The sequence below is a fragment of the Carica papaya genome, chromosome 9, assembly GCF_054855325.1.
Source record: "Carica papaya isolate Zhongbai chromosome 9, ASM5485532v1, whole genome shotgun sequence".
Lineage (NCBI taxonomy): Eukaryota > Viridiplantae > Streptophyta > Magnoliopsida > Brassicales > Caricaceae > Carica > Carica papaya.
Genome location: NC_142317.1, coordinates 18,198,721 through 18,342,899, shown reverse-complemented (window position 1 = coordinate 18,342,899; position 144,179 = coordinate 18,198,721). Strand labels below are relative to the sequence as shown.

Below are 144,179 nucleotides of genomic sequence, written 5' to 3'. Positions count from 1 at the left end.
TTTCAAGACTAATGTAGAAAGAAATCTCTAATTTTTGACTCCTAGTAAGTATTAAAATCTTTATATTTAGAAAATTTTAAGTATAATCTTGTAATAATTCTTTTGCAGATTATATACTTTAGAATGAAAAATAATGTTAAAACTCTAAAATATTTGATTACATAAGTTTAAAAGTAGATTATGACACTTCCATTTTTTTTTCTTTCTTGATTCTTTTGGCTTTTCTTTCATTCTTTCTTAAATGCTATGATTTATATTTATGATGCAATATTTACATATAAAACAATAAGATAGTTTTTTTTAAATATAAAATTAGCTATATTAATTTCTTCACCACAATATATCTTCATAATCTTATCCTCACATTTGTTATTGTATTACGATGTGATCAATTTTAGGTGATCTAGAAATATAAGAAGAGTTAGAAAATAATTAGGAGAAAGAGGAGGAAAAGCATAAGGAAATGAAATAAGAAAACAAGAGTTAGACAGGAGGCATTATAGAGGTAAGTTCTCTTTTTTTTCCCTAATGCATAACGCACAACAAGGTAGTAATTATAAAATAGATTCATTATAAGAAATCATATTCTTCCAATGATTCCTCAGTTTCAGACCACGAATTAACTCAAATCACATGTTTGACTTTCTATGAAATTACCTCTTTAACCTATAAAACAAAAGAACATAAAACTGCAATCTAAATTAAATATGTCTAAAAGTATATAAGTGTACTTACATTAAGCAGTATTAAATCTATGTTGTTCACTTGATTCTATTTTTAATTTTTGTGTAATTACTAGTAATCCTTTACATGTTAAATTAGTTATATATTCATTAATTTTATTTTTGAACCACTTATATTTTTAGCTTGAATTCATTGAATGAAATTTTATTTTATAATCCTTCATATATAGAAAGATCAATTAGAATTCAGTTCTCAAAGGACATAAATAAGAGAGTTTAAATATTAAAATTGTGATATATTGTTAATTTATAAAATATGGGAGAAATGTAGCAATTAAATTTCTTAAGAAAATGATGAAGCTTGTTTAAAAATTAAAGCAAATGGGACAATGAGATACATATACAAATATTTTAACTTCTAATACTATACTATACTATATCTATTTTTACAATATAGTTTTTCAATAAGTAGTGTAATTTGACCCACAACTTAAAATTTCTATGTAATTTCTTCATTTACAAATTAAAAATATATACATATATGAGGTTAATTTCTATTGTTGTTGGAAATATATATATATATATTTGATATTTTTTGTGGTATAGTTTGATAGAAGGATTGTGGCTAATGCTAGAACCAGATGAAGCAAAAGCTGTTGAATGCTATAATTTAGTTTCCTTTATGAGCTGATGCTAAGAACTAAAAACTTACAAGTCTGTAGTAATGCAAAAATATTTAATGAATAAAAATATGAGTTTGCAAGAAATATCTTATCATCACTCTCTCATACAATGCTTTACATACCAGTTGAATTTTTTTAACTGATCTGGAATCAACCAAGGAAATGTGTTAAAAAGTTCTATTGCCAAGCATTAATTTAGATGGCATAGTGATGATTCATGAGATAAAAAAATACCATAACAAATCCAAAGTGATTTATAAGATACAAAAAATATCATAATCGAACAATAGAGTTAAAATAATATAAGGGTATTCTCGATTTATAGTGAACTTTTTAAAAGAATGCTTTTCACTCCTACAGTACTATGTATATGATATAAAGTCTGTAAATAGGAAATAATTTGTTTAATCTCCAATCCAAGAAGATATTTCGAGCTAATGCTAATCATAAATCAACATATCATCTTTATATTAAGATCCTATGATACCTAAATCAACGCTCAAAAGCTTTAACCCCTAAATAAAATAAAAAATAAACCATTGTTATCATCACCATTATACATTTAAGTTGTTTAGATAGGTAAGTTGAGCCAAAAATTGAAGTTAACTATCCTTGTGTGGAAGCAACTTCAAAATCTTATATTATTTTATAAAACTTCAACAAGGTGCCATATCCTATTAGATTCATGCATGACAAAGGGTTCTTTGGAGCAATGAACCAAACATTAGCAGCAGAGAGAATATTTAAGCATAACAAACTAACCTACCATAGCAGAGTTGGCGAAGAACCACCATTATGGTAAGACTAAGGCCTGTATTAAAAGGAAATGTAGTGAGAAATGTTGAAGATAATAGGCATGTTTAGATTTAACTCAATTTAATCACGACATCACCACCAACATAAAAAAAAGTTAGAGTTTAAATTTGTTTTCCATGAAAAAGAAATACTTATTGCAACTTGCAAAGAATTTATAATTTATTGGTATTGATTTTTAGAAGCTTTCATCCACCCCATCTACCCAACAAAAGAAAACATAATTACTTTATAATATTGTTATTGAAAGAGATGAAAATAGATAAAATACTAAGAGTGAAAAATTAAATATTGAAGTTAACTTTTATAAATTAAATAAAAGATAATAATTACTTTAGTTAAGTTACAGTAATTAAAGAAAAATGTAAATCTTATTTTATTTTTAATTAATTTAAAATTAAACTGAATTAGTTAAAAAGAAACTGTATTTGTTATAATAGCAAAATACTCGAGAGTAATATTCTTCATTTACTAGAACTATTCAAATTAAAAGATTAAGGAATTAAAAAAAATAAATAAGAATCAAATTAATTAAGTTACAAGAAGGAAGAGTACCTTAATTTAAAGGAGTGTGTTTGTACTTGCGAGGGGTGGTGCTAGCTTTCAACTACATCACCATACATACGCCATTCAATGAATAATAATAATGATTATTATTATTATTATAATAAATATTTTAAAATCAAAATCTACAATATTTAGTATTTAAAAAAAAGTTTTACTTTTTATTAAAATATAAACTTTACATCTTCAGTTAAACTTAAACTCGTAAATATTAAATAAAATACAAAAATTTTAACTACTACCATATTGTTATAATTTATTATAATTGTTAATAGCTATAATTATGAGCTGGCAAAATAGATTTTCAATATATATGAAAATAAAATTTTGCAAAATATGTAAAATAAAATATTACCTCAAGCAGGATGTTTATTTTTTCCTTCATAAGTAGGAAGTCATTTTTGATTGCATCCACTGCCTTTATGCACCTTTGTTGAAAAAAAAAATTTCAAAAAAAAAAAAATCAGTAAAGAAATAAATTAAAAATATCTAAAATAAGAAATAAGTACAAAATTTATTTACTAAATGAATATATAAAGACTGCTAATTGATTTATTACGTCAATTATGTATGAAAGCTTACCCTTCCTCACTCTTTTCATTAGATACCTTGATGAATTCCTCACATTTCATTGTCATTCAACAAGCACCAAGGCTGCAATTAATATCAGCTAATTTTTTTAAAGTAAAAATAGTGTAAATCTATTGATTAAGTGTTATAAATCAATCATAATGCAATACAAATAATCTCCAAGTAAGAATACACACAAAAGTGCAGTTTGACTCGAGATTAATTAGGTGATATATATTAATTGCAGTACAATACAAGTAACTTTCAAATGATGACATCCGAAACTACAATTTGACTCGAACTTATGATCTCTTGTAAAAAAAGACATGCATCAACTATTCAACTAATTAAATAATTAATTAAATATACACATATACCAAACACATATATATATATATATCCTACTAATAGATATTTGATTAATTAAATTATTAATTACTTATCTATTGGATGCATATCTATGTACTTTTATCCTTATCTATAAGAGTATGAATTCAAATCAGATTATACATCTCATGACATATAATTTATTGGTTAAAATGTATAAATTTTTACTAACAAAACTTGTACTTGAGAATTATTATTATTAAATATATATTATAAGATCAATAATAACACATATAAATACCCCAAATTAAAGAGTTTTGTTCTATGATGATTAGTATTAATTATATACCTTGAGGAGGCTCCTTTAATCTTGAAGCAAAGCTCACAAATTTTAGAAAAATCTGTATCAGATACTTTGTCTCTGTAAATTAAGAGAAGAAAACCAAATAATCAAAACCCATTAACTAGTCAAACGTGGTTAATAACTACTCAAATCTATATCGAGATATATATTATCTACACATACAAAGCTTTAGTCAAGTTTGATAAGGTGATTTAAAATTCAACTACAGAGGTGGAGTGCATATCAGAGAAATAATTAGAATCTCAACCAAGTACTCCTTTCATTTCATATGCTATTCCAAAAAAGTGATCTATCATACCATTTAAAAAATATCAAATGCAAATCAATCAATAATACATGATCGGTAAACAGATATGAAAAAAATAGATAAGATGTTAAGCACTAAACCTCTTGTTGCATTTGGTGGATCTTGTTGAGGAACTGCGTGCTTCGATTCACCCTATTCGAAACGATTGGAGAAGAGAAAAATGGTTTTGTCGAGAGATGGGAGATTTTTTTTTTTTTGAATCTACAATGCTCATCGAAGTGGCGGAGAGTTATAAGGAGTTTAGTATTTATAATAAATTGCTAATAATCTAGGTCATTTCTTGTAATGGCCTCAGAAATTCAAAAGGAAATATATATAATAATCTGAGTGCGGAAGCGAAATAAAAGATTAAGGTTAATATCCCTTATACAATAACTTCAAAGAACTAAATAATATCATAAAAAAATTCTCTAAAAGGAATACGAGAATTAAGAAAAATAAAGGAAACTATAAGGTATCTAGCATCTACTCGCCGTCTTCTTATGGATCGGGCTTGGGAACCAGATCCTCCTGATCTAAAATGGTTAAATAAGGAATGAGTTACATTAGCCCAGTAAGGACATCACACTAATCACCGTCACAGAAGTAAAGGTTGGTAGAAAATTAAAACAACCAATGGAGTAGTTGATTTAAACAAATTCATTTATCAATAATCAAACTATTTACCGTTCGCTTACTGCAGTGAGATTTATAAAAACAACCTATGGAAACAATAACATTGTAAATATCATGAATTCGTAATATAATCTGTAGCATAGCACATATTATACTTTTATATTCAAATCATCAAACAATAATTGCCCCTTTTTATCATCCAACTAGTATCCATGGGAATCCATAGGGGTCCCCGTTACACATGAACCATTTCCCTTAACAAACTTAATTCCAGGGCCGTCCCCATACCCCATCTGGTATGAGCGCCAAAACAATAAACCCCAATACTCCGTCCGGTATGAGGGTGAAGCGGGCCGGCTCCATACCCCGTCTGGTATGAGCGCCAAAATAATAAAGTCTCCATACCCCGTTCGTTATGAGACAATGTTCACGGTAGGGTTCCTTATGAACCCAGTCCGTCCACCATCTCCCAGGATATCTAGTGAGGTTGTCATCTTATCCATTTATTAAATCACACCCCTTTCCTATTTTTTCTTAATCTCCGTTACCAATTCAAACATGAATACTTAAACAAGTAACGTACATCCAACAAGGCAAACATATCTTAGATTCTCAAAATCAAAGAGTAGTGAAGTAAGTAGTGATTCATGCATTCAAAACCATAGAATAAATAAATAAACCAGATACTATAATGCATTTAAACTGTAAAATAAATCAAACAGGAATTGACAGAGAAATATGTCTGGTTCGGGCTCCATTAGCGACCGTAATTAATTTCCCATATCTATTTAATTTATACAAAATACATTATTATCATTTATTCAAACTTCAATTCCATGATAGGAGATAGGGTGAGGGGTCCTTACCTGATCTGACACCGAAAACTAGATTTTTACTGCGCCTACGGGCGGTCTTTGGGTTCCCTGAATTTTTTTTATGGGAACTAAAACGTGCTTACGGTACCTACACATGTCTCAAATAACCCACAAATCAAACCCATGGCCTACTCGGCCAATTTTGTAATTCCAGCACAACGGCTCTACCGTGCTCCGACGACGGCACCGCTACTTGCGGCGGCGATCCGCCTCAAGTTAGCTATTTTTTGCCGTTTTTGGCTGAATTTAGCCAAACTTGCATCGGTTCCTATGAGAAAACACACTTAGGGCCTTCGATGGGTCGAAAAAACACAAAAAACTAAAACTTACCGGCGGTGGGGCTCTCTGGTGTGGTGGCTCCTCCGGCTCACGTCGCGGTTGGGTGTTTTGCTCCAGTCAACCTGTAGAGGAGAAAACAGTGATCACAAAGGTGGAAAAATCACGTCGAACAGGAATCGGGAAGGGCCTCATTAGAGGTAAAAATTGAGACACCCCACAGTGGCGCCGCTTGGATTCGGCAGCGTTTTCTAACCAAATGACTGGTGCTTTCGCTCTGATTTGGCCATAGGTGGGTTTAAAATCGAATTCTGAGGAAAGAGTAGAATCTTTACCTTGTTTGGCAGCCAGAAATTGCTCCGATACGGTGGCGGTTGGTGGCGGTCGGCCCCCCGGCGGCTGGGTTGTCTTCTCCAGCGAGGGGCTCTAGCGGCTGGGGTTTGGGTTTGGGTGTAGATGAAATTATTTATAACCATCCGCTTTTGATATGAGCCATCCATCGCATTTAATCTGAACCGTCCGATCGCGATTAAATAGGAAATGAATTTGGACAGTTCATCACGATTCAATCTGAGCCATTCGTGCGCGATGCAATCTGGGCCGTCTGTGCGTGCGGGAACTGATCTCAGTCGTTCGATCAGGCGCACGCGGATCACCCACGTGGCTCCCTTCTACGTGGCTTTCTGCGTCAGCGTCTGTGCCATGCGGCGCGTCCTAGTTGGCTGGGGCTACTGACCAGGCAGCTGACGTGGTGTAATTTTTTTAAATTGCATTTTGACCCCTGATTTCATATTTTTCTTTTAAAAATACCCCCAGAACCCAAATTTTCACTCATTTTTCCCAAAATTATTTTTAATTAAATCCCTAAATAATTTCTACCCCTTTTTATTATTATTATTATTATTATTTCCATTAAATTAAATTAAATTCTATTAATACTTATTTATATTCATATAGAATAAAATAAAATAAAATAAAATAAGATAAAATAATAATTATAAAAAATAAAGAGGAATTTCTTGGGTGTTACAACTCTCTCCCCTTAAAAGAAATTTGGTCCCTCAAATTTGCCTCTTACTCTCGATCAAACAACTGGGGGTACTAGGCTCTAAAGTTTGATTCTAGCACCCATGTAGCCTCCTTTGGTGTGTGGTTCTGCCATACGACCTTTACAAAGGATATTTCTCGGTTGTGGAGTAATATACTCTTTCGATCCGTAATGCCGACTGGTACTTCCTCGTAGGATAAGTCCTCCTGGAGTGGGATGGGTTCGTGGGCAAAGACTCCGGGTTGTACTTGCGTAGCATGGACACATGAAACACATTGTGGACCTTGGAAAGCTCTTGAGGTAGTGCTAGCCTGTAGGCGGTGGTACCAATCCTATCTAAGACTTCAAATGGTCCAATAAATCGGGGGTTCTGTTTTCCCCTCATGCCGAACCTACTAATTCTCTTGAAAGGAGTGACCTTAAGGAACACCCGGTCGCCTTTCTCAAATGCTAAATCTCTCTTCCTGGTGTCTACATAACTCTTCTGCCTGCTCTGAGCCTTCTTAATATTCCTCCTGATCTTAACTATCTTAGATATAGTTTCCTCTACCAGCTCTGGGCCGAAAAATTTTCTATCGCCCACTTCTTCCAAACAAATCGGCGATCTGCATGGGCACCCATATAATGCCTCATACGGAGCCATGCCAATCCTCGTTTGGTAGCTGTTGTTGTAGGCAAACTCTATCAGGGGCAAATGGTCAATGGCCCCAAGAGTTAAGGACACAAGCTCGGAGCATATCCTCAAGTATACAGATCGTCTTTTCTGATTGTCCATCAGTCTGAGGGTGGAAGGCAGTACTGAGGGACAGCTTCGTTCCCATGGCTTGCTGAAAGCTACTCCAAAATCGAGAAGTGTACTTGGGGTCCCTGTCGGACACCACTGTCACGGGACTCCATGTAATCTTACTATTTCTCAGATATACATTCTTGCCAACTTGTCCAAGAGATCGGTCATCCTGATGGCTAAGAAGTGGGAAGACTTGGTAAGCCGGTCAATAATTACCCAGATGGTGTCATGTCCTGAGCGTGCCTTAGGTAACCCTGTCACGAAGTCCATGGTGATATGTTTCCACTTCCAATCTGGGATTGGTAAAGGCTGAAGTAACCCGCCTGGGCGTTGATGCTCTGCCTTAACCTGCTGACATGCCAAGCATTTAGACACAAAGTCAGTTATGTCCTTTTTCAACCCATTCCACCAAAATCGAGGTCGCATACTTTGTTACATTTTGGTGCTTTCGGTATGCATGGCAAACTTTGAGCTATGGACCTCTGTCATGATGTCTCTCCTTAACTCACTATCACTTGGAACACACACCCTGTCCTAAAATCGGAGTAACCCATCGGTAGAGACTCAGAATTCTGAGCTAACTCCCTGTTCTGCATTGTTCTTGAGGGCTACTAGGGAGGGATCAGCTGAATGAGTTTCCCTTATTCTCTAGATTAACTCAGGCTGGACAGTCAAATGGCCCAAACATGTGACTCTCCTCAAGTCCTGAAGTCGAACCTGTTGCGTAGCCCCAATTTGCTTGCATTCTAAGACCATCAAATGGGCTAAGATACCTGCACTTTCTCTGCTGAGTGCATCAACTACCACGTTGCCCTTATGCGGATGGTACAAGATATCACAATCATAGTCCTTAAGAAGTTCTATCCACCTTCTCTGACGCATGTTGAGATCCTTCTGAGTGAATATGTGTTTCAAACTTTTGTGATCAGTATAGATCTGAAAGGTCTGTCCATATAAATAATGGCACCAAGTCTTCAAGGCGTGTATGATTGTGACAAGCTCTAAGTCATGGGTGGGATAATTTTTTCATGACTCTTTAACTATTTGGACCCATAGGCTGTGACCTTTCCATGTTGCATTAGAACACAACCCAGGCCTAGATAAAAGGCACACTATAAACTCTATATCCCCCCGATCCACTCGGTAAGGCCAACATTGGTGCAGTAGTCAGCCACTTCTTTAGTTCAGAAAAACTTCTTTCACAGTCCCTATTCAACTCAAACTTTGCATTCTTCTTTGTGACTCAAGTTAGGGGAGCCGCTAAACTAGAAAATCCTTTAACGAACCTGCGGTAATAGCCCGTCATTCCTAGGAAGCTACGAATTTCTTTAACTGATGTCAATTTCTCCCAGCCAAGCACCGCTTCAACCTTTTCAGGATTCACTGATACTCCATCCTTTGATATGATGTGCTCCAGGAAGGCGGTCTGCTCAAGCAAGAATCCACACTTACTCAACTTTGCATACAGCTTCTTTCTTCTGAGAACCTGTAAAACTTGGGCTAGATGGTGAGCATGTTTCTCTCTACTTGTTGAGTAAACTAGGATGTCATCGATAAAGACGATAACAAATTGATCTAAGAATTGTTTGAAGACCCTATTCATCAGATCCATGAAGATGGTTGGGGCGTTGGTTAACACAAATGGCATGACCAAGAACTCATAGTGCCCGTACTTGGTTCGAAAGGCCGTCTTGGGGATGTCTTCTGTCCTTATTTTCACCTGATAGTAGCCTGATCGCAGGTCTATTTTAGAGAAGACCTGCACACCCTGCAACTGATTGAAAAGGTAATCAATCCTGGGAAGGGGATACTTGTTGTTCCTTATGATCCTGTTCAATCCTCTAGAATCAATACATAGTCTCAATGTTCCATCTCCCTTCCTGGGAAAAGTGACTCCAGCACCCCAAGAGGACACACTATGTCTGATAAAATCACTGTCTTGCAATTCGGTGATCTGTTTCCTCAGCTCCTCCATCTCAACGCGGATCATGTGGTAAGGAGCAACTGAAATAGGCTGGGTGCCTGGCTGTAGATCTATGGTGAACTCGACTTCCCTGTCCACTGGTAGTCCGGGCAGTTCATCTGAAAACACATCTAGGAAGTCTCGGACTATCGGAATCTCTTGAATACAATTCTCTTTCTTGGGTTTGCCTAATTAGAGAAAATAGCAAGGTTAAGGTACTCGACAAATAAGAAAACTTGCCATCAAGGAATAAATACTAAATGATTTTATTAATTTGTAAATGGTTCCTCATTAAGAGGATTAAATACAACCTTCTTGCTAAAGCAAGCTACGGTGGCGTGATACACCGCTAGCCAATCTATCCCTAAAATTACATCAAAATCTCCTATGCCTAATTCTATCAGTCTACACTCAGTTTCCTATTTGCTATCTCTATGGCACAAGCCTTATAGACCACTTCTCCCAATAGTCTTACACTCGCAGCAGTAGACACAAATAATATTGAATCAAGTTTATTAGGTAATACATTAAATTTGGATGCAAAAATAGGTGAAACAAATGAATGTGATGCACCAGTGTCAAAAAAAAATGAGCAAGATGGTTACAAATAATGTACATACCCTGTACCATGTTCAGGTCGGCATCGGCATCCTGCTAGGTGAGGTTGTAAGCCCTGCCCTACATAGGAGGTCTTTCTTGATTCTGGTTCCTTGGGCACTCTCTCGCATAGTGTTGAACACTACCACATATGCAACAGGTGTTGTTGAGGTGGTAGCATGGTCGGTCCCCGTGATCCCTGCCGCAATGCTGACAGATCTTATCATGTCCTGCCACTGGACCTTGAGGGGGAGCCTGGATCACCAGTCTGGGCCTCTTGTTCTGTTGGACAGGCGCAGTAGATGCTGGTCTACGAGGTGAAGCTGAGTGTCTGTGGTTCCCTGCTGACTGAGGGAGGGTGTGGAGGCTCCTCTCCACTAATTGTGCCTTGGCCAGAATGGCCGAGTATGTCCTGAGCTCCAATACAAACAAATGCTGCTTGATCTCTGGGCGGAGGCCCCACTGGAACCTCCTAGCCTTCCTGTCCTCATCCATTAACGTCTCAGGGGAGTATCGGCCCAACTTGAGGAACTTACGAGCATATTCAGACACTTTCATGTTCCCCTGGACTAATTGGACAAACTCCATCTCCTTCAGATGTCGGATGTGCTCTGGGAGGTACTCTGCATGAAAGGCTGCTAAGAACTGTTCCTAAGTAACTGTAACAGGTAGGATGGTCTGCTTGAGTTCCCACCAGCAGTCTGCTTCTCCTACCAGCATGTAGGTAGCAAGGGTGACCCTCTGCTCGGGAGTCACTCCTAAGATCTTAAAGGCCTTCTCTGTCTCCGCCAACCAGTACTGGGCATCTTTAAAAGAGGATTCCCCTGTAAAAGTAGATGGGTTCAGTCTCCTGTACCTCTCTACGTAGCCTAGGTCAATGATGGAAGGAGCTGGGTCCCGCGGAAGAGGTACTGGGCTAGGCTGAGGATAGACTGTGGGGCCCTGTGGTGGTACTGGCTGATATGGTGGGGGCACTGGATTATAATGTGGTGGTGCTGGGCAGTACTGTGGCTGGGGCATCGGATTATACTACGGTGGTGGCACCGGGTGGTACTATGAAAGAGCAGGCTCGTACCGGGGTGGCTCAACCTGTGGCAGCAGGGGAGGATTGGGTAGCTCCCTTTTCTCCTCTCGACCCTGCTGGGCAGCAATGAGTCTCTCCAGCATCTCAAATATCCTGTCAACGTCTTCACGAAGTGAACCATCCCAGGCTGCTCGGTTTAGTGGGGGTCTTCCTCTTCTCATCTCTCTGTACCTACATTTCATAAGAAAGGGTTGAGTAATGATTCATTGGTTGGTGTTTCTCTAAGTATCATTGTCTAAGGGACGAGTACGAGGAACGCGGCTCTGATACCAACTGTAACGACCCCATAAATTCAAAAAGAAATATATATAATAATCTGAGTGCAGAAGCGAAATAAAAGATTAAGGTTAATATCCTTTACACGATAACTTAAAATACTAAACAATATCACAAAAAAGTTCTCTAAAAGGAATACGAGGATTAAGAAAAATAAAGGAAACTATAAGGTATCTAGCATCTACTCGCCGTCTTCTTATGGATCGGGCTCAGGAACCAGGTCCTCCTGATCTAAAATGGTTAAATAAGGAATAAGCTACACTAGTCCAGCAAGGACATCACACTAATCACCGTCACAGAAGTAAAGGTTGGTAGAAAATTAAAACAACCAATAGAGCAGTAGATTTAAACAAATTCATTTATCAATAATCAAATTATTTACCGTCCACTTATCGCAGTGAGATTTATAAAAACAACCTATGGAAACAATAACATTGTAAATATCATGAACTCATAATATAATCTGTAACATAGAACATATCATACTTTATATTCAAATCATCAAACAACAATTGCCCCTTTTTATCAGCCTACTAGTATCCATGGGGATCCATAGGGGTCCTCGCTACACGTTAACCATTCCCCTTAACAAACTTAATTCCAGGGCCGTCTCCATACCCCGTCCGGTATGAGAACCAAACCAAAAAACCTTAATACCCCGTCTAATATGAGTGCCAAAACAATAAAGTCTCCATACCCCGTCCAGTATGAGACAACGTTCACGATAGGGTTCCCTATGAACCTGGTCCGTCAACCATCTCCTAGGATATCTAGTGAGGCTGTCATCTTATCCATTTATCAAATCATACCCCTTTCCTATTTTTCCTTAATCTCCGTTACCAATTCAAACATGAATACTTAAACAAGTTACGTACATCCAACAAGGCAAGCATATCTTAGATTCCCAAAATCAAACAATAGTGAAGTAAGCAGTGATTCATGCGTTCAAAACCATAGAATAAATAAATAAACCAGATACCATAATATGTTTAAACTGTAAAATAAATCAAACAGGAATTGACAGAGAAATATATCCGGTTCGGGCTCCATTAGCAACCGTAATTAATTTCGTATATCTATTTAATTTGTACAAAATACATTATTATAATTTATTCAAACTTTGATTCCATGATAAGAGATAGGGTGAGGGGTCTCTACCTAACCTGATGCCAAAAACTAGACTTTCACTGCTCCTACGGGTGGTCCGTAAGTTCCCTGAATTTTTTTTTTGGGAACTGTAAGGCACTTACGGTACCTACATATGTCCTAAATAACCCAAAAATCAAACCCAGGGCCTACTCGGCCAATTTTAGAATTCCAGCACGGCGGCTCCACCGTGAACGGCGGCAATCTGCCTCGGATTGGCTATTTTCGGCCGAATTTAGCCAAACTTGCATAAGTTCCTGTAAAAAAACACACTTAGGGCCCTCGGTGGGTTGAAAAAATACAGAAAATCGAAACTTACCGGCGGTGGGGCTCTCCAGTGCGTCGGCTCCTCCGGCTCACGTCACGATTGGGTGTTTTGCTCTAGTCAACCTGTAGAGGAGGAAATGGTGATCATAAAGGTGGAAAAATAACGTCGAATGGGAATCTGGAAGGGCCTCATCGAAGGCAAAAATTGAGACACCTTGCGGCGGCGCCGCTGGGCTTCGGCGGCTTTTTCTGGCCAATTGGCCGGTGCTTTTGGTCTGATTTGGCCATAGGTGGGTTTAAAATCGAATTCTAAGGTGGCGGTCAGAAATTGCTCTGGTATGGCGGCAGGTGGCGGCGATCAGCTCCCCGGCGGTTGAGCTGTCTTCTCCGGTGAGGGGCTCTGGCGGCTAGGGTTAGGGTTTGGGTGCATATGAGATTATTTATAACCATTTACTTTTGATATGAGCCGTCCATCGAATTTAATCTGGACCATCTGATCACGATTAAATAGAAAATAGATTTGGATCGTTCATCGCGATTCAATCTGGGCCGTCCGTGCGCGATTCAATCTTGGCCGTCCGTGTGCGATGCAATCTGGGCCGTCCATGCACGCGGGAACGGATCTCAGCCGTTCGATCGTGCTTACGCAGATCACCCACGTGGCTCCCTTTCGCATGGCCTCCTGCGTCAGCGTCTCTGCCATGCGGCGCGTCCTGGTTGGCTGGGGTTGCTGATCGGGCAGCTGACGTGGCGTAATTTTTTTAAATTATATTTTGACCCCCGGTTTCTGATTTTTCTTTCAAAAATACCCCCAGAACCCAAATTTTCACCCATTTTTCCCAAAATTATTTTCAATTAAATCCCTAAATAATTTCTACCCCTTTTTATTATTATTATTATTATTATTTCCATTAAATTAAATTAAATTAAGTTAAATTCTATTAATACTTATTTATATTTATATAGAATAAAATAAAATAAAATAAAATAAGATAAAATAATAATTATAAAAAAATAAAGAGGGATTTCTTGGTTGTTCAATTTCTAGTGATTGATATTTAGGTTATCAATATTCTATGCAATAATAAACTTACATATTTTTGTATTTTGTGTTTCGAGTTTGGATTAATCATGCCAACAGTTTTATGAGAAAAAATATTTTCTTTCAAAAATATGGACCCCATGGATACCAGTAGCCAGATAAAAGAGAAAGTTATTATTCCGAATGTTTGAATATGAGATTATGATATTGGTTGTGTTATTGCATCTATCGGTCAATTTTGAAAATTTCGCTACGGTAAGTATACAATAAATGATTTTATTTATGATAAATGAGTTTACTTAAATTAAGAGCTCTATTAGTTATTTTTATGATTTTTACCAACCTTCATTTCTGTATCAGTAAGTAGTGTGACATTCTTACTGGGTTAGTGTAGTTCACTCTTTCATTAACCATTTCAGATCAAGAGGACCAAGATCCAGATTCCTATCCACACGAGGGTTGCGAATAGGATGTTCAATTGTTTACTTTCCATTCATTTCTTTGATTTTTCGTTGTTTTTTTAAAAATGTCATTCCCATAGGCCTATTGGGTACTCTAAATTATTATGTAAGGAATATAAACCCTAACGCTATTATTTTGCTTCTGTATTCAAATTTATTATTTATTTTCTTTTTAAGTTCTAGGTCGTTACAGCTAAGTTATGCGAATAGCTTGTTGAAAATTTTAATACTTTATTCTATTTAATATATTTAAGAATATGTTTAATATATTATTAAAATATAATTATCTCTTGTAATATTACCCAGATTATTGAAAATATATAATATATTTAATTTATTAATATATAGACAGGTTTGTGAACTTGTAAACCAAATTCCTTCATATTTTAATTTGTCTTTTATACTTTAACATTTTGGGAACAAATTAAAATATGAAAAGAAGATTTTATTAATTAACAAAGATGAAAATGATGATGGTATCTATATATACATATATATATATTTATGGAGAAATATGATAGAATCAAGAAGGTGCAAAGGGGAAAGGTTAGAAACTTCAAAGAAGATACTTATAATTGGGAATTATTTAAATATATAATGTTTGTGTGTCTACATATATATATAACCTTCTCAATTTATCAATGTTTGTATGTGTGTGTGCGTGTGTATATAGATAATGTATGTACATATATTGCGATACTAATTGTGCTGAATATTATAATAATAACTTAACGATTCGTATAATCATATAATATATTTTTATAGATACAGATAATTAATGTTGTTGTACATACATACCAGGCAGCAGCTTCATTGAAGTGGTTATCCAGCTGCCTTTGACGGAGGACGTGAAGATTGACGCCGGGACAGAACTCAGTGAGTAAACACAACCATCGATCACAAATGAATTTCATGCCTATTGATGCCACATATGATTGCTCATACACCATCATATGTATGAATTATATGTTTATATATATATATATATACACTTGTCAAGGAATCTGATGAAAAGAGTAAGGAAGGGTAAACTTTTATACATAATTGATGACATCATAAATTAGATCAATTAGTGAATATAGTAAATGAATTTCATACTTATTTTTTATTGTACGTATTATTTATATATTTTTTACTGAGTTTTTTTTTTAAATTTTAAATTTGTTTTTGTAAAGGTGCATAGGAGGTGAATGCAACCAAACATGAATTCTCAGTAATGAAGGAAAAAATAAAAATTCTTCTTGGGGTAATATTATATTTTATAAAATTTATTTTCATATATACCTTTTTGTCTTATAGATTTCGTAAAAATTTTAATTGAATTTAAATTTACAGACTTATATAGTATAAAATATTATATATTTTTAATAGAAGTTAAACTCATAAATTTTAAATAGAACATAAGAGTTTTAACTACTATCATTTTGTTATAATTCATTATATTTATTAATAGCTATAATTATGCAGCGGGCAAAAAAAATTTTCAATGAACTAAAACTCATGCTGTATAAGTATACAAATTTAAATTCAGTTAAAATTTTCAATAGTCCAAAAGAAAACAAATGTATATGAAAATAAAACTTTACAGAATATATAAAATAAAATATTACCTTAAGAAGGATTCTTATTTTTTCCTTAACTAATGAGAATTCATGTTTGATTGCATCTAATGCTTCCATGCACTTTTTTTTTTCAAAAAAGGAAATTTAAAAAAAAAAAGCTCAATAACGAGATATATTAGTAATATCTGCAACAAAAAATAAGTATAATGTTCATTTATTACATGAATATATAAAGATTGTTAATTGATTTATGATGTCAATTGCATATAAAAGCTTACCCTTCCTTACTCTTTTTATGAAATGCCTTCGCGAATTCCTCACATTTCAATGCCATCTGACAAGTGCAAAGGCTATAATTAATATCAGCTAATTATTTAAAAAAAAAAAAACTGGGTACATCTATTAATTAAGTGTTATGGATCAATCATAATACAATACAAATAATCTCTAAGTAAGAATATACATAAAAATACAGTTTGACTCGAGATTAGTCAAGTGATATACAGTAATTACAAAACAATACAAATAACTTTCAAATGATGACACACATAAAAATACAATATGACTCGACCTTATAATCTCTTGTAAAAGAATAAACACATCAACTATTAAACTAATGATTTAATTAATTAAGTATACACATATATAGTTAATTAAATTAATAATTATTTATCTTTTGGTTAGTTATCTAAGTACTTTTATCTATATCTATAAGAGTATGAGTTCAAATCAGACTATACATATCATGATATATCATTTAACTATTAAAATGTACGAATTTTTACTAGCAAAAATTGTATTTGAGAATTTTATTATCAAATATATATTATAAGATCAATAATAACACACATAAATATTTCCAATTAAAGAGTTTTGACTTCTGATGATTAATATTACTTATATACCTTGAGGAGGCTCTTTTAATCTTGATTCAAAGTGCATAAATCATAGGAAAATCCGCATAAGATACTTTTTCCTTGCAAATTAAGATAAGAAGACCGAATAACTAAAATCCATCAATTAATCAAATATAGTTAATAACTACTCAAATCTATATCGAGATATATATTATGTACAAATACAAAGCTTTATCCATGTATGATAAGGTGATTTCAGATTCAGCCAAGAAGGTAGACAGCAGATCATAGAAATAATTAGGATCGCAACCAAAATCCCCTTTCATTTCATACGCTACTGCAAGAAAGTGATCTACCATATCCCTTTAACAAAAACTGAATGCAAATCAATCAACGATATCGATATTTATACATGATCGGTAAACTAATAAAAGAAAAATATATTAGATATTAAGCATTAAACCTCTTGTTCCATCGAGTGGATCATGTAGAGGAGCTGAGTGCTTCGATCCTCCTATTCGAAATGATTGGGTAAGAGCTGTAACAACTCATACTTGCATAGGGAGTCGGGGTACCGTAAGAACTTATATTCCTAACACAAAAAATACAATAAACTTCTATCGCCAAATAAAAAAAAGTACGTCCAAGTGCAATGTTTACATTCCTTGCCAGTGAGGGTTAACCGTTACATCTATCTAAAATCAAGAAAACATCCTTCTTTATCCATGTCTGATAAGGTGATTTCAGATAGCTGTGAATTTTCTTCCTCTCCCTCTTCTCCTGCAGCCCAACATCCTCTTTTAAAGCGAAGGAGGAACTATCAGAACTGTTGAAGATGGCAACAAAATCCCTAAATTAAATAGAGATTACAAAATAGTTATTGATAATTGAGGCGTAATCAATATTTTTACTTCTAATAATTAAGGTAGAAAAATAATAACATCTTCTTAAATATAATTATATAATTATATATTTACTTTTTGAAAAGAAGATTTTTATCTCTTTAAGTACTTAAGTAGTAATCAAATTTTTAAATTTTAAAGACTAATGAAGAAATGAAATCTCTAAACTTTGACTTCTAATAAGCATTCAATTCTCTAAATTTAGATATTCTTTAAGTCTACTCTTATAATAGTTTTTTTATAGATAACATAACGAAAATAATATTAAAACTCTACAATATTTGATTAAATAAGTTCAAAATAATGAAAATAAGATCTCTATCTCTTTAATTTTTAAATTTTAAAGACTAACTAGAAAGAAATCTCTAAATTTTGACTCCTAGTAACCGTTGAATTCTCTATATTTAGATGTTATTTAAGTATAATCTTCTAATAATTTTTTTGAAGATTACATACTTTAGAATGAAAAATAATGTTAAAACTCTAAAACACTTGATTATGTAAGTTTAAAAATAGATTATGACACTTCTATTTTTTTTTTTTCTTTCTTGATGTTTTTGGTTTTTCTTTCAATCTTTCTTTAATGCTATGATTTATATTTATGATGAAATATTTAGATAGAAAACAATAAGATAGTTTTTTATATATATAAAATTAGCTTTATTAATTTCTTCAACACAATATAATTTCTTCATAATCTTATCCTCACATTTGTTATTGTGTTACAATGTGATCAATTTTAGGGATCTAGAAATATAAGAAGAGTTAGAAAATAATTGGGAGAAAGAGGAGGAAAGACATAAGGAAATGAAATAGGAAAACAAGAGTTAGACTAGAGGCATCATAGAGTTAAGTTCTCTTTTTTTTACCTAATGGATAACGCTCAATTAAGTAGTAATTATAAAATATATTCATTATAAGGAGTCATATTCTTCCAACAATTCCTAAGTTTTAAACTGCGAACTAACTCAAATCACATATTTGACATTCAATGAAATTACCCCTTTACTCGAAATAACAAAAAAATATAAAAGTACATTCTAAATTAAATGTCCAAAAGTATATACGTGTATTTACATTAAGTGGTATTAAATCTATCTTATTCATTTGATTCAATTTTTACCATTTGTGTAATTACTAGTAATCCTTTACATATTGAATATGATATTTTCTGGGCATTTCTAATAATATCAAGTGCTATTCCTATTTTGGCATTTCTAATTTTCAGAGTTTTAGCTCCAATTAACAAAGGCCCAGAGAAACTGTCTAGTTATGAATCGGGTATAGAACTGATGGGTGATGCTTGGTTACAATTTCAAATTCGTTATTACATGTTTGCTTTAGTTTTTGTTGTTTTTGATGTTGAAACAGTTTTTCTTTATCCATGGGCAATGAGTTTCGATGTATTGGGGGTATCTGTTTTTATAGAAGCTTTAATTTTTGTGCTTATCCTAATTGTTGGTTAGGTATATATTCATTAATTTCATTTTTGGACCACTTATATTTTTTGCTTGAATTCATTGAATGAAATTTTATTTCATAATCCTTCATGTATTGGAAGATCAATTAGACTTCAATTCTCAAAAAACATAAAGAAAAGAGCTTAAATATTAAAATTGTGATATATTTTTAAATTATAAAATATGGGAGAAATGTAGCAATTAAATTTCTTAAGAAAATGATGAAGCTTGTTTAGAAATTAAAGCAAATGGGATAATTAGATACATATACAAATATTTTAACTTCTGATACTATACTATACTATGTCTATTTTTACAATAAAGTTTTTCAATGAGTAGTGTAATTTGACCCACAACTTAAAAATTTCTATGTAATTTCTTCATTTACAAATTAAAAATATATACATATATATGAGGTTAATTTCTATTATTGGAAATATATTTATTTTTTGTGGTACAGTTTGAGAGAAGGATTGTGGCTAATGCTAGAACTAGATGAAGCAAAAGTTGTTGAATGCTATATGTTTAGTTTCCTTTATGAGCTCATGATAAGAATTAAAAACTTACAAGTCTGTAGTAATGCAAAAATATGTAATGAATAAAAATATGAGTTTTTCAACTGATCTGGAATCAAAAGAGGAAATGTATTAAAAAGTTCTATTGTCAAGCATTAATTTAGATGACATAGTGATGATTTATGAGACAAAAAAATACCATAACAAATCCAAAATGATTTACAAGATATAAAAAATGTCATAATCAAAAAATGGAGTTAAAATAATGTAAGGGTATTCTTGATTTACACTAAACTCTTTAAAAGAATGCTACTATGTATATGATCTAAAGTTTGTAAATAGGAAACAATTTGTTTAATCTCCAATGTAGGAAAATGTTTCAAGCTAATGCTAAATCAACATATCATCTTTACATTAAGATCCTATCATACCCAAATCATTACTCAAAAGCTTTAACCCCCAAATAAAATGAAACATAAACCACTATTATCATCACCTTTATACATTTAAGTTGTTCAGATAGGTAAGTTGAGGCACAAATTGAAGTTACCTATCCTTGTGTGAAAGCAACTTTAGAATCTTATATTATGTAAGTCTTTTAAGAGTTCTTCTAACCATGCTTTCTCTTGGGGTTAGCACTTATCATACAAGAGAAGGCATTGACGTTCTCAAAATCCTCTTCAAGTATCATAATCTTGGTTGTACTTGGGTCTGCAAGTAGAAGCTTAGCCACCAGGTATCCAGCAATTGACCATGTTTGAAATAATCGTGCTTGCTTCCCAATGAACCTTCCTCTTTTCGTGTCATAGTATTAAGGCCACTTATATCTTAATATGTGTCTTTTAGCAACTTCAACAGCTCTTGCAGTAATTTCTAGCCTTTTCATCTTTATAGCTATAATAGTAAGCCATAAAAAGTCTAATTTTAAATTCTTAAGCGCACTGCCAACATTCCTTCATTATTATTTTATTTTATAAAACATTAACAAGGTGCCATATCCTATTGGATCCAAGCATGACAAATCAAGAAACTTATTCCTAAATATAACTTCTACAAAGGGTCTAGAGCAATGACCAAAACATTAGTAGCAGAGAGAATATTTAAGCATAATAAACTAACCTGCCATAGTAGAGTTGGCCAAGAATCATCGTTGTGGTAAGACCAAGGCCTATATTAGAAGGAAATATAGTGAGAAATGTTGAAGATAATGATGAAATAGATCATAAATAAATAATACAAGAGTAGATATCTTACGTGATTTTAGGATAACTACCAGTGATTATTTGCCACTCCTGATCTTTAGGAGCAGGATAACATATCTTCAATGGCATATTTGCTACCAAATCTACCCATTTCGCTTCAATTAGATCAAGTATGGCATGTGACTGATTAGCTGTTGCCAGACTACTTACAACAGACCACATGTTTCCTAGAGAAAAAATTGGAAATCCATATGTACTGCATGTAAGTTTCCAAATAAATAACCTCCTTTATTAGGCATCCATTCCACCAACCAAGGAAAAATTTAATCTTGGTAAATGTTGAACTTATTAACTGCATCATATGAGTACTCCTCAGTCTTGTAATGATAAATCTCATTTAGTTTTCGCAAATAAGTCCAATAATACTCCCTGATGTGGAATGAAAGAGAGTAGGCGATTATTCAGTGCCCAGATAAGATCTGCTGATCCATATTCTGGAGCAAGCATTTCACATGCACAAAGTAAGGCAAAATAAAATAGTGCATGTAAGAAAAAAAAAAGGATTAACTGGAGATACCACAAGAAAAGAAGATAAAAAAATAAGATCTCTTAGTTACCAACTTATAAATTTAAATAATAACTGATTCATATAGGCTAGTCTGTCATATCATAATCTACTGTTTCCACCAACATGTTACAAACATACTTAATGCACAAACTAGATCTCTATGGTGTCAAACATGTAAGCTATGAACTATCTCAAAAAATATAAGCTATAAACTATACAATCTTTATCATTCTGGGGAGTTGCACCATTTGGAAGAGACAAAAAATACAATGAGTAACAATTCCAATTGTTGAACATTTTCTGAATCGACTAGACTGGAATCATATACTTATTACACTTACTAGAAACTCACTTGAGAGGCACCAAGATATGATATCAATTTAACTAAATCTTGTCAAGTACTTAATCCTAGCTTTATTTTTAAACTTCCACTATTGTTTCCCAAATTGATTTAGTTTTATAATTTCGTTTCCAACATAGTTGCTGCAAAAAGCCCCTATTACACCATGTGCAGAATTATTTTGTATAACCACTCTTTTGCTACAAAAGTTGCAAGCACTAAAAAATCAAAAATTGAATACCAAATGTCCATTACCATTTTAAATGAACAATAAAGATAATTTTTTCCTTACTTGAAATAAACAATTGATGAGCAAATGTGGCAATTCAAACAACTGTTAGAACAAAAAATGAATCTACCCTGATGATTCCTTCATTCCACATAATAGAGTTAATTACTCCCCATTTTTACTGAGAGGGTTAGGTTTTGAAACTTATAAATGTAAATCGAATGTCAATAGGAATTGACTTGGTCTAGCGCTAAGTCATTGTTGGATGACCCTATTCTCCATTTGCTTTGTTTAGTTGTAAGAGTTATTGTTTCCAACAGTGAGACCTTTTTTCACCATAGACAAGTTATTGTTGTTTCTCTCAATAGTCTATCAATTGGCACGTAAAGGGTGACCGATGGATATGGTGGATGGCGTGGCGTCGTAGTCGATCGTAGCGGAGGAGGATGGGAGTTGGGACTTAACTGAACTTGTCCCTGAACAACAAGAGTCGTATGATCTATGTTTTGTAGGAAGAATCTTAACGGAAGTGGTTGTGAAGTTTGAACCGATGAGGAATACACTAGTAGACCTATGGAGGCCGATAGGTTGAGTAAATATTGTAGATCTCAGTTTCGACCGTTACTTGTACAGATTTTTATACGAAGTGGATATCCAAAGAGTGCTCAACAGAGGGTCATGGACTTTTTACAACGACTTGTTGGTTGTGCACCACCTTAGGGAGGGAGAACATCCAATTAAAGTAGCCATTGACATGAGCCTCTTTTGGGTATAGATTTACTCACTCCCACAAGGTTGGGTATCAGAGACAATGGCTACGCAGTTTGGGAACTAGTTGGGGGGTTTTGTGGACTATGACACACGTTCATCTTCTATGGCTTGGATGGGGGGTTGTCTGTGTGTTTGGGCGACCGTTGATGTCTAAAAGCCTCTGTTAAGAAGAAAGAGGCTCAACTTGAGAAATGGAGAATCAACATTTGCAATCTTCAAGTATGAACACTAGCCTTTATTTTGCTTCCTGTGCAGTCGGTTGGGGCATTCGAAATCTTTATGCAAACTCCACATCCATTCTAGTGCAGCGTTGCTGCAGCATGCGTGGGATGAATCCTTCAGCACAAATCCATGAGGGAATCCTACTCTGATGAGCAAATGGTTACAGGATGAACAAGGGGAAAAACTGACAGAATCATGGGCGAATATCCTAGCAAATATCTCAGGGATAGGGGGAAGGAAGGAAGAGATGAGTATCTCGGCCGAAGTGGGAAAGAAGGGAGATTCTTCAAATTTGTATTAAAAAATATAAATTTATACATTTTATTAATTATATATCACTTATCCACTAATAATAACACAACTTATTAATAATAATATATAGAATGTATAGTTTATAGTCCGAACTATAAATACAACTTTTATAGATAATGGTGAAAGTACGAATGATTTATCTAAAAAATATTAAACATTGGTAAATTTATATTTAATTAAATTTTAAATTTTAAAAATAATTTTTTATAAACAAAAATTAATTTTATGTAAAATTAAAATTAAAATTTTAAATTTTATCAATTTTTATTATTTTCTAATTCGTTTCATCTCGTAATTGAATGAAATAAGAATTTGTTCACCTTAATCAATAAACTGGAATTCACTTATATTTTTTTATGATTTGATAACTGATACATACCCAATAAAAGTAACTATAGTTATTTAATTTTTCTTATCTTCAGATCTTTTTTAGAACTACACACACAAACACATAGATATATATATGTGTGTGCATGCATTTAATAAATTTAAAGGGCTATTGTAACTTGATGTAATGCTAAATCACTATAAAGTTTTCAGTAGAATTTATAATAGGAAGTGGTTATGATGATGATGATTGTCATATCATACATGAGAATCAGTAAATATATATATATGAGAAAAAAATACATTTTTTGGTTCCGGTAACTAAAGTTGAAAAATAAAGGAAATAAAATTATAATATTTTGTTTGGTTTAAATTTATAAATGAAAAATAATTACTATAAGAAAATAATTAATAATATCAGTTATTGATATAATGATGAGTTAGCTATCGAGAATCAAAATAGAATTTTAAAAGAAAATTAGTCCGTTGCTCTTTCCTCTTTTGTGAAGAGTTCTTGTGTGAAAAAAGATTTATCATTCATGACCGATAGCATAATTAATAAAAAATATTTTAGTATAAAATACAACTCTATTTCTTCTTCTTTAATATTTATGTTAACAAATAATATAAGAAAAATGCTAATTTAGATTTTTTTGCTTATTATAATTATTCTAATTAAAAGAATCTAGTCGTTACAGAATATTATTTTCGTTTGGATATGTCATGACTCTTTAGGACAAAATGCAATTTCATTACTATATCTCTACCAACGCAGTCATAAGCTAAATATTTTGATTCTATTGAATCAAATATTATAAACAAATCATCATCATTAATCCATATAATTACATCTAAAAATTGATAAATTTTACATTTTAATAAGATTCAGACTTCTTGTCTTCAAGAAAAATGTAAGAATCTTAACTGTTCAAACACTATGTTTATGATAATTTATGAAAATTCTTAAAAACTTCATTGTAGTGGGTGCTTAATTGTGATAAATGAACAATTGTCCCAAACTTTAATGGGGGCATTTTTTGTGCTTGAAATGCATGTTCCCATGTTAATGGATGTTAGGGGCTATTTTCTCTTTTTCAATGATATCATCCTATGTTTACTTTATAAATTGTTAGCTCCTCTACTCTATCCTATCTTATTGCTACATTTCTCTAATGTTCTTGAAAGATTTCTAACTTTTACTTTTCTAGTTGTGCAAATTAATAAAATCTATGATCTACAGCTAAGCTTATTATATCATGCAATTAACATGTCAAAAAGCTCTTTTCTATACTCACCTTATCTGATTGACCTAGTGCACACCTCAATCCTTATAATGTATCCTCAAACATCAATTCCTATTTGTATAGAAAGTAAATGTTTGAGGTAAATTCTTCTATCTTTTCTCACCAAGATATTTTTACATGAAACTATTAAATATCAATGATTCATCCCAACTAATAGCAACAAAATTTACAATTTTTTGAAATAACACCCTTTAGTTTGTAACTATCTCTACAAAATAAGTTTGAGTTTCAAATCAAAAAATTAAAAATTAGGTCGAGATTTTGACCTACTATAGTTCCCTCAATTAAGGGAACCTCATAATCATAAAATGTTTCTTTCGCCTAAAAACAGAATAGGCACATTTAGATTTAACTCAATTTAATCACGACATCACCACCAATATAAAAAAAAAGTTAAGAGTTTAAATTTGTTTTTCATGAAAAAGAAATACTTATTAAAACCTATAGAGAATTTATTGGCATTGATTTTTGGAAGCTTTCATCCACCCCATCTGCCCAACAAAAGAAAACATAATTATTTTATAAGATTGTTATTGAAAGCGATGAAAAGAGATAAAATACTAATAGTGAAAAATTAAATATTGATATCAGCTAATTATTTTTTAAAATAAAAATGGTATAAATCTATTGATTAAGTGTTATGCATCAATCATAATGTAATAGAAATAATCTCCAAGTATGTATACACACAAAAGTGTAGTTTGACTCGAGATTAATTAGGTGATATTGTAACACCCAGGCCCAGGTAAGCAACCCAGCTCATCTACTTTAAAATAATAATAATAATAATAACTACTACAACAACAACAATAATAACTAGAAGCAAAAAACAATGATGCCATATTAATAAACCTTAAAACGACAGTATTTTGATGAAAAAACATTGACTTAACGGTAAGGATTTCTTTTCCCAATTCGATGACCCTAATTTAATCTAGATTGCTATAAATAGGAAAGACATATAAAAAAAAAGAAGAAATCCAAAGAGAGAGGGAGTGTAACACCTAAGTGTTTATTTTTCTTATTTTATCTTATTATTTTTATTTTTTATTTATTTGAATTTTTTAGATTGTTAATTAATTTAATTTAATTTCATTTAATGAAAATAAAAATAATAATAATGATAAAATTGGGTAAAAATATTATTTGGATTTAATTAAAATTGATTTTGGAAAAAAGGGGTGAAAATTTGGATTCTGGGGGTGTTTTCGAAAAGAAAATCAGAAATCGGGGGTCAAAATACAATTTAGAAAAGTTGTGCCACGTCAGCACCCACGTCAGCGGCCCGGTCAGCAGCCCCGGCCAACTAGGACATGCCATGTGGCAAGAAAGCACTGACACGGGACGGGCCACGTGGGCGATCCGCATGCGCACGATCAGACGGCTCAGATCTATTCTCGTGCGCACGGACGGCCCAGATTGCATCGCGATGGACGGTGCAGATTTAATCCCAATTAAATCGCGATCGAACGGTCCAGATTTAATCTTGATGGACAGTTGAGATTAAAAGGCAAAGGGTATAAATAACCCCACTCACACCTGACCACAAAACCCTAGCCGCTAGTGCCTCGCCGGAGAAGAAGAACCAAACGCCGGAGGAGCCGGCCACCGCCACCCGCCGCCACACCAGGGAAGTTTTCGACCGCCGATCGAGGTAAAGTTTCTCCCCCTGGCTCATTTTTTGATGCTGAGTCTGCCTATGGCCAAACCGGAGCCAAACCACCGGCCAAACGGTCGGAAAACCCAGCCGAAGCCCAGCGGTGCCGCTGCGCCCCCCCTCTATTTTTGCCTCCAATGAGGCCCTCGCGGCCTCCGTTCGATGCATATTTTATACCACTGTGATCACCGTTCTTTTCTCTACAGGTTGATCGGAGCCAAACATCCAAACGCGACTCACGCCGGAGGAGCTGCCGCACCCGAAAGCACCGCCGTCGGTAAGTTTTGGTCTTTCATGATTTTTTGGCCCACCGAGGGCCCTAGGGTTGTTTTATTGCAGGGACGGATGCAAGTGTGGCCAAATTCGGTCGAAAACAGCCAACCTGAGGCGAATCGCCGCTGCAGGCGGCGGCGCCATCGCCGGAGCATGGCGGAGCCACCGTGCTGGAATTCTGATATTGGCCTAAAGGGGCCCTAGGTCTAATTTGGAATTTTTTGGGACACGTGCAGGTACAAGTAGTGCATTTTAGTTTTTTCGAGAAAAATTCAGGGAAATTAGGGACAGCCTGTAAGCACACTGTAAAGTCGAATTCAGACCCCGAAACAAGTAAGGACCCTTCACCCTATTTCCTATCACGCTATTAAAGCTAAATAAATAATTAAACTGTACTTTGTGACTTTATAGATGTATAATTGATTAAGGTTGCCAATGGAGCCTGAGTCTGATACAGTGTTGGTCTGTTATTATTTGATCTAATTTTCAGTATTAAATACAGTATGATGTTTGATGTAATTATGTTATGGTCTCGTATTCATGAATCATGATTTCTTTTATTATGGTTTGTATTATGGTGAACCTGATACTGTGTTGTCTTGTTTGGTGTCAATTACTGGTTTATATGTTGTGTATGATTGGATGATTGAGATCAAGGAAAAAGGCAAAAAGGTTATGTGAATTGATGAGTGGATAATGTGGACAGCCTGACTAGATATCCTAGGAGATGGTAGACGAACCGGGTCCGTAGGGAACCCTACCAGGAACGTGGTCTCTCATACCAGACGGGGTATGGGGACGGCCCTGGGATCAGGTTGTAAATGTTAATGATTCACAAGCAGGGACCCCCTATGGATCCCCAGGGATACTAGTAGGTTGGTAAAAGAGAAAATATGTTTATGATGATTGAAATGTAAAGGTATGATATGTGTTATGTTATAAAGTGTGTATGATTTCATGATATTATAAGGTTATTGTTTTCATATGTTATTTTCGTGGATCTCACCGAGGTAAGTGGACAGTAAAGGTTTTTATACTAATAAACGAGTTCGTTATAAATTATGCTCCATTGGTCATTTTTGTTTTCTACCCATCTTTACTTCCGTGGCGGTGAGATAGTGTGATGTCTTTACTGGGCTGGTGTAGCTCATTCCTTATTTAATCATTTCAGATCAGGAAGACGTTGTTCCCAAGCCCGTTCCGCAGGAAGACGACAAAGGGGACACCTAAAGACTTCATAGTTATATTTATAGTTCTTATTTCAAGTATCTCTTTTAATTAGTTTATTCCTTCATGTTTTGAGTACGTTTTGGTTATTGTGTAAGGGATGTTAATCAAAATTTTTATTACGCTTCCGCATTTGAGATTTTTAATACATATATTCCATTTAAATTTCCGGGGCCGTTACAAGGAGGCTACTGACAGTAGGAGGGAGTGACAGAGAGGAAGAAAAGGAGAGAGGTTAAGAGAGCAGTAAGGTTGATAGAAAAAGAAATAGGAGGGTGATTTCCGTGAAGGCTAAGCTAAAAGATGGTCAAATCATCCAATGGAAGGTAAGATCAATTCACTCTTGAAACCTGAATTAGAAATGAATATTATAAATTTGCTATATCATGGATATAGATTTTTAGTGAGTTTTGTATGTGGATTTTGTATGATTTTGATGTGATGGTGAAGAATATTCCTGTACGGTAACTTAGTAGGGAAGTCTAAGGTAAATGGTGGATGAGAATGGGAATCACAAATTGGGTAAAGGAGAAAATAAGCCTTGCGATAAGGATAATTTTGATAGTAATTAATTCATGTATAGTGGGTATTAGTTTCAATCTGAGTTAAGTTTGGGGGTTTGGGGATAGATCAAACTTGTGCTATACAAATAGGTAAAAATCAACTAGTAGACCTCATAAGGGAACATGATGAGATCGGATACACATATATCAATAAGTAGTTGATGCAATTAAGGGCCTATAAAGGGGTGGAAATAGGAAAATATGGAGAATAATAGGGTTGAAAGATAAATAATATACCGTGGTGCTAGGGAAACAAAAGGGAAGGGGAAGGGAGGACCCAATAGATGAAGTTTGAACCAAAGTAGAAGGAGAATGTATAAAGGGAAATGATAAAATGGCATAACTGAAATCAATGTACTGTCAAAATAAATAAATTACAACCTATTCACTGGTGGTGTGTATGTGGTTGCGTGTGGCCATTTATGAGGTCGTGAAACTGATTCTGGTATGAGTTCAAAAGTGATTTTGCATACTTATTGCTCATAGATGTACTAAAGAATTTTTAGGTGACCCATATCATTAAGTGACCAAATCAGTAAATGAAAGTGATAATAGAATAGTAATAATGATGAATGGGTATGAAAGGAGTTGAATATGGAGTTGTGAATGGACTAGGTAGTAGTGTGGTATACTGAGAACAATAAATGACCAAAAACTAGAGAGTAAATATTAAATAAGATTAAACTGAGACTAATCCACATCTTTCTGTATGATGTTTCCTTTCGTGTGGTGTGAGTGTGGCCTGTATTGGTCAGGGTGATGTGTATCAGCTGACTAGTGATTAGTCAACAGAGTAGACTAGATAATAGAGGGTCCGAAGGGGAGTAAATGTCCTAGATGTGTGCTGTATATGAGACAAAAAGTGTGGCCGAGAAATGAAGGCCCAAAAGGACCGTGTCGGGTATGCTAAGTGCAAGCTGCGTGGCCCTCATGGTCGATGTGCGCGTGTTATAATCTGGTGAAAATGCAAGTATGCTAAATGTGGATCATTTTATTTAATTTGCATAATCTGTTATGGAGATTGAAATGATTGTAATTGGTTGAAAAAATAGAAAAAGACAAGGAATCTGTAAGAGAGAAAAAAAATCAAAATCGAGAAGTTGCAGGTTGGAGTGGAAGCACGGAGTTGTTGTTATAAATCTTCATGATACAAGGGTACTAAGTTAGAGAAATGGATAAGTGCTGGGCTGAGTATGAGATAGACTTGAGAATGATTTGGGTGAGGGAAGTCCTTGAGGAAAAATGGGGAATTTATCTACATCTATTTTAATTCTATTGGTTTAAGTTTAAATTGATTTTACTAGACTGTGTAGCTTATTCCTTTATTATATTATAGAAATGGTTAAGTAGGAAGAAACTCAAGAACCTCTAGAGCGTAGCCATGAGCTAGAATGTATGCAGAACTAACATTAAACTTTGGTGGATTAATAATTAATATTATCATTTTTGTTAGTTTGTTGTATTTACTGCTTGTCAGGTGAGATTAGACACAGCTATTGGAGCCCCTTTTTTTTGTATGATAGTTGAGTTGAGAATATAGCCTAATATGTTTGCAAAATAGAGGGGACAGAAGGATGTACACTGATGAGATGATAGATGTTTGAAAGAATAGACATGTGATATTCTATATACTTGTAATGACTGTTGTTACAAGTGAACTCTCAGTTATGTTAAGGTGTAAATCATCAATATAAAATGAATGAATAAATACTTTAGTGACATTGAGTCTTATAGAAAATGTGGGATGTTATCTATACACTAATTGTAGTACAATACAAGTAACTTTCAAATAATGACACACGAAAGTACAATCTGACTCGAAATTATGATTTCTTGTAAAAGAAGAAATGCATCAACTATTCAACTAATTAAATAATTAATTAAGTATACGCATATACCAAACAAATATATATATTCTGCTAATAGATATTTGGTTAATTAAATTATTAATTATTTATCTATTGGGTGGATATCTATATACATCTCATGACATATTATTTACTTATTAAACTGCATGAATTTTTACTAACAAAACTTGTACTTGAGAATTTTTATTATTAAATATATATTATAAGATCAATAATAACACACATAAATACTCTAAATTAAAGAGTTTTGAATTGTGATGATTAGTCTTAATTATATACCTTGAGAAGGCTCCTTTAATCTTGAAGTAAAGTTCACAAATTCTAGGAAAATCTGCATCAGATACTTTGTCTCTGCAAATTAAGAGAAGAAGACCAAATAATTAAAACCCATTAACTAGTCAAATGTGGTTAATAACTACTCAGATCTATATCGAGATATATGTTATATGCACATACAAAGCTTTAGTCATGTATGATAAGGTGATTTTAGATTCAACTACGAAGGTGGAGAGTAAATCAGAGAAATAATTAGGATCGCAACCAAGTACTCCTTACATTTCATATGCTATTCCAAAAAAGTGATCTACCAACTTTAAAAAAATCAAATGCAAATCAATCAATGATATCGATATATATACATGATTGGTAAACAGATAAGAAAAAAATAGATAAAATGTTAAACACTAAACCTCTTGTTCCATCGAGTGGATCATGTCGAGGAGCTGCGTGTTTCGATCCTTCCTATTTGAAATGATTAGAGAAGAGAAAAATGATTTTGTCGAGAGATGGGAGATTGTTTTTTTTTTTTCGAATCTGCAGTGCTCACCGAAGTGGGGAGAGTTATAATAAGTTTAGTACTTATAATAAATTGCTAATAATCTAGGTCTTTTTTAGTGATTGATATTTAGGTTATCAATATTCTATGCATTAATGAACTTGCATATTTTTTTATTTTGTGTTCCGAGGTTGGATTAATCTTTCCAACAATTTTATGAGAAAAAATATTTTCTTTAAAAAAAAGCAGGAGTTTAATTTAATCCATTTATAATATTGCATAAATGACGAAGATGGTTTTTCCCTAAATAAATTACTTCAACTGATGAAAGGCATTATATTGACACCTTTGAGAATGGTTAATTGCTGCTAAAAATTAGACAATATAAAGTTTACTAGTGAATTTATATTGTTACTAAAAGTCAAAATGCCACGAAGTAAATTTGTGGCAAATAGAAGAAACCACGTATCCATTTCATGCACAACCTCTCCATTTCTTTATGTGAAAAAAAAATTATTTAACTTTTATATTGATAAAAAGAAGTATAAAAGAAACCAAAAATAAAATAGTTTATCTTTATGTTCTAAAACCTAAAGAAAATTCAATTTCCTTATCAGTCGTTAAATACTGTATTTTAAATAGTAAATTTACGTTCCTTAATTCACTTATTTGTATGAGATTAAATTATTTATTCAAGTTAAATCATACCTTATTATTTAACGAAACTACAAATTAAGCCGTATTTCTTTCTAGTTTTGTAGAAGTCAGTAAACAATGTAAGTTAGTACAATAACATCCAATACAACATATAATTTTTCCTTCAAAAAAAATAATGGATAAAAACCAGTTTACTTAAGCAAGTGAACAAAAACTTGAGACTCATGAACAACTATATATCTCTCAAAAGTCTTTGCTACATCTCTAGCTATGTTATATACTATCTTATTACACTTTTACATCCAATTAACAAGAAGAGAAACAAAATGTGGAATAGAAGTTACTTTTAAATCCAACTAAAAATTAGATAATAAACAACACAATTTTAGCGGGTGATAGAGGTTGTCACTAAAAGTCAAAATATTGCTAAGTAAATAAATATACATTAAATAAAGGAAGCCACTAGTCCATTTCATGCACAATCTATCCATTTCTTTGGAAAAAAAGTATTTAACTTCTATATCGGCAAAACAAATACATAAGAAGCTGGAAATAAAATAGTTCATCTTTATGTACTCAAACCTAAAGAAAATTTGATCTCTTCTAGTATAAGACATTAAAGCTTCTATCTTTGTATTAGTTGCATCTCATTGCTGTCACCATCGATCATCTCTCATTATTTATTAAAGCATCAGTTCTTCTGATCAATTGTCAAAACACTATATTTTTAACACTAAATGTACGTCATTTGATTCATTTATTTGTATGAGATTAAATAATTCATTCAAGTTAAGTTCTACTTTATTATTTAATTGACCCAAAAAATTAGTCATATTTTTTTCTAGTACGGTGTTAATTTATACAATGTAAGTCAATACAATAACAACGATTATATTTACTTTTTTTTAAGAAAATGTCATCATCCATAAACAGTAAAAACCATTTTGCTCAAGCAAGTCAACAAAAAAACTTAGGCTCATGAAGAAATATATATCTTTCAATAGTCTTTACTATATTTCTATCTAAGTTATGTTTTATTCAATTTAACTTTTAAATCTAACTAAGAAGAAAAGAAACAAAATACGGAATGAAAGCTTAAACATCCTCAAGTAACAACCCAAACTTTAGAAAAATATTCATCAAGTATAAAATTTGTATTTAGTACTTTTAATAAGGGTCCTATTACATGTAGAAATTAGATAATAGACGATCTAATTTTAGTGGTTGATTCAGATTGTCACAAAAGTTGAAATGTTGCTAGGTAATATGCAAGAAATAGAGGAACTCATGTGTCCATTTCATGCCCACCCTATCTATTTCTTTACTTGAAAAAAATAGTTGTTTAACTATTGTATCAACAAAAAAGAGTACAAAAAAATAAAATAAAATAGTTCATCTTTGTCTTAAAACCTAAAGAAAATGTGATCTTGTTTGTTGTAAGATACCAAAGTTTTTATTTTTGTGTTTGTTGCATTTCATTGTAGTCACCATCAATCGCCTCTCATTATTCCCTGAAGTGTCAGTTCTCATAATTAGTCATCAAATACTATAGTTTAAATAATAAATATACACCATTCGATACAATTAATTATTATAATACTAAATAATTCATTCAAATTAGGTTCTATTATATTATTTGATTGAGCTATAAATTTAGTCGTATCTATTTTTAATACTAAATCAACTTATATAATGGAAGTCAATATAATAGCATCCAGTATAACATTATTTCTTTTAAGACAAAATCATTATTCATTAACAATAAAAACCATCATGCTCAAGTAAATGACCAAAACAATCATGCTCAAGTAAGTGAAGCAAAAACTAAAGAGGTTCATAAACAATTATCTATCTTTCAAAAGTCCGTACTCATCTCTAGCTAAGTTATATATTATTCTTATTATACTTTTGAATCCAACTAAGAAAGGAAACAAAATGCAAAATGAAAGTTTAAACATCCTCAAGTATAAAATTTATACTTGGTACAAAATTTTCTATATAACTAAATAAAACAAAATCTATACTAGATTAAATTTTAGGACAAAAAATTTGTATCTTGGTGCAACATAACATTAAGAAAAAAAGAAATGACTAAAACCTTAAGATTTAGGTGAAACACCATAGTTTTAGATCTTTATTAAGACCTAATTCATGCTTGAAACCATATTAAGATAGTTCTAGAATGCGAGAACAATTTTAAAACCCTACACAACCTTTTAGCAAAGCTATCTTATAACCTTATAGGTATCTCAAAAAAGCTTTAGAAGCCAAAAGTTTCCTTATCCTCAACTACCCTTGAACCTTAACATTGTATATCCTAAAATAGGTAAGCAGTAATTGACCACTACACAAGAACCCATGTAACACCCTGCCCATCACTGTGGTAAAATGATTTGAAAACTCTATTTATTTGAGCCTTTGGCCGCTTTAAACTTAATTAGTTTATGTTATTTAATATTTCTTGTGATTCCTGATTTTTATTTATTTTTATTTTTATTTTATTTTAAATTATTTTACGTATTTTAAATTATTTTATTTTACTATAAATTAAAAAATTTAGAAAAAAATTGAAAAATGGCAAAACAGGAAAAATTGTTGTGGCAAAAATCCCGTGAGAGGGCAGTTTACCAACGCGGGTGATAGGCACTGTGCGTGCGCGCATGCGCACAAAGTGGCCGCGGGGTGCGCACACAGCGCGCACGTCCCATCCATACACCAGCATGCATGCGCACGTCCCCTCCGCACGTACGTGAGCACGGGACGTGCGCACTGTGCGCACCCCAGCGCGCAGACCCCCTCTGCATGCAGGCAAGCAAGCACGGGACGTGCGCACAATGTGAACATCTCATCCACACGCATGGCACAAGGTCACCTCGCACACGGACAGGCATTGTGCCTAGGGCCTGTGCACGTGGCAGTAGGCCTGTTGCCTGGGGCCTGTGCCCACGGCAGTAGGCCAATGTGCCTGAAGGCTAGCCTGCAGCACGCTGGCCTAACCATTGCCACCTCGAGTAGTGTATCACCGCTGCCTCCGGCGGCACACCGTCGCCGCCGGCAGAGGAGATCCTCCTCCCTCATTTTTTATGTCGAGCATCTCTTTCTCCTCTTTCTTCACCGAATTTTACCACTTGTCATGAATCAAACGGTTTAAAATTTTATAAATTTCCCCCTTCCCTTCCATTTCTTCTATTTTTTGAAGGTTTAGAGAGAGAGAGAGAGTAAATTAGTGAGAGAAGAAGAGACAAAAAGGAAAATAGTGAAGAAGAAAGTATCGAGGTTTCATTAAGGAATCTAGTATTTCTTTTAATATCTTGAGGAGTATTTTTAGATAAACGAATTTAATACGATTATTATTTTTCTTGTGTTGCATGCCTCTATGTTCAAATGAGTCGAACTGTTCTGGTTTTTAAGCATGTTATGTGAATTGAAGACACTTGATGAATTTGGATATAATGAATGTAATATGTAATTGGTAACAATAAAAGTAAAAAGAAAAAAAAAAGAGAAAAGTGGAATGAAGCCTAGATGGTCTGAAGTGTATCTGTATTGATATGCATATTGCATCAAGTGTCTCCTTAAGCTTTTTATCTCTGAGGGGTATCTGTTCCCTTTACCTTTCGGGGTATCTATTCCCTGTGTCCTTCAAGGTATCTATTTTTTCCTTCCCTATCTGGTCTGGAAAGATGTAAGAGGACTGCTCCTAGTGGATGATGGTGTGCTCTCTAACGAGAGTGGCATCGTACTATCTGTAGGGGTCACCCGTGGCTAAGTAATATCGTGACTATAGGTATCTGTTAGGACCACTATGGTTAGTACGACCGTGGTCATAGATTGTACCATGGTTTGGCCAGCTTAAAGTGGGCTTAAGCAAATTGTCGTATCAGTATCTGATATGGTCATTTACTTGGGTAGTTGAAAATCTATATCTGCCCTCATAGATGGAAGTTTGTAACAGTGTCACAAAGGATGACACGAAAAATCTTTACATTTCATGATTTATTTGATTTTCTCTCTTATCTATCATAATGTTTAGTTGATTTTCCGTGCTAACATATCATTTTCTTAAACATATAAATTGTTTTCATAATGGTGAGATAGGTAAACGAGGAAGTTAAACGATAAGATAAAATAATAAATTTTTGAAATTTTACGATATTAATTTAATACTATTTTCCTTACTGAGCATATGGAACTCACTATTTCCATGCCCCCTAGATAAGGAAGAAAATGAGGAACCGCAGGAAGACCTACCCTTGGAAGTCTATGAGGATCCCATGGATCCACAAGTCTGAGTGCATGATTGTTCCCGTACTATGATGAATCCAATGGCATAGTGAAAGAAGTGGCCATTATGTTTTGTAATTTGTAACTGCTTCTGACCTCAATTTATGTATGTATTTAGAACATTATATATATTTGTAAGGAATTTGTTATGGTCTGATTCCGCTGCATAAATTTAATCATACACTAATTATTCTGAATCTATATCTGATACCCATTTGCCTTAATTAGCACTTGGGATGTCACAACCCATGAGTTTTCTTGTTTGATATTATCAGGACTTTGATGCAATAAGTTTCAGTTTTATCCAAGTAATACCTTAAAAAGAGGATTACTAACTCTTATAACACATATTAGAGAAATTAATAATTGAATACCAAATGTCCATTACCATTTCAAATGAACCATAAAGGCAATTTTTTCCTTGCTTAAAATAAATAGTTGACGAGCACATATGGCTACTCAAACAACTGTTAGAACAAAAAACGAATTTGCCCTGATGATTCCTTCATTCCACATAATAGAGTTAATTACCTCCCCTTTTTCACTGAGAGAGTCAGGTTTTGAAACTTACAAATCCAAATACAATGTAAATAGGAATTGAATTGGTCTAATACCAAGTTAGTGTTGGATGACCCTCTTCTCCATTTGCTTTTTTTGGTTGCAAGAGGTATTGTTTCCAGCAATGAAACCTTTTGCACCATAGACAAGTTATTGTTGTTTCTCTCAATAGTCTGTCGATTGTCGATTGTAGAGGAGGAGGATGGCAGCTAGGACTTAACTGAACTTGTCCCCAAACAACAAGAGTTCTATGACCTCTGTTTGGTTGGAAGATTCTTAACAGAAGCTGTTGTGAAGTTTGAACTGATGAAGAATACACTGGTAATTCTGTGGAGATGATAGGGGCATTAAATATTGTAGATCTCAGTTTTGGCCATTACTTGTACAGATTTTTCTACGAAGTGGATATCCAAAGAGTGCTCAACAGAGGGCCATGGACTTTTAATAACCACTTGTTGGTTGTGCACCACCTTAGGGAGGGAGAATATCCAATGAAAGTAGCCATTGACGTGAGCCTCTTCTGGGTGCAGTTTCACTCACTCCTGTCGGGTTGTGTATCAAAGACAATGGCTAAGCAGTTTGGAAACCTGTTGAGGGGCTTTATGGACTATGATACACGTTTGTCTTCTATGGCGGGGATGGGGGGTTGTCTATGGGTTCGGGTGGCCATTGATGTCTGAAAGCCTCTATTAAGAAGAAAGAGGCTCAACCTGAGAAATGGGGACTCAACATTTGCAATCTTAAAGTACAAACGCTAGCCTTTATCCTGCTTCCTATGCGATTAGTTAGAGCATTCAGAATCTTTCTACAAATTCCACATCCATTCCAGTGCGGCAGAAATGGGTTGAGTCCTTCTGTGCAAATCCCCACGGAATCCTGCTTTGACGAGCAGATGGTTACGGGATGAATAAGGGAAAAAACTGACAGAATCATTGGCAAATATCCCGGTAAATATCTCGGGGATAGGGGGAAGGAAGGAAGAGACGAGTATCTCGGCCGAAGCGGGAAAGAAGGGAGATTCTTCAAATTTATTAAAAAATATAAATTTGTACATTTTATTAATTATATATTACTTATCCAGTAATAATAACATAACTTATGAAAAATAATATATAGATTGTATAGTTTATAGTCCGAACAATAAATACAACTTTTATAGATAATGGTGAAAGTGCAAATGATTTATCTAAAAAATATTAAACATTGATAAATTTATATTTAATTAAATTGAAAATGTTAAAATAATTTTTCAGAAATGAAAATTAATTTGATGTAAAATTAAAATAAAAAAATTTTAAATTCTATCAATTTTTGTTATTTTCTAATTCGTTTCATCTCGTAATTGAATGAAATATGAATTTACTGATCACCTTTGTGACTAAAGTGGAGTTCACTTATATTTGTTATGATTTGATGATTGATACATACCCAATAAAAGTAACGACAATTATTTAACTTTTTATATCATCAAATCTTTTTGAGAAATGCATACACAAACACACAATTATATATGTATGTGTGTGTGTATTTTATAAATTTAAAGAGTTCTTGTAACTTGATGTAATGCAAAATCACTATAAATTTTTTAGTGGAATTTATAATAGGAAGTGGATATGATGATGAGGATTGTCATATCATACATGAGAATCACTAAATATATATATATATGAGAAAAAAATACGTTTTTTGGTTCTGATAACTAAAAGTTGAAAAATAAAGGAAATGAAAATTATAATATTTTGTTTGGTTTAAATTTATAAATGAAAAAAGAAAATAATTAATAATATCAGTTATTACTATAATGATGAGTTAGCTACCGAGAATCAAAATAGAATTTGAAAAGAAAATTAATCCTTTCCTCTTTCCTCTTTTGTTAAGAGTTCTTATGTGAAAAAAGATCTATCATTCAAGAACGATAGCATAATTACTATTTAAATAATAAATAATAAATATTTTAGTATAAAATCCAAGTCTATTTCTTCTTCTTTAGTATTTATGTTAATAAATAATGTAAGAAAAATACTAATTTGGATTTTTTGTTTAATTGTTCTAATTAAAAGAATCTAGTCTTACAAAATATTATTTTCGTTTGGATATGTCATGACTCTTTATGACAAAATACAATTTGATTACTATATCTCTATCAATGCAGTCATAAGTTAAATCTTTTGATTCTATTAATTCAAATATTATAAATAAATCATCATTAATCCATATAACTACGTCTAAAAAGTGATTAATTTTACATTTTAATAAGATTCAAACTTGTTGTCTTCAAGAAAAATGTAAGAATTGTAACTATTCAAACACCATGTTTATGATAATTTATGAAAATTCTTAAAAACTTTATTGTAGTGTGTGCTTAATTGTGATAAATGAACAATTGTCACAAACTTTAATGGGGGCATTTTTTGTGCTTGAAATGCATGTTCCCATGTTATTGCTATATTTCTCTATTGCTCTCCCTTTTATCTCTTTTCTTTCACTTTCACTTTTCCTCAAATTTTCATGAAAGATTTCTAACTTTTACTTTTCTACATGTGCAAATTAATAAAATCTATGATCTATAGCTAAGCTTATTGTATCATGCAATTAACATGTCAAAAAGCTCTTTTCTATACTCGCCTTATCTGATTGACCTTGTGCACACCTCAATCCTTATAATGTATCCTCAAACTTCAATTCCTATTTCTATAGAAAGTAAATGTTCAAGGTAAATTCTTATATCTTTTCTCACCAAGATGTTTTTACATGAAACTATTAAATATCAATGATTCATCTCAACGAACAGCAACAAAATTTACAATTTTTTGAAATAACACCCTTTAGTTTGTAACTATCTCTACAAAATAAGTTTGAGTTTCAAATCAAAAAATAAAAAATTAGGTCGAGATTTTGAGCTACTGTAGTTCCCTCAACTAAGGGAACCCAATAATCATGAAATGTTTCTTTTGCCTAAAAACATAATCAGCACGTTGAGATTTAACTCAATTTAATCACGACATTACCACCAACATAGAAAAAGTTAGAGTTTAAATTTGTTTTCCATGAAAAAGGAATACTTATTGCAACTTGCAAAGAATTTATTGGTATTGATTTTTAGAAGCTTTCATGCCCCCCATCTGCCCAACAAAAGAAAACATAATTACTTTATAATATTTTTATTGAAAGAGATGAAAATAGATAAAATATTAATAGTGAAAAATCAAATATTGAAGTTAACTTTTATAAATTAAATAAAAGATAATAATTATTTTAGTGAAGTTATAGTAATTAAAGAAAAATATAAATCTTATTTTATTCTTAATTAATTTAAAATCGAATTGAATTAGTTAAAAAGAAATTGTATTTGTTACAATAGCAAAATATTCGAGAGTAATATACTCCATTTACTAGAACCATTCAAATTAAAAGATTATGAAAATAAAAAAAATAAATAAGAATCGAATTAAATAAGTTGTAAGAAGCAAGAGTAGCTTAATTTAAAGGAGTGCGTTTGTGCTTGTAAGGGGTGGTGCTAGCTTCCAACTACATAACCATACACACCCCATTCAGTGAATAATAATAATAATAATAATAATATAGATTTTAAAATAAAAATCTATAATGTTTAATATTTAAAAAAATAGTTTTACTTTTTATTAAAATATAAACTTTACATCTTTAGTGAAACTTAAACTTGTAAATAATAAATAAAACACAAAAATTTTAACTACTACCATATTGTTATAATTCATTATAATTGCTAATAGCTATAATTATGAGCAGACAAAACAGATTTTCAATATATATGCAAATAAAGGAAGCCACTTGTCCATTTCCTGCACAATCTATCCATTGCTTTGGAAAAGAATTATTTAACTTTTATATCGGCAAAATAAATGCATAAGAAGCTAGAAATAAAATAGTTCATCTTTATGTACTCAAACTTAAAGAAAATTTGATCTCTTCTATTATAAGACATCAAAGCTTCTATCTTTGTATTAGTTGTATCTCATTGCAGTTGCCATCGATCACCTCTCATTATTTATTAATGCATCAGTTCTCCTGATCAATTGTCAAAACACTGTATTTTTAATCGTAAATATACATCAATTGATTCATTCATTTGTATGAGATTAAATAATTCATTCAAGTTAAGTTTTACTTTGTTATTTAATTGACTTAAAAAATTAGTCGTATATCTATCTAGTACAGTGTTAATTTATACAATGTAAGTCAATATAATAACAACGATTACATTTACTTTTTTTAAAGAAAATGTCATCATCCATAAACAGTAAAAACCATTTTGCTCAAGCAAGTCAACAAAAAACTTAGGCTCATGAATATTTCTTTCAATAGTCTTTACTACATTTCTAGCTAAGTTATGTTCTATTTGATTAAACTTTTAAATCTAACAAAGAAGAAAAAAAATGAAAATACAGAATGAAAGCTTAAACATCCTCAAGTAACAACCCAAAGTTTAGAAAAATATTCATCAAGTGTAAAATTTGTATCCGGTACCTTTGATAAGGATCCTTGTCATGCCCCAATACTCAATATGAGGTGCAATTCCTGCTCAAGCCATTTTATGCAGTGGGCCTATAAAATATATATATGCGTGGATAAAAAAATATAATACAACCTAGCATCCCATGTGATATGTACAGTAACTATATATACAAAACATGAGGTTAGAATTTAGAGTCTAACAAAGTAAAATAAAACTTTTCGAATATATGCACAAAATATACAAAAACAAGAACCTTTTTACAAGTTCTAATCGTCTGGCAGTGATGCTGACTCTTCATTCTCTCTGAAAAATATCAGGGCAAAATTTAATGAGCTTCACTAACTCAATAAGTATTTCGTTCTTTCAACCCAGATAAAATTTCATGCAAACACACGGTAAGAAACAAAAGTAATAAAAATGTTTCAGTACAAATTCTTGTTCTTATTTTTACTATTTCACATGTTCCTGATCGATTTGATGAATTCTCTCGAGTATCATATACAAACCTCAAATGTCTATTCTCATACTCTCGAAAGTCATAAATGCACTCGAATATCAATCATCATTTTAAAATATAATCGAACACACAAAAGATTATAGATACACTCGAATATCGTTCATAATCTCAAAACATAATCACACACAAACAAAAGATCACAAATACACTCAAATGGTCGTTTTTTGGTTTCATCGCACGATGTCATTTATGTCAAAATCAAGGAAATGCAAAATGGATCCCCCCATCACATGGATAGCACACACACAAATCACACAATGGCCACAGCAGGTACATTTGCTAGGTGGCATACACTCACACGAATTCCTATCCACGTTTGGGTTAGGTTTCAGACTCTATCCATGTGCAGGTTTACCATGCTTGGTGAACTTCAGCCACACACACACACACTCCCTTCTTCGATTTAGATTAAACGAGAAGGTATTTAGGGTTTCTACCCTATTCACTCAGACACTCTCATTCAAAAATTCTCAATTTGTTTAAATGATTATTTTTTAACCTCAATTATTCATTTTCTTTTCTATTTTTACAATTTCATTTTATTTCTTTTTCTTTTTCAATTTCATATTTCATCAGTCAAAATAACTCCGTCAGATAACTCTTAGTCCATTGGGTTTGTTTTCTGGTTTCGTCTCCCCATAGGGTTCTAATTACTTAGGTTATTGATCATAATTTGGGTTCTATTTTTCCATCGAAATTGGGCCAATGTCCCTTCAAATTTCAAAATTCATAATTTTTTATAAAATGAATGCACTTTTTGAAACTTAACCCGGTTGAGATTTAGAAATACTTACTCTCCTATGCGTCTCCCAGATCTGTCTAAATGTCCAAATTTTTCTGTACATAGGACATAATTAATTAAAATATTTTAAAATACTAAAAATTAATTTAATCAGATTACGGGTTCTAATGGCCACCAAACGAAATATCTGAATCTATCAGGATCCATACTTTAAAAACCTTTTGGCTCCCCGTTCGGTGAATTGGATTCCAATTTTTTGAGAAAGAATTTTTAGCTTCCTAGGCAAACTAAATTCTCATTTCCTGAGGAAGACTTTTTCAGGTTCCTAGAAGGATAATCGGAACCCAAAATAGTGGATCGAGTTTCCGTGCTCAGGGAAGACCCTTCGGCTTCCCGAATGGATTGGCTTTCCCCATTCTCGAAGAAGCCTCCTCGATTCCTGTGTGGAGGATGGCCTGGCCAAGCCCGCGTGGTTAGCCCGACACCAGCCCCGCCCAACTGTCACTCAACCACCACCAAAACATGAAAATATAACAGTTTTACCTTTTGGTGTGGGCAATTTGGCCTCGTCTTTGCTCCCGATCGCTTCCTCTCAGTCATCCACGGCTTCCTTGTGTGCTTGCAATTGAAATGGTGATTTTTATGCCTAAAAAATTTATTACTGCAAAATAAAAATAGATTGAAAGGAAAATAGGGGAAGAAAAGATGAAAAGGACGAACTTTACCTCGCTTGCCTCGGTCCTCCCATCACATGGCGTCTTGATCATTTCCTCTTCCTCTTTCTTCCTTTTGGTTCAACTTCTACACTCCCCTGCCTCTGTCCCTCTCTTCTTTTCTTCCTCCCTCGTGGCGGTCGCTCTTTGGCTCCCCTTTTTTTCCCCCACGGCCCCTCCTATCTTTTCTTCTCCTTCTTCCTTTTTTTCTCCTTTCCCTTCCCTCTTCCTTCCCTCTTTTTTTTTTCTTCCTCTCGACTTCCCCGTGCGACCCTCTTTTCATCCTTCCCTTCCCGATCACTCCTCTCTCTTCTTCCTCTCTCTTTTTCAGATACTCTTCAAAATGAAGAGAAAACTCTAATCTCTTCCTTTTTTATACCCATTCCTTCAACGTTGGATCTTCATGACTCGATCTGGACCGTCCCTTTTCTTTTAAATCTCCTCCATCCAATCTCCTCAAGTGGTCTAATCTAGGTCATCCATTCTCCTTATTTCCTTTGCCCCCTTCAACTTCTCCGTATTTATGTTTTTGCCCCCTTTTTTCTTACCTACTTTCATTTAAGTCCCTAAATTTACTTAAAAGCCCAAATTTTATTTACATTTCTTTTCCTTTAAGTTGATATTACAGGTAAAAATGAGATAATAGACGATATAATTTTAGTGGTTGATTCAGACTGTCATAAAAGTTGAAATGTTGCTAGGTAATATATGAGAAATAGAGGAACTCATGTGTCCATTTCCTGGCCACCCTATTTATTTCTTTACTTGAAAAAAATAGTTGTTTAACTATTTTATCAACAAAAAGGAGTACAAAAAAAAATCAAAAATAAAATAGTTAATCTTTGTCTTAAACCTAAAGAAAATGTGATCTACTTTGTTGCAAAATACCAAAGCTTTTATTTTTGTGTTGGTTGCATTTCATTGTAGTCACCAGCAATCGCCTCTCATTATTTCCTGAAGTGTTAGTTCTCAAAATTGGTCATCAAATACTACAGTTTAAACAATAAATATACATCATTCAATTCAATTATTTATTATAATATTAAATAATTCATTCAAATTAGGTTCTATTTTATTATTTGATTAAACTATAAATTTAATAGTATTTGTTTTTAATATTGAATCAACTTATACAATGGAAGTCAATACAATAGCATCCAATATAACATTATTTTTTTAAAGAGAAAATCATTATTAACTAATAACAAAAATCATCATGCTCAAGTAAATGAACAAAGCCATCATGCTCAAGTAAGTGAAGCAAAAACTGAGGCGATTCATGAATAATTATCTATCTTTTAGAAGTCTCTACTCATCTCTAGTTAAGTTATGTATTATTTTTATTATACTTTTGAATCCAACTAAGAAAGGAAACAAAATGCAAAATGAAATCTTAAACATCCTCAAGTATAAACCTAAACTTAGAGAAATATTCATGAAGTGTAAAATTTATACTCAATACAAAATTTGCCATATAACTAAGTAAAACAAAATCTACGCTAGATTAAATTTTAGGACAAAAAAATTGTGTCTTAGTGCAACATAACATTCCTAAAAACTTCATTGTAATGTGTGCTTAATTGTGATAAATGAACAATAGTCACAAACTTTACTAGGGGCATTTTGGTGCATGAAATGCATGTTCCCATGTTAATGGGTGTTAGTGGCTCTTTTCTCATTTTCAATGGTATCATCCTATGTCTGCCTTATAAATAGCTAGCTAATCTACTCTATCCTTGTAACGGCCCTGAAAATTTAAAATGAAATATGTGTATTAAAAATGTCAATGCGGAAGTGAAGTCAAAATTCGATTAACATCCCTTACACTAAAACCAAAAACGTGCTCAAAATATAAAGGATCAAATTAACTAAAAGAGAAACTCGAAAGTAAAAGCTATGAATATGACTATGGAGTCTTTAGGCGTCCCCTTCGTCGTCTTCCTGCGGAACGGGCTCGGGAACAATGTCTTCCTGATCTGAAATGATTAAATAAGGAATGAGCTACACCAGCCCAGTAAAGACATCATGATATCTCACCGTCACGGAGGTAAAGGTGGGTAGAAAACACAAAAAGACCAATGGAGCATAATTTACAATAAATCCTTTTATCAATAATAAAACCTTACCATCCACTTACTTCGGTGAAATTCATAAAACAATATACGAAAGCAATAACATTATCATCATCATGAAATCATATAAACTGTATAACATAATACTTATCACGCCTTTTGTGATTCAATCGTTACACAACATATTTTTTCTCTTTTACCAGCCTACTAGTATCCATGGGGATCCATAGGGGTCCCGCTACCTGTGAACCCTTAACACTTGTAATCAGATTCCAGGGCCGTCCCCATACCCCGTCCGGTATGGGCGCCAAAACTATAAACCTCAATACCCCGTCCGATATGAGGGTGAAACGGGCCGTCCCCATACCCCGTCCAGTATGAGAGACGACAATCCCGGTAGGGTTCCCTATGGACCCGATCCGTCCACCATCTCCCAGGATATCTAGTCAGGCTGATCACATTATACAATTATCAATTTACATAACCTTTCATTCCCCTTTTTCCTTAGTCAGCATCATCAATTCACACGCAAACAAGCAAAACAGTAATTTATTCCAAACAAGACAACATACAGCATCAGTTTCTCAGTCATTCAACCCATAATCAATAAAACAGTAAAATATGCACATGAAACTATGAAATGAAAACATCAGACCTCATACTGCATTTAAAACTATAAAATAGGCCAAATAACAGCTAACCGACAAACACACTAGACTCGGGCTCCATTAGCGACCTTAAGCAATTTCACACATTCGTTGATTCAAGAAATACCGTTTTATCATTATTGAACTTTAATGCCGTGATAGGAAATAGGGTGAGGGGTCCTTACTCGTTTCGGGGTCCGAACACGGCTTCACAGTGCGCCTACAGGCTGTCCCTAATTTTCTCTGAATTTTTCCCGGGGAACTGAAACGCACTACTGGTACCTGCACGTGTTCCAAAAAATCCCAAATTAGGCCCAGGGCCCCTTTCGGCCAATATCGCAATTCCGGCACGGCGGCTCTGCCGTGCTCCGGCGACGGCGCCGCCGCAAACGGTGGCGATTTGCCTCGGGTTGGCCATTTTCGGCGGAATTCGGCCACACTTGCATCGGTCCCTGTGATAAAACAACCCTAGGGCCCTCGGGGGGCCAAAAAATTATGAGAAACTGAAGCTTACCGGCGACGGTGCTCTCGGGTGCGACGGCTCTTCGGTGAGGTTCGTGTTTTGGTGATTCGGCTCCGATCAACCTATAGAGAAAAGAATGGTGATCACGGTGATATAAAAATTGCATCAAATAGAGGCTGGGAATGGCCTCATCGAAGGCAAAAACTGAGGAGAGGCGCGGCGGTGCCGTTGGGTTTCGGCCGTGTTTTCCGGCCGTTTAGCTGGGATTTTGGCTCCGATTTGGCCACAGGGGAAATCAGCGTAGAAAAACAAGTCAGGGGTATGAAATTTACCTCGATCGGCTGTCGAAAATCTCCCTAGTGCGGCGGCGGGTGGCGGCGGTCGGCTCCTCCGGCGTCTGGTTCGTCTTCTCCGGCGAGGGCAGGCGGCTAGGGTTTTTGTGGTCAGGTGTGGGGGTTCTATTTATACCCTTTTGCCTTTTGATCTCAGCCGTCTATTTTGATTTAATCTGGGCCGTCCGTTTTTGATTGAATCTGGGCCGTCCGTGCGATTGCATCTGGGCTGTCCGTGCGCACGCTTGATTTGGGCCGTCTGATCGCGCGTACGCGGATCACCAACGTGGCCCGTCCTCGGGTCGACGTGGTCTTGTCACGTGGCAGGTCCTGGTTGGCCAGGACTGCTGACTGGGCCTGCTGAATATGGCTGCTGACGTGACGCGCTTTTTTTTTTTAATAAACTTAATAAAAACAATTAATAAAGAAATTACGAAAATACCCAATTGTTTGGGCGTTACAATCCTATCTTATTCCTACATTTCTCTATTGCTCTCTCTCTTATCTCTTTTCTTTCACTTCAATTTTTTTTAAAAATTTTCTTGAAAGATTCTAACTTTTCCTTTTCTACTTGTGCAAATTAATAAAATCTATGATCTATAGCTTGCTAAGCTTATTGTATCATGCATTTAACATGTCAAAGAGCTCCTTTCTATACTCGCCTTATCTAATTGACCTAGTGGACAACTCAATCCTTATAATGTATCCTCAAAGTTCAATTCCTATTTGTATAGAAAGTAAATTTCTAAGGTAAATTCTCCTATCTTTTTTCAGAAAGAGATTTTTACATGAAATTATTAAATATCAACAATTGATCTCAACCAATAGCAATAAAATTTAAAATTTTTTGAAACAATACCTTTTAATTTATAATTACCTCTGCAGAATAAGTTTGAGTTTCAAAGTAAAAAATTAAACGTTAGGTCTAGATTTTGACCTACTGCAGTTCCCTCAACTGAGGGAACTTAATAATCATGAAATATTTTTTTTGCTTAAAAACATAATAGGCACGTTGAGATTTAACTCAACTTAACCATGACATCACCACCAACATAAAAAAGTTAGAGTTTAAATTTGTTTTCCATGAAAAAAGAATAGTTATTACAACCTGTGGAGAATTTATTGGTATTGATTTTTAGAAGCTTTCATCTACCCCATTTGCCAACAAAAGAAAACATAATTACTTTATAATATTGTTATTGAAAGAGATGAAAATAGATAAAATACTAATAGGAAAAAATTAAATATTGAAGTTAAATTTTTATAAATTAAATTAAGGATAATAATTACTTTAGTTAAGTTATAGTAATTAAAGAAAAATATAAATTTTATTTTATTCTTAATTAATTTAAAATCAAATTGAATTAGTTAAAAATAAACTGTATTTGTTACAATAGCAAAATATTCAAGAGTAATATTCTCCATTTACTAGAATGACTCGAATTAAAAGATTAAGGAATTAAAAAAAAAAGAATCGAATTAAATAAGTTGTAAGAAGCAACAGTACCTTAATTTAAAAGAGTGCATTTGCACTTGCGAGGGGTGGTGCTTGCTTCCAACTGCATCAGCATACATACCCCATTCAGTGAAGAATAATAATAATAATAATAAATATTTTAAAATCAAAATCTACAATGTTTAATATTTTAAAAAAATAGTTTTACTTTTTATTAAAATATAAACTTTATATCTTCAGTGAAACTTAAACTCATAAATCTTAAATAAAACATAAAATTTTAACTACTACCACATTGTTATAATTCATTATAATTATTAATAGCTATAATTATGAGCTGACAAAATAGATTTTCAATTAAATAAAATTCATACTTTATAAGTCAGCAAATTTAAATTTAGTTAAAATCTTTATGAAATCCATAAGAGAAAAAAATATATATGAAAATAAAATCTTGCAAAATGTGCAAAATAAAATATTACCTCAAGAAGGATGTTTATTTTTTTCTTCATAAGTAAGAAGTCATTTTTGATTGCATCCAATACCGCTATGCACCTTTGTTTTTAAAAAAGAAAATTTTTTAAAAAATAACTCAATAAAAAGATATATTAGTATTATCTAAAATAAAAAATAAGTACAAAATTCATTTACTATATGAATATATAAAGACTGCTAATTAATTTATGACGTCAATTATGTATGAAAGCCTTCCCTTCCTTACTATTTTCATCTTATGCCTTGATGAATTCCTCACATTTCAGTGCCATTCGACAAGTACCAAGGCTGCAACTAATATCAGTTAATTACTTTTTAAAATAAAAAATGCGTAAATCTATTGATTAAGTGATATACATCCATCGTAACGCAATATAAATCATCTCCAAGTAAGAATACACACAAAAGTGCAATTTGACTTGAGATTAATTAGGTGATATACACTAATTGCAGTACAACACAAGTAACTTTCAAATGATGACACACACGAAAGTGCAATTTGACTCGAACTTATGATCTCTTGTAAAAGAAGAAAAGCATCAACTATTCAACTAATAAATAATTAATTAAGTATACATGTATACCAAACAAATCAATCAACGATATCGATATATATACATGATCGGTAAACATATAAGAATAAAATAGATAAGATGTTAAGCACTAAACCTTTTGTTCCATCAAGTGGATCACATCGAGGAGCTACGTGCTTTGATCCATCCTATTCGAAAGGATTGGAGAAGAGAAAAATGGTTTTACCGAGAGAAAGGAGATTGTTTTTTTTTTAATCTTCAATGCTCATTGCAGTCCCCATCAATCACCTCTCATTATTTATTAAAATATCAATTCTAGTCATCAATCATCAAATACTGTATTTTAAACAGTAATGTACGCCATTTTAGTTATTCATTTTTACGAGATTAAATAATTCATTCAAGTTAAGTTCTATTTTCTTATTTCATTGACCTAAAAAATTAGTCGTATTTCTTACTAGTACGGTATTAGTTTATAGAATGTAAGTTAATACAATAACATTCATTGCAACATTTATTTTGTTTTAAAAAAAATCATTATCCATTAACAGTAAAAACCATTTTGCTCAAGGAAGTAAAAAAAAAAACTTAGGATCATGAATAAATATATATCTTTCAATAGTCCATATTATATTTCTAGCTAAGTTATATACTATTTGATTAAACTTTTAAATCTAACTAAGAAGAAAAGAAACAAAATACGGAATGAAAGCTTAAACATCCTCAAGTAACAACCCAAACTTTAAAAAAAAATTCATTAAGTATAAAATTTGTGTCTAGTACCTTTAATAAGGGTCTTATTACAGTTAAAAATTAGACAAAAGATGATATAATTTTATTAGTTGATTCGGATTGTCACAAAAGTTGAAATGTTGCTAGGTAATATGCGATAAATAGAGGAACTCATGTGTCCATTTTATGCCCACCCTATCTATTTCTTTACTTGAAAAAAAAATATGTTTAGCTTTTATATCAACAAAAAAGAATACCAAAAAAAATTAAAAACAAAATAGTTCATCTTTGTCTTAAAACCTAAAGAAAATGTGATTTACTTTTTTATAAGATACCAAAGCTTTTATTTTTGTGTTGGTTGCATTTCATTGTTGTCACCATCAATTGCCACTCATTATTCACTAAAGTCTAAGTTCTCACAATTGATCATCAAATACTATATTTTAAACAATGAATATACATCATTTGATTCACTTATTTATTATAATATTAAATAATACATTCAAATTAGGTTCTATTTTATTATTTGATTGAACTATGAATTTAGTAGTATCTATTTTTAATTTTGAATCAACTTATACAATGGAAGTTAATACAATAACAACCAATATAACATTATTATTTTTAAGATAAAATCATTATTAATTAAGAACAAAAACCATCATACTCAAGTAAGTGAAGCAAAAATTGAGGAGGTTCATGAACAATTATCTATCTTTCAGAAGTCCTTACTCATCTCTAACTAAGCCATGCATTATTCTTATTATACTTTTGAATCCAACTAAGAAAGGAAACAAAATGCAAAATGAAAACTTAAACATCCTCAAGTAATAACCTAAACTCAGAGAAATATTCATCAAGTATCAAATTTGTACTTGGCACAAAATTTGCCATATAACTAAGTAAAACAAAATCTATACTAGATTAAATGCATAAAACTTGTGCAAAAAGGAGAAGGTCACAAATCTTTTAAAAAAATAATAAATGAACAAATTTAAATAAGTTCAAAATATATGAAATTGAGTTTGATAAGTTATGCGAATAGCTTGTTGAAAATTTTAATACTTTATTCTATTTAATATATTTAAGAATATGTTTAATATACTATTAAAATATAATTATTTCTTGTAATATTACTTAGATTAGCAAAAAAATATTCTACATTTTTAATTAATGTTAAATTGTAAATTTTAAATAGAACATAAGAGTTTTAACTACTATCATATTGTTATAATTTCTTATAATTATCAATGCCTATAAATATGCAGCAGACAAAACAGATTTTCAATGAAGTAAAACTTATGCTGTATAAGTATGCAAATTTAAATTCAGTTAAAATTTTCACAAAGTCCAAAAGAAAAAAGATATCCATGAAAATAAAATTTTACAGTACATATAAAATAAATATTACCTTAAGAAAGATTTTCATTTTTTCGTTCACTAATGAGAATTCGTGTTTGCATCTAATTCTTCCATGCAATTTTCATTCACAAAAAGAAATTAAAAAAAAAATCAGCGAAGAGATATATTAGTAATATCTGCAATAAAAAATAAGTATAAAATTCATTTACTACATGAATATATAAAAACTATTAATTGATTTATGACGTCAATTGTACATAAAAGCTTACCATTCCTCACATTTCAATTGTACATAAAACCTTACTCTTTTTATCAAATACCTTGACGAATTCCTCACATTTCAATGCCATTTGACAAGTGCGAAGGCTGCAATTAATATCAGCTAATTATTTTTTAAAAAACAAAAATTGGGTACATCTATTAATTAAGTTATATGCATCAATCATAACACAATACAAATAATCTTCAAGTAAGAATACACATAAAAATATAGTTTGACTCGAGATTAGTCAAGTGATATACACTAATTACAATACAATACAAATAATCTACAAATGATGATACACATAAAAATGCAATCTGACTCGAACTTATAATCTCTTGTAAAAGAAGAAACACATCAACATTAAACTAATTATTTAATTAATTAAGTATACACATATATAGTTAATTAAATTAATAATTATTTATCTTTTGGGTAGATATCTAAGTACTTTTATCCTTATCTATAAGAGTATGAGTTCAAATCAGACTATACATCTCATGATCTATCATTTAACTATTAAAATATACGAATTTTTACTGGCAAAAATTGTATTTGAGAATTTTTATTATTAAATATATATTATAAGATCAATAATAACACACATAAATATTCCCAATTAAAGAGTTTTAAGCTGTGATGATTAGTATTACTTATATACCTTGAGAAGGCTCCTTTGATCTTGATGCAAAGTGCATAAATCTTAGGAAAATCTGCATAAGATAATTTGTCCTTGCGAATTAAGAGAAGAAGACCAAATAATTAAAACCCATCAATTAACCAAATATGGTTAATAACTACTCAAATCTATATCGAGATATATATTATGTACACATACAAAGCTTTATCCATGTCTGATAAGGTGATTTTAGATTCAGCGACAAAGGTGGAAAGCAAATCATAGAAATAATTAGGACCACAACTAGAATCTCTTTTCATTTCATACATTGCTATAAGAAAGTGATCTACCATATCCTTTAACAAAAATTGAATGCAAATCAATCAACGACATTTATATATATACATGATCAGTAACCAAATAAGAGAAAAATCAATCAATTGTTAAGCACTAAACCTCTTGCTCCATCGAGTGGATCATGTAGAGGTGTTGTGTGTTTTGATCCTCTTATTTGAAATGATTGGATAAGAGTTGTAACAACCTATACCTCCATAGGGAATCAAGGAACCGTAAGAACTTATATTCCCAACACAAAAAATACAATAAACTTCTATCTCCAAATAAAAATTAGTACGTCCAAGCATAGTGTTCACATCCCTCGCCTGTGAGGGTTAACCATTACATCTATCTAAAATCAAGAAAACATCTAATTAAAGTTTGTGTAATTCATCATTTCCTACACGTACATCACAGAGAACACTGCCTCTCCTCACACAGATCGTCTCCAAGAGTTTGTTTGTTCTGTTGTTAATCCTATGCCTACTTCAAAACAACATCACTTTTACCCTCATAGAGAATATTGTCTCTGCTCACCTAGATTTGCCTCCCATAATTGTATATTTATTTATTTTTTAATCCCTTCCCAGTTCGTTTTGCTATCTATGCTCACCAATACAACCATTTCCCAAACAGACATCAAGAGAATTAAATACAAAAGATAACTGAATAATAATTGCAAACAGACATCATATTCAGACCACTATTTTCCTCTTTTTTTATTTCCTTTTCCTCTCCTATTCCCATCCTTTCAATTTTCCTCCTATGTTTCTAGCATATCTCCTCTGTCCTCTCCTCATAGCTGTCCACACAATAATTCCATCATTTCATCCCATCTTCTATTTATCCTTAAATCTCACTCTGTATTTTTTTTTTAATTTTACTCTTGGTTCAAATCTCATTTCAAGAAAATTTTCCTATTCCCAGATCAACTCATTTCTTCCCAAAAATATCTCAAAGAATTTAGAAGATAAATTTTACTTAAGTGGTGAGAGTCAAATTTCACTTACCTTTATTCTCAATGACGACATTAATATGATTGATGGATTCCTCCCTCATTCAGCTCCCAATTCCACCGCTAGCTGATTAAGCTGATTGAAGAAATCACACAAAAACTTCCTCTCAGTTTACCTTAGCTGCAAATTTTTTTCCTCTCCCTCTTCTCCTGCAGCCCGATGTCATCTTGTAAAGTGAAGGAGGAACCATCGGAACCATTGAGGATGGCAACAAAATCCCTAAATTAAATAGAGATTACAAAATAGTTTTTTATAATTGAGGCATAATCAATATTTTTACTTTTAATAATTAAGGTAGAAACTAAAAACATCTTCTTAAATATAATTGTATATTCATATATTTACATTTTGAAAAGAAGATTTTTATCTCTTTAATTGCTTAAGTAGTAATCGAATTTTTAAATTTTAAAGACTAATGAAGAAAAGAAATCACTAAACTTTGACTTCTAATCAGCATTCAATTCTCTATATTTAGGTATTCTTTAAGTCTAATCTTATAATAGTTACATAAGTTCCAAATAATGAAAATAATATTTTTATCTCTTTAATTTTTAAATTTTAAAGGTTAATGTAGAAAGAAATCTCTAAAGTTTGACTCCTAGTAAGTATTGAATTCTTTATATTTAGAAAAATTTTAAGTATAATCTTATAATAATTCTTTTAAAGATTACATAAGTTTAAAAGTAGATTACAACACTTCCATTTTTTTTTTCTTGATGCTTTTGACTTTTTTCCATTCTTTCTTTAATGCTATGATTTATATTTATGATGCAATATTTAGATAGAAAACAATAAGATAGATTTTTTTGTATATAAAATTAGCTATATTAATTTCTTCACCACAATATAATTTCTTCATGATCTTATCCTCACATTTGTTATTGTGTTACGATGTGATCAATTTTAGGTGATCTAGAAATATAAGAAGAGTCAGAAAAGAATTGGAAGAAAGAGTATGAAAAACATAAGGAAATGAAATAGGAAAACAAGAGTTAGACTGGAGGCATTATAGAGGTAAGTTCTCTTTTTTTTCTTAATGCATAAGGCACAATTAGGTAGTAATTATAAAATAGATTCATTATAAGAAGTCATAGTCTTCCAATGATCCCTAAGTTTCAGACCGCGAACTAACTCAAATCACATATTTGACTTTCTATAAAATTACCTCTTTAACCTATATAACAAAAAAACATAAAAGTGCAATCTAAATTAAATATGTCTAAAAGTATATAAGTGCACTTACATTAAGCAGTATTAAATCTATGTTGTTCACTTGATTCTATTTTTAATTTTTGTGTAATTACTAGTAATCCTTTACATATTGAATTACTTATATATTCATTTTGAACCACTTATATTTTTAGCTTGAATTCATTGAATGAAATTTTATTTCTTAATCCTTCATATATAGGAAGATCAATTAGAATTTAGTTCTCAGAAAACATAAATAAGAGAGTTTAAATATTAAAATTGTCATATATTGTTAATTTATAAAATATGGGATAAATGTAGCAATTAAATTTCTTAAGAAAATGATGAAGCTTGTTTAGAAATTAAAGCAAATATGACAATTAGATACATATACAAATATTTTTAACTTCTAATACTATACCATACTATACTATACTATATCTAGTTTTATAATATAGTTTCTCAATGAGTAATGTAATTTGACCCACAACCTAAAATTTCTATGTAATTTCTTCATGTATAAATTAAAAATATATATATATGAGGTTAATTTCTATTGTTGTTAGAAATATATATATATACATATTTTTTTGATATTTTTTGTGGTATAGTTTGAGAGAAGGATTGTGGCTAATGCTAAAACCAGATGAAGCAAAAGTTGTTGAATGGTATATGTTTAGTTTTCTTTATGAGCTGATGCTAAGAATTGAAAATTTAAAAGTCTGTAGTAATGTAAAAATATATAATGAATAAAAATATGAGTTTGCAAGAAATATCTTATCATCACTCTCTAATCACTCTTTAAGACAATGCTTTACATACCAGTTGAATTTTTTCAACTGATCTTGAATCAACCGAGGAAATGTGTTAAAAATTTATATTGCCAAGCATTAATTTAGATGGCATGGTGATGATTTACGAGATAGAAAAATACCATAACCAATCCAAAGTGATTTACAAGATACATAAAATATCATAATCGAACAACAGAGTTAAAATAATGTAAGAGTATTCTTGATTTACAGTGAACTCTTTAAAGGAATGCCTTTCACTCCTATAGTATTATGTATATGATACAAAGTTTGTAAACAGGAAACAATTTGTTTAATCTCTAATCCAAGAAGATGTTTCGAGCTAATGCTAATCCCAAATCAACATATCATCTTTATATTAAGATCCTATGATACCCGAATCAATGCTCAAAAGCTTTAACCCCCAGATAACATGAAAAATAAACCATTATTATCATCACCTTTATACATTTAAGTTGTTTAAATAGGTAAGTTGAGCCACAAATTGAAGTTACCTATCCTTGTGTGAAAGCAGCTTCAGAATCTTATATTACGTAAGTCTTTTAGGAGTTCTTCAAACCATGCTTTCTCTTGGGCTTAACACTTATCATGCAATAGAAGGCTTTGATAACCTCAAAATCCTCTTCAGTTATCAGAATTTTGGCAGCACTTGGGTCTGCAACTAGAAGCTTAGCCAAAAGGTATCCAACAATTACCCATGTCTGGAATAACCGTGTTTGCTTCCCAATGAACCTTTCTCTTTTTGTGTCATAGTATTAAGGCCACTTGTCTATTGATTTGCGTCTTTCAACAACTTCAATAGCTCTTGCAGCGATTTTTAGTCTTTTCATCTTTATGACTGTAATAGTAAGCTACAAAAGTCCATTTTTAAAATCTTAAACTGCACTGCCAACATTCCTTCATTATTTCTTTATTTTATAAAATATCAACAATGTGCCATATCCTATTAGATTCAGGCATGACAACTCAGGAAACTTATACCTAAATATAACTTCTACAAAGGATTTTTTTTAGCAATGAACCAAACATTAGTAGCAGAGAGAATATCTAAGCATAACAAACTAACCTACCATAGCAGAGTTGGCTAAGAATCACCATTGTGGTAAGACCAAGGCCTGTATTAGAAGGAATTGTAGTGAGAAATGTTGAAAATAATAGGCACATTTAAATTTAACTCAATTTAATCACGACATCACCACTAACATAAAAAAAAGTTAAGAGCTTAAATTTGTTTTCCATGAAAAAGAAATACTTATTGTAACCTGCAAAGAATTTATTGGTATTATTGTTAGAAGCTTTCATCTACCCCATCTGCCCAACAAAAGAAAACATAATTACTTTATAATATTGTTATTGAAAGAGATGAAAATAGATAAAATACTAATAGTGAAAAATTAAATATTGAAGTTAACTTTTATAAATTAAATAAAGGTTAATAATTACTTTAGTTAAGTTACAGTAATTAAAGAAAAATATATATTTTATTTTATTTTTAATTAATTTAAAATTGAACTGAATTAGTTAAAAAGAAATTGTATTTGTTACGATAACAAAGTATTCCTGAGTAATATTATCCATTTACTAGAACTATTCGAATTAAAAGATTAAGGAATTAAAAAAATAAATAAAAATCAAATTAAATAAGTTGTAAGAAGCAAGAGTACCTTAATTTAAAGGAGTGCATTTGCACTTGCGAGGGGTGGTGGTAGCTTCCAACTGCATCACAATACATACCCCATTCAATGAATAATAATAATAATAAAATAAAGATTTTAAAATCAAAATCTACAATATTTAATAGTTAAAAAAATATTTTTACTTTTTATTAAAATATAAACTTTACATCTTAAGTGAAACTTAAACTCATAAATATTAAATAAAACACAAAAGTTTTACTACTACCATATTGTTATAATTCATTATAATTGTTAATAGCTATAATTTTGAGTTGGCAAAGCAGATTTTCAATATATATTAAAATAAAATTTTGCAAAATATGTAAAATAAAATATTAACACAAGAAGAATGTTTATTTTTTCCTTCATAAGTAAGAAGTAATTTTTTATTACATCCACTGCCACTATGCGCCTTTGTTTTAAAAAAATTTCAAAAATAAAAAAAATCAATAAAGAGATATATTAATAATATCTAAAATAAAAAATAAGTGCCAAATTTATTTACTATATGAATATATAAAGACTACTAATGATTTATGATGTAACACTCAACATTTAATTATTTTTATTTTTATTTAATTATTATTTTTATATAAATATAATTATTATTTATATGATTTTAATTTAATTTAATTTAATTTATTTTATTTTAATTTGATTTAATGAAAATAATAATAATAATAATAATAAAAAGGGTAAAAAAATTGGTTAGGGATTTAATTAAAAATAATTTTGGGGAAAAGGGGTGAAAATTTTGGTTCTGGTGGTATTTTTCAAAGAAAAATAAAAAACCGGAGGTCAAAATGCAATATAGTAAAGTTATACCACGTCAGCTGCACGGTCAGCAGTCCCAACCAACCAGGACGTGCCAAGTGGTAGAGGCGCTGACGCGGGAGGCCATGCGGGGGGAGCCACGTGGGTGATCCACGTGTGCGCGATCGAACGACTTAGATCCATTCCCACGCGCACGGATAACCAAGATCGAAAACGCACACGGACGGCCCAGATTGCATCGCGTACGGACAACCCAGATTGAATCGCGCACAAATGGCCCAGATTGAATCGCGATGGACGGTCCAGATTAAAAGCGATGGACAGCCCAGATCAAAAGCGGATGGGTATAAATAACTCCATCTGCACCCAAACCCTAACCCTAGCCGCTAGAGCTCCTCACCGGAGAAGACAGCCCAGCCATTGAGGAGCCGACGGCCGCCACACGCCGTTGCACCGAAGCAATTTTTGACCACCAAACGAGGTAAAAATTCTACCATTTGCTAGGAATTTTATTTTAAACCCACTCATGGCCAAATCGGAGTGAAAGAACTGGCCAATTGGCCGAAAAATGCTACCGAAGCTCGGCGGCACTGCCGCGGGTTGTTTCAAAAAATGCCTCCGATAAGGTCCTTCCTGATTCCCGTTCGATGTGATTTTTCCATCGTTGTGACCACTGTTTTCTTTTCTACAGGTTGACCGGAGCAAAACACCCAATCGCAGTGTGAGCTAGAGGAGCCACCGCACCGGAGCCCACCGCCGGTGAGTTTTTGTTTTTTACATTTTTTCGGCCCACCGAGGGCCTTAAGTGTGTTTTCTCACAGGAACCGGTGCAAGTTCGGCTGAATTCGACCAAAAATAGCCAAAAATAGCTAAGTCGAGGCGAATCGCCAGCGCGGGCGACAGCGTCGTCGCCGGAGCATAGCGGAGCCACCGTGCCGGAATTCCAAAATTGCCCGAGTAGGCCCTGGGTCTGATTTTTTGGTTATTTGGGACATGTGTAGGTACCATAAGCGCGTTTTAGTTCCCAAAGAAAAATTCAAGGGACCCAGGGATCACCCATAGGCGCGGTAACCATCTAGTTTTCAGCGTCGAATCAAGTAAGGACCCTTCACCCTATTTCCTATTATAGAATTGAAGTTTAAATATATAATAATACGGTCTTTTGTACAAATTAAATGAATGTGCTTGATTAATTACAGATTGCTAATGGAGCCCAAATCGGACATTGTTTTCTATCGATTTCTGTTGATTTATTTTACAGTCTAAAAGTATTGTGGTATCTAGTTTATATATTATATGGTTTAAATGCATGTATTACTGCCTTACTTGACCACTGTTTGATTTTGGGATCTAAGATATGATTATATTATCTGATGCATGTTTACTTGTTTATGTATTTATGTTTGATTTGGAAGCGGAGACTAAGGACAAATAAGAATGGATGTGATCTAATAAAGGGATAAAGTGACAACCTCACTAAATATCCTAGGAGATGGTGGATGCACCGGGTTCATAGGAAACCCTACCGTGAACGTTGTCTCATACCGGACGGGGTATGGAGACTTGGTGATTTGGTGCTCATACCGGACGGGGTATGGGGACGGCCTGCTTCACCATCATACCGGACGGGGTATTGAGGTTTAATGTCTTGGCGCTCATACCGGACGGGGTATGGGGACGGCCTTGGAATTAAGATTTGTTAAGAAAAATGGTTCACGTGTAGCAGGAATACCCTTATGGGTCCCCATGGATACTAGTAGGCTGGTAAAACGAGAAACGGTTATGATTAATTATTGCTAATGAATACGAATTTATGATATGTTCTATGTTACTGATTATACATGAAATTGTGATCTATATGATATTTTTGCTTCTATAGTTTGTTTCCATAAATTCCCCAGTGGTAAGAAAAAGGGTAAATGATCTTATTTTAAATAAATGTATTGGTTTAAATCTACTGCTCCATTGGTTGTTTTGATTTTCTACCAACCTTTGCTTCTGTGACGGCGATATAGTATGATGTCCTTACTGGGCTAGTGTAACTCACCCCTTATTTAAACATTTCAGATGAGGAGGACCCGGTTCTCGAGCCTGATCCACAAGAAGGCTACGAGTAGATGCTAGATACTTTATAATTTCCTCTTTTTTTTTCTATTTTTCGTATTTCTTTCAGAGAATTTATTTCGTGATGTTTGTTAGTACTTTTAAGTTATCGTATAAGGGATGTTAACCTTAACCTTTATTTTGCTTCCGCACTGAAATTATTATATGCATTTCCTTTTGAATTCCGGGGCCGTTACATATGATGTCAATTATGTATGAAAGCTTACCCTTCCTTACTCTTTTCATAAGATGCCTTGATGAATTCCTCACATTTCAATGCCATTCGACAAGCACTAAGGCTACAATTAATATCAGCTAAATATTTTTTTAAATAAAAATTTGTAAATCTATTGATTAAGTTGTACATCAATCATAACGCAATACATATAATCTCCAAGTAAGAATACACACAAAAGTGTAGTTTGACTCGAGATTAATTAGGTGATATACATTAATTGCAGTACAATACAAGTAACTTTTAAATGATGATACACGAAAGTACAATCTAACTCGAACTTATGATCTCTTGTAAAAGAAGAAATGAATCGATTATTCAACTAGTTAAATATTTAATTCAGTATACACATATACCAAACAAATATATATATATCCTGCTAATAGATATTTGGTGAATTAAATTATTAATTATTTATCTATTGGGTGCATATCTATGTACTTTTATCCTTATCTATAAGAGTATGAATTTAAATCAGATTATACATCTCATGACATATCATTTAACGATTAAACTGTATGAATATTTAATAACTACTCAGATCTATATCGAGATATGTATTATATACACATACAAAGCTTTAGTCATGTCTGATAAGGTGATTTCAGATTAAACTACGAAGGTGGAGAGCAGATCAGAGAAATAATTAGGACCACAACCAAGTACTCATTTCATTTCATATGCTATTCCAAAAAAATGATCTACCGTACCCTTTAAAAAAATCGAATGCAAATCAATCAATGATATCGATATATATACATGATCGGTAAACAGATAAGAAAAAAATAGATAAGATGTTAAGCACTAAACCTCTTGTTCCACCGAGTGGATCATGTCGATGAGCTGCGTGTTTTGATCCATCCTATTCGAAACGATTGGAGAAGAGAAAAATGATTTTGTCAAGAAATGGGAGATTGTTTTTTTTTTTCGAATTTATTGTGCTCATCGAAGCGGCAGAGAGTTATAACAAGTTTAGTATTTATAATAAATTGCTAATAATCTAGGCCATTTCTAGTGATTAATATTTAGGTTATCAATATTCTATGCATTAATGAACTTGCATATTTTTGTATTTTGTGTTCCAAATTTGGATTAATCTTGCCAATAGTTTTATGAGAAAAAATATTTTCTTTTTTAAAAAATAGAAGTTTAATTTAATCCATTTATAATATTGCATAAACGACAAAGATGGTTTTTCTCCAAAAAAATTACTTCGACTGAGAAAAGGCATTATATTGGCACCTTTGAGAATAGTTAATTGCTGCTAAAAATTAGACAATAAACGATAAAATTTTACAAGTAAATTTATATTGTCACTAAAAATCAAAATGCCACAAAGTAAATTTGTGGCTAATAGAGGAAGCCACATATCAATTTCATGCACAACCTGTCCATTTCTTTATTTGAAAAAAGATTATTTAACTTTTATATTGACAAAAAAAAAGTGCAAAAGAAACTGGAAATAAAATAGTTTATCTTTATGTTCTAAAACCTAAAGAAAATTCAATCTCCTCTATTACAAGACACTAAAACTTCTCTCTCTCTGTTAGTTGCATCTCATTGCAGTCATCACCATCACCTCTCGTTATTCATTAAAGTATCAGTTTTCCTTATCAGTCATTAAATACTATATTTTAAATAATAAATTTACGTTACTTAATTCACTCATTTGTATGAGATTAAATTATTTATTCAAGTTAAATCATACCTTATTATTTGACTAAACTATAAATTTAGCCATATTTCTTTCTAGTACTGTATAAGTCAGTCAACAATGTAAGTTAGTGCAATAACACCCAATAAAACATATACTTTTTCCTTTTAAAAAATAATGGATAAAATCCATTCTGCTTAAGCGAGTGAACAAAAAACTGAGACTCATGAACAACTATATATCTTTCAAAAGTCTTTGCTACATCTCTAGCTATGTTATATATTATTTGATTACACTTTTACATCCAATTAAGAAGAAGAGAAACAAAATGTGGAATGAAAGTTACTTTTAAATCCAACTAAAAATTAGACAATAAATGACACAATTTTAGCGGGTGATAGAGGTTGTCACTAAAAGTCAAAATGTCACTAAGTAAATAAATATATAGCAAATAAAGGAAGCCACTTGTCCATTTCATGCACAATCTATCCATTTCTTTGGAAAAGAATTATTTAACTTTTATATCACAAAATAAACACATAAGAAGCTGGAAATAAAATAGTTCATCTTTTTATACTCAAACCTAAAGAAAATTTGATCTCTTCTATTATAAGACATCAAAGCTTCTATCTTTGTATTAGTTGCATCTCATTACAGTTGCCATCGATCACCTCTCATTATTTATTAAAGCATCAGTTCTCCTGATCAATTGTCAAAACATTGTATTTTTAACAGTAAATGTACGTCATTTGATTCATTCCTTGTTTGAGATTAAATATTTCATTCAAGTTAAGTTCTATTTTGTTATTTCATTGACCTACAAAATTAGTTGTATTTCTTTCTAGTACGACATTAGTTTATACAATGTAAGTCAATACAATAACATCCATTACAACATTTACTTTTTTTTAAGAAAATGTCATCATCCATAAATAGTAAAAACCATTTTGCTCAAGCAAGTAAACAAAAAACTTAGGCTCATGAAGAAATATATATCTTTCAATAGTCCTTACTACATTTCTAGCTGAGTTATGTACTATTCGATTAAACTTTTAAATCTAACTAAGAAGAAAAGAAACAAAATATGGAATGAAAGCTTAAATATCCTTAAGAAACAACCCAAACTTTAAAAAAATATTCATCAAGTATAGAATTTGTATCAGGTACCTTTAACAAGGGTACTATTACAGGTAGAAATTAGACAATAGACGATATAATTTTAATGGTTGATTCAGACTGTCACAAAAGTTGAAATGTTGCTAGGTAATATATGAGAAATAGAGGAACTCATGTGTCCATTTCGTGGCCACCCTATCTATTTCTTTACTTGAAAAAAATAGTTGTTTAACTATTGCATCAACAAAAAAGAGTATAAAAAAAAATTAAAAATAAAATGGTTCATCTTTGTCTTAAAACCTAGAGCAAATGTGATCTACTTTGTTGCAAGATACGAAAGCTTTTATTTGTGTTGGTTGCATTTCATTATAGTCACCATCAATCGCCTCTCCTTATTCCCTGAAGTGTCAATTCTCAAAATTGGTCATCAAATACTATAGTTTAAACAATAAATATACATCATTCAATTCAATTATCTATTATAATATTAAATAATTCATTCAAATTAGGTTCTATTTTATTATTTAATTGAACTATAAATTTAGTAGTATCTATTTTTAATACTAAATCAACTTATACAATGGAAGTCAATACAAAGCATCCAATATAACATTATTTATTAACAATAAAAACCATCATACTCAAGTAAGTGAAGCAAAAACTGAGGAGGTTCATGAACAATTATCCATCCTTTAGAAGTCTGTACTCATCTCTAGCTAAGTTATGGATTATTCTTATAATACTTTTGAATCTAACTAAGAAAGAAAACAAAATGCAAAATGAAAGCTTAAACATCCTCAACTATAAACCTAAACTCAGAGAAATATTCATGAAGTGTAAAATTTATACTCAATACAAAATTTACCATATAACTAAGTAAAACAAAATCTATACTAGATTAAATTTTAGGACAAAACTTTTGTATCTTAGTGCAACCTAACTTAAGAAAAAAAAAATGAAAGATTAAAACCTTAAGATTTAGATGGAACACCGCAGTTTTAGAGCTTTATTAAGACCTAATACATGCTTGAAACCTCATAGTTATCTTAAGATAGTTCTAGAACGCAAGAACAATTTTAAAACCCTGTATAACTTTTTGGCAAAACTATCTTGTAACCTCATAGGTATCTCAAAATAGCTCTAGAAGCCAAAAGTTTCCTTATCCTCAGCTACCCTTGAACCTTAACATTGTCTATCCCAAATTTGGTAAGCAGTAATGAAGCACTACACAAAGACCCATGAGTTTACCTACTTGATATTATAAGGACCTTGATGTAATACATTTCGGTTTTATCCAAGTAATACCTTAAAAAGAGTATCAGTTCCTCTTATACCACATATTAGAGAAATTAATATTACTTTTAGATAGTTAAGTAAAGACATTAATTGAGAACAATTGAAAATACTATATCATTTGTTAGACAAAAATGATCCAATAAATCCTTAATTATATATTTTTTATAAATATTGAACATTTCAACAAGAATTTCATTTAGATTTCTTGCCCTAGTACAAAGTACTTAAATCTCACTTCTGTTTAGTTATTAAAATTTGATATACATAAAAAAATACATATGTCATCTAAATTAAAGAATAAATTTCTTGCTTCCTAGTAATACTCTATTGAAGTCTCTATAGTACTATCAAATGCAACAAACTCCTTACAAGATACAAGAGGAGGAACAAATGGTCATTTTATACATCTCAAAAGTGCCCAATTAAGCCCATAAAAAATTGGTGTTGTTTGATTGCCGTTACACCCATTGTGGACCCCATTTTCTTGGTAGGGTCCCTTATTAATAGTCGTGTGATCAAATCCTCTGCTGGCTTTGAAACAATGGTTTCTTTGGGAAACTCAAGTGCTTGAGTCACAATATTTGCCAGGGGCAACTCCTAGTCAACTCCCTTACACGGCGTCGTCCCATATAACATTTCGAATATGAATATCCCTAGTGTTCACCAATCAGCAGTGTTTCCATGCCCTTCACCAGACACAAATCTGGTGCTAAGTACTCATGGGTCCCAAGAAAAGACATTGATTGGACATTGATTGGACATTGATTGGCTCTGTGATGATTTCCACAGCCATGTGATGGGTTGACTTTTTTTCTATCTGTGTTGACTAGGGTGTAAGTAGGAGGCTACTACAGGTGTAATACAATTGGGTATAATGCATAAGGAATTGAAAAAGTTCGGTTGATCATCAAGATAAAAACTTGTTTTTGTTATTAATGATGTATTTTGATAAGAAATTATGTGGATCTTTGATGTGGAATTATTATCTTTTCATGAGAGATCGAAGTCAGTCAACAAAATGTGGTCGTCGAATCTTAAGAACATGTTTTCAGGCTTTAAATCACGGTAAACTATCCCCATAATGTGTAAGTATTCTATGGCCACTGTTACTTCAGATGGATAAAACCTGATAAAAAAAGAGAAGGTCACAAATCTTTAAAAAAAATAAATGAATAAATTTAAATAAGTTCGAAATATATAAAATTGAGTTCGATAAGTTATGCAAATAGCTTGTTGAAAATTTTAGTACTTTATTCTATTTAATATATTTAAGAATATGTTTAATATACTATTGAAATATAATTATCTCTTGTAATATTACCCGGATTAGTAAAAATATATAATATATTTAATTTATTAATATGTAAAAAGGTTCACGAACTTGTAAACCAAATTCGTTCATATTTGAATTTGGCTTTTATACTTTAACATTTTAGGACCATATTAAAATATGAAAAGAAGATTTTATTAATTAATAAAGATGAAAATGAAGATGCTATCTATATATACATTTATATATTTATACAGAACTATAATAGAATCAAGAAGGTACAAAGGGAAAAGGTTAGAAATATCAAAGAAGATATTTATAATTGGGAATTATATAAATATATAATGTGGGTGTGTCTACATATATATATATATATATATAACCTTCTCAATTTATCAATATATATATGTGTGTGTGCGTGTGTATAGATAATGTATGTACTTATATCGTGATACTAATTGCGATGAATATCATAATAATAAATTAACGATTTGTATAATCATAGAATGTATTATTATAGATACAGATAATTAATGTTGTTGTACGTACGTACCAGGTAGCAGCTTCGTTGAAGCGTTTATCAGGTTGCATTTGATAGAGGATGTGAAGATAACCATTGGGACCGAACTCAGTGAGTAAACACGACTATCGATCACAAACGAATTTCATACTTATTGGTGCCACATATGATTGCTCATACACCATCATATATATGAATTATATGTTTATACATATATATATATATACACGTGTCAAGGCATATGATGAAAAAAAGTAAGGAAGGATAAACTTTTATGCATAGTTGACGACATCATAAATCAAATCAATTAGTGAATATAGTAAATAAATTTCATACTTATTTTTTATTGTTCATATTATTAATATATTTTTTTACTGAGTTTTTTTAAAAAAAAATTTAAATTTTTTTTAAAAAAGGTGCATAGGTAGTGAATGCAACCAAATATGAATTCTCAGTAATGAAGGAAAAAATAAAAAACCTTCTTAAGGTAATATTCTATTTTATATATTTTATAAAATTTATTTTCATATATATCTTTTTTTCTTATAGATTTTGTAAAACTTTTAATTGAATTTAAATTTACAGACTTACATAGTATAAAATATTTTATATTTTTAATAAAAGTTAAACTCATAAATTTTAAATAGAACATAAGAGTTTTAACTACTATCATATCGATGTAATTCATTATAATTATTAATAGCTATAATTATGCAGCCGGCAAAACAAATTTTTAATGAAGTAAAACTCATGCTGTATAAGCATGCAAATTTAAATTCAGTTAAAAGTTCACGAAATCCAAACAAAAAGAGATATACATGAAAATAAAATTTTATAGAATATATAAAATAAAATATTACCTTAAGAAGAATTTTCATCTTTTCCTTCACTAATAAGAACTCATGTTCGATTGCATATTACCTTCCTCGCACTTTTTTATTCAAAAAAAGAAATTTTTTAAAAAAATAGAAAACTCAATAAAGAGATATATTAGTAATATCGACAATAAAAAATAAATATAAAATTCATTTACTACATAAATATATAAAGACTGTTAATTAATTTATGACGTTAATTGTTTATAAAAGCTTACCCTTCCTTACTCTTTTTATCAAATACCTTGATGAATTCCTCATATTTCAACGCCATTGGACAAGTGCGAAGGCTGCAATTAATATCAGTTAATTATTTTTTAAAAAACAAAAATTGGGTATATCTATTAACAAAGTGATATGCATCAATCATAATACAATAAAAATAATCTCCAAGTAAGAATACTCATAAAAATACAGTTTGACCCGAGATTAGTCAAGTGATATACACTAATTATAATACAATACAAATAACTTTCAAATGATGAGCCACATTAAAATACAATCTGATTCAAACTTATAATCTCTTGTAAAAGAAGAAACACATCAACTATTAAACTAATTATTTAATTAATTAAGTATACACATATATAGTTAATTAAATTAATAATTATTTATCTTTTGGGTAGATATCTAAGTACTTTTATCCTCATTTATAAGAGTATGAGTTCAAATCAGACTATATATCTGATGACATATCATTTAACTATTAAAATGTACAAATTTTTACTTGCAAAAATTATACTTGAGAAGTTTTATTATTAGATATATATTATAAGATCAATAATAGCACACATAAATACTCTAAATTAAAGAGTTTTGAGCGATGATGATTAGTATTACTTAATATAACTTGAGGAGGCTCCTTTAATGTTGATGCAAAGTGCACAATTTTAAGAAAATCTATATCAGATACTTTGTCCCTACAAATTAAGAGGAGAAGAACAAATAACTAAAACCCATCAATTAATCAAATATGGTTAATAACTACTCAAATCTATATTGAGATATATATTATGTACCCATACAAAGCTTTATCCATGTCTGATAAGGTGATTTCAGATTCAGCCACAAAAGTGGAAAGCAGGTCATAGAAATAATTAGGATCGCAACAAGAATCTCCTTTCATTTCATATGATGCTATAAGAAAGTGATCTACCATATCCTTTAAGAAAAATCGAATGCAAATAAATCAATGACATCAATATATATACATGATCGGTAAAAAAATAAGAGAAAAATAGATCAGATGTTAAACACTAAACCTCTTATTCCATCGAGTGGATCATGTGGAGGAGTTGTGTGCTTTGATCCTCCTATTCATTGGATAAGAACTGTAACAAGCCATTCCTCCATAAGGAGTCGGAGTACCGTAAGAACTTATATTCCCAGCGTAGAAAATACAATCAACTTCTATCTCCAAATAAAAATAAGTACATCCTAGCGCAGTGTTCACATCTCTCTCTAGTGAGGTTTAACCATTACATCTACCTAAATCAAGAAAACATTTAATTAAAGTTTGCGTAATTCATCCTTTCCTACACATGCATCACAAAAAACACTGTCTCTGCTCACCCAGATTAGATCCTAGAGTTTGTTTATTCTGTTGTTAATCCCATTCCTACTTCTAAACTGCATCACTTTCACCCTCATAAAGAACATTGTCTCTACCCACCTAGATTTGCCTCCCATAATTTTATATTTATTTATTTTTAAATCCCTTTCCAATTTGTTTCCCTGGCTCTGCTCACCAATACCACCATTTCCCAAATAGACATAAAGAGAATTAAATACAAAAGATAACAGAATAATAATTCCCAAGCAGACATCAGATTCAGACCACTACTTCCCTCTTTTTTTTATTTCCTATCTCTCTCCCATTCTCGTCCTTTCAATTTTCCTCCTATTTTTAACATGTCTCCTATGTCCTCTCTTTAGAGCTGTCCACACTATAATTCCATCATTTCGTCCGATCTTCTGTTTATCCACATATCTCACTCTCCATTTTTTTGGTTTTTACTCCCAGTTCTAATCTGATTTCAAGAAAATGTCCCTATTCCCATATCAACTCATTTCATCCCAAAAATATCTCAAAGAATTTAGAAGATAAATTCTACTCAAGCGGTGAGAGTCAAATTTCACTTACCTTTGTTCTTAGTGGCAGCGTTAATCTAATTGACAGATTGCACTCTTGTTCTGCTCTCGATTCCATCGTTAGCTGATTAATCTGATTGAAGAAATCACACAAAAACTTCCTCTCGGTTTACCCTGGCTGGCGAATTTTCTTCCTCTCCCTCTTCCCCTGCAACCCAACATCTATTTTAAAGTGAAGGAGGAACCATCAGAACCGTTGAAGATGGCAACGAAATCCCTAAATTAAATAGAGATTACAAAATAATTTTGGATAATTAAGACAAAATCAATACTTTTACTTTTAATGATTAAGGTAGAAACTAATAACATCTTTTTAAATATAATTATATATTTACTATAAAGAAGATTTTTATCTCTTTAATTGCCTAACTAGTAATCAAATTTTTAAATTTTAAAGAGTAATGAAGAAAAGAAATCTCTAAACTTTTACTTCTAATAACCATTCAATTCTCTAAATTTAAACATTCTTCAAGTCTAATCTTATAATAATTTTTTTATAGATAAAATAATGAAAATAATGTTAAAACTCTAAAATATTTGATTACATAAGGTCAAAATAATGAAAATAAGATTTCTATCTCTTTAATTTTTAAATTTTAAAGACTAATATAGAAAGAAATCTCTAAATGTTAGCTCCTAGTAAGCATTCAATTCTCTATATTTAGATATTTTTAGAGTATAATCTTCTAATAATTCTTTTAAAGATTACATACTTTAGAATGAAAAATAATGGTAAAACTCTAAAACATTTGATTACATAAGTTTAAAAATAGATTAAGACACTTCTATTTTTTTTCTTTCTTGATGCTTTCGATATTTCTTTCAATGTTTCTTTAATGCTATGATTTATATTTATGTTGTAATATTTAGATAGAAAATAATAAGATAGTTCTTTTATAAAATTAGCTCTATTAATTTCTTCACCACAATATAATTTCTTCATAATCTTATCCTCACATTTGTTATTGTGTTACGATGTGATCAATTTTAGGTGATTGGAAAATATAAGAAGAGTTATAAAATAATTGGGAGAAAGAGGAGGAAAAACATAAGGAAATGAAATAGGAAAAGAAGAGTTAAATTGGAAGCATAATAGAGGTAAGTTCTCTTTTTTTTCCCAAATGCATAACGCACAATTAGGTAGTAATTATAAAGTAGCTTTTTTATAAGAAGTCATATTCTTCCAATGATTCCTAAGTTTCAGATCGTGAACTAACTCAAATTACATTTTTGACTTTCAATGAAATTACCTCTTTACCCTAAATAATAGAAAAACATAAAAGTACGGTTTAAATTAAATATGTCAAAAAGTATATACGTGTACTTACATTAAGCGGTATTAAATCTATCTTGTTCATTTGATTCAATTTTTACTTTCTGTTTAATTATTAATAATCCTTTACATGTTGAAGTAGTTATATATTCATTAATTTTATTTTTGAATCACTTATATTTTTTGCTTGAACTCATTGAATGAAATTTTATTTCATAATCCTTCGTATATAGGAAGATCAATTAGAATTTAGTTCTCAAAAAACATAAATAATAGAGTTTAAATATTAAAATTGTGATATATTGTTAAATTATAAAATATTGGAGAAATGTAGCAATTAAATTTCTTAAGAAAATGATGAAGCTTGTTTAGAAATTAAAGCAAATGGGACAATTAGATACATAGACAAATATTTTATTTTCTAGTAGTATATTATACTATATCTATTTTTACAATATAGTTTCTCAATCAGTAGTGTATTTGACCCACAACCTGAATATTTCTATGTAATTTCTTCATTTATAAATTAAAAATATATACATAGATATGAGGTTAATTTCTATTGTTGTTGGAAATATTTTTATTTTTATGTTTTTAATATTTTTTGTGGTACAGTTTGGGAGAAGGATTGTTGCTAATGCTACAACCAGATGAACCAAAAGTTGTTGAATGCTATATGTTCAGTTTCCTTTATGAGTTGATGCTAAGAACTAAAAACTTACAAGTGTGTATTAATGCAAAAATATTTAATAAATAAAAATATGAGTTTACAAGAAATATTTTATCATCACTCTCTAATCACACTCTTAGACAATGCTTGTATCATCCAAATTATTATTATTATTATTTATTTTTTTTATTTTTATATTTGAATTTTTGTTAATTTTTATTTATATTTAATTTATAAGATTTTAATTCAATTTAATTTAATTTAATTTAATGAAAATAAAAATAATAATAGTGATAAAATAGGGTAAAATTATTTTTTGGATTTAATTGAAATTGATTTAGGGAAAAAGAGGTGCAAATTTTGATTCTGGGGGCGTTTTTGAAAAGAAAATCGAAAACCGGAGGTCAAAACGTAATTTAGAAAAGTTGTGCCACGTCAGCAGCCACAGCCAACCAGGACACGCCACGTGGCAAGGAAACGCTGACACAGGACGGGCCACGTGGGTGATTCGCATGCGCGCGATCGGACGGTCTAGATCCGTTTTCGCGCGCACGGACGACCCAGATTCAATCAGGCACGGACGGCCCAGATCGCATCGCGATGGACGGCCCAGATTTAATCCCAAATAAATCACGATCGGACGGTCCAAATTTAATCTCGATGGACGGTTGAGATTAAAAGGTAAAGGGTATAAATAACCCCACCCACACCTGACCACAAAACCCTAGCCGCCAGTGCCTCGCTGGAGAAGAAGAACCAGACGCCGGAGGAGCCGGCCGCCGCCACCTGCCGCCGCACCGGAGAATTTTTCGACTACCAATCGAGGTAAATTTTCTCCCCCTAGCTCATTTTTCGATGTTGAATCCGCTTATGGCTAAACCGAAGCCAAACCACTGGCCAATCGACCGAAAAACTCCGCCGAAGTCCAGCGGCGCTGCTGCGGCTTCCCTATGTTTTTGCCTCCGATGAGGCCCTTTCCGGTCTCCGTTTGATACAATTTTAATACCACTGTGATCACCGTTCTTTTCTCTACAGGTTAACTGAAGCAAAACATCAAAACATGACTCACGCGGGAGAAGCTGCTGCACCTGAGAGCACCACCGCTGGTAAGTCTCGATTTTTCATGATTTTTTGGCCCACCGAGGGCCCTAGGGTTGTTTTATCACAGGGACCAATGCAAGTTTGGCCAAATTCAGCCAAAAACGGCCAACCCGAGGCGGATCGCCGCCGTCGCCAGAGCACGGCGGAGCTGCCGTGCCGGAATTTTGATATATCAGCGGTGTAATTTAGGTAGTTGCAAATCTGGCACGGTCCCCAGCATTTGGATTGAGCAGACTTGTTGTATTGAAGGATGATTGAGATGGTTCTTTGTCAACTTTGTAAGAGCTGGTGGTGTGAACAATATTAGCAATCGGTGCATTCTGAGTGCTTTTTATTAGAATTTTGTGAGCAAATAGCTGCCCATGAAGCTCATGGAATGATATTGGTTCAGTTTTATATTAAGTGCAGTGATTATTCTATGAAATTCTTGACCTATATTGCGATAAATAATCGCGTTAAACTCTGTAGAAAAAAGTTGAAGACCAGTGGATTCAAGTTCATCAGCTAAGGCCTTAGCTTTGTAGAGAAACTGTGAAATTAATAGGTCATTCCACTTTAGGTCCTACAGCTCAATATGTAATTGAAGTTGGCGGTTCTGAGATATAGAGCCAAATGCAGTTGCTAAGGCATTCCAGATAGAGAATGAGGAAGTGAGACCAATAATGTATGGAAAAATTTCCTCTGATACGGAAGATAGAAGCCATGGAAGGAGCATTTGATCTTTCTGAAACCATGTGAGATACGCAAGATTGGCAGTGGTGGTGGGAGGTTAACCAATCACTAGTAATTCGGTCAATGCCGATTCACTGCCATCAACAAAGCCTTTGAGATTTTAAAATTTTAAGATAGACATGAATTGAGTTTTCCATGCTAGATAATTTTTGGGATTTAATTTGATAGAGAAGGAATGGTGCGTGGTTATGGGATTGCTATTTGAGGAAGCATAGATGAGAGAGATTTGATTGAAAGAAGCCATTGTTTTTCTTTGTTCTATGATGGCTCTGATACCATGTTATGAACCAATAAATAAAGCAAAAAATTATGTTCACGTTGAAGATATGTTGTTGTTTAAATAATACATTGTTGAATGATAATGAAGCTAGAAAAATAGGATGAGATATGTGCAGAATAGACAAGATAAATATGCTAGAGTTTTTGAGATAAAGATGAAGTCTTGAGGAGATAGACAATCTGGAGGAGGTAGTAGATGAGTATGCTGGAGAGGAAATAGCAGATGAGGGTGATCTGGAGATGATTTCGGATGGATATCTTTAACAACTTCTACCAAATATAACTTATACAAAGGGTTCTTCGGAGCAATGAGCAAAACATTATCAACAAAGAGAATATTTAAGCATAACAAACTAACCTGCCATAGTAGAGTTGGCCAAGAACCACCATTGTCATAAGACCAAGGCCCGCATCAAAAGGAAATGTAGTGAGAAATGTTGCAGATAATGAAGAAATATATCATAAATAAATAATATAAAAGTAGATATCTTACGTGTTCTTAGGATCACTACCAGTGATTATTTGCCACTTCTGACCTTCAAGAGCAGGATAACATATCTTGAATGGCATGTCTGCTACTAAATCTACCCATTTTGCTTTAATAAGATCAAGTATGGCATGTGACTAATCAACTGTTGCTAGATTGCTTACAACATACCACATGTTTCCTAGAGAAAAAAATTGAAAGTCCATGTGTTGTTTGTAATTTTCCAATTAGATAACCTCCTTTATAAGCATCCATTCCACCAATCAAGGAGAAATTTGATATGGGTAAATGTTGAACTTATTAACTGCATCATTTGAGTACTCCTCAGTCTTGTAATGATAAATATCATTCATTTTTCGCAAATCAATTTAACAATACTCCCTAATGTGGAATAAAAGAGCAAGTACGCAATTATTCAGTGCTCGGATAAGATCAGCTAATCCATCTTCTGGAGCAAGCATTGCACATGCACAGAGTAAAGCAGAATAAAATAGTGCCTGCAAGAAAGAAAAATAAGGATTAACTGGAGATGCCATAAGAAAAGAAGGTAAACAAATAAGATCTCTTAGTTACCAACTTATAAATTTAAATAATAACTTATTCATGTAGGTTACTGAGTCATATCATAATCTACTATTTCCATCAACATGTTACAAACATACTTAATGCACAAACCAGATCTCCATGGTGTTAAACATGTAAGATATGAACTATCTCGAAAAATATAAGCTATAAACTATACAATCTCCATCAGTTTGGGGAGTTGCACCATTCAGAAGCAACTAAAAATACAATGAGTAACAATTTTAATAGTTAAACATTTTTTGAATTGACTGGACTAGAATCATATACTTGTTACACCTATTAGAAACTCACTTGACAAGCACCAAGATATGATATCAATTTAACTCAAGCTTGTCAAGTACTTAATCCAAACTTTATTTTCAAACTTCCGCTATCGTTTCCCAAATTGATTTAATTTTATAATTTCACTTCCAGCATAGTTGCTGCAATAAGCCCCTATTACACCATGTGCAGAATTATTCTGTACACCACTCTTTTACTATAAAAGTTGCAAGCTCTAAAAATTCAAAAACTGAATACCAAATGTCCATTACCATTTCAAATGAAGCATAAAGGCAATTTTTCCCTTACTTGAAATAGACAGTTGATGAGCACATATGGCTATTCAAACAACTATTAGAACAAAAAAATGAATCTGCCCTGATGATTCCTTCATTACACATAATAATTCCATATTCTAAATTAAAAAATATTATTTTAATATCAGGAGAACTAATAACCTTGATTTCGACAGGATGACCATGAATTCCAATCGTGCAAGAACCATCAGTCACCAGTAATGTAAGCAAGACAAAGCTTTAATATCATTTTAATTCAAGTTTGCACATCAACTCTCTCCTGAATAGATAGATCACCAGAGCACTTTCTATATGCACGCAATAAAATAATCCACCATAAACCTACAAAAAAAGTAGAGGTAAAAGGAATTACAAAAAAAGAAACAAAAAAGTAAAAACTCATCATGATAAACAAACATAATGCATGTGTCATATTTTGGCATGATATAAAGTTTGCCACATACAAGAATCAATTGGTGCAACACAACAAATTGCTGCCTCTCTAAAGTTAGGATCCAATGCTTCTTTTGTAGCAGAATCATCACCATCTAAGGGAACAGTTCGCACCATGAAACAGCTGACATCAACCCTAGACAAGGGTCGTAACAGTCCATCATTTTTTCCCAGCTCTGCAAAGAAAGTCAAAAACAAAATACGCATCAATTATGTCTGAGGTAATCAAGAGGCTAGGATATAAATTATCAGATGGTCATGGGCCCACCAGGGATCGTTCATATGCAGATTTACCTAGTACTCAAAGCATTTTCTAAATTACATCGTTGTTGGGTTTCGTAGGTACCAACAGTCATATTCTCACAAGTATAAAACAAGTAGTCAATTTTATTCACAATATGGTTACATATCAAGAAGATTCATTAACATAATCATAGTCCTGCAAAAATATTATAGAAAAGGCACATGTTGTCTTGTGTACATTCGACCACACATAAAAACCAGTTACTAAGCAATTTATGGAATTATCTTGACAGCCAGATTTGAAAGTGAACTCATTGACAGAGGTTTAACTTTGTGGACTACTTATGAGAAATTAGATGGACGTTTATTTAAGACAATACATTTCTTTTATACGATATTTTTTCATAATCAAAAAGTGCCTAATCAATAGAGGGATTTCTTGGAAAAACCCAACTGAAATATGAACAACAAAAAGAAAGATGCATATCATATGTATCTGTTGCACTTTTTAATTTATAGAAACAAGTAAAAAAGTGATTTAGTCCAAACTACTAGATGCAAATGATTAATTTCTAGAATAGAAAGCGAATGTAATCCTGCTCATAAAATTTCACATTACCTACAATTGAAGGGCATGAAGGATCAAATTATGAACAATGTCATACACTCCATTCAAAAGAAAGGCAATTCTATAAGGTATAAAGTCACGGATAAAGGCCTAGTCATAATTCAACACATTGGAACTGGTGGGACATTTGTGGTAATAGTTCCAATAGGACTCCCATAATAATAAACCACAGAATCACGCAATAGGTCCCATACTTCATCCTCAATAGAATCTACAATGGCCTTTTGAAAGTTAGTAGTACTTGGTCTAGCTGTACCATTAAATGTTAAACTCTTCTTTTATTGTACAATAATAAACCACAGAATTACGCAATAGGTCCCATACTTCATCCTCAATAGAATCTACAATGGCCTTTTGAAAGTTAGTAGTACTTGGTCTAGCTGTACCATTAGATGTTAAACTCTTCTTTTATTGTTTCAATTGTTTAGCATCCTTGAATTCCATAACACTCAGTGTGTTTTCCCCATTATTCAATTTAGTTCCTTAACAATAAAAACCATCATGCTCAAGTAAATGACCAAAACAATCATGCTCAAGTAAGTGAAGCAAAAACAGAGGTTCATGAATAATTATCTATCTTTCAAAAGTGCTTACTCATCTCTAGCTAAGCTATGTATTATTCTTATTATAATTTTTAATCCAACTAAGAAAGGAAACAAAATACAAAGTGAAATATTAAACATTCTCAAGTATAAACCTAAACTCAAAGAAATATTCAGGAAGTATAAAATTTATACTTGGTACAAAATTTACCATATGTCTAAGTAAAATAAAATCTATACTAAATTAAATTTTAGGAAAAAAAATTTGTATCTTAGTGCAACATAACATTAAGAAAAAAAAAAGAAAATACTAAATCCTTAAGATTTAGATGTAACACTACAGTTTTAGAGCTTTAATAAGACCTAATACATGCTCGAAACCTCATACTTGTCTTAAGATAGTATAGAACGTGAGAACAATTTTAAAACCTTACACAACCTTTTGGCAAAGCTATCTTGTAACCTCATAGGTATCTCAAAATAGCTCTAGAAGCCAAAAGTTTCCTTATCCTTAACTAACCTTGAACCTTAGCATTGTTTACCCCACATTAGTTAAGTAGTAATGAAGCACTACACAAGGACCCATGAGTTTCCCTGCTTGATATTATCAGGACCTTGATGTAATACATTTCGGTTTTATCCAAGCAATACCTTAAAAAGAGTATTACTGCCTCTTATACCACATATTAGAGAAATTAATATTACTTTTAGACGGTTAAGTAAAGACATTAATTGAGAACAATTGAAAATGCTTTATCATTTGTTAGACAAAATGATCCAGTAAATCCTTAATTATATATTTTTATAAATATTAAACCTTTCAACATGAATTTCATTAAAATTTCTTGCCCCAATGTACAAATTACTTAAATCTCACTTCTGTTTAGTTATTAAAATTTGATGTACATAAAAAAACGTAAATCATGTAAATTAAAGAATAAATTTCTTGCTTCCTAGTAATACTCTATTGAACTCTCTATAGTACTATTAAATACAATAAACTCCTTACAAGATATAGGAGAAGGAACAAATGGTGATTTTATACATCTCAAAAGTGCCCAATTAACTCCAAAAAATTGGTGTCGTTTGATTGTTATTGCACCCATTATGGACCTCATTTGCCTGGTGGTGTCCTTGGTTAATAATTGTGTGATCAAATCCTTTGCTGGCTTCGAAACCATGGTTTCTTTGGAAAAATTAGGTGCTTGAGCCACAATATTCATCAAGGCCAAGTCCTAGTCAACTCTCTTACACGGTGTTGTCCCATATAACATTTTAAATATGAATATCCCTAGTGTCCTCCAATCAATTGTGTTTCCATGCCCTTCACTAGACACAATTTCTGGTGCTAAGTACTCATGGCTCCCAATAAAAGACATTGATTGGACATTGATTGGCTCTGTGATGATTTTCACAATTGTGTGATGTGTTGACTTTTTTTTTCTATTTGTGTTGACTAGGGTGTTAGTAGGAGGCTACTACAAGTGTGATATAATTGGGTAGAATGCATGACGAATTAGAAAAGTTGGGTTGATCACCAGGATAACAACTTGTTTTTGTGATTGATGATGCATTTTGATCAGAAATTATGTGGATCGTTGATGTGGAATTATCATATTTTTTTGAGAGATCAAAATCAATTAACGAAATGTGGCCACCGAATCTTAATAACTCGTTTTTGGGCTTTAAATCATGGTAAATTACCCCCATCATGTGTACGTATTCTATGGTTACTGTGACTTCAGATGCATAAAACCTATGTAAAAAAGAAAAGGTCACAAATCTTTAAAAAAAATAAATGAACAAATTTAAGTAAGTTTGAAATATTTAAAATTGAGTTTGATAAGTTATGCGGATAGCTTGTTGAAAATTTTAATACTTTATTCTATTCAATATATTAAAAAATATGATTAATATACTATTAAAATATAATTATCTCTTATAATATTACCTAGATTAGTAAAAATATATATTATATTTAATTTATTAATATGTAAATAGGTTCATAAACTTGTAAACCAAATTCCTTCATATTTGAATTTGGCTCTTATACTTTAACGTTTTGGGACCATATTAAAATACGAAAAGAAGATTTTATTAATTAATAAAGATGAAAATGAAGATGGTATTTATATATACACATATATATATGCATAAATATGATAGAATCAAGAAGGTGCAAAGGGAAAAGATTAGAAACTTCAAAGAAGATACTTATAATTGGGAATTATATAAATATGTAATGTGTGTGTGTCAATATATATATAACCTTCTCAATTTATCAATATATATATGTGTGTGCGTGTGTATATAGATAATGTATGTACGTATATCACAATACTAGTTACGTTGAATACCATAATAATAAATTAATGATTCGTATGATCATATAATATATTTTTATAGATACAAATAATTAATGTTGTTATACGTACGTACCGGGCAGCAGTTTCGTTGAAGTGTTTATCCGGCTGCCTTTGACAGAGGACGTGAAGATCACTGCCAGGACAGAACTCAGTGAGTAAATATGACCACCGATCACAAATGAATTTCATACTTATTGGTGCCACATATGATTGTTCATGCACCATGATATATATGAATTATATGTATATATATATATATATAGACGTGTCAAGGCATCTCATGAAAAGGGTAAAGAAGGATAAACTTTCATACATAATTGACGACATCAAAAATCAAATCAATTAGTGAATATAGTAAATGAATTTCATACTTATTTTTTATTGTACATATTTTTAATATATTTTTTTACTGAGTTTTTTCTAAAAAAATTTAATGTTTTTAAAAAGGTGTATAGGCAATGGATGCAACCAAACAAGAATTCTCAATAATGAAGAAAAAAAAAATCCTTCTTGAGGAAATATTCTATTTTATATGTTTTATAAAATTTATTTTCATATATATCTTTTTCTCTTATAGATTTCGTAAAATTTTTAATTGAATTTAAATTTATAGACTTATACAGTATAAAATATTTCATATTTTTAATAAAAGTTAAACTCATAAATTTTAAATAGAACATAAGAGTTTTAACTACTATCATATTGTTATAATTCATTATAATTATTAATAGCTATAATTATGCAGCTTTAATTTTAGTTAAAATTTTCACGAAGTCCAAAAGAAAAAAGATATACATGAAAATAAAATATTACCTTAAGAAGAATTTTTATTTTTTCCATCACTAATGAGAATTCATTTTTGATTGCATCTAATGCTTCATGACTTTTTTATTCAAAAAAAATTTTTTAAAAAATAAAAAAAATCAGTGAAGAGATATATTAGTAATATCTGCAATAAAAATAAGTATAAAATTCATTTACTACATGAATATATAAAGACTATTAATTGATTTATGATGTCAATTGTACATAAAAGCTTACCCTTCCTTACTCTTTTTATCAAATGCCTTCACGAATTCCTCACATTTCAATGCCATTTGACAAGTGCGAAGACTAAAATTAATATCAACTAATTATTTTATTAAAAATAAAAATTCGGTAAATCTATTAATTAAGTGATATGCATCAATTATAACACAATAAAAATAATTTCTAAGTAACAATACACATAAAAAAATAGTTTGACTCGAGATTAGTCAAGTGATATACACTAGTTACAATACAATACAAATAACTTTCAAATGATGACACATATAAAAATACAATCTAACTCGAACATTTAATCTCGTGTAAAAGAAGAAACACATCAACTATTAAACTAATTATTTAATTAATTAAGTATACACATATATAGTTAATTAAATTAATAATTATTTATCTTTTGAGTAGATATCTAAGTACTTTTATCCTCATTTATAAGAGTATGAGTTCAAATCAGACTATATATCTGATGACATATCATTTAACTATTAAAATGTACAAAATTTTACTTGCAAAAATTATACTTGAGAAGTTTTATTATTAAATATATATTATAAGATCAATAATAACACACATAAATACTATAAATTAAATAGTTTTGAACTATGATGATTAGTATTACTTATATACCTTGAGGAGGCTCCTTTAATGTTGATGCAAAGTGCACAAATTTTAAGAAATCTATATCAGATACTTTGTCCCTACAAATTAAGAGAAGAAGAACAAATAACTAAAACCCATCAATTAATCAAATATGGTTAATAACTACTTAAATCTATATCGAGATATATATTATGCACACATACAAAGCTTTACCCATGTCTGATATGGTGATTTCAGATTCAGCCACGAAGGTGGAAAGCAGGTCATAGAAATAATTAGGATCGCAACAAGAATCTCCTTTCATTTCATATGCTGCTACAAGAAAGTGATCGACCATATCCTTTAACAAAAATCGAATGCAAATAAATCAACGACATTGATATATATACATGATCGGTAGACAAATAGGAGAAAAACATATCAGATTTTAAGAGCTAAACCTTTTGTTCCATCAAGTGGATCATGTGGAGTAGCTGTGTGCATCGATCGTCCTATTTTAAATGATTCATAAGAGCTATATCAACCCATACCTCCATAGGGAGTCGGGGTGCCGTAAGAACTTATATTCCCAACATGAAAAATACAATAAACTTCTATCTCCAAATAAAAATAAGTACGTCCAAGCGTAGTGTTCACATCCAATTCCAGTGAGGGTTAACCATTGCATGTATCTACAATCAAGAAAACATCTAATTAAACTGTGTGTAATTCTTCCTTTCCTACACGTGCATCACAGAGAACACTGTCTTTGCTCACCTAGATAAGCTCCTAGAGTTTGTTTGTTTCGTTGTTAATCCCATTCCTACTTCCAAACAGCATCACTTTCACCCTCACAAAGAACACTGTCTCTGCTCACCTAAATTTGCCTCCAAGAAATTTATATTTATTTTGTTTTTAATCCCGTTCCAGTTTATTTCCCTGTCTTTACTCACTAATACCACCATTTTCCAAACAGATATCAAGAGAACTAAATACAAAAGATAACAAAATAATAATTTTCAAACAGACATCAGATTTAGACAACTATTTCCCTCTTTTTTTTATTTCCTATCCCTCTCCTGTTCTCATCCTTTCAATTTTCCTCCTATGTTTCTAGTGTATCTCGTCTGTCCTCTCCTCATAGCTATCCACATGATAATTCCATCATTTCATCTGATCTTCTGTTTATCCTCAAATCTCACTCTCCATTTTTTTTTTTATTTTTACTCCTAGTTCTAATATGATTTCAAGAAAATGTCCCTATTCCCATATCAACTCATTTCTTCCCAAAAAATATCTCAAAGAATAGAGAAGATAAATTCTACTCAAGTGGTGAGAGTCAAATTTCACTTACCTTTATTCTGAGTGACAGTGTTAATCTAACTGATGGATTCCTCCCTTGTTTTGCTCCTGATTCCACCACTAGCTGATTAATCTGATTGAAGAAATCACATAAAATCTTCCTTTCAGTTTACCCTCGCTGCGAATTTTCTTCCTCTCCCTCTTCCCCTGCAGCCCGACGTCCTCTTTTAAAGTGAAGGAGGAACCATCAGAATCGTGGAGGATGGCAACGAAACCCCTAAATTAAATCGAGGTTGCAAAATTTTTTTTTGATAATTGAGGCATAATCAATATTTTTAGTTTTAATAATTAAGGTAGAAATTAATAACATCTTCTTAAATATATTTATATATTTATATATTTACTTTTTGAAAATAAGATTTTTATCTCTTTAATTGCTTAAGTAATATGTAACACCAAAATTATTATTTTTCTTTTTGTATTTGAATTTCTTTTTTATTTTTTATATATTTAATTTATAAGATTTTAATTTAATTTAATTTAATTTAATGAAAATAAAAATAATAATAATGAGAAAATAGGGTAAAATTATTTTTTGGATTTAATTAAAATTGATTTTGAGAAAAATGGGTGAAAATTTAGATTATGGGTGTGTTTTTGAAAAGAAAATCAAAAATTGGGGGTCAAAATGCAATTTGAAAAAGTTGTGCCACGTCAGCAGCCACGTCAGCAGCCCGGTCAGCAGTCTCGGCTAACTAGGACACACCGCCTGGCAAAGAAACGCTGACACGGGACGGGCCACGTGGGCGATCCGCGTGCGCGCGATCGAACGACCCAGATCCATTCCCGCGCGCACGGACGGCCCAGATCGCATCGCGATGGACAGTCCAGATTTAATCCCAAATAAATCGCGACCGGACAGTCCAGATTTAATCTTGATGGACGGTTGAGATTAAAAGGAGAAGGGTATAAATAACCCCACCCACACCTGACCACAAAACCCTAGCCGCCAGTGCCTCGTCGGAGAAGAAGAACCAGACGCCAGAGGAGCCGGCCGCCGCCACCTGCCGCCGCACTGGAGAATTTTCCGACCTCCAATCGAGGTAAATTTTCTCCTCTTGGCTCGTTTTTCGATGTTGAATCCGCTAATGACCAAACCGGAGCCAAACCACCAGCCAATCGGCTGGAAAACCCTGCCGAAGTCCAGCGGTGCCGCCGCGGCTTCCCTCTGTTTTTGGCTCTGATGAGGCCCTTCCCGGTCTCCGTTCGATGCAATTTTTATACCATTGTGATCACTGTTCTTTTCTCTACAGGTTGACCGGAGCAAAACATCAAAATGCGACTCACGCCGGAGAAGCCGTCGTACCCGAGAGCATCGCCGCCGGTAAGTCTCGATTTTTCATGATTTTTTGGCCCACCGAGGGCCCTAGGGTTGTTTTATCACAGGGATCAATGCAAGTTTGGCTGAATTCGACCTAAAACTGCCAACCTGAGGCGGATCGCCGCTGCAGACGGTGGCGCCGTCGCCGGAGCACGGCGGAGCCGCCGTGCCGGAATTCCAATATTGGCCGAAAGGGGCCCTAGGTCTGATTTGGGATTTTTTAAGACACGTGCAGGTACCGGTAGTGCGTTTCAGTTTCTCGGAAAAAATTCAGGAAATTTAGGGACAGCGCGTAGGCGCACCGTAGAGCCGATTTCAGACCCCGAAACAAGTAAGGATCTCTCACCCTACCTCCTATCACGACATTAAAGCTTAATAAATAATTAAATGGTATTTTGTGACTTTATAGATGTATAATTGATTGAGGTTGCCAATGGAGCCCGAATCTGATACATTGTTGGTCAGTTGTTGTTTGATCTATTTTTCAGTATTAAATGCAGTATGATGTTTGATGTATTTATTTTATGGTCTCGTATGCATGAATCATGCTTTCTTTTATTATGGTTGGTATTCTGATTAACCCGATACTGTGTTGTCTTGTTTGGTATCAATCATTGGTTTACATGTTGTGTATGATTGAATGATTGAGACCAAGAAAAAGGACAAAAAGGTTATGTGAATTGATAAATGGATAATGTGTACAGCCTGACTAGATATCCTAGGAGATGGTGGACGGACCGGGTCCGTAGGAAACCCTACCGGGAATGTGGTCTCTTATACCGGGCAGGGTATGGAGATGTTATGTGTTTTGGCACCCATACCGGATGGGGTATGGGGATGGGGACGGCCCTGGAATCAGGTTATTAAGTTAGACGCCTAAAGACCTTATAGCTCTATTTATAGTTTTTATTTCGAGTATCTCTTTTAATTAGCTTATTCTTTCATGTTTTGAGTACGTTTTTGGTTACTGTGTAAGGGATGTTAATCAAAATTTTTATTACGCTTCCGCATTTAAGATTTTTAATACATACATCTTCATTTAAATTCCGGAGCTGTTATATAATAATCAAAATTTTAAATTTTAAAGACTAATGAAGAAAAGAAATACATAAAAATTGCATGGAAATTAAAGCAAATGGGACAATTAGATACATGTACAAATTAATTTTGCTTTTAATACTATACTATACTATACTAATATGGTCTACTCATCCTGTCATAAAATGGTGTATATCTGTTATATGTATATATTAATGCTCCCAAGAATGAATTAACCCTAAACAGAAAATAGCATAAATAAAAAAATTTTAAAAAGAAGAAACGCTCAACACATGACATAGAAAACGTTTATGAATGATGAGTGGTTTACAGATGAGAGAACAAAGAGTTATATGCATAGGAGACTGCAGTTTTGTTTCCTTGTGAAGGAAAATGGTGAACAACTCACAATCAGTTACTCCACTGTATGTAACCACCATTTCCTTTAGTGTATATATACATACACCTATACACAATGTCTTCTCCATCACTCTCCATTACCAATTGACTAAACTCTTCTGCTCATCAATCCCTGTTACGGCTGCTCTCAAAACCCAGATCTTGAAGAGTATACAGGAAAAGGAACAGGAGGTACTCTCTCTCTCTCTTTTTCTCTCATATGCTACTGTATGATACATATATATACGATGGTTTTGATGCATGCATGTCTAGTTAATATTTGTAATGGTGAGGTGCAGGGAATGGTGGACGAGCAGCTTGCAATGGCTTATCAAATGAAAGAGATTCAAGAATGTGGACCTTTCTATTTTTTCCACCTGCTTCCTACTTTCATGAACGATTCTCGAGTTACTTCAAGAAATATGACAACAAAATTGTATGTGCGTAGATATATATAAATATAATATTGCATATCTCTTTATTATTCCTATAGCTTTTAATACTTAAGTATTTTTCGTAGAATCCATTGTATATTAGTCTTATATTAAGTAAGAGATCGAATTTAAAGTTCTAACATGAAGTTAAAATCTGATGATTCCTTTATCTTTTTGTTTAATCGTTCATGTATTACGTGGATGTATATATACGTAAGTCCGTGTATACACATACATGTAAGTATATATAATGCTTGTTTCCACTTAATCTAACTGTAGGAAAAAATCGGAGGTGGATTTTCATGAGCTTGGCGAATTTATCTTCAAGATCAAAGCGGCATCGTTGTGGTAATTAATTATACAACCCCGGATGAACTACATAAATGATATTAACGTATAGATCATAATAAATATTATTGTATGTGTGTATATATATCATCATGGTTACTGCGGTACTCCAGCATTGGTGCTTGTCGCATGGCACAAATTTGTCGTGAATTCCTTAAGCCTGTTGAAGAAAAATCTAATCAACAGTAATCAAACATTTATTTTTCTGTCTTTTTTTTTCATCAGCATATTATTATACAAATATACGCACCAACATATATATATATATTGAAGTTTCATTTACTCAAATATTGATGATCAAATTAACTTTGGTTCAAAAATTCATCTTGAGACACTTGTGTTTTTTCTATAGGTGTATCACGCAATTGGAAGCACTCAAACATGAATTCTCAATCTTGCAAGAAAAATTGAGTGTTCTTCATGAGGTAATTAATAATTGTTGATGGTTTTTTCTACAATGGGTAATATCAATATCATTCACATTTTCATTAATAATCTTTTAAGCTATTATATGATATATTTATTTTTACAATATAGTTTCTCAATGACTAGTGTAATTTGAACCCCAACCTAAAAATTTCTATGTAATTTCTTCATTTACAAATTAAATATATGTACATATATATGGGGTTAATTTCTATTGTTGTTTGAAATATATTTATTTTTTTGTTTTTGATATTTTCTGTGGTACAGTTTGAGAGAAGGATTGTGGCTAATGCTAGACACAGATGAAGCAAAAGTTGTCGAATGCTATATATTTAGTTTTCTCTATGAGCTGAGCTTTAGTTTCTTTCATGAGCAGATCTCAAAAACTTGGAAGTTTGTAATAAAGCTTTAGTTTTCTTTATGAGCTGATGTTAAGAACTAAAAATTTATAAGTTGTAGTAATGTAAAAATATGAGTTTGCAAGATATACCTTATCATCACTCTCTCATACAGTACTTTACATACCAGTTGAATTTTTTCAACTGATCTTGAATCAACTGAGGAAATGTATTAAAAAGTTTTATTGTTAAGCATTAATTCATATGGCACGGTAATGATTTATGAGACAGAAAAGTATCATAAACACTCCAAAATGATTTACGAGATACAAAAATTGTCATAATTGAACAATAGAATTAAAACAATGTACGGGTATTGAAGTTAACTTTTATAAATTAAATAAAAGACAATGATTACTTTAGTTAAGTTATAGTAATTAAAGAAAATATAAATCTTATTTTATTCTTAATTTATTTAAAATCGAATTGACTTAGTTAAACAGAAACTATATTTGTTATAATACCAAAGTATTTGAGAGTAATATTCTCCATTTACAAGAACTAGTCGAATTAAAAGATTAAGGAATTATTAAAAATAAATAAAAATCGAATTAAATACATTATAAGAAGCAACGATACCTTAATTTAAAGGAGTGCATTTGCGCTTGCGAGAGGTGGTACTTGCTTCCAACTGCATCACCATACATACCCCATTCAATGAATAATAATAATAATAATAATAATAGAGATTTTAAAATCAAAATCTACAATGTTTAATATTTAAAAAAAAATAGTTTTGCTTTTTATTCAAATATAAACTTTACAGTTTCAGTAAAATTTAAACTTGTAAATATTAAACACAAATTTTAACTGCTACCATATTGTTATAATTTATTATAATTGTTAATAACTATAATTATCAGCCGAAAAAATAGATTTTCAATTAATTAAAACTCATACTTTATAAGTCAGCAAATTTAAATTCAGTTAAAATTTTAATGAAATCCATAAGAGAAAAAGATATATATGAAAATAAAATTTTGCAAAATATGTAAAATAAAATATTACCTCAAAAAGGATGTTTATTGTTTTCTTCATAAGTAAGAAGTCAATTTTTATTACATCAAATGCCGCTATGCATCTTTGTTTTTTGAAAAAAGAAATTTAAAAAAATAAAAAAATAACTCAATAAAGAGATATATTAGTATTATATAAAATAAAAAATAAGTATGAAATTCATTTACTACATGAATATATAAAGACTGCCAATTGATTTATGACGTCAATTATATCTGTAAACTTACCCTTCCTTAGTCTTTTCATCAGATGCCTTGATGAATTCTTCACATTTCAGTGCCATCCGACAAGCACCAAGGCTGCAATTAATATCAGCTAATTATTTTTTAAAATAAAAATTGTGTAGATCTATTGATTAAGTGTTATACATCAATCATAACGCAATAATCTCCAAGTAAGAATACACACAAAAGTGCAGTTTGACTCGAGATTAATTTGGCGATATACACTAATTGCAGTACAATACAAGTAACTTTAAATGATGACACACATGAAAATACAATCTAACTCGAACTTATGATCTCTTGTAAAAGAAGAAATGTATCAACTATTTAACTAATTAAGTAATTAATTACGTATATACGTATACCAAACATATATATATATATATCATGCTAATAGATATTTGATTAATTAAATTATTAATTATTTATCTATTGGGTGGATATCTATGTACTTTTATCCTTATCTATAAGAGTATGAATTCAAATCAGATTATACATCTCATGACATATCATTTAACGATTAAACAGTATGAATTTTTACTAGCAAAACTTGTAATTGAGAATTTTTATTATTAAATACATATTATAAGATCAATAATAACACACATAAATACTCCAAATTAAAGAGTTTTGAGCTGTGATGATTAGTATTACTTATATACCTTGAGGAGGCTCCTTTAATCTTGAAGCAAAGTTCACAAATTCTAGAAAAATCTGCATCAGATACTTTGTCTCTACAAATTAAGAGAAGAAGAACAAATAATTAAAACCCATTAACTAGTCAAACGTGGTTAATAACTACTCAGATGTATATCGAGATATATATTATGTACACATACAAAGCTTTAGTCATGTCTGATAAAGTGATTTTAGATTCAATAACGAAGGTGGAGAGCAGATCAGAGAAATAATTAGGAGTGCAACCAAGTATTCCTTTCATTTCATATGCTTTTCCAAAAAAGTGATCTACCGTACCCTTTGAAAAAAATTAAATGCAGAAGTGAAGGTTGGTAGAAAAAAAATCAAAAAATAACTAATGGAGCACTAAATTAAGCAAATTTATTTATCAACAATAAAACTATTTACCGTCCACTTACCGTAGTGAGATTTATAGAAAATAGCCTAGAGAAAATAATAACATTATATATATCATGATTCCGTATATACTTGGCAACAAAACACATATTATACTTTCATATTCAAATCATCAAACAACAATTGCTCCTTTTTCCACCAGCCTGTTGGTATCCATGGGGGTTCATAGGGATGTCCCCGCTACGCGTGAACATTTTTCTTTAACATTCTCAATTATGGGCTATCCTCATACCCTGTTCGGTATGAGCGCCAAATTACTAAACCTCAATACCCCATCCGATATGAGAGTGAAGCGGGTCGTTCCCATACCCTGTTCGGTATGAGCACCAACTTACCAAGTGTCCATACCCCATCTCCATATGAGACATGTTCACGGTAGGGTTCCCTGTGTACCCGGTCCATCCACCATCTCCCAGGATGTCTAGTAAGGCTGCTGTTTCATCCAATCACTTAATCACACAAGTTTTCCGTTTACCTTTAATCTCCATTTTCTCAATTCAACCGTAAACACGTAACATAACAATACATGCATTCAAAGCTATAAAATAAATCAATAAGGCACTATCATGCATTTAAACTGTAAAAATAATCAATAGAAATCAACAGAGAATAGTCTAATTAATTCGTAATTAATCATAAATGTTTTTTAAATTGTACAAAATACCGTATTTATTATTAATTAAACTTAAATTCTCTAATAGAGAATAGGGAGAGGGATTCTTACTCAATTTAATGCCCGAAAGGCTAAACTATTGACTGCGCTCACTGGCGGTCCCTGGATTCCAAGAATTTTTCTTCAGAAATCAAAACATTCTATAAGTACCTATAAATGTCCCAAACAAACCCTAAATCAGTGTCAAGGCCCATTTTGGCAAATTTCAAAATTCCGGCACGGCAGTTCCGACAATGGGTCTTCCTCGGGTCAGCTGTTTTCGGCTAGATTCGATCAATTTCACATCAATTCCTACGAGAAAACATGTTAAGGGGCCTCGGTTGGCCAAAAAATCAAAACTCACCGGCGGCGGGGCTCTCTGGTGTGGCAGCTCCTCCGACACACGTTGTAGTTGGGTGTTTTACTCTGGTCAACCTGAAGAGAAAGAAACGGTGATCACAATGGTGAAAATATTACACTGAATGGGAATCGAGAAGGGCCTCATTAGAGGCATTGTGTGGAATTTTTCACAGCGGCGTTGCCAAGGTTTGCCACATTTTTGGGAAATCGCCCAGTCCTTTTGCTCTAATTTGGCCATGGGTGTGTTTAAAATTGAATTCTGAACAAAGAGGAAATTTTTTACCTCTTTTGGCCGTCGGAAAGGGCTCCAGCGGAGCGGCGGGTGGCGGTGGTCTCCTTCCCGGCTACTGGGTCTTCTTCTCCAACAAGGGGGTCTAGCAGCTAGGGTTAGGATTTGGTATGGATGGAGGTTATTTATATCCGTCCATATTTAATCTGGACTTTCCATCGTAATTGATCTGGACCGTCCGATCGCGATAAAATAGGGAGTGAATCTGGAACGTTTATCGCGATTTAATCTAGGTTGTTCATCGCGATCTAATATGAGCCGTTTGATCGAGTTCAAATACGACCATCCGATTGCATTTGGGGAGGGAATGTATCCGGGCTGTCTGTGCGCACGAGAACAGATCTGGGCCATCCGATCGTGGGCACGCAGATCGCCCATGTGGCACTGCGTCAGTGTCCGCTGCCACGCAGCGCGTCCTTATTCGTGGGGCTGCAACCAGGCATCCTACGTGGTAAAACCATAGTTTCTTTGGGAAACTCAAGTGCTCAAGCCACAATATTCGCTAGGGGCAACTCCTAGTCAACTCCTTTACACGGGGTCATCCCATATAACATTTCGAATATGAATATCCCTAGTGTCCACCAATCAACTGTGTTTCTATGCCTTTCACCAAACACAATTTCTGGTGCTAAGTACTCGTGGGTCCAACAAAAGACATTGATTGGACATTGATTGACTCTATGATGATTTCCACAGCCGTGTGATTTGTTGACTCTTTTTCTATTTATTTTTTCTCCAAATAAATTACTTCAACTGATAAAAGGCATCGTATTGGTACCATTGAGAAAATGCTATATCATTTGTTAGATAAAATGATCCAGTAAATCTTTAATTATATATTTTTATAAATATTGAACCTTTCAACATGAATTTCATTAAAATTTCTTGCCCCAATGTACAAATTACTTAAATCTCACTTCTGTTCAGTTATTAAAATTTGATATACATGAAAAAAAGCATATATCATGTAAATTAAAGAATAAATTTTTTACTTCCTAGTAATACTCTATTGAACTCTCTATAGTACTATCAAATGCAATAAACTCCTTACAAGATATAGGAGAAGGAATAAATGGTGATTTTATACATCTCACAAGTGGGGAATTAAGCCCATTGTGTAAGCAGGAGGCTACTGCAGGTGTGATATAATTGGGTAGAATGCATGATAAATTAGAAAAGTTGGGTTGATCTTCAGGATAACAACTTGTTTTTGTGATTGATGATGCATTTTGATAATAAATTATATGGATCGTTGATGTGGAATTATCGTCTTTTCTTGAAAGATCGAAGTAAGTCAACAAAATGTGGCCGTCGAATCTTAATAACATATTTTTGGGCTTCAAATCATGGTAAACTATCCCCATTATGTGTAAGTATTCTACGGCCACTATGACTTCAAATGCATAAGACCTCTGCAAAAAAGGGAAGGCCACAAATATTTTTAAAGAATAAATAAATGAATAAATTTAAATGACTTTGAAATATATAAAATTGAGTTTGATAAGTTATGAATAGCTTGTTGAAAATTTTAATACTTTATTATAATTAATATCTTTAAGAATATGTTTAATATACTATTTAAATATAATTATCTCTTGTAATATTATCCAAATTAGTAAAACTATATAATATATTTAATTTATTAATAAATAAAAAGGTTCATGAACTTGTAAACCAAATTCGTTCATATCTAAATTTGGCTCTTATACTTTAACAGTTTGGGACCATATTAAAATATGAAAAGAAGATTTTATTAATTAATAAAGATGAAAATGAAGATGGTATCTATATATACATATATATATTTATGCAGAAATATGATAGAATCAAGAAGATGCATAGGGGAAAGGTTAGAAACTTCAAAGAGATACTTGTAATTGGGAATTATATAACTATATAATGTGTGTGTGTCTACATATATATATATATATATATATAATCTTCTCAATTTATCAATATATATATATGCGTGTGCGCGTGTGTGTATAGATAATCTATGTACATATATGACGATACTAATTGCGCTGAATATTATAATAATAAATTAACAATTCATATAATTATATAATATATTTTTATAGATATAGATAATTAATGTTGTTGTACGTACATACTGGGCAACAACTTTGTTGAAGCATTTATTTGGCTGCCTTTGACGGAGGACGTGAATATCGTCGTCGGAATAGAACTCAGTGAGTAAATATAATACTCGGGCCTAAAATTTGGCCCGGGATTAATTTTAAAGTTTAAAAAAATGTATAAAAATATAATTTTCAAATTTATAACTTTTTGTTTAATGTAAAATTAGGAAAAAATTGGTTGACGATGAAATGGAAAATAATTTTGGGAAAAAGGGATGAAAATTTGAGTTTGAATGGTATTTTTAAAAAAAATAATAAAAAATTGTGGGTCAAAATATAATTAATAAAGTTACATCATGTAGAATTGCCCAATCAGCAGCACAAATGAACTGGAGTGTGCTGCATGGCAGGGCATACTGACTCAGTACCAAGCGGGAGGCCACACTGGCAATCCGCGTGCTTGCAATCGGACGACCAAGATGTGTTCTCGCACACTTGGACAGTCCGGATCCATTCCCTCCTCAGGTGCGATAGGATGGTCGCGATTAAACGTAATGAATGGTCCAGATTTGTTCTCTCTCTAAACATGATCGTATGGTTGACATCAAATCGTGATGAATGGCCAAGATTTATTTCCTCTTTAAATATGATCGGACAGTTAAAATCAAACACAATGAATGACTTAGATTTAGGAAGACGGGTATAAATATCTCGCATCACACTGAACCCAAACCCTAGTTGCCAGTCTCCCGCCAGAGAAGAATAAACAGTCATTGGAGAAGGGAGGTAACCGCCTACCGTCGTCATGCCGGAGCCACCTCCGATCGCCAAAAAATAGTAAACAATTCTCTAATCTGCTCAAAATTTGATTCTGAACACCTCCATGGCCAAATAAGAGCAAAAGAAATGGCGGATGAGCCAAAAACCGCAGGTAAAATCCAGTGTCGTCGTTGCAGGCAAAACCCAAAATTGCCTCTAATGAGCCCCTTCCCGTTTCTCGTTTCATGTAGTTTTTTCACCATTGTGTTCACTATTTTATTTTCTACAGGTTGATCAAAGAAAAACACCCAGCCGCGAAGATGAGCCGGCGAAGCCACTGCACCAGAAAATCCCATCGCTAGTAAGTTTTTGTTTTTTTTAATTTTTTTGGCCAACCGAGACCCCCTAACATGTTTTCTAGTAGGGATGGGTATAAAACTTGCCAAAACCAGCCAAAACTGGCAAAAAACGGTCAGGCCGAGGCAAAGCGCCGCCAATTCGGGTAAGAATCCCTCACCTTATTTTCTGTTATGAAATTGAAGTTTAATTATCAATAATAAGATATTTCACGTAATTTAGAAAACTTCGGGAATTAATTACAGGTTACTAATGGAGCCAAAACTGGTTATTTATAATTGTGTGTCCTATTTAACCGATTGTTTAACTTTACAGCTTTAAATGCATGATAATATACTGGAATTGGTAAAATGATTCAGTTGTGTTTCCTTTATGCATGTATTGTTTGTCTTGCATTGATTTAAGGTTAAATTGTGAAATTAAAAATTAAATATAAACGAAAAATTGATTGGTTAAGTGAATGAATGAATGGTAGCCTTATTGGATGTCCTGGGGATTGTGGACGGACTAGGTACATAAAAAACTCTACCATGAACGTCGCCTCATATCGGATGGGGTATTGAGGGATGGTATTTTTGGCACTCGTACCGGACGGAGTATGGAGACAACCGGTTAGTTGACAATGTTGAATAATAGTTCACGCATAGTGGGACATCCCTATGGGCCCTTCAGACCACTATTTCCCTCTTTTTTTTTAATTTCGTATCCCTATTCCGTTCTTATCCTTTCAATTTTCCTCCTATGTTTTTAGCATATCTCCTATGTTCTCTCCTCACAGTTGTCCACACTATAATTCAATCATTTTGTCTGATCTCTTATTTATCCTCAGATCTCACTCTCCATTTTTTTTTTTTACTCTTGGTTCTAATATGATTTCAAGAAAATGTCCCTATTCCCATATCAACTCATTTCTTCCCAAAAATATCTCAAAAAATTTAGAAGAAAAAATCTACTCAAGCAGAGAGAGTCAAATTTCACTTACCTTTGTTCTTAGTGACGATGTTAATCTAATTGATGGATTCCACCCTTGTTTCGCTCCTGATTCCACCGCTAGCTAATTAATCTGATTAAAGAGATATCACCAAAACTTCCTCTTGGCTTACCCTAGCTCGACGTCCTATTTTAAAGTGAAGGAAGAACCATCAGAACCGTTGACGATGGAAATGAAATCCCTAAATTAAAAAGGGATTACAAAATAGTTTTTGATAATCTAGGCATAATAAATATTTCTACTTCTAATAATTAAGATAGAAAGTAACAACATCTTCTTAAATATAATTATATATTTATACATTTACTTTTTGAAAAGAAGATTTTTATCTCTTTAATTGCTTAAGTAGCAATCAAATTTTTAAAATTTAAAGACTAATGAAGAAAAGAAATATCTAAACTTACTTGTGATAACATTCAATTCTCTAAATTTAGATATTCTTTAAGTCTAATCTTATAATAGTTTTTAATAGATAACATAATGAAAATAATCTTAAAACTCTAAATTATTTGATTATATAAGTTCAAAATAATGAAAATAAGATTTCAATCTCTTTGATTTTTAAATTTTAAAAACTAATGTAGAAAGAAGTCTATAAATTTTGACTCCTAGTAAGCACTCAATTCTCTATATTTAGATATTTTTTAAGTATAATATTGTAATAATTTTTTTAAAGATTACATACGTTAGAATGAAAAATAATGTTAAAACTATAAAATATTTGATTACATAAGTTTAAAAGTAGATTATGACACTTCTATTTTTTTTTCTTTCTTGATGCTTTTGGCTTTTATCTCATTATTTCTTTAATGCTATGATTTGTATTTATGATGCAATATTTAGATAGAAAACAATAAGACACTTTTTTTTATAAAAAATTAGCTATATTATTTTCTTCACCACAATATAATTTCTTCATAATCTTATCCTCACATTTGTTATTGTGTTACGATGCGATCAATTTTAGGTGATGTAGAAATATAAGAAGAGTTAGAAAATAATTGGAAGAAAGAGGAGGAAAAACATAAGGAAATGAAATAGGAAAACACGAGTTAGACTGGACGCATTATAGAGGTAAGTTCTCTTTTATTTTCCTAATGCATAACGTACAATTAGGTAGTAATTATAAAGTAGATGTGTTATAAGAGGTCATATTCTTTCAACGATTTTTAAGTTTCAAGCCACGAACTAACTCAAATCATATATTTGACTTTCTATGAAATTACCTCTTTACCTTAAATAACAGAAAAACATAAAAATGCAATATAAATTAAATATGTCCAAAAGTACATACGTGTAGTTACATTAAGCTGTATTAAATCTATCTTGTTCATTAGATTCAATTTTCACTTTTTGTGTAATTACTAGTAATCCTTTACATGTTGAATATATTCATTAATTTTATTTTTGAACCATTTATATTTTTAGCTTGAATTCATTGAATGAAATTTTATTTCATAATCCTTCATATATAGGAAGATCAATTAGAATTCAGTTCTCAAAAAACATAAATAAGAAAGTTTAAATATTAAAATTGTGATATATTGTTGAATTATAAATTATGGGAGAAATGTAGCAATTAAATTTCTTAAGAAAATGATAAAGCTTGTTTAGAAATTAAAGCATATGGGACAATCAGATACATATACAAATATTTTAATTCTAATACTATACTATACTATATCTATTTTTACAATATAGTTTCTCAATGAGTAGTGTAATTTGACCCACAACCTAAAAATTTCTATGTAATTTCTTCATTTACAAATTAAAAATATATACATATATGAGGTTAATTTCTATTGTTGTTGGAAATATATTCATTTTTTTTGTTTTCGATATTGTTTGTGGTACAGTTTGAGAGAAGTATTGTGGCTAATGCTAGAACCAGTGAAGCAAAAGTTGTTGAACGCTATACAATTTGTTTCCTTTATGAGCTTATAATAAGAACTAAAAACTTACAAGTCTGTAGTAATGCAAAAATATGTAATGAATAAAAATATAAGTTTGCAAGAAATATCTTATCATCACTCTCTAATCACTCTCTCAAACAATGCTTTACATACCAGTTGAATTTTTTCAACTGATCTGGAATTAACCGAGGAAATTTATTAAAAAGTTCAATTGTCAAGCATTAATTTAGAAGGCATGGTGATGATTTATGAGACAGAAAAATACCATAACCAATCCAAAATGATTTACAAGATACAGAAAATGTCATAATCGAACAATGGAGTTAAAATAATAAAAGGGTATTCTCTGTTTATAGTGAACTCTTTAAAAGAATGCCTTTCACTCCTATAGTGCTATGTTTATGATATAAAGTCTGTAAATAGGAAACAATTTGTTTAATCTCCAATATAGTAAGATGTTTCAAGATAATACTAATCTTAAATCAACATATCATCTTTACATTAAGATCTTATGATACCTTAATTATTGATCAAAAGCTTTAAACCCCCAATAAAATGAAAAATAAACTACTGTTATCATTACCTTTATACATTTAAGTTGTTCATATAGGTAAGTTGAGCCATAAATTGAAGTTACCCATCCTTATGTGAAAGCAACTTCATAATTTTATATTATATAAGTCTTTTAGGAGTTCTTCCGACCACACTTTCTCTTAGGGTTAACACTTATCATGCAAGAGAATGCATTGACAAGCTTAGAATCCTCTTCAGTTATCAGAATTTTAGTTGTACTTAGGTCTGCAAGTAGAAGCTTAGCCACAAGGTATCCAGCAATTAACCATGTCTGGAATAACCTTGCTTGTTTCCCAATGAACCTTCCTCTTTTTATGTCATAATATTAAGGCTACTTGTCTGTTGATATGCATCTTTCAGCAACTTCAACAATTCTTACAACAATGTCTAGTCTTTTCATCTTTATGGCTGGAATAGTAAGCTACAAAAAGTTCATTTTAAAAATCTTAAGCCACACTGCCAACATTCTTTCATTATTGCTTTACTTTATAAAACATCAAAAAGGTGCCATATCCTATTGGATTCAAGCATGACAAGTTAGGAAACTTATACCTAAATATAACTTCTACAAAGGGTTGGCCAAGAACAAAACATTAGCAGCAGAGAGAACATTTAAGCATAACAAGCTAACTTGCTATAGTAGAGTTGGCCAAGAATCACCATTGTGGTAAGACCAAGGCCTACATCAAAAGGAAATGTCATGAGAAATGTTGAAGATAGGAAGAAATAGATCATAAAAAAATACGAGATTAGATATCTTACGTGTTCTTAGGATCACTACCAGTGATTATTTGCCACTCCTGACCTTCAAGAGCGAGATAACATATCTTGAATGGCATGTCCACTAGAAAATCTGCCCATTTCACTTCAATAAGATAGAGTATGGCATGTGGTAGACTGCTTACAACAGATCACATGTTTCCTAGAGAAAAAATTAGAAATTCGTATGTGTTTCTTGTAAGTTTCCAATTAGATAACCTCTTTTATTAGGCATCCATTCCACCAATCAAGGAGAAATTTGATTAAGGTAAATGTTGAACTTATTAACTGCATCATATGAGTACTCCTCAGTCTTGTAATGACAAATCTCATTTAGGTTTTGCAAATCAATCCAATAATACTCCCTGATGTGGAGTGAAATAGCAAATAGGCGATAATTCAGTGCCCGAATAAGATCAACTGATCCATGTTCTATAACAAGCATTTCACGTGCACAAAGTAAGGTAGAATAAAATAGTGCTTGTAAGAAAAAAAATAAGAATTAACTGGAGATACCACAAGAAAAGAGGTAAATAAATAAGATCTCTTAGTTACAAACTTATAAATTTAAATAATAGTCGATTCATATGGGTTAGTGAGTCAGATCATAATCTGCTGTTTCCATCAACATGTTACAAACATATTTAATGCACAAACCAGATCTCCATGGTGTCAAACATGTAAGCTATGAACTATCTCGAAAAATATAAGCTATAAACTATACAATGTCCATCATTCTAAGGAGTTGCACCATTCGAAAGAAACAAAAAATAAAATATGTAACAATTCCAATAATTGAACATTTTTTTAAATCCACTAGACTGGAATCATTTACTTATTACACCTGCTAGAAACTCACCTAAGAAGCACCAAGATATGATATCAATTTAACTCAAGCTAGTCAAGTACTTAATCCTAGCTTTATTTTCAAACTTCCACTATTGTTTCCCAAATTGATTTAGTTTTATAATCACTTCCAGCATAGTTGTTGTAAAAAGCTCCTATTACACAATGTGTAGAATTATTCCTCGCTACCACTCTTTCGCTACAAAAGTTGCAATCTCTAAAAAATCAAAAACTAAATACCAAATGTCCATTACCATTTCAAATGAACCATAAAGGAAATTTTTCCTTGCTTGAAATAAATAATTGACGAGAACATATGGCTATTCAAATAATTATACGAACAAAAAATGAATCTACCCTGATGATTCCTTCATTCCAGATAATAGAGTTAATTATTTCCCCTATTTATTGAGAGGGTTGGGTTTCGAAACTTACAAATATAAATAGAATGTAAATAGGTATTGACTTGGTCTAATACCAAGTCAGTGTTGGATGACCCTCTTCTCCATTTACTTTGTTTGGTTGCAAGAGGTGTTGTTTCCAACAGTGAGATCTTTTTGCACCATAGATAAGCTATTGTTGTTTCTATCAATAGTCCGTCGATTGGCATGTAAGGGGTGACCGATGGATATGGTGGATGACATGGTGTTTGGTAAAAAATTTTCCGTATAACTAAGTAAAACAAAATCTATACTAGATTAAATGCATAAAACCTATGCAAAAAGGAGAAGGTCACAAATTTTTTTAAAAAATAAATAAATGAATAAATTTAAATAAGTTCAAAATATATGAAATTGAGTTTGATAAGTTATGTGAATAGTTTGTTGATAATTTTAATACTTTAATCTATTTAATATATTTAAGAATATGTTTAATATACTATTAAAATATAATTATTTCTTGTAATATTACTTGGATTAGTAAAAATATATAATATATATAAATAGGTTCATGACCTTGTAAAAAAAATTCATTCATATTTGAATTTGGCTCTTATACTTTAACATTTTGGGACCATATTAAAATATGAAAAGAAGATTTTATCAATTAATAAAGATGAAAATGAATATGGTATCTATATATACATATATATATATATTTATGAATAAATATGATAGAATCAATAAAGGTGCAAAGGCGAAAGGTTAGAAACTTCAAAGAAGATACTTATAATTGGGAATTATATTAATATATAATGTGTGTGTGTCTACATATATATATATATAACCTTCTCAGTTTATCAATATATATGTGTGTGTATGTATATCACGATACTAATTGCGCTGAATATCATGATAATAAATTAACGATTTTATAATCATATAATATATTTTTATAGATATAGATAATTAATGTTGTTGTCTGTATGTATGAAGCAGCAGTTTCGTTGAAGTGTTTATTTGGCTGCCTTTGATGGAAGACGTTAAGATCATCGTTGAGACAAAACTTAGTGAGTAAACACAACAACCAATCACAAATGAATTTCATACTTATTGGTACCACATATGATTGCTCATACACCATCATATATATGAATTATATGTTTATATATATATATATACACGTGTCAAGGCATCTGATGAAATGAGTAAGGAAGGGTAAACTTTCATATATAATTGATGATGTCGTAAATCAAATCAATTAGTAAATGAATTTCATACTTATTTTTTATTATATATATTATTTATATATTTCATTGCTGAATTTTTTTAAAAAAAATTTAATTTTTTTTTAAAAAGGTGGCATAGGCAATGAATGCAACCAAACATATGAATTCTCAGTAATGAAAGAAAAAATAAAAATCCTTCTGGAGGTAATATTTTATTTTATATATTTTATAAAATTTATTTTCATATATATATTTTTTTCTTATAGATTTCGTAAAAATTTTAATTGAATTTAAATTTACAGATTTATACAGTATAAAATATTCTACATTTTTAATTAATGTTAAACTTATAAATTTTGAATAGAACATAAGAGTTTTAACTACTATAATATTGTTATAATTCCTTATAATTATCAATGCCTATAATTATGCAGCGGACAAAACAGATTTTCAATGAAGTAAAACTCATGTTGTATAAGTACGCAAATTTAAATTCAGTTAAAATTTTCACAAAGTCTAAAAGAAAAAAGATAGCCATGAAAATAAAATTTTACAGTATATATAAAATAAAATATTATCTTAAGAAGGATTTTCATTTTTTCCTTTACTAATGAGAATTCGTGTTTGCACCTAACTCTTCCATGCACTTTTTATTCAAAAAAAGAAATTAAAAAAAAAACTCAGTAAAGAGATATATTAATAATATCTGCAATAAAAATAAGAATAAAATTCATTTACTACATGAATATATAAAAACTGTTAATTGATTTATCATGTCAATTGTATATCAAGATATATATTACATACACATACAAAGCTTTATCCATGTCTGATAAGGTGATTTCAGATTCAGCCACGAAGGTGGAAAGCAAGTCATAGAAATGATTAGGACCGCAACTAGAATCTCCTTTCATTTCATACATTGCTATAAGAAAGTGATCTATGATATCCTTTTAAAAAAAAGTAAATGTAAATCAATCAACGACATTGATATATATACATGATCAATAAACAAATAAGAGAAAAATAGATCAATTGTTAAGCACTAAACCTCTTGTTCCATCGAGTGGATCATATAGAGGAGTTGTGTGCTTTGATCCTCCTATTTGAAATGATTGGATAAGAGCTATAACAACCCATACCTCCATAGGGAGTTGGGGTGTCATAAGAACTTATATTCCCAGCACGAAAAATACAATAAACTTCTATCTCCAATTAAAAATAAGTACATCGAAGCGTAGAGTTCACATCCCTTGGCTGTGAGGGTTAACCATTACATCTATCTAAAATCAAGAAAATATCTAATTAAAGTTTGTGTAGTTCATCCTTTCCTACACGTGCATCATAGAGAACACTGCCTCTCCTCACCAAAATCGTCTCCTAGAGTTTGTTTGTTCTGTTGTTCATCCTATTCCTACTTCCAAAGAACATCACTTTCACCCTCACAGAGAATATTGTTTATGCTCATCTAGATTTACCTCCCAGAATTTTATATTTATTTATTTTTAATCCTTTAGAAGTTCGTTTCCCTGTCTCTACTCACCAATACCACTATTTCCCAAACAGACATCATGAATAAATATATATCTTTTAATAGTCCTTACTACATTTCTTGCTAAGTTATGTATTATTCGATTAAACTTTTAAATCTAACTAAGAAGAAAAGAAACAAAATATGGAATGAAAGCTTAAACATCCTCAAGTAACAACCCAAACTTTAGAAAAATATTCATCAACCATAAAATTTGTATCTGGTACCTTTAATAAGGGTCCTATTATAGGTAGAAATTAGACTATAGATGATATAATTTTAGTGGTTGATTCAGACTGTCACAAAAGTTGAAATGTTGCTAGGTAATATGTGACAAATAAAGGAACTCATGTGTCCATTTCGTGTCCATCCTATCTATTTCTTTGCTTGATAAAAAAAGTTGTTTAACTATTGTATCAACAAGAAGAAGTACCAAAAAAAATTAAAAAAAGAATAGTTCTACTTTACCTTAAAACCTAAAGAAAATGTGATTTACTTTGTTGCAAAATACCAAAACTTTTATCTTTATGTTGGTTGCATTTCATTGTAGTCAACATCAATTGCCTATATTTATTCACGAAAGTGTCAATTCTCATAAGTGGTCATCAAATACTATATTTTAAACAATAAGTATACATAATTCAATTCACTTATTTATTATAAAATTAAATAATTCATTCAAATAAGGTTCTACTTTATTATTTGATTGAACTATAAAATTTATAGTATTTGTTTTAGTATTGAATCAACTATGATTTTTTTAAGGAAAAATTATTATTCATTAACAATAAAAAGCATCACAAGTAACTAAAGCAAAAACTAAGGATGTTCATGAACAGTTATCTATCTTTCAGAAGTCCTTACTCATCTCTAACTAAGCAATGTATTATTGTTCTAATACTCTTGAATCCAACTAAGAAGAAAGGAAAGAAAATGCAGAATGAAAGCTTAAACATCCTCAAGTAAAAACCTAAACTCAAAGAAATATTCACAAAGTATAAAATTTGTACTTGGTATAAAATTTGTCATATAACTCAGTAAAATAAAATCTATACTAGATTAAATTTAGGACAAAAAATTTGTCTCTTAGTGCGACGTAACATTAAAAAAAAAGAAAAAACTAAAACCTTAAGATTTAGATGTAGCACCGCAGTTTTAAAGCATTATTAAGACCTAATACATGCTTGAAACCTCATAGTTGTCTTAAGATAGGTCTAGGACACGAGAACAATTTTAAAACCCTACATATCCTTTTGGCAAAGCTATCTTGTAACCTCATAGGTATCTCAAAATAACTCTAGAAGCCAAAAGTTTTCTTATCCTCAACTACCCTTGAACCTTACCATTATTTATCCCAAATTAGGTAAGCAGTCCTGAAGCACTACACAAGGACCCATGAGTATCCCAAATTTTTGTTAATTTAAAGGAGTGCGCTTGCGCTTGTGATGGGTGATGCTTGTTTCTAACTGCATCAACATACATACCCCGTTCAATGAAAAGAAGTGATAATAATAATAACAACAATGATAATAATAATAATAAAGATTTTAAAATCAAAATCAACAATGTTTAATATTTTAAAAAAATAGTTTTACTTTTTATTAAAATGTAAACTTTACATCTTTAGTGAAACTTAAACTCGTAAATCTCAAATAAAATACAAAAGTTTTAACTGCTATCATATTGTTATAATTCATTATAATTGTTAATAGCTATAATTATGCAGTCAGTAAAATAGGTTTTCATTTAAGTAAAACTCATACTGTATAATTCTACAAATTTAAATTCAGTTAAAATTTTCATAAAATCTATAAGAGAAAAAAATATATATGAAAATAAAATTTTACAAAATATATAAAATAAAATATTACCTTAAGAAGGATTTTTATTTTTTCCTCCATCAATATGAATTCATTTTTGATTGCATCCAATACAGCTATGCACCTTTTTTAAAAAAAATAAATTAAAAAAATTAAGAAAACAAAACACAATAACGAGATATGCTAATTGATTTATGACATCAATTATGCATGAAAGGTTACCCTTCCTTTATCTCTTCATCAGATGCTTTGATGAATTCCTCACATTTCAGTATCATTCGACAAGCACCAAGGCTGCAATTAAAATAAGCTAATTATTTTTTAAAATAAAAATTGTGTAAATCTATTGATTAAGTTATATACATCAATCATAACGCAATACGAATAATCTTCAAGTAAGAATACACGCAAAAGTGTAGTTTCACTCGAGATTAATTATAGAATATACACTACTTGCAATTCAATACAAGTAACTTTCAAATGATAACACACACGAAAGTATAATCTAACTCGAACTTATGATCTCTTGTAAAGGAAGAAATGCATCAACTATTAAACTAATTAATTAATTAATTAAGTACACACATATACCAATCATATATATATATATATTCGGCTAATAGATGTTTGGTTAATTAAATTATTAATTATTTATCTATTTGGTGGATGCCTATGTACTTTTATCCTTATCTATAAGAGTATGAGTTCAAATCAGACTATACATCTCATGATATATCATTTAACTATTAAAATGTATGAATTTTTACAAACAAAAATTGTACTTGAGAATTTTTATTATTAAATACATATTATAAGATCAATAATAACACATATAAATACTCCAAATTAAAGAGTTTTGAGTTGTGATGAGTAATATTAATTATATACCTTGAGCAGGCTCCTTTGATCTTGAAACAAAGTTCATAAATGTTAGGAAAATTTGCATCATATACTTTGTCCCTGCAAATTAAGAGAAGAAGACTAAATAATTAAAACCCATTAACTAATCAAACGTTGTTAATAACTGCTTAAATCTATATCGAGATATATATTATGTACACATACAAAGCTTTAGCCATGTCTGATAAGGTGATTTCAGATTCAGCTAGGAATGTGGAAAGCATATCAGAGAAATAATTAGGACTGCAATCAGGTACTCCTTTCATTTCAGATGCTATTCCAAAAAAGTTATCAACCATACTCTTTAACAAAAATTGAACACAAATCAATCAACAATATTGATATATATACATGATCGGTAAATAGATAAGTGAAAAATAGATAAGATATTAAGCATTAAACATCTTATTCTATCGAGTGGATCATGTCGAGGAGCTCCATCCTATTCGAAATGATTGGAGAAGAGAAAAATGGTTTTGCTGAGAGGAGGGAGATTGTTTTTTTTTTAATTTGCACTACTCATCAAAGTGGCGGAGAGTTATAATGAGTTTAGCATTTATAACAGATTGCTAATAATCTAGGTCATTTCTAGTGATTAATACTTAGGTTATTAATATTGTATGCATTAATGAACCTGCATATTTTTGAGTTTTATGTTCCGAGTTTTGATTAATCTTGCCAACAGTTTTATGAGAAAAATTATTTTTTAAAAAAAAGAAGAGTTCAATTTAATATATTTTAATATTGTATAAACAACAAAGATGGTTTTTCTCCTAATAAATTACTTCAACTGATAGAAGGCATTATATTGGCACCATTGAGAACAGTTAATTACTGCTAAAAATTAGACAATAGACGATAAAATTTTACCAACGAGTTTATATTGTCATAAAAAGTTAAAATGTCGCAACGTAAATTTGCGGCAAATAGAGGAAGCCACTTAGCAATTTTATGCATAACCTGTCCACTTCTTTATTTGAAAAAAAAAATTAACTTTTATATTGACAAAAAGAAGTACAAAAGAAACCATAAATAAAATAGTTTATCTTTATATTCTAAAATCTAAAGAAAATTCAATCTCCTCGATTGCAAGATATCAAAACCTCTCTCTCTTTGTTAGTTGCATGTCATTGCAGTTATCACCCATCACCTCTCATTATTCATTGAAGTATCAATTTTCCTTATCAGTCGTTAAATACTATATTTTAAACAGTAAATTTATGTTACTTGATTTGCTCATTTGTATGAAATTAGTTTTTTTTAATTTAAATCATACTTTGTTATTTGACAAAACTACAAATTTAGTCGTATTTCTTTTTAGCATTGTTTCTCAGCAAACAATGTGAGACAGTACAATAACATCCAATACATCATTTGCTTTTTTCTTTTTTTAAAAAAATCATTGATAAAAACCATTCTTCTTAAATAAGTGAACAAAAAACTATGACTCCTGAACTATGTACATATCTTTCAGAAGTCCTTACTAGTTCTCTGGCTATGTTATATACTATCTGATTACACATTTACATCCAATTAAGAAGAAGAGAAAGAAAATGTTGAATGAAAGTTACTTTTAAATACAACTAAAAATTAGACAATAAATGACACAATTTTAGCAGCTGATAGAGGTTGTCACTAAAAGTCAAAATGTCACTAACTAAATATGCATCAAATAAAGGAAGCAACTTGTTCATTTCATGCACAACTTGTCCATTTCTTTATTTGAAAAAAAATTATTTAACTTTTCTATCAACAAAAAGAAATACATAAGAAGCTGGAAATAAAATAGTTCATCTTTATGTATTCAAACATACAGAAAATTTGATCTCCTCTACTATAAGACATCAAAGCTTCTATCTTTGTATTAGTTGCATCTCATTGTAGTCGCCATCAATCACCTCTCATTATTTATTAAAGCATCAATTCTCCTGATCGATCATCAAATACTATATTTTAAATATTAAATATACGTCATTTTATTTATTTATTTGTATGAGATTAAACAATTCATTCAGGTTAAGTTCTACTTTGTTATTTGAGGACCTAAAAAATTAGTTGTATTTCTTTCTAGTACAGTATTAGTTTATACAATGTAGGTCAATACAATAACATCCAATTCAACATTTACTTTTTCCTTTTTTAAAAAATTCATGGATAAAAACCATTCTTCTTAAACAAGTGAACGAAAAAGTATGAACAACTATATACCTTTCAGAAGTCCTTACTAGATCTCTGGCTATGTTATATACTATCTGATTACACATTTACATCCAATTAAGAAGAAGAGAAAGAAAATGTTGAATGAAAGTTACTTTTAAATCCAACTAAAAATTAGACAATAAATGAACCAATTTTAGCAGCTGATAAAGGTTGTCATGAAAAGTCAAAATGTCGCTAACTAAATATACATCAAATAAAGGAAGCAACTTGTCCATTTCATGCACAACCTGTCCATTTCTTTACTCGAAAAAAAAAATACTTAACTTCTATATCAGTAGAAAGAAATACATAAGAAGCTGGAAATAAAATAGTTCATCTTTGTGTACTCAAATGTAAACAAAATTTGATCTCCTCTACTATAAGACATCAAAGCTTCTATCTTTGTATTAGTTACATCTCATTGTAGTCGCCATCAATCACCTCTCATTATTTATTAAAGCATCAATTCTCCTTATCAATCGTCAAATACTGTATTTTAAACAGTAAATGTATGTCATTTTATTTATTCATTTGTATGAGATTAAATAATTCATTCAGGTTAAGTTCTACTTTGTTATTTGAGGACCTACAAAATTAGTTGTATTTCTTTCTAATACAGTATTAGTTTATACAATATAAGTCAATACAATAACATCCATTTCAACATTTACTTTTTTTAAAGAAAAAATCATCATCCATTAACAGTAAAAACCATTTTGCTCAACCAAGTCAACCCAAAACTTAGGCTCATGAGTGAATATATATCTTTCAATAGTCCTTATAACATTTCTAGCTATGTTATGTACTATTCAATTAAACTTTTAAATCTAACTAAGAAGAAAAGAAATAAAATACAGAGTGAAAGCTTAAACATCCTCCAGTAACAACCCAAACTTTAGAAAAATATTCATCAAGTATAAAATTTTTATCTGGTACATTTAAAAATGGTCCTATTACAGCTAGAAATTAGACAATAGACGATGTAATTTTAGCAGTTGATTCAGACTATCATAAAAGTTAAAATGTTGCTAGGTAATATGTAACAAATATAGGAACTCATGTGTCCATTTCGTGCCCATCCTATCTATTTCTTTACTTGAAAAAAAAAGTTGTTTAACTTTCGTATCAACAAAAAGGTGTACCGAAAAAAAATTAAAAATAAAATAGGTCATTTTTGTCTTAAAACCTAAAGAAAATGTGATCTACTTTGTTGTAAGATACAAAAGCTTTTATTGCGTTTTGACCCCCGGTTTCTGATTTTCTTTTCAAAAACACCCCCATAATCCAAATTTTCACCCTTTTTTTCCAAAATCAATTTCAATTAAATCCAAATAATATTTTTACCTAATTTTATCATTATTATTATTTTTATTTTCATTAAATTAAATTAAATTAAACTAAATTAAATTAAATAAAAATCTAAAAAATTCAAATACAAAAAAAAAGAAAAATAAGTAAAAATAAAAATAATAAGAATAAAATTAAAAAAAAATACTTGGGCGTTACATGATCACCTAAAATTGATCACATTGTAACGCAATAACAAATGTGAGGATAAGATTATTAAAAAATTATATTGTGGTGAAGAAGTTAATAGAGCTATTTTTAATAAAAAAAAAAACTATCTTATTATTTTCTATCTAAAGATTGCATCATAAATATAAATCAAAGCATTAAACAAAGATTGAAAGAAATGCCGAAAGCATCAAGAAAGAAAAAAAATAGAGTGTCATAATCTATTTTTAAATTTATGTAATCAAATATTTTAGAGTTTTAATATTATTTTTCATTCTAAAGTATCTAATCTTTAAAGGAATTATTACAAGTTATACTTAAAAAGTATCTAAATATAGAGAATTCAATGCTTAATAGGAGTCAAAATTTAGAGATTTATTTCTATATTAGTCTTTAAAATTTAAAAATTAAAGAGATAGAAATCTTATTTTTATTAATTTGAACTTATGTAATCAAATATTTTATATTTTTAACCTTGTTTTCATTATGTTATCTATGAAATAACTATCATAAGAATAAACTTAAAGAATATCTAAATGCTTATTAGAAGTCAAATTTTAGAGATTTATTTTCTTCATTAATCTTTAAAATTTAAATATTCGATTCGACTTAAACAATTAAAGAAATAAAAATCTTCTTTTCAAAAAGTAAATATATAAATATGTAATTATATTTAAGCAGATGTTATTAGTTTCTACCTTAATTATTAAAAGTAAAAATATTAATTATGCCTCAATTATCCAAAACTATATTGAAATCTCTATTTAACTTAGGGATTTCGCTGCCATCCTCGACGGTTAGATATCTACCCAAAAGATAAATAATTATTAATTTAATTAACTATATGTGTGTATACTTAATTAATTAAATAATTAGTTTAATACTTGATGTGTTTTTTCTTTTACAAAAGATTATAAGTTTGAGTCATATTGTATTTTTATGTTTATCATCATTTAAAAGTTATTTGTATTGTATTGTAATTAGTTTATATCACTTGACTAATCTCGGGTCAAACTGTATTTTAATGTGTATTCTTACTTGGAGATTATTTGTATTGTGTTATGATTGATGCATATCACTTAATTAATAGATGTACTAAATTTTTGTTTTCTAAAAAATAATTAGCTGATATTAATTGCAGCCTTTGCGCTTGTCAAATGGCATTGAAATATGAGGAATTCATCAAGGCATTTGATGAAAAGAGTAAGAAAGGATAAGCTTTTATATACAATTGACGTCATAAATCAATTAATGGTCTTTATATATTCATGTAGTAAATGAATTTTATACTTATTTTTTATTGCAGATGTTACTAATATATCTCTTTACTGAGTATTATTTTTTTAAAATTTCTTTTTTTAAATAAAAAAGTGCATGGAAGCATTAGATGCAATCAAACATGAATTCTCATTAGTGAAGGAAAACATGAAAATCCTTCTCAAGGTAATATTTTATTTTATATATTCTATGAAATTTAATTTTCATTCATATTTTTTTTCTTTTGGACTTTGTAAAAATTTTAACTGAATTTAAATTTGTATACTTATAGAGCATGAGTTTTACTTCATTAAAAATCTGTTTTGCCTAGTGCATAATTATAGCTATTGATAATTATAATGAATTATAATAATATGATCGTAGTTAAAACTCTTATGTTCTATTTAAAATTTATGAGTTTAACTTTTATTAAAAATATAGAATATTTTATACTGTATAAGTCTTTAAATTTAAAATCAATTAAAATTTTTATGAAATTTATAAGAGAAAAAAATATATATAAAAATAAATTTTATAAAATATATAAAATAGAATATTACATCAAGAAAAGTTTTTATTTTTTCCTTCATTACTGAAAATTCATGTTTGATTGCATTCACTGCCTATGCACCTTTTTAAAAAAAATTTAAAAAGTTTCAAAAAAACTCAGTAAAATATATATATAAATAATATGTATAATAAAAAATAAATATGAAATTCATTTATTATATTCACTAATTGATATTATTTATGACGTTGTTAATTATGTATGAAAGTTTACTCTTCCTTACTCTTTTCATCAGATGCTTAGACATGTGTGCGTATATATATATATATAAACATATAATTCATATACATGATGGTGTATGGACAATCATATTTGGTATAAATCATATGTGGCACCAATAAGTATGAAATTCATTTGTGATCGGTGGTCATGTTTACTCACTGAGTTCTATCCCAGCGGCGATCTTCACGTCCTTCGTCAAAGGCAGCCGAATAAACGCTTCAACGAAGCTGCTGCTTGGTACGTACGTACAACAGCATTAATTATTTGTATCTATAAAAAGATATTATATGATTATATAAATTGTTAATTTATTATTATAATATTCAGCACAATTAGTATTGTAAATATACGTACATACATTATTCATATACACAGGCACACACATATATATATTTATAAATTGAAAAGGTTATATATATATGTAGACACACACACATTATATATTGATATATTTCCCAATTATAAGTATCTTCTTTGAAGTTTCTAATCTTTTCCCTTTGCACCTTCTTGATTTTATCATATTTCTGCATAAATATATACATATGTATATATAGATACCATCTTCATTTTCATCTTTGTTAATTAATAAAATCTTCTTTTCATATTTTAATATGGTCCACAAATGTTAAAGTATAAGAGCATAATTCAAATATGAAGGAATTTGGTTTAAAAGTTCATGGACTTGTTTATATATTAATAAATTATATATATTATATATTTTTACTAATCTAAATAATATTACAAGAGATAATTATATTTTAATAGAATATTAAATAGAATAAAGTATTAAAATTTTCAACAAGCTATTCGCATAACTTATCAAACTCAATTTTATATATTTTGAACATATTTAAATTTATTCATTCATGTATTTTTTTTAAAGATTTGTGACCTTCTCCTCCTTGCACAGGTTTTATGCATTTAATTTAGTATAGATTTTTGTTTTACTTAGTTATATGGTAAATTTTGTACCAAGTGTAAATTTTATACTTCATGAATATTTTTATGAGTTTAGGTTATTACTTGAGAATGTTTTAGTTTTCGTTTTGCATTTTGTTTTTTTTTTCTTAGTTGGATTCAAAAGTATAATAAGAATAATACATGGCTTAGTTAGAGATGAGTAAGGACTTCTGAAAGATAAATAATTGTTCATGAACCTCCTCAATTTTTGCTTCACTTACCTGAGCATGATGGTTTTGGTCATTTACTTGAGGATGATGGTTCTTATTGTTAATTAATAATGATTTTATCTTAAAAGAAATAATGTTTTATTGGATGCTATTATATTGACTTCCATTGTATAAGTTGATTCAGTATTAAAAACAAATAGCACTAAATTTATAGTTGAATTAAATAATAAAATAGAACCTAATTTGAATGAATTATTTAATATTATAATAAATAAGTGAATCGAATGATGTATATTTATTGTTTAAAATATAGTATTTGATGACCAATTATGAGAACTGACACTTCAGTAAATAATGAGAGGCGATTGATGGTGACTGTAATGAAATGCAACCAACACAAAAATAAAAGCTTTAGAATCTTGCAACTAAGTAGAATCCATTTTCTTTAGGTTTTAAGACAAAGATGAACTATTTTATTTTTAAATTTTTTTTGCACTCTTTTTTGTTGACACAAAAGTTAAACAACTTTTGTTTTTCAAATAAAGAAATAGATAGGGTGGGCACGAAATGGACATATGAATTCCTCTATTTTTCGCATATTACCTAGCAACTTTTCATGTAATGACCCCGAAAATTTAAAAAGAAAATGCATATAATAATTTGAGTGCGGAAGTGAAATAAAAGTTAAGGTTAATATCCCTTACACGATAACTCAAAAGTACTAACAAACATCACGAAACAAATTCTCTGAAAGAAATACGAAAAATAGAAAAAATAAAGGAAACTATAAAGTATCTAACATCTACTCGTAGCCTTCTTGCGGATCGGGCTCGGGAACCGGGTCCTCTCGATCTGAAATGGTTAAATAAGGGGTGAGTTACACTAGGCCAGTAAGGACATCACACTATATCGTCGTCACAGAAGTAAAGGTTGGTAGAAAATCAAAACAATCAATGGAGCAGTTGATTTAAACCAATACATTTATTTAAAATAAAACCATTTACCCTTTTTCTTACCATTGGAGAATTTATGGAAATAATTTATAGAAGCAATAATATCATACAGATCACAATTTCATGCAAAATTAGTAACATAGAACATATCATAAATTCGTATTCATTAACAATAACTAATTATCACCGTTTCTCGTTTTACCAGCCTACTAGTATCCATGGGGATCTATAGGGGTGTCCCTGCTACACGTGAACCATTTTTCCTAACAATCTTGATTCCAGGGCCATCCCCATACCCCGTCCCGTATGAGCGCCAAGACATTAAACCTTAATACCCCGTCTGGTATGAGGGTGAAGCAGGCCATCCCCATACCCCGTCTGGTATGAGCGCCAAATGACCAAGTCTCCATACCCCGTCCGGTATGAGACAACGTTCACAGTAGGGTTCCCTATGAACCCGATCTGTCCACCATCTCCCAGGATATCTAGTAAGGCTATCATTTTATCCATTTATCAGATCACATCTCATTCCTATTTGTCCTTAGTCTCCGTCACCAAATCAAACATAAATACATAAATAAGTAACATGCATCCAACAATGCAATCATATCTTAGATTCCCAAAATCAAACAGTAGTCAAGTAAGACAGATATACATGCATTTAAACCATACAATAGACAAATAAATATCATCATACTTTTATACTGTACAATAAATCAACAGTAACTGACAGAAAATAATATCCGATTTGGGCTCTATTAGCAATCCGTAATTAATCAATCACATCCATTTAATTTGTACAAAGGACTGTATTATTATTTATTTGAACTTTAATTTGATGATAGGAAATAGGGTGAGGGGTCCTTATTTGATTCGCTGCCAAAAACTAGACGGTTACTGCACAAACGGGCGGTCCCTAGGTTCTCTGAATTTTCCTTCGGGAACTGAAACGTGCTTACGGTACCTACGAGCGGCGGCGCTCTACCTTGGGTTGGCTATCTTTGGCCATTTTTGGCCGAATTCAGGCGAACTTGCACCGGTTCCGGCGAGAAAACACACTTAGGGCCCTCGGTGGACCGAAAAAATAAAGAAAACCGAAACTCACAGGAGGTGGGGCTCTCCGGTGCGGCAGCTTCTCTGGCTCACATTGCGGTTTGGTGTTTTGCTTTGGTCAACCTATAGAGAAGAAAACGGAGGTCACAACGGTGAAAAAATTACATCAAACGAGAATCGAGTAGGGCCTCATCGGAGGCATTTTCTGAAACACCCCGCGGTGGTATTTTTCGGCCAATCAGCAGGTTCTTTCACTCCGATTTGGCCATGGGTGGGTTTAAAATTTAATTTCATGCAAGAGAGAAAATTTTTACCTCGTTTGGCAGTTGGAAATTGCTCCGGTACGGTGGTGGGTGGTGCGGTCAGCTCCCCGGCAGCTAGGATGTCTTCTTCGGCGAGGGGCTCTGGCGGCTAGGGTTAGGGTTTGGGTGCAGATGGGGTTATTTATACCCATCCGCTTTTGATCTGGGCCGTCCATCACTTTTAATCTGAACCATCTGATCGCGATTAAATAAGTTGTGAATCTGGACTGTTCATTGCGATTCAATTTGGGTTGTCTGTGAGTGATTCAATTTGAACCGTCTGTGCGTGATGCAATTTGGGCTATTCGTGCGCATTTTTTATCTGGGTCGTTCGTGTGCGCAGGAAAAAATCTCAGCTGTTTAATCGTACACACGCGGATTGCCCACGTGGCTACCCCTGCGTGGCCTCCCGCATCAGCACCTCTGCCACCTGGCGCATCCTTGTTGGTCGGGGCTGCTGACCGGGCAGCTGACGTGGCGTAACTTTTCTAAATTATGTTTTGAAATCTGATTTTTTATTTTTATTTCAAAAATACCTCCAGAACCCAAATTTTCATCCCTTTTTGCCAAAATTATTTTCAATTAAATCCCTAACTAATTTTTACCCTTTTTATTATTATTATTATTATTATTATTATTATTTTCATTAAATTAAATTAAAAATAAATAAATAAATTAAAATAATATAAATAATAATTATATTTATATAAAAAATAATAATTATAATTAATAAAATTAAAAATAATGAAATGTTGGGTGTTACATTTCAACTTTTGTGATAGTCTAAATCAATCACTAAAATTATATCGTTTATTATCGAACTTTTAGCTGTAATAGGACCATTTTTAAAGGTACCAGGTATAAATTTTATACTTAATGAATATTTTTCTAAAGTTTGGGTTGTTACTTGAGGATGTTTAAGCTTTCATTCGGTATTTTGTTTCTTTTCTTCTTAATTAGATTTAAAAGTTTAATCGAATAGTATATAACTTAGCTAGAAATGTAGTACGGACTATTGAAAGATATATATTTATTCATGAGCCTAAGTTTTTTGTTGACTTGCTTGAGCAAAATGGTTTTTACTAGTAATGGATGATGATTTTTTCTTAAAAAAGTAAATGTTGTAATGAATGTTATTGTATAAACTGATACTATAGTACTAAGAAATACGACTAATTTTATACGTCAATCAAATAACAAAGTAGAACTTAACTTGAATGAATTATTTAATCTCATATAAATGAATAAATAAAATGACGTACATTTACTTTTAAACTACAATATTTGACGATTGATGAGCATAATTGAAGCTTTAATAAATAATGAGAGGTGATTAATGAGGATTGCAATGAGCACTGCAGATTCGAAAAAAAAAAATCTCCTTTCTCTCGGCAAAACAATTTATCTCTTCTCCAATCCTTTCGAATAGGGTGGATCGAAGCACGCAGCTCCTCGACGTGATCCACTCAATGGAACAAGAGGTTTAGTGTTTAACATCTTATCTAGCTTTTTCTTATATGTTTACCAATCATGTATATATATCGATATTGTTGATTGATTTGCATTCGAATTTTTTTAAATGGTACGGTAGATTACTTTTTTTGAATAGCATATGAAATGAAAGAAGTACTTGGTTGCGCTCCTAATTATTTCTATGATCTGCTCTCCACTTTCGTTGTTGAATCTCAAATCACCTTATCAGACATGACTAAAGCTTTGTATGTGTACATAATATATATTTCGATGTAGATCTGAGTAGTTATTAACCACGTCTGACTAGTTAATGGGTTTTAATCATTTGGTCTTTTTCTTTTAATTTGTAGAGACAAAGTATCTTATGCAGATTTTTCTAGAATTTGTGAACTTTGTTTCAAGATTAAAGGAGCCTCCTCAAGATATATAATTAATACTAATCATCACAGCTCAAAACTCTTTAATTTGAAGTATTTATGTGTGTTATTATTGATCTTATAATATGTATTTAATAATAAAAATTATCAAGTACAAGTTTTGTTGGTAAAAATTCATACAGTTTAATCGTTAAATGATATGTCATGAGATGTATAATCTTATTTGAATTCATACTCTTATAGATAAGGATAAAGTATATAGAAATCCACCCAATAGATAAATACTTAATAATTCAATTAACCAAATATCTATTAGCATGATATATATATATATATATTTGTTTGGTATACGTGTATACTTAATTAATTACTTAATTAGTTGAATAGTTGATACATTTCTTCTTTTACAAGATATCATAAGTTCGAGTCAGATTGTACTTTCATGTGTGTCATTATTTGAAAGTTACTTGCATTGTCTACCAGGACCTCTTGAATACAAAATTCTTTCTTAAGTTTGCCTAATATAGAGAAGACAACCGAGTTAAATCACTATATAATAAGGAAATTGCCATGAGGAAATAACGTTTAAAATTTTTTTATTAACTTGTACATAGCTCCTCGTTAGGAGGGTTGAATACAAGTTTCTTGTGGAAATAATCTACGGGAACATGGTATGCTGCTAACCAGTTCATTCCTAGGATTACATCAAAGTTCCCTGTGTCAATCTCTATTAAGTGCACACTCAATTTTCTATCTGCTATGTTTGTGATACAAGTTTTATATATAACCTCTCTTAGTAGTGTCCTACTTTCAGGAGTAGACACAAACAACACATATCAAGTATTTCAGGTGATATATTCAAGTTTTTTGTAAAAGTATGTGAGACAAATGAATGTAAAGCACTAGTATCAATCAAAACATGTGTAAGGTAATTACAGATAGTGTATATACTCTGTATCACCTCCGAGATGGCTTCAGCATCCTATTGAGTGAGATTGTAAGCTCTGCCCTAAATAGGAGGTCTGACCTAGTTCTAATTTCGTGGGAACTCTGTCATGTAGTTTTGGACACTCCTACATATGCGGCAGGTATTGTTGAGATGATAGAAGGGTCAGTCCCCATGATCTTTGCCACAATACTAGTAAGTCTTACCACGCCCTATTACTAGAGGTTGAGGAGGAGCTTGAGTCACTAGCCTAGGCCTCTTGTTCTACTAAACCAATGCAGTGGGTGCTGGTCTCGGTGTGAAACTGAGGGTCTAGGATTCCCCACTACTAGAGGAAAGATACGAAGGTTCCTCTCCACTAGTTGTGCCTTGGTCAGAGTGGCTGAGTAGGTACTGAGCTCAAATACATATAGCTGCTGTCTAATCTTAGGACAGAGGCCCCACTCGAACTTCCTTGCCTTCCTGCCTTCATCCATCATGCTTTCAGGGAAATACTGCCCCAACTCTAGGAACCTTCAGGCATACTCCGACATAGTCATATCACCTTGAACTAGGTGTGCAAACTCCATTTTCTTCAAATACCGGAGGTGCTCTAGGAGGTACTCTGCATTGAAGACAATCAAGAACTGTTCCTAAGAGACTGGAACGGGCAGGGTGGCTAGCTTAAGCTGCCACCAATAACCTACCTCTCCCACAAGCATGTAGGTGACAAGTACAACTTTTCGTTTAGGAACTACCCCAAGAGTCACGAAGGCCTTTTCTGTCTCAGCTAACCAACACTCGGCCTCTTCAAAAGAGGATATCCCTACAAAGATAAATGGGTTTAGTCTTTTGTACCTTTTAATGTAGCCTGAGTCCATCATGGATAGAACTGGGTCCCATGGAATAGGGACTGCATTGTACTGTGGAGGGATTGGGTAGCCCTGAGGCGGTGCCAGATGATGTGGTAGAGGCATTAGATTGTATTATGGTGGTTCGAAATGATATGTGAAAGAAGCAGGGTTGTACTGGGGTGGCTCTGGATCTTTCCACTGCAAGGGTTGTGCAAATTGTGGTAGTTGGGGAGGGTCAAACAACTCATTCCTTTCCTCCCAGGCCTACTGGGTAGAGATGAGTCTCTCTAGCATCTCAAAGAGTCGGTCAACATCCTCTCGAAGTGAACCATCCTGGACTGCTCGATTTAGTGGGGGAATTCCTCTCCTCATATCTTTCTACCTACATTTCATAAGGAAGGGTTGAGCAATAGTTTGTATTTGGTGTTTTTAAGTCTTTGTGTAATGAATGGTTCCAAGGAACGCGACTCTAATACCAACTTTAAAGGGTCAATAGGGCTATGGGAATGTCCCTACTAAAGTGGCTCGTAAAAAAGAAAGCAATTAAATGATTTTAAAAAAATAGATAAATATCTTAGGGTTAACCTCCACTAACTCTTAAAGGAGTCTGGGAGGTAAACTACTAATAGCCTTCTTACTGATCGGGGTCTGGATTCTGGTTCTCTTAATCTAAAATGGTTAATGAAATGATGAGCTACACTAGCCCAATAAGAATATCACACTACTCACTGATACGAAAATTGAAGATTTGTACAAATCAGAAAAACAACTAATGGAGCCCTTACTTTAATTAAATACATTTAACTTAAAAACTTTTGTTTGATACTTACCGTTATGCGTTTTCTAAAAAAATAACCTATAAAGACCTATATCTACACCACTTTTTATTTTCATGCACAAGAGAACAAGAAATGACAATTTTCTTTTCTTACTTGCTGTCTAGTACTCCTGAGGGTCTATAAGGATGTTCTCCTACTCGTGAACCTAATGTCTAATTTTAACAATTAACCGATCGTCCCTATATCCAGTCTGGTAATGGGTGTCAAACATTCTATTGTCTTGATAACCCATTCGGTATGAGGGTAAACAATACTCCTAAATCTTTCCAGTAAGGGGCTTTCTAACCCTGTTCAACTGAGATAACGTTCACAGTAGGGTTTTCTACATACTGAGCCTGTCCGCCCTTTCCCTAGGAACCTAATAAGTCTTTCACATAAAGATTTCCATCAACAAAATAACCAACAAATGCATATCAATATCTCATATTATATTTCTAGATTAATTAGAAGACATTTATGCAGATGATATAGTTATTATAACAAGGGATCGAGTAACCAGATAAATCAAATAAACCATATAAATCGATAAGACCATAGAAACTATAAATTAAGAACATGCACAATATGATAACAAGCAAGTAGAATAATATAGAATAATAAACAAGAAATCAGGACCATTGTGAACTAACCAGTTTTGGCTCCACTAGTGACCTGTAATTATTTTTAAGGTTTTTTAAATTTTCATAAAAAATATAAAATTATACATCGTTAAGTCTTATTTTACTATAACGGGGAATAAGGTGAGGGACCCTTATCTAGATCGGTGTTTCGAGACGCTGGACTATTTATTACGTCTCCTAACGTGCCATGGGTTTCCTGAATTTTTTTTGTGGAATTCAAAATACTCGTCACGTACCTAAAAATACTCCAAAAATCCAAAATTGGTGTCTAAAACTCTTTCCAGCCAATTTTGGGTTTCGACACGGCTCTGCCGCTGTGCTCTGGCATCGGTTCTACCGCTCACAGCAATGGTTTGCCCCAGCTTAGCTAGTTTTGGCTGGTTTTGGCAAGTTTTACATGTATCCTTGTGGAAAAATACGTTAGAGGACATTGGTTGGTCGAAAAATTATAAAAACGCGAACCTACCGGCAGAGGAGTTTCCGGGCGCGGCAACTTCTCCGATCCTCCTTCGCGGCTGGGGTTCATGCTTTAGTTATCCTACATAGAAAAAGATAGTGAACGTAATGATCAGAAATTCATGTGAAATAGGAAGCGAGAAGGGGCTCATAGGAGGAATTTTTGGGTTTTGTCCGCGACAACTCTGCCGGGTTTTGCTTGCAATTTTTGGCTCACTCGCCGTCCCTCTTGATCCATATGGCCATAGGGAGGCTTGGAATGGAATTCTGAGCGGGTAGGAAAAAATTTTACCTTTTTTGACAGTCGGTGATGGCTCTAGTGCGGTGCTTGGTTCTTCTTCTCTTGCGGGAACTGATGGTTAGGGTTTGGGTTCCCCTATGACGTGAGCTATTTATACCAATCCTGTGTCGATCTGGACCATCCATTTACGTCGACATGGAGCGAAGAGGGTCGTCTAATCTTTACATTTTTAGGCCAATTGTGTGGGCGAATCTAGGCTGCTCATCACGATTGATCTCGTTCGTCTGATCGCGCTTAAGGAGGGAACGAATCTAAGCCGTTTACGCACGCAAGATCAAACCTGGGCCACTGGATCACTGGGCACGCGGATTACCCGCGTGGCGCTGACATTAGCATGTTTTGACACGCGGCGTGCTTTGGTTCATCGAGGTTGTTGACTGGATCATCCGACATGGCCAAATTTTTCTTTTTTCAACTTTGACCCCTTGTTTCTAATTTTTCTTTCAAAAACACCCTTCGAACTCAAATTTTAATCTCTTTTCCCCAAAATTATTTTAAATCTCGTCCCTAATTCATTTTTTTTCAAAACTTTAATAAAATAAAAAAATAAATTAAATATATATTTTTATATAATTTTTAGATAATTAATCTAATAGGAAAATTATCATGGGCAAATTTTTGGCCTCGAGTATTACAGGACACCTTATGACATTTCTTTATTTCACAAGATCTCCCTCGTGATTTTCATTAAAATTATTTTTTTTTCAAAAAAATACAACTTTTCCATGTCAAGACTTAACAAAAGTAAAAAACAAACAATGATATAATCATGGGCCCACATTAACCCACCAAGGGCCAACAGGACACCAAATGGCCCAATCCTATTCTTTTGGTCCATTAAAAAAATCTCCTCTCCTCCCTCCTTTCCTCTTTTCCCTTTCCTCCTATTATTGTTTCTTCTCCCTCTCTCCCCCTGTCGCAAGCCTTCATTTTTTCTACAACTCCTTCAACCACCACCACCACCACCATGGTTGAAAACCTCGTCGACTCTCTTGACAACTCAACCACCAGTTCAAGCTCAAAACCACCACTCGCACCACCACCTCCTCCTCCCACACACCGTCATCAAAATTCGATAAGGGTCCTAACGTTATCACTCTAAACAACCTACGATTTCTCTGGCAGCTAGGAAGCAGCAACATTAGAAGTATTTACCTGATGGAGTTAAAGGGATCATGGTTTGCAGCAAAGTTGGTGGATAGGAAGGAGCTGACGGGTAGAAATAAGGAAGGAAGAGCAAGGACAAAGAGGGAAATATTGGAATTATTGGATCATCCATCTTTGTCATGTCTTTATGTGAGTTTGGATTGTGATCGGTGGTCCTATTTACTCACTGAGTTTTGTCCAAACCGTGATCTCCATCTCCTCCGTCAACAGCAGTTGAAGAAACGATTCAACGAAGCTATTGCTTGGTATGTCTATACCCTTTTTCTCATTTTCATAGACAAATTCCACATATTTTGAAATTGATAATTATCTTATAGAAGACACCATAATTGGAAATAAAATATTTTGTTGAATAAAATATAATTAATTTAATACAATTTATATATACATATATATATATAGTAGAGGTAAGTGGAGGATTAAGGAAGTAAATCCAAACATCTCACGTGAATAGAATCGAAGGTGACCCCAAAACATGTGAAGACAGCTCCGGCTTTTATATAATTCCTAATTATATAATTCCTAATTATAAGTATCTTCTTTGTAGTTCCTAACATTTTTCCTTTACATCTTCTTGATTCTACCATATTTCTGCATAAATATATATGTATATATGGATACCATCTTCATTTTCATCTTTATTAATTAATAAAATCTTCTTTTCATATTTTAATATGGTCTCAAAATGTTAAAGTACAAGAGCCAAATTCAAATACCAAGGAATTTAGTTTACAAGTTCATGAACCTATTATATATTAATAAATTAAATATATTATATATTTTTACTATTACGTGTATTGTTACAAGAAATAATTATATTTCAATAGTATATTAAATATATTCCTAAATATATTAAATAGAATAAAATATTAAAATTTTCAATAAGCTATTTGCATAATTTATCAAACTCAATTTTATATATTTCGCACTTATTTAAATTTAATCATTTATTTTCTTTTTTAAATGGATATGTCTTCCTCTATCTACCGCAAATTTACTTTGTGGCATTTTGACTTTTAGTGACAATATAAATCTGCTGGTAAAACTTTATCATCTATTGTCTAATTTTTAGTAGCAATTAACCGTTCTTAAGGTGCCAATATAATGCCTTTTATCAGTTGAAGTAATTTATTTGGAGAAAACCCATTTTTTTCGTTTATACAATATTATAAATGGATTAAATTAAACTCATATTTTTTAAAAAAGAAAATATTTTTTCTTGTAAAACTGTTCGCAAGATTAATCCAAACTCAGAACACAAAATACAAAAATATGTAAGTTCATTAATCCATAGAATATCTATAACCTAAATATCAATCACTAGAAATGACCTAGATTATTACCAATTTATTATAAATACTAAACTCATTATAACTCTCTGCCACTTCGGTGAGCATTACAGATTCAAAAAAAAAAAAACAATCTCCTATCTCTCGACAAAACCATTTTTCTCTTCTCCAGTCGTTTCAAATAGGGTGGATCGAAGCACGCAGCTCCTCGACATGATCCACTCGATGGAACAAGAGGTTTAATGCTTAACATCTTATCTATTTTTTTCATATATGTTTACCGATCATGTATATATATCGATACCATTGATTGATTTGCAATTGATTTTTTTTAATGGGTACGATAGATCACTTTTTTGGAATAGCATATGAAATGAAAGGAGTACTTGTTTGTGATCCTAATTATTTCTTTGATCTGCTCTCCACTTTTGTAGTTGAATCTGAAATCACCTTATCAGACTTGACTAAAGCTTTGTATGTGTAGATAATATACATCTCGATATAGATCTGAGTAGTTATTAACCACGTTTGACTAGTTAATGGGTTCTAATTATTTGGTTTTCTTCTCTTAATTTACAGAGATAAAGTATCTGATGCAGATTTTTCTAGCATTTGTGAACTTTGCTTCAAGATTAAGGAAGCCTCCTCAAGATATATAATTAATACTAATCATCACAGCACAAAACTCTTTAATTTCATATATTTATGTATGTTATTATTGATCTTATAATATATATTTAATAATAAAAATTCTCAAGTACAAGTTTTGTTAGTAAAAATTTATACAGTTTAATCAGTAAATTATATGTCACGAGATGTATAATCTAATTTGAATTCATACTCTTATAGATAAGTAATTAATAATTTAATTAACCAAATATCAATTCGCAGGATATATATATTTGTTTGGTATATGTGTCTACTTAATTAATTATTTAATTAGTTGAATAGTTGGTAAAACTCTTTTTTAAAATATTAAATATTGTAGATTTTGATCTTAAAATCTTTATTATTATTATTATTATTCACTGAATGGGGTATGTATGGTGATGCAGTTGGAAGCTAGCACCACCCCTCGCATGGGCAAATGCACTCCTTTAAATCAAGGTACTCTTGCTTCTTACAACTTAATTAATTTGATTCTTATTTATTTTTTTAAATTCCTTAATCTTTTAATTCGAATAGTTCTAGCAAATGGAGAAAATTACTCTCACATATTTTGCTATTGTAACAAATACAGTTTCTTTTTTACTAATTTAGTTCAATTTTAAATTAATTAAGAATAAAATACTATTTATATTTTTCTTTAATTACTGTAACTTAAATAAAGTAATTATTATCCTTTACTTAATTTATAAAAGTTAACTTCAATATTTAATTTTTCACTATTAGTATTTTATCTATTTTCATCTCTTCCAATAACAATATTATAAAGTAACTATGTTTTATTTTGTTGGACAGATGGGGTGGATGAAACCTTCTAAAAATCAATACAGATAAATTCTTTGCAAGTTGCAATAGGTCAATTAGATAACTTGAGTGTAGAAAAGAGTTTTTTGACATGTTAATTACACGATACAATAAGCTTAGCTATAGATCATAGATTAATTTGCACAACTAGAAAAGTAAAAGTTAGAAATCTTTCAAGAAAATTTGAGGAAAAGTGAAAGTGAAAGGAAAGAGATAAAAGAGAGAGCAATAGAGAAATGTAGCAATAAGATAGGATAGAGTAGAGGAGCTAACTATTTATAAGGTAAACATAAGACGATATCATTGAAAAAGAGAAAATAGCCACTAACATCCATTAACATTGAAACATGCATTTCATGCACCAAAAATGCCCCCATTAAAGTTTGTGACAATTGTTCATTTATCACAATTAAGCACACACTACAATGAAGTTTTTAAGAATTTTTATAAATTAGCATAAACATGGTATTTGAATAGTTAATATTTTTACATTTTTCTTGAAGACAACAAGTCTGAATCTTATTAAAATGTAAAATTTATCACTTTTTGTATATAATTATATGGATTAATGATGATTTATTAATAATATTTGATTCAATAGAATCAAAAGATTTAATTTATGACTGTGTTGGTAAAGATATAGTAATCTAATTGTATTTTGTCCTAAAGAGTCATGACATATCCAAATGAAAATAATATTCTGTAACAACTAGATTCTTTTAATTAGAACAATTATAATAAGCAAAAAATCTGAATTAGTATTTTTCTTAAGTTATTTATTAACATAAATATTAAAGAAGAAGAAATAGACTTGGATTCTATACTAAAATATTTATTATTAATTATTTCAATAGTAATTATGCTATCGTTCATGAATGATAAATCTTTTTTCACATAAGAACTCTTAACAAAAAAGGAAAGAGGAAAGGATTAATTTTCTTTTTAAATTCAAATTTAATTCTTTGTAGCTAACCCATCATTATATTAATAACTGATATTATTAATTATTTTCTTATAATAATTATTTTTCTTTTATAAATTTAAACAAAACAAAATATTTTAATTTTCATTTCCTTTATTTTTCAACTTTTAGTTATTAGAACCAACAAGCATATTTTTTTTCTCATATATGTATGATATGACAATCATCATCATTATATCCGCTTCCTATTATAAATTCCACTAAAAACTTTATAGTGATTTAGCATTACATCAAGTTACAATACCTCTTTAAATTTATTAAACACAAACACACACACGCACATATATATATCTATGTGTTTGTGTGTATTTCTAAAAAATGATCTAACGATAAGAAAAGTTAAATAACTGTAGTTACTTTCATTTGATACGTATCAATTCTCTCTGCTGCTAATATTTTGTTAATTGCTCCAGAGAACCCTTTGTAGAAGTTATATTTAGGTAGAAGTTTCCTGAGTTGTCATGCTTGAATCCAATAGGATATGGCACCTTGTTGATGTTTTATAAAATAAAGCAATAAGGAAGGAATGTTGATAGTGCGGCTTAAGATTTTAAAAATGGACTTTTTACAGCTTACTATTGCAACCATAAAGATGTAAAGACCATAAATCGCTGCAAGAACTATTGAAGTTGCTGAAAGACGCATATCGAGAGACAAGTGGCCTTAATACTATGAGACGAAAAGAGGAAGGTTGATCAAGAAACAAGCACGGTTATTTCAGACATGGTCAATTATCGAATACCTTATGGCTAAGCTTCTACTTGCAGACCCAAGTGCAGCCAAAATTCTGATAATTGAAGAGGATTATGAGCTTGTCAATGCCTTCTCTTGTATGATAAGTGCTAACCCTAAGAGAAAACATGGTTGAAAGAACTCCCAAAAGATATACATAATGTAAGATTCTGAAGCTGCCTTTGTATAAGGATAGGTAAATTCAATTTGTGGCTCAACTTACCTATATAAACAACTTAAATGTATAATGGTGATGATAAAAATGGTTTATTTTTCATTTTATTTGTGGGTTAAAGCTTTTGAGCAGTGTGCTCCTAGTTCACGACACATCGCTGCTGAAATGCCACCCATCGCCTCATGTGCGACCACTAGAACCGGCATGCATAACCAAAACCAGTCACAAATTGCTACGTTTTGGCCAGATATTGCCACAGAACCATTTTCACATCTAACTCCAGCATAGATCTTGTGGAATCAAGCCAGGAATGAACCACAGATCGCAAAGTCGCACTTGGAAACTGTCTGAATCTCTTTCTCCCATCGCACACTATTGCACTATTCTTTTTCTTGCTTTCTATTTTTGGTGCAGATGGACTGGTCTCCTAGATCTGGAATCTAATTCTATATAGCAGACGACTCTTTTCACTGCACGCCAGTGTTCTTATCTGATTTACTTTCTCTCACTACATATGACTCTCTTTCTTCTCACTCATGAGATCTCTCCTTTGCATGGATTGCTCTCCCACTATTTTTATAGTCAGAGAGAGGAGAGCCCCATACGGCCTTCCTCCTCTTTCTTCGGTGGAGGAAAGAGGCATACATGCCTCTTCTTCGACGGCTAGAGACGTGGTTGCCCTAATTTTATTTTATTTTCTATCACAAAAATGACTTTGTTTTGATGCTCTCAAAACAATGTCCTTTCATATGCCTATATTTTTCCTTCCTTCATGTCAAAACTACATCGTTTTTGGGGTTTCCCAAAATGACATCGTTTTGGCTCTTCCTGATTCTAAGAACCAGGTGGGTTGGGTTTGTTTCTTTCGGGCTGGGTTTTTACAAAAATGCTTTTTACTATTTATGGATGATGACATTTACTTTAAAAAAAAGTAAATGTTGTAATCATAATTATTGTATTGACTTACATTATTTAAACTAATATCATACAAGAAAGACATACAACTAATTTTGTAGGTAAATGAAATAATAAATTAGAACTTAACTTGAATGAATTATTTAATCTCATACAAATGAATGAATCAACTAATGTACATTTACTATTAATAATATAGTGTTTTGACAATTGATAAGGAGAACTGAGGCATTAATAAAAAATGAGAGATAATCGATGGCGACTGCAATGAGATGCAACTAATACAAAGATAGAAGCTCTGACGACTTATAATAGAAGAGATCAAATTTTCTTTAGGTTTGAGTACATAAAGATGAACTATTTTATTTCTTGCTTCTTATGTATTTATTTTGCCGATATAAAAGTTAAATAATTTTTTTCCAAAGAAATGGATGGATTGTTCATGAAATGGACAAGTGGCTTCCTTTATTTTCTGTATATTTATTTACTTAACAACATTTTGACTTTTAGTGACAACCTCTATCACTAGCTAAAATTGTGTCGCTTATTGTCTAATTTTTAGTTGGATTTAAAAGTAACTTTCATTCCATATTTTGCTTCTCTTCTTCTTAATTGGATGTAAAAGTGTAATCAGATAGTATATAACATAGCTATAGATGCAGCAAAGACTGCTTAAGATATATAGTTGTTCATGAGTCTCAGTTTTTTGTTCACTTGCTTAAGCAGAATGGTTTTTATCCATGATTTTTTTAAAAAGGAAAAAGTATATGTTGTATTGGATGTTATTATACTAACTTCATTGTTTACTGACTTATACAGTACTAGAAAGAAATACAGCTAAATTTATAGTTCAGTCAAATAATAAGATATTATTTAACTTGAATAAATAATTTAATCTCATACAAATGAGTGAATTAAGTAACGTAAATTTACTGTTTAAATTATAGTATTTAATGACTGATAAGAAAAACTAATACTTTAATGAATAACGAGAGGTGATGGTGAGATTGCAACGAGATGCAACCAACAGAGAGAGAGAAGTTTTAGTGTCTTGCAAAAGAGGAGATTGAATTTTCTTTAGGTTTTAAAACATAAAGATAAACTATTTTATTTTCAAGTTCTTTTGTACTTCTTTTTGTTAATATAAAAGTTGAATAATTTTTTTTTTCAAGTAAAGAAATGGACAGGTTGTGCATGAAATTGATACATGGCTTCCTCTATTTGCCATAAATTTATTTTGTGGAATTTTGACTTTTAGTGCCAATATAAATCTGCTGGTAAAATTTTATCATCTATTATCTAATTTTTAGCAGTAATTAATCATTCTCAAAGGTGCCAATATAATGTCTTTTATCAGTTGAAGTAATTTATTTAGAGAAAACCCATTTTTGTCAGTTATACAATATTATAAATGGATTAAATTAAATTCTTATTTTTTTTAAAAGAAAATATTACAAGTTAGAGATGAGTAAGGACTTCTGAAAGATAGATAATTATTCATGAACCTCCTCAATTTTTGCTTCACTTACTTGAGCGTGATGGTTTTGGTCATTTACATGAGCATGATGGTTTTTGTTCTTAATTAATAATGATTTTATCTTAAAAATTATAATGATATATTGGATGTTATTGTATTGACTTCCATTGTATAAGTTTATTCAAAATTAAAAATAGATATTAGTAAATTTATAGTTCAATCAAATAATAAAATAGAACCTAATTTGAATGAACCTAATTTTTGGTATTCTTTTTTGTTGATATAAAAGTTAAACATCTTTTCTTTTTCGAGTAAAGAAATAGATAGGGTGGGCACAAAATGGACACATGAGTTCCTCTATTTATCGGATATTACCTAGCAACATTTCAACTTTTGTGACAGTCTAAATCAACCAATAAAATTATATCATCTTTTATCTAATTTTTAGCTATAATAAGACCCTTATTAAAGGTACTAGATACAAATTTTATACTTAATGAATTTTTTTTTTAAGTTTGGGTTGTTACTTGAGGATGTTTAAGCTTCCATTCCGTATTTTGTTTCTTTTCTTCTTAGTTAGATTTAAAAGTTTAATCGAATAGTATATAACTTAGCTAGAAATGTAGTATGGACTATTGAAAGATATATATTTATTCATGATCCTAAGTTTTTTTTTTACTTGCTTGAGCAAAATGGTTTTTCCTGTTAATGGATAATGATTTTTTTTTAAACAAAGTAAATGTTGCAATGAATGTTATTGTATTAACTTACATTGTATAAACTAATACCGTACTAGTAAGAAATACAACTAATTTTGTAGGTAAATGAAATGACAAAGTAGAACTTAACTTGAATGAATTATTTAATCTCGTACAAATGAATAACTAAAATGATGTAAATTACTATTTAAAATACAGTATTTGACGATTGATGAGCAGAACTGATGCTTTAATAAATAATGAGAGGTGATTGATGGGGATTGCAATGAGCATTGAAGATTCAAAAAAAAAAAAAACTATCTCCTTTCTCTCGGCAAAACCATTTTCTCTTCTCCAATTTTTCGAATAGGATGGATCGAAGCACGCAGCTCCTTGATGTGATCCACTTGATGAACAAGAGGTTTAGTGCTTAACATCTTATCTATTTTTTTCTTATATGTTCACCGATCATGTATATATATTGATATCGTTGTTGATTTGCATTTGATTTTTGTTAAAGAGTATGGTAGATCACTTTTTTGGAATAAAATATGGAATGAAAGGAGTACCTGGTTGTGATCCTAATTATTTCTTTAATCTACTCTCCACCTTCGTAGTTGAATGTGAAATCACCTTATCATACATGATTAAAGCTTCATATCCGCACATAATATATATCTCAATATAGATATGAGTAGTTATTAACCACATTTGACTAGTTAATAGGTTTTAATTATTTGGTCTTCTTCTCTTAATTTGTACAGACAAAGTATCTAATGCAAATTTTTCTAAATTTTTTTAACTTTGTTTCAAGAGTAAAGGAGCCTCCTCAAGGTATATAATTAATAATAATCATCACAGCTCAAAATTCTTTAATTTGGAGTATTTATATGTGTTATTATCGATCTTATAACATGTATTTAATAATAAAAATTCTCAAGTACGAGTTTTGTTAGTAAAAATTCATATAGTTTAATCATTAAATGATATGTCATGAGATGTATAATCTGATTTGAATTCATACTCTGATAGATAAGGATAAAAGTACGTAGATATCCATCCAATAGATAAATAATTAATAATTTAATTAATCGAATATCTATTAGCAAGATATATATATATTTGTTTGGTATACGTGTATACTTAATTAATTATTTTATTAGTTGAATAGTTGATGCATTTCTTCTTTTACAAGAGATCATAAGTTCGAGTCAAATTGTATTTTCGTGTGTGTCATCATTTGAAAGTTACTTATGTTGTAATGCAATTAGTGTATATCACCTAATTAATCTCAAGTCAAACAGCACTTTTGTGTGTATTCTTACTTGGAGATTATTTATATTGCGTTATGATTGATGTATATCACTTAATCAATAGATTTACACATTTTTTATTTTAAAAGATAATTAGCTGATATTAATTGCAGCCTTGGCACTTGTCAAATGGCACTGAAATATGAGGAATTCATCAAGGCATATGATGAAAATAGTAAGGAAGGGAAGGCTTTCATACATAATTGACGTCATAAATTAATTAGCAATCTTTATATATTCATGTAGTAAATGAATTTTGTACTTATTTTTTATTTTAGATAATACTAATATATCTTCTGATTGAGTTATTTTTTTAATTTTTTTAATTTTTTTTTAAACAAAGGTGCATAGCGGCATTGGATGCAATAAAAAATGACTTCTTACTTATGAAGAAAAAAATAAACATCCTTCTTGAGGTAATATTTTATTTTGCACATTTTGCAAGATTTTATTTTCATATATATCTTTTTCTCTTATGGATTTTATAAAGATTATTAACTAAATTTAAATTTGCTGACTTATAAAGTATGAGTTTTATTTAATTGAAAATCTATTTTGTCGACTCATAGTTATAGCTATTAATAATTATAATGAATTATAACAATGTGGTAGTAGTTAAAATTTTTATGTTTTATTTAAGATTTACGAGTTTAAATTTCAATGAAGATGTAAAGTTTATATTTTAATAAAAAGTAAAACTATTTTTTTAAAATATTAAAAATTGTAGATTTTTATTTTAAAATATTTATTATTATTATTATTATTCTTCACTGAATGGGGTATGTATGGTGAGTAGTTGGAAGCAAGCACCACCCCTCGCAAGTGCAAACGTACTCTTTTAAATTAAGGTACTCTTGCTTCTTACAACTTATTTAATTTGATTCTTATTTATTTTTTTTAATTCCTTAATCTTTTAATTCGAGTCGTTATAGTAAATGGAAATATTACTCTTAAATACTTGCTATTGTAACAAATACAGTTTCTTTTTAACTAATTTAATTTGATTTTAAATTAATTAAGAATAAAATAAAATTTATATTCTTCTTTAATTACTATAACTTAACTAAAGTAATTATTATCTTAATTCAATTTATAAAATTTAACTTCAAAATTTAATTTTTCACTATTAATGTTTTATCTATTTTCATCTATTTCAATAATAATATTATAAAGTAATTATGTTTTCTTTTGTTGGCAGATGGGGTAGATGAAAGCTTCTAAAAATCAATACCAATAAATTCTCCGTGGGTTGTAATAACTATTCCTTTTTCATGGAAAACAAATTTAAACTCTTAACTTTTTTATATTGGTGGTGATGTCGTGGTTAAGTTGAGTTAAATCTCAACGTGCCTATTATATTTTTAGACAAAAAAAATATTTCATGATTATTAAGTTCCCTTAGTTGAGGGAACTACAGTAGGTCAAAATCTAGACCTAACTTTTAATTTTTTACTTTGAAACTCAAACTTATTCTGTAGAGGTAATTATAAACTGAAGGGTATTATTTCAAAAAAATTTAAATTTAATTGCTGTTGGTTGAGATGAATCATTGATATTTAATAGTTTCATATAAAAATATCTTGGTGACAAAAGATAAGAGAATTTACCTTAGACATTTATTTCTATACAAATAGGAATTGAAGTTTGAGGATACGTTATAAGGATTAAGGTGTACACTAGGTCAATAGGGTAAGGTGAGTATAGAAAGGAGCTTTTTGACATGTTAATTGCGTGATACAATAAGCTTAACTAGCTATAGATAATAGATTTTATTAATTTGCACAATTAAAAAAGAAAAGTTAGAAATCTTTCAAGAAAATTTTAGAAAAAGTGAAAGTGAAAGAAAAAAGATTAAAGGGAGAGCAATAGAGAAATGTAGGAATAAGATAGGATAGAGTAGATGAGCTAGCTATTTATAAGGTAGAGATAGGATGATACCATTGAAAATGAGAAAATAGCCACTAACACCCACTAACATGGGAACATGCATTTCATGCACCAAAATGCCCCTAGTAAAGTTTGTGACTATTGTTCATTTATCACAATTAAGCACACACTACAATGAAGTTTTTAGGAATGTTATGTTGCACTAAGATACAAATTTTTTGTCCTAAAATTTAATATAGTATAGATTTTGTTTTACTTAGTTATATGGTAAATTTTGTACTAAAGTATAAATTTTATACTTCATGAATATTTCTTTGAGTTTAGGTTTATACTTGAGGATGTTTAAGCTTTCATTTTGCATTTTATTTCCTTTCTTATTTGGATTCAAAAGTATAATAAGAATAATACATAACTTAGCTAGAGATGAGTACAGACTTCGAAAAGATAGATAATTATTCATGAACCGCCTCAGTTTTTGCTTCACTTACTTGAGCATGATGGCTTTGTTCATTTACTTGAGCATGATGGTTTTTGTTGTCAATTAATAATGATTTTATCTTTAAAAAAATAATGTTATATTGGATGCAATCGTATTGACTTCCATTGTATAAGTTGATTCAGTGTTAAAAACAGATACTACTAAATTTATAGTTTAATCAAAAAATAAAATAGAACCTAATTTGAATGAATTATTTAATATTATAATAAATAATTGAATTGAATGATGTATATTTATTGTTTAAACTATAGTATTTGATGACCAATTTTGAGAAATGACACTTCAGGAAATAATGAGAGACGATTCATGGTGACAACAGTGAAATGCAACCAACACAAAAATAAAAGCTTTGGTATCTTGCAATAAAGTAGATCACATTTTCTTTAGGTTTTAAGACAAAGATGAACTATTTTATTTTTAATTTTTTTGGTACTCCTTTTTGTTGATAGAATTGTTAAACAACTATTTTTTTCAAGTAAAGAAATAAATAGGGTGGCCATGAAATGGACACATGAGTTCCTCTATTCTAATATATTACCTATCAACATTTCAACTTTTGTGATAGTCTGAATCAACCACTAAAATTATATCGTATATTGTCTAATTTCTACCTGTAATAGGATTGTAATATCCACTTAAAGGAAAAGAAATATAAATAAAATTTGGAGTTTGGGTGTAAATGAAAGAAATTTTCAAAAATTTGGGCTTTTAAGTAAATTTAGGGACTTAAATGAAAGTAGGTAAGAAAAAAGGGGGCAAAAAGATAAATAAGGAGAAGTTGAAGGGGGCAAAGGAAATAAGGAGAATGGAGGGCCTAGATTGGACCGCTTGAGGAGATCGGATGGAGGAGATTTAAAAGAAAAGGGACGGTCCAAATCGAGTTATGACGATCCAACGGTTGAAAGAATGGGTATATAAAGGGAAGAGATTAGGGTTTTCTCTTCATTTTGAAGAGTAGCCAAAAAAGAGAGAGGGAGAAGAGAGAGGAGAGATCGGGAAGGGAAGGATGAAGAGAGGGTTGCACGTGGAAGTCAAGAGAAAGAAAAAAAGAGAGGGAAGGAAGAGGGAAAAGAAAGGAGAAAAAAAGGAGGAAGGAAAAGAAAAGATAGGAGGGGCGAGGGGAAAAAAAAAGGGGAACCAAAGAGCAACCGCCACGAGGGAGGAAGAAAAGAAGAGAGGGGTAGAGGCAGGAAAGTGTGAAAGCTGAACCGAAAAGAAAAATGAGGAAGAGGAAATGATCGAGATGCCATGTGACGGGGGGGACCGAGGCAAGCGAGTTAAAGCTCATCCTTTTCATCTTTTCTTCCCCTATTTTTCTTTCAATCTATTTCTATTTTGCAGTAATCAATTTTTTAGGCACAAAAATCACCATTCCAATTGCAAGCACGCAAGGGAGCCGTGGGTGATCGAGAGGAAGCCATCGGGAGCAAAGACGAGGCCAAATTGCCCTCACTGAAAGGAAAAACCGTTCTATTTTCATGTTTTGGTGGTGGTTGAGCAACAATGTAGTGGGGCTGATGTCAAGCTAACCGCGCGAGCTCGGTCAGGCCATCCACCCGCGCAGGAATCGAGGAGGCTTCTTTGAGAAAGGGGAAAGCCAACCCATTCGGGAAGCCGAAGGGTCTTCCCCGAGCACGGAAAATTCTTTCTCAAAAAATGGGAATCCAATTCGCCGAACGGGGAGCCAAAAGGTTTTTCAAGTACGGATCTCGATAGATTTAGGTATTTCGTTGGGTGGCCATTAGAACCCGTAATCTAATTAAATTAATTTTTAGTATTTCAAAGTATTTTAATTAATTATGTCGTGTGTACAGGAAACTTTGGACATTTAGGTGGATCTGGGAGACGCGTAGGAGAGTAAGTTTTTTTAAATCTCAACTGGGTTAAATTTCAAAAAGTGCGTTCATTTTATTAAAATTATGAATTTTGAAACTTGAAGGGACATTGGCCAAATTTTGATAGAAAAGTAGAACTCAAATTATGATCAGTAAACCTAAGCAATTAGAACCCTATGTGGAGAGGAAACTAGAAAATAGACCCAATAGACTGAGAGTTATCTGGACGGAGTTATTTTGACTGATGAAATATGAAATTAAAAAGAAAAATTCCCAATTAAGGAAAAATTGAAAAAGAAAATGAAATAAAATAAAATTGTAAAAGTAGAAAGGAAAAGGAGTAATTGAGGTTAAAAAATAATCATTTAAACAAATTGAGAATTTTGGAATGAGAGGGTATGAGTAAATGGAGTAGGGACCCTAAATATTTTTTCGTTAAGTCTGAATCGAGGAAGGGAGTGTGTGTGTGTGGCTGAAGTTCAGCAAGCATGGTGAACCTGCACATGGATAGAGTCTGAAACCTAATCCAGACATGGATAGGAATTCGTGTGAGTGTAGGCCACCTAGCAAATGTACCTACTGTGGCCATTGTGTGATTTGTGTGTGTGCTATCCATGCAATCGTGGGATCCATTTCGTATTTCCTCTATGATGACATAAACAACATCGTGCGATGAAACCAAAAAATGACCATTTGAGTGTATATGTTATCTTTTGTGTGTGTGTGATTATGTTTTGAGATTATGAACGATATTCTAGTTTATCTGTGATCTTTTTTGTGTTCGATTATATTTCAAAATGATGATTGATATTCGAGTGCATTTATGACTTTCGAAAGTATGAGAATAGACATTTGAGGTTTGTATATGATATTCGAGAGAATTCATCAGATCGATCAAGAATATGTGAAATAGTGAAAATAAGAACATGAATTTGTACAGAAACATTTTTATTACTTTTGTTTCTTACCGTGTGTTTGCATGAAATTTTACCTGGGTTGAAAGAACGAAAATACTTAGAGTTAGTGAATCTCATTAAATTTTGCCTTGATATTTTTCAGAGAGAATGAAAAGTCAACATCACTGCCAAACGAGTAGAACCTGTAAAAAGGTTCTTGTTTTTGTATATTTTGTGCATATATTCGAAAAGTTTTATTTTACTCTGTTAGACTCTAAATTCTAACTTCATATTTTGTATATATAGTTAATGTACATATCACATGGGATGCTAGGTTGTATTTTATTTTTTGATCCATGCATGTATATATTTTATGGGCCCACTGCATAAAATGGCTTGAGCAGGAATTGCGCCTCATATCGAGTATCGGGGCATGACAAGGATCCTTATCAAAGGTACCAGATACAAATTTTATACTTGATGAATATTTTTCTAAACTTTGGGTTGTTACTTGAGGATGTTTAAGCTTTCGTTCTGTATTTTCATTTTTTTTCTTCTTAGTTAAATATAAAAGTTTAATCGAATAGAACATAACTTAGCTAGAAATGTAATAAAGACTATTGAAATATATATATTTCTTTATGAGCCTAAGTTTTTTGTTGACTTGCTTGAGGAAAATGGTTTTTACTGTTTATGGATGATGACATTTTCTTAAAAAAAAGTAAATGTAATTGTTGTTATTGTATTGACTTACATTGTATAAATTAACAACGTACTAGAAAGAAATACGACTAATTTTTTAGGTCAATTAAATAACAAAGTAGAACTTAACTTGAATGAATTATTTAATCTCATACAAATGAATGAATCAAATGACGTACATTTAGTGTTAAAAATACAGTGTTTTGACAATTAATCTGGAGAACTGATGTTTTAATAAATAATGAGACGTGATCGATGATGACTGCATTAAGATGCAACTAATACAAAGATAGAAGCTATGATGTCTTATAATAGGAGAGATCAAATTTTCTTTAGGTTTGAGTACATAAAGATGAACTATTTTATTTCTAGCTTCTTATGTATTTATTTTTCCGATATAAAAGTTAAATAGTTCTTTTCCAAAGAAATGGATAGATTGTGCATGAAATGGACAAGTGGCTTCCTTTATTTGCATATATATTAAAAATCTATTTTTTCGGCTCATAATTATAGCTATTAACAATTTTAATAAATTATAACAATATGATAGTAGTTAAAATTTTTGTGTTTTATTTATTATTTATGAGTTTAAGTTTCACTAAAGATGTAAAGTTTATATTTGATAAAAAGTAAAACTATTTTTTTAAATATTAAACATTATAGATTTTTATTTTAAAATCCATATTATTATTATTATTCACTAAATGGGGTGTGTATGGTTATGTAGTTGAAAGCTAGCACTACCCATCGCAAGTGCAAACGCACTCCTTTAAATTAAGTTACTCTTGCTTCTTAAAACTTATTTAATTCGATTCTAATTTATTTTTTTTATTTCCATAATCTTTTAATTTGAATGGTTCTAGTAAATGGAGTATATTACTCTCGAATTTTTTGCTAATATAACAAATATAGTTTCTTTTTAACTAATTCAATTCGATTTTAATTTAATTAAGAATAAAATAAGATTTATATTTTTCTTTAATTACTATAACTTCACTAAAGTAATTGTTATCTTTTATTTAATTTATAAAAGTTAACTTCAATATTTGATTTTTCACTATTAGTATTTTATCTATTTTCATCTCTTTCAATAACAACATTATAAAGTAATTATGTTATCTTTTGTTGGGCAGATGGCGGGGATGAAAGCTTCTCAAAATCAATACCAATAAATTCTTTGCAGGTTGCAATAAGTATTCCTTTTTCATGGAAAACAAATTTAAACTCTAACTTCTTCTATGTTGGTGGTAATGTCGTGATTAAATTGAGTTAAATCTCAAAGTGCCTATTATGTTTTTTAGCGAAAGAAACATTTCATGATTATTAGATTCCCTTAGTTGAGGGAACTATAGTAGGTCAAACTCTTGACCTAATTTTTTATTTTTTGATTTGAAACTCAAACTTATTTTGTAGAGATAATTAGTAACTAAAGGGTGTTGTTTCAAAAAATTGTAAATTTTGTTGCTGTTGGTTGAGATGAATCATTGATATTTAATAGTTTCATGTAAAAACTTCTTGGTGAGAAAAGATAGAAGAATTTATGTAACGGCCCCGGAAATTCAAAAGAAAATACATATAATAATCTGAGTGCGGATTAAGCTCGGGAACCAGGTCCTCCTGATCTAAAATGGTTAAATAAGGAATGAGCTACACTAGCCTAGTAAGGACATCACACTATATCACCGTCACAGAAGCAAAGGTTGGGAGAAAACCAAAAACAACAAATGGAGCACAAATTTTAAACAAATTCATTTATCAATAATAAAACCATTTACCCTTTTTCTTATCCTTGGAGAACATATGAAAACAACCTATAAAGACAATAACATCATACAGATCACAATTTCATGCATAATTAGTAACATAAAACACATCATAAATCTGTATTCATTAACAATAACTGATTATCACCGTTTCTCGTTTTCACAGCCCACTAATATCCATGAGGGATCCATAGGGGTGTCCCTGCTACACGTGAATCCTTCTTCTCAACAGTCTTAATTCCAGGGCCGTCCCCATACCCCATCTGGTATGAGCGCCAAGACATTAAACCTTAATATCTCGTCTGATATAAGCGCCAAATGACCAAGTCTCCATACCCCGTCCAGTATGAGACAACGTTCACGGTAGGGTTCCCTATAAACTCGGTCCGTCCACCATCTCCCAGGATATCTAGTGAGGTTGTTACCTTATCCATTTATCAGACCATATCCCTTCCTATTTGTCCTTAATCTCCATCACCAAATCAACAGTAGTGAAGTAAGTGATACATGCATTTAAAACTATAGAATAGATAAGCCAGATACCATAATGCATTTAAACTGTAAAATAAATCAAACAGGAATCGACATAGATAGGTAACTTCAATGCCTTTTCTTGTCAATGCCTTTTCTTGCAATATAAGTTCTAACCCTAAGAGAAAGCGTGGTTAGAAGGACTCCTAAAAGACTTACGTAATATAAGATTTTGAAGCTACTTTCACACAAAGATAGGTAACTTCAATTTGTGGCTCAACTTGCCTATCTAAACAACTTAAATGTATAAAAGTGATGATAACAGTGGTTTATTTTTTATTTTATTTGGGGGTTAAAGCTTTTGAGCAGTGATTCGGGTATCATAGGATCTTAATGTAAAGAAGATATGTTGATTTAGGATTAGCATTAGCTTGAAACATCTTCTTGGATTGGAGATTAAACAAATTATTTCCTGTCTACAGACTTTATATCTTATACATAGTACTATAGGAGTGAAAGGTATTCTTTTAAAGAGTTCACTATAAATTGAGAATACCTTTATATATTTTAACTCCAGTGTTCGGTTATGACATTTTTTATATCTTGTAAATCATTTTGTATTGGTTATGGTATTTTTTTATCTTATAAATCATCATAATGCCATCTAAATTAATACTTGCAATAGAACTTTTTAATACATTTCCTCGGTTGATTCCAGAGTTGAAAAAATTCAATTGGTATGTAAAGCATTGTCTGAGAGAGTGATTAGAGAGTGATGATAAGTTATTTCTTGCAAACTCATTTTTATTCTTTACATATTTTTGCATTACTACAGACTTGTAAGTTTTCACTTCTTAGCATCAGCTCATAAAGGAAACTAAACATATAGCATTCAACAACTTTTACTTCATCTGGTTCTAGCATAGCCACAATCCTTCTCTCAAACTGCACCACAAAAAATATCAAAAACAAAATAATAAAATATATTTTCAACAACAATAGAAATTAACCACATATATATGTATGTATTTTTAATTTGTAAACAAAGAAATTACATAAAAATTTTAGGATGTGGGTCAAATTACACTCCTCATTGAGAAACTATATTGCAAAAATAGATAAAGTATAATATAGTATTAGAAGTTAAAATATTTGTATATGTATCTAATTGTCCCATTTGCTTTAATTTCTAAACAAGCTTCATCATTTTCTTAGGAAATTTAATTGCTACATTTCTCCCATATTTTATAATTTAAAAATATATCACAATTTTAATACTTAAACTCTCTTACTTATGTTTTTTTTAGAACTGAATTCTAATTGATCTTCCTATATATGAAGGATTATGAAATAAAACTTCATTCAATGAATTCAAGCTAAAAATATAAGTGGTTCAAAAATAAAATTAATGAATAAGTACCTAATTCAACATGTAGAGGATTACTAGTACTTACACAAAAAGTAGAAATAGAATCAAGTGAACAAGATAGATTTAATATAGCTTAATATAAATACACTTATATACTTTTAGAAATATTTAATTTAGATTGTATTTTTATGTTTTTCTGTTATTTAAGGTAAAGAAGTAATTTCATAGAAAGTTAAATATGTGATTTTAGTTTGTTCGCGGTCAGAAACTTAGGAATCATTGGAAGAATATGACTTCTCATAATGAATCTACTTTATAATTACTACCTAATTGTGCATTATGCATTAGAAAAAAAAAAGAGAACTTACCTCTATAATGCCTCCAGTCTATGAAGAAATTATATTATGGTGAAGAAATTAATAGAGCTAATTTTATAAGAAAAATACTATCTTGTTGTTTTCTATCTAAATATTGCATCATAAATATAAATCATAGCATTAAAGAAAGATTGAAAGAAAAGCGAAATGCATCAAGAAAGAAAAAAATTAGAAGTGTCATAATATACTTTTAAACGTATGTAATAAAATATTTTAGAGTTTTAACATTATTTTTCATTCTAAAGTATGCTATCTTTAAAAGAATTATTACAAAATTATACTTAAAAAATATCTAAATATAGAGAATTCAATACTTACTAAGAGTCAAAATTTAGAGATTTCTTTCTATATTAGTCTTTAAAAATTAAAAATTAAAAGGATAGAAATCTTATTTTCATTATTTTGAACTTATGTAATCAAATATTTTAGAGTTTTAATATTATTTTCATTATGTTATCTATAAAAAAAATATTATAAGATAATGAAAATAATATTATAAGATTGGACTTTTAAAATATCTAAATTTAGAGAATTGAATGCTTATTAGAAGTCAAAGTTTAGAGATTTCTTTTCTTCATTAGTCTTTAAAATTTCTAAATTTGATTACTACTTAATCAATTAAAGAGATAAAAATCTTCTTTTCAAAATGTAAATATATAAATATATAATTATATTTAAGAAGATGATATTAGTTTCTACCTTAATTATTAAAAGTAAAAATATTGATTATGCCTCAATTATAAAAAAACCATTTTGTAATCTCTATTTAATTGAGGGATTTTGTTGCCATCCTTAACGGTTCTGATAGTTCCTCCTTCACTTTAAAAGAAGACATCGGGCTGGAGGAGAAGAGGGAGAGGAAGAAAATTCACAGCTAGGGTAAACTTAAAGGAAGTTTTTGTACGATTTCTTCAATCAAATTAATCAGCTAGTGATGGAATCAAGAGCAGAACAAGGGAGGAATCCGCCAATCATATTAAGGTCGTCACTGATAACAAAGGTAAGTGAAATTTGACTCTGACCACTTAAGCAGAATTTATCTTCTAAATCCTTTGAGATATTTTTGGGAAGAAATGAGTTGATCTAGGAATAGGAAAATTTTCTTGAAATTAGATTAGAACCAGGAGTAAAAACAAAAAAATAGAGAGTGAGATCTAAGGATAATAGAAGATCGGATAAAATGATGGAATTATTATGTGGACAGCTATGAGGAGAGGACAGAGGAGATATGCTAGAAACATAGGAGGAAAATTGAAAGGATGAGAACGGGAGAGGGATAGGAAATAAAAAAAAGGGAAATAGTGGTATGAATCTGATGTCTGTTTGCAAATTATTATTATGTTATCTTTTGTGTTTAATTCTCTTAATGTCTGTTTGGAAAATGGTGGTATTGGTGAGCAGAGATAGGGAAATAAACTAGAAAGGGATTAAAAAATAATAAATATAAAATTATGGGAGGAAAATCTAGGTGAGCAGAGATAATATTCTCTGTGAGGGTGAAAGTGATGTTGTTCGAAAGTAGGAATGGGATTAACAACAGAACAAACAAACTCTAGGAGCCGATCTGGGTGAGGAGAGATAGTATTCTCTGTGATGCACGTGTAAGAAAGGATGAATTACACAAACTTTAATTAGATGTTTTCTTGATATTAGATAGATATAATGGTTAACCCTCACTGGCGAGGCATGTTAACACTATGCTTGGACGTACTTATTTTTTTTTTGGAGATAAAAGTTTATTGTATTTTTCGCACTAGGAATATAAGTTCTTATGGTACCCCAACTCCCTACGGAGGTATGGGTTGTTACAGCTCTTATCCAATCATTTTGATAGGAAGATCGAAGCACACAACTCCTCTACATGATCCACTCAATGGAACAAGAGGTTTAGTGCTTAAGATCTGATCTATTTTTCTCTTACTTATTTACCGAGCATGTATATATATCAATGTCGTTGATTGATTTGCATTCAATTTTTGTTAAAGGATATGGTAGATCACTTTCTTGTAGCAGCGTATGAAATGAAAGGAGATTCTAGTTGCAATCCTAATTATTTCTATGATTTGCTTTCCACCTTCTTGACTAAATCAGAAATCACCTTATCAGAGATGGATAAAGCTTCGTATGTGTACATAATATATATCTCGATATAGATTTGAGTAGTTATTAACCATATTTGATTAATTGATGGGTTTTAGTTATTTGGTCTTCTTCTCTTAATTTGCAGGGAGAAAGTATCTAATGCAGATTTTTCTAAGATTTGTGCACTTTGCATCAAGATTAAAAGAGCCTCCTCAAGATATATAAGTAATACTAATCATCACAGCTCAAAACTCTTTAATTTAGAGTATTTATGTGTGTTATTATTGATCTTACAATATATATTTAATAATAAAAATTTTCAAGTACAATTTTTGCCAGTAAAAATTCGTACATTTTAATAGTTAAATGATACATCATGAGATTTATAGTCTGATTTGAACTCGTACTCTTATACATAAGAATAAAAATATTTAGATATATACCAAAAAGATAAATAATTTTTAATTTAATTAACTATATATGTGTATACTTAATTAATTAAATAATTAATTTAATAGTTGATGTGTTTCTTCTTTTACAAAAGATTATAAGTTCAATTCAGATTATATTTTTATGTGTGTCATCATTTGAATGTTATTTTTATTGTATTATAATTACTGTATATCACTTGACCAATCCCGAGTCAAACTGTATTTTTATGTGTATTCTTACTTGGAGATTATTTCTGTTGTGTTATGATTAATGCATATCACTTAATTAATAGATGTACCCAAATTTTTTTTTAAAAAATAATTAGCTGATATTAATTGCAGCCTTCACGCTTATCAAATGGCATTGAAATGTGAGGAATTCGTTAAGGCATTTGACAAAAAAATTAGGGAAGGATAAGCTTTTATATACAATTGACGTCATAAATCAATTAATAGTCTTTATATATTCATGTAGTAAATGAATTTTATACTTATTTTTTATTGCAGATATTACTAATATACCTCTTTGCTGAGTTTTTTTTTTTCTAAATTTATTTTTTTGAATAAAAAAGTGCATGGAAGAATTAGATGCAATCAAACATGAATTCTCATTAGTGAAGGAAAAAAATGAAAATCCTCTTAAGGTAATATTTTATTTTATATATACTGTAAATTTTTATTTTCGTGGATATCTTTTTTTTTTTTGGACTTTGTGAAAATTTTAACTGAATTTAAATTTGTATACTTATACAGCATGAGTTTTACTTCATTAAAAATCTGTTTTGCCTACTGCATAATTATACCCATTGATAATTATAATGAATTATAACAATATCATAATAGTTAAAACTTTTATGTTCTATTTAAAATTTATGAGTTTAACTTTAATTAAAAATATAGAATATTTTATACTGTATAAGTCTATAAATTTAAATTCAATTAAAATTTTTACGAAATCTATAAGAGAAAAAGATATATATGAAAATAAATTTTATAAAATATATAAAATAGAATATTACCTCAAGAGGGATTTTTATTTTTATTTTCATTATTGAGAATTCATATTTGGTTGCATTCACTGCCTATGCACCTTTTTAAAAAGAAATTTTAAAAACTCAGTAGAGAAATATATAAATAATATGTGCAACAAAAAATAAGTATGAAATTCATTTACTATATTCACTAATTAATTTGATTTATGACATCGTCCATTATATATGAAAGTTTACCCTTCCTTACTCTTTTCATCAGATGCCTTAACACGTGTATATATATATATCAACATATAATTCATATATATGATGGTGTATGAGTAATCATATGTGGCACAAATCATACATGGCACCGGTAAGTATGAAATTCATTTGTGATTGGTGGTCGTGTTTACTCACTGAGTTCTGTCTCGACGGTGATCTTCACGTCCTCCGTCAAAGGTAGCCAAATAAACGCTTCAACGAAGCTGCTGCCCGATACGTTCATACAACAACATTAATTACCTGTATCTATAAAAATATATTATATGATTATACAAATTATTTATTTATTATTATGATATTGAGCACAATTAGTATCGTGATATACGTACAAACATTATCTATATACACATGCACACCTATATATATATAGATAAATTGAGAAGGTTATATATATACATGTATATATATATATGTAGACACACACACATTATATATTTATATAATTCCCAATTATAAGTATCTTTTTTGAAGTTTTTAACCTTTCCCCTTTACACCTTCTTGATTCTATCATATTTATTCATAAATATATATATATATGTAAATATAGATACTATCTTCATTTTCATTTTTATTAATTAATAAAATCTTCTTTTCATATTTTAATATGGTCCCAAAAGGTTAAAGTATAAGAGCCAAATTCAAATATGAAGGAATTTGGTTTA

General features: G+C 31.1%; 1 pseudogene; it reads right to left on the bottom strand.

Annotated features, from left to right (window-relative positions):
• Nucleotides 1-56,518: 56,518 nt before the first annotated feature.
• LOC110825470 (alkaline/neutral invertase E, chloroplastic-like) lies at nucleotides 56,519-117,638 on the bottom strand (annotated as a pseudogene).
• Nucleotides 117,639-144,179: the final 26,541 nt, after the last annotated feature.